This window comes from Hemiscyllium ocellatum, chromosome 11 (assembly GCF_020745735.1).
Source record: "Hemiscyllium ocellatum isolate sHemOce1 chromosome 11, sHemOce1.pat.X.cur, whole genome shotgun sequence".
In the NCBI taxonomy this organism is placed as follows: Eukaryota; Metazoa; Chordata; class Chondrichthyes; order Orectolobiformes; family Hemiscylliidae; genus Hemiscyllium; species Hemiscyllium ocellatum.
Window position 1 is genome coordinate 27,840,944 of NC_083411.1, and position 144,179 is coordinate 27,985,122.

General features: G+C 39.5%; 1 protein-coding gene across 1 annotated transcript; it reads right to left on the bottom strand.

Moving 5' to 3' along the window:
- Window positions 1-34,979: 34,979 nt before the first annotated feature.
- amot (angiomotin) lies at window positions 34,980-88,033 on the bottom strand. The gene is made up of 12 exons (XM_060832491.1): window positions 87,870-88,033; window positions 81,531-82,464; window positions 73,722-74,028; window positions 69,899-70,043; window positions 60,378-60,470; window positions 53,478-53,623; window positions 48,316-48,465; window positions 47,382-47,572; window positions 44,926-45,048; window positions 43,804-44,036; window positions 43,093-43,305; window positions 34,980-38,669 (listed from the first exon to the last, which is right to left on the bottom strand). Exons 2-12 carry the CDS (start codon window positions 82,403-82,405, stop codon window positions 38,572-38,574), a joined length of 2,574 nt encoding a protein of 857 aa, XP_060688474.1. The 5' UTR covers window positions 82,406-82,464; window positions 87,870-88,033; the 3' UTR covers window positions 34,980-38,571.
- Window positions 88,034-144,179: the final 56,146 nt, after the last annotated feature.

Sequence of the window (144,179 nt, forward strand, 5' to 3'; positions counted from 1 at the left end):
TTGGGTCCAAGTAAAACTTAAAATCACCAACATCCAATTTACTCCCCAAAACTTATTTCTCCTTGAACAGAACTCATGCACACTGTGCACCTTGGGCAGTTTATCCCTCTCTGATCCTTTCAAAATACATTGAAATCAGGGGAGGAAGGGAAAGGGTTAGACCATCAGATAAAGTGAAATGTTTCTCATAAACTAATGGAGTCCATATGGCCTAACCTCAATTTTACATTCAGCTAAAACCTGGATCTGTACACATGCTGGCAATAATCGCTTTTTTGCCGAGTCTTAGCTGATGCCTATTATATTTTCAAACTACATAGAGTGTACATTTGCAGTAAAATGTAAGTGCAGTTCTTTAGGAATGTTCTCGTTGAGCTAAACAACAGCTGGTTTCACTTATGCCCAAAATAAGATGATCCATGTGCTTTCAATTGCTTTCAGACAGTAAGCAGAAATATCTGTATGGGGGAGTTCTGGAATTTTCCTCTGTTACTTATTCTGGACTCTCAGTGCTCTCAGTTTGTAGCCTGTTACCACAAGCTGTCAGTTTAAAGTTAACAGAGCTATAGAATTCCAGAGATAAATTTTGCTGGAATGATTTAATAGAATAGGGCAGCATGCTCCCCAACCTTACCCCATAAAACATGTTGACAGTTAGATACTAAAATTGCTCATTACTTTTGTGCATGGGGAGGTGTTGGAGACAAGCTTGGCATTGAATTGCTGAATTTTGTTGTAATTCTTTGGATTTGATACAGAAAGTGTAACATTCTAACACAGGTAACTTCTAAGCATCTTTTATGCCACTGTTTTAAACCAAGTATCCAAGTGATAATAAGGACAACACCACCGACAAGATAAGAGCAACTACATACATTTTAATACCAATCTATGAGCCCAGATTTTGGAGAGTATCAGTACCATAGTGCAAACCTTGGATAAAACTGTCCAAAGACTGTAGTGAACTCTATGTTGTGAATTTCACTTTCCCCAGTGCTAATTTCATTCTGGTTCCAGCCAAAGGGGTCCTCCAGTCTCCAGTCACAGTGATGTCACCAAATCACTAAACAGTCAATTATCTTGAAAATTCTCACAAATAGCAAACCATGAAGCAAGAAACATTCATTATTCTTCACATTTAATCCCTTTACAGGGAATAAAATAAAGACAGGGACATACAGATGGGATTATAGTATAAGATGAAATCTCATAAAATTTAAAACAATGATTTTTAGTGAGTATTTTAATGAGCAAAAGAATGAGTATTCTTTTAATAATGTAATATAAACTTTTTTTCAGTAATGGTGACCATCTCAAGTATCATTAATTGTTGTAAAAGCCCACCTGGTTCACTATTCAAAGAAAGAAATCTGCCATCCTTACCTTACCCAGTTCACATGTGACTCCAGACTGCAGCAATATGGTTGGCTCTTAACTCCCATCTGAAAAGACTTAACAAGCCAATCAGTTCAGGATAATTAGGGCTGGGCAATAAATGCTGGTCTTGCAACAATGTCTATCTCATATGAAAAAATAGATGAAAGAACAGATGGCAATACTGGCTAGTTTGAAAACTGAAGTCATTAGAAAATTAAAAGATGAGAGAAGAATGAAGATATATGCTGGAGATTATATGACAGGGACCTTCAATCAAGTGGAATACACTGATGATGAGGAGGAGAAGGTGGTGGTGGTGGTGGTGCAGAGTTAAAGCAAAGTTGAGTCAAATTTCACAAGATTTAGTATTTTCCAAGGTTTTTACAGTGAAGCTCATGGCATTGAAAAGTGAGGGTTCAGGTTAAATCCTAATTGATCTGCATCTCGGAGGACACCAATAATGCATACATGAAGGAACAGGAATCACTGGCAGCAACTTCTGTGGATACTGACAATGTCATTGTCAATACAACTGTAACATCCCAGCCCATTATAGACAAGTAGCCATATGTGACACTTTACAACAATAGAAAATAGAGCTGGGGCAAAGAAAAACAGAGTGACGAGAGACCAAAATCTCAAGGGCTTTAAAGATGTTTGTTCAGCGAAGAACGTAACAAAACAAGAATGTAAGGAAAGGTGTTCCACAGTCAAAACGTGTGGTGCTGGAAAAGCACAGCCAGTCAGGCAGCATCCGAGAAGCAAGAGAGTCGACGTTCCTACTCTGCGGATGCTGCCTGACCTGCTGTGCTTTTCCAGCATCTCACTTTTCGACTTTGATCTCCAGCATCTGCAGCACTCACTTTCTCCTAGGTGTTCCACAGAGTAGTCTAAAGACCTTGAAGTTGTCTGACAAAATGGAAGTGGATAGGAAGTGGGACTGCAAAGTGCCTGGCTGATAACAAGAGGATACATGCAGGGACAGAGGAATAAAGTTCGTGGATGTAAGGAAAATGACATTAAATTGAACGTGTGAGGTTTAATGGGAAACAACATGGAAAATCAGTTGAGCTTGTTGAGTACAATAGTGTTAGAGCGGGGATTGCAGCATAGTAAATGACCTGTAGTTGCGGAGGAACACAGTAAAGAGTACCTTGTTGCACAGCTGACTCTGCTATCCCTGCTCAGCAAGTGGCTAAATGAGAATAGCATTTTCAAACGCTAACATTTACCAGAATAAACAAAAGAACAGAAAATAACCACTATGTCTTAGAAACATGTACGAAATAATACTGTACTATTTACCTCCTCACAGTGTTTAAGGTGTAGATAGCTGGAAAATATTGAGAAATACTTTATCAATAACAGTGCCACTTTTAAAAGAGCATTGACATAGAGCCATAGACATGTAAACAATTACCTGATGCCCTCAGCACCTGCAAAGCAAATAATCATATTATTGTATGGGTTCTGTTATGACGGACAATGACAGGATAGTTCTGAAAGAATGTTGTCTTCCTGGCAAAAGTTCAGCTAGTAAACGTGCTATGTGATGTGGCAGAGATCAGGGATTGACATTCAATCAAGTCAGTGTTGAATAAGCCAATCCCTTCATTTAAATTCAGCATCCCTAAGCTAGGAAGGGAAATTATTATCCAGAACTTCTAATATAGATCTGCCCTTCAGTTAGAGGAGTTAATCTTTAGACAATGGATAGGGTTGAGCTAACTATGATGCCCACCTATCAAATAACCAAAGAGTAGATTCTGTCAATTCAAATGTTCAAACGCTTGCAGGTAATTTGCTGAACAAGTTGTGAGATGAGTTAGATAAATATACAAGATGAAAAAGGAAAGCAAAGGAGGAGGAGTAGCATTTTTTGTTAAGGAGGGCATTGCAGTGCTGAAGAAATAAATTGTACCAAGGACCTAAAGGACAGAATCGATTTGGCTGTAGCTCAGGATTAGTAAATTGTAATTGTATTGCTTGGTGTAATCTACAGACCAGCCACTAGTGGGAAGGATGTAGAGGAACAGACCTGCAAGGGAATTACAGATATATGAAAACATCATAATGGAGAATAATGATAGTGTAAAGGGTAGTGAGGGCAAGATGAAAGGAGGCACTGTTAAACTGATTCTTGGGAATGTGACCAGGTTTAGGATGTTGATGGAAAATGACAATGAATCTAGAATAAGAACAATCCATTGGGAGAGAGTTGACTTCAATGGGGTAACAATGAAACTGGGCCAGATACACTGGAAACAAGGGTTGGGAGAAACACTAGCTCCTCTCATCAATGGTGAGATGGATTGGGCACAGTTATGATATATTCACTCAAAAAAGTGAAACAAACAAATCCAAAGCTCTATGAATAATGAAGATGATAGAAACTAAATAGAAAAATGTGCTTAAGACAGGTGTCATTTAGAAAATACAATTGAGTATTGTTATTCAGGAATTCCATTTGTTAAGTAGTTGGTATGATAAGACAGTAACCAAAATTACTTTGTAATGTGAAAGAAGATAGCTACATGAAAAAATGGACTCTTTAAACTAATATTAATTTTAGTCTGGAAATTACTTTGCCTCTATTCAATCTGGTTTTAATCTATGTTCAATGCATTTATACTAGCCAGTCAGTTGAACAAGTGAGAAGCATTGACAGAAATCCTTGGCAGTTTTTGAAAAAGATATTTTTCATAAAATGGTCAAATAATCTTCAAGTTTTAATATGCATACCATCAGGATTTCTCCCATTGGAACCCTTTGTAAAAATCAACCATAAACTGTTTTGACATGCTCTGTTTCTAACTCTTTAAATATATTTGTCTAAATATTTAGAGTCAATCCTAGGCATTGACAGACAGGAAGAAGGAACAACACTGAAATAACTCCACAAAGTTCAGTATCCCATCACCAAGTTACCCTTTATTTATACTTGAACAGTCCTTGACACTGAACCAGCTCCCTCAGAGCCAGCTCAGAGTGAACAGAACCTCTGACACCCCTGTTTATCTCAGTCAGCCAGGGATCCCTGATTGGATCAGATTAACATATATTCTATGAGGTGCACCTGGCTGGCACCATTACAATCACTACAAACACAGAGACACACACAAGGACAGGGAAGGAAACACACTGCTCCACATAGATTAGCAGAGTGCATTCCCCCGCCAAGAACGGAAGCATGAGAAATAAAGGCTACAAGCACACTGATACAAGAAAGTCTTAAAGGGGAGAGAGAGAGAGACAGAGAGAGAGAGAAGAAGGCTGCGAGGAGGATTAAAGATACACAAAGAAACCCTGAAAGTTAAACAGGAATAAATAGAAATTGAACAGATTTCTCAAATACAGAAACAAATACAAATATGCTGTTGCAGTTTGTGAGCGAGGTAGACAAAGAAAGTGTGGATATTGATACAGGACATCAAAATAACAAATAAGAAAGATAAACATATTTGCTCACTAGATACAATGGAAACAATGAAATGCAAATCAGCTGTAAGTATATTTGGCTGCCAGCAGTGGAGAAACACCACTTAGCGGCATAGAATCATGGAGTTATTCAGCACAGAAACAAACCCTTCAGTCCAACTTGTCTATGCCAACCAGATAATCTAAAAACTGATCTAGACCCATTTTCCAGCATTTGCCCTGTATCCCTGAAGCCCTTCCTATTCACTTACCCAAGCAGGTGCCATTTAAATGTTGTATTTGTACCCACCTCAACCACTTCCTCTGGCAGCTTGTTTCATACATGCACCATCTCTCTTTGAATAAATTGTCCCTTTAGATCCCTTTTAAATGTTTACCCTCTCATCTTAAACCACTTGCTAAAAGTTGCACACAAATTTCTATGGCCCTCTGAATGTAAATTCCCTTTAACCCGTGTCTTTTCATGTACATCTGTCCTATCTTTGTTTAGGGTAAGAAACAGTAAGGTCTATCAACAAACCAGATTGAGAAACCCTCACTGACCCAGACTAGGAAAAACTAAAGAAAATATAAATGACAGCTGAGTGATACACAAAAAAAAACTTAAAATTGGGAAATACTATTTGAATTAAAGGGGAGGAATATCAAAAAGGCAAACAGAAAGAACAAAGGAAACTATTATTTTAAAGAAAATCTCCATTATTACGTTTCTTCTGAAAAGGAGTTCCCAACACTCAAAAACTCAGTTTCATGTACTGAGTGGTCGTTTCAAATTAGTTATTCATTAGAAAATCATTTACATTCTGAATGCACCAACTTTAACATTTTTTAGTCACTTTTCAGTAAAGAACAAATGAGTCCATGTTCATGCAGCTACAGTGATTTCAACAGTAAGTCCTATAGTACACCCTCAGGATTTTCATCATTATTATCCTCATCAGTATTATTATAATAAAATCTGCACCATTGTTCTTTGGTACTAATAATTCTGAAAGATAAAATGCAAATGTTATAAATTCCTTGCAATTAGGAGTCAGATTTATTCCTGCAAAATTTATGAAGACTTTCCAAAAATGTTTTTCTGTACAAGATAGATGGTCACTGACTGAACCCTTGGTTCCATCTTTCTATTACTTTTAAATATCCCTCATAAAAAGCTTTTCTTCTTTGCCTCTCAAAAAATTGATTCCTTCACCAGTGTTATACCTGCAATATTTACTCCCTTTCCTTCAAACCCCTATTAGAACAACATTTAAAAGGCATCTGGATGGCTATATGAATAGGAAGGGTTTAGAAGGATATGGACCAAATGTTGGCAAATGGGACTAGAATAACTGCAGATATCTGATGACATGGACAAGTTGGAGCAAAGAGTCTGTTTCCGTGCTGTACATCTCTATGACTCTGTAACCAAATGATCACTATCGTCATTGATATCCTTCTATCTACAATAAGTTTCTTTGTAACTAAGTAAAAAGGCAAAGGCATCTATTATTTTTCCTTTCCCTTTCCTCGTAACTCCAGATAAGGAATTTTTTTGTTTCTGATCAGTTTGCTCATCGCCTCTCTTGAATCCGCTAACTCTAAATGGTGGCAGTTTGAGGGATGACCACAGTCCCTGATTTCTCAGCTAAAAGCCTGGACAGTACATTTTGGTCCACATGATATAGGATTCAACACACACCCAGCCCCTTTCTCACTTATTTCAATCCGTAGTTCATTAGTGGTCATTGAATAACAATATAGGAGGGGAGGCCAGCTAAATTATCAACCATTGTACAATACAACTGCTACATTGGAATTGAGCTTGGGGCTTTGAGGGCTGTAGAAATTAACTCTGCAACAATAGGTTATCTGGGAACATGGGCCGCTAATATCAAATTTTGTTCAAAAGTTGCAATTTTGCATTCTGCCTTATAGCATCAGGACAAACCATTTAACAATGTCATTTGTCCAAAATAATTCCTTTCAGCAGCTCTACTCAGGAATGGAAGAGGTGCTGGGTTTAAAAGAGTTAACCAAAACTGCTTCAATTGAACAGACTTTGTGGACTGAGATTAAATCCTTTGAGGTAACATGAGTCTTTTTTCAGTTGCCTTAGCAACAAGTTCTCTGTTTAGGGTCACTACAGCAACTGTATGTTCTGGCTCCTTGCCCCAAAGACTAAAGAGAGAAGTGAGATGCAGTTTGTTCTTGGAGCATGAAAAAGACAGCTGGACAAAAACCACAAAACTGAATTAGGAAGGAATATAAACAGAATGTCCTGGAGAAACTCAGCAAGTCTGGTAGCAACTTCGGAAACTGAAATAAAGTTAGCATTCCAAAGAAGAGTCATAGCAAACTCAAAACATTAAATTTGTTTCTCTCTTGACAGATTTTGTTAGGGCTGCTGAATTTCTGCAGCACATTTTGTTGCTGTTTTTCTATTTCAGATCTCCACATCCGCAGTACTTTGCTTTTGTTTGAAAGTTAAGAAGCAGTCAGTTCTGCCGATTTCTGACCTTGGTAGTGGATTAGGAAATAGCAAGTATTTCATCGGAGTACTACACTAACCTTTCCTTACCCAAACCTTGAAATTAAAATGGGGGATGGTAGCATTTAATAATTAATATATGTTCAGTAAGATCCCTCCTTTGGTAATAATTAGCAGAAGCTGTTTAAAATGAATAATTTAGTGAATTAACTGAAATGTTCATAAAGTGCTGTCCCACAGATGACATTTTAAAAATGACCATAACAAGGAGCCAGCCTGCTAGCTCAGTATCCTATGTAACCCTGAGGAAACTTCTGACCACTATACTCTCTCCACTGCAATGTTCACCTGCTTACATGTCCACAACATTGCAACATCTTTCATATTACCACAGCTAACCTTCTACTAAATCCCCTAACTACTTCTGGACTCAACTTTTTCAAAGTTGGCCTGGCTCGGGTCCCATCTTCCATGATCAATAAACTGAACTCTGCAGCTTGAGGCCTTGCAAAACATTAAGTTCCATTCACCCGTAACCCATTGGCTTGGAGATCTGCATTGATTCCAAGTCTATCAATATCCTGATTTTAAAAATAATAATTCCTGTCCTCAGGTCAACCCATGGCTTCACCCTATCTATTTCTGTCACCTTCGACAGCTTCATTATTTTTCAGAACTCCTACAGTCTCCCACCTCTGACCTCTTACACAACGGCTTGGCCTTGTCCAGTGGAAAGTAGTAGCTAGTTTGAGGAAAGGATAGATAAGAAGTGGCACAGAGATCACCAACTGGCAAAGGGAGAAATTGGGTGGCAATCGTGGGTGAGGATGGGGGAGGGCACAGGGAACAGGGGGATCACAGAAGCTCAGACAGTCCTTATGGGTTTAAAAGGACTACCCCTGCTCTTCTATGCCCACTATGGAAATATTTTTAACGCATTTTTTCCACAGGTTTTGCTGGGTCCCAAGAGTTTCTCTATAGTGCAGTCCATTCAACTATCAATTGAAATTCCATTAAATACATGAGTCTTGGGACCAAAATTTAGATTTACACAGGGGTTTTCCAAAGTCCAATGTGAGTCAGAGATACCATCCAAACCATCAGCACTGAAACGATTGATCAGTTGGGAGCTGAGTGAGAAATGGCACCAGAATATGAGGACAGAAAACGGGAAGTGGCTAAAGCTTGCACATAAACTGAAAGCAGAAATATCAACTTGTAAGAATCTGTACAGCATGGAGGCAGGCCATTCAGCCCATCATGCCCACACTGACCCCACCAAAGACCATCCCACCCAGACCTGTTCCCCCAAACCTATCCCTGTAACCCCATATTTCCCATGCCAATCCACCTAGCCTGCACATCCCTAGACACTATGGACAATCAACCTAACCTGCACATCTTTGGACTGTGGGAGAAATCCAGAGCACCCGGAGGAAACCCACGCAGATGCAAACTCTACACAGACAGTCACCCAAGGGTGGAATCGAACCCAGGTCCCTGGCACTGTGAGGCAGCAGTGCTAACCACCCAAGCCACCATACCACCCAAACTAAACATTTCACTTTTTCTGAGAGGTAGACAATGTCAGCAAAGTCACAGGTACTATCTGTTCAATTGTTCTGAGAAAGTAGTGCTGTCCTTTCTCCTTGTGCTATTACTGTTCCATCAACAATGAGTAAATGTGGAAGATTTCTTTAATAATTCATGCTCTAGTGTGCTCAGATTACCTTCCAGCTACAAAACATGGCTTCAGGCATCACATTCCAAATGGAATGATTAAGAGCCATAAAGAAAATTCCTGTGAAAACACGACCCACTTTACTTATTGATAGGGATCAAGGAATAAGCCTAATTGGAAACAGATTGTAAGCAGAGACTAGGTGACTCCCAGTAAAATATTGTTTTAATTAAGCACAGAATCACTTTTAAAATGAGAAGCACTTCTACCTGGCAACAGTATATCAGAAATATTTGATTAGGAAGGGGATTTTATTTCACCCTGAACCACCACCTTCAAAATGAAACAAAATGAAATTTTATCCCCGTGTTTAGTAAGATGTCTCGAAGTACAGAAAGTAAGCTTGCTGAGCTGGTAGGTTTGTTCTCAGACGTTTCGTCACCATGCAAGGTAACATCATCAATGAGCCTCCGGTGAAGCGCTGGTGTTCTGCCACATTTGCTATTTGCGTGTCTTGATCTGTTGTGATGGGTGATACCACTTCTAGTTCTGTTTCTGAGAGGTTGGTAAATCGGGTCCAAATCGGTATGTTTGTCAATGGGTTCTGATTTTAAAGCTGAAAATGTGTTGCTGGTTAAAGCACAGCAGGTTAGGCAGCATCCAAGGAACAGGAAATTCGACGTTTCGGGCCAGAGCCCTTCATCAGGAATGAGGAGAGGGTGCCAGGCAGGCTAAGATAAAAGGTAGGGAGGAGGGACTTGGGGGAGGGGCGATGGAGATGTGATAGGTGGAAGGAGGTCAAGGTGAGGGTGATAGGCCGGAGTGGGGTGGGCGCGGAGAGGTCAGGAAGAGGATTGCAGGTTAGGAGGACGGTGCTGAGTTCAAGGGAATTGACTGAGACTAGGTGGGGGGAGGGGAAATGAGGAATCTGGAGTTCATCCCTTGTGGCTGGAGGGTTCCCAGGCGGAAGATGAGGCGCTCTTCCTCCAACCGTCGTGTTGTTATGTTCTGGCGATGGAGGAGTCCAAGGACCTGCATGTCTTCGGTGGAGTGGGAGGGAGAGTTAAAGTGTTGAGCCACGGGGTGGTTGGGTTGGTTGGTTCGTGCGTCCAGAGGTGTTCCCTGAAGCGTTCTGCAAGTAGGTGGCCTGTCTCCCCAATATAGAGGAGGCCACATCGGGTGCAGCGGATGCAATAGATGATGTGTGTGGAGGTGCAGGTGAATTTGTGGCAGATATGGAAGGATCCCTTGGGGCCTTGGAGAGAAGTAAGAGAGGAGGTGTGGGCGCAAGTTTTGCATTTCCTGCGGTTGCAGGGGAAGGTGCCGGGAGTGGAGGTTGGGTTGGTGGGGGGTGTGGACCTGACGAGGGAGTCACGAAGGGAGTGGTCTTTGCAGAACGCTGATAGGGGAGGGGAGGGAAATATATCCCTGGTGGTGGGGTCCGTTTGGAGTTGGTGGAAATGACGGCGGATGATACGTTGTATACGGAGGTTGGTGGGGTGGTAGGTGAGAACCAGTGGGGTTCTGTCTTGGTGGCAGTTGGAGGGGCGGGGCTCAAGGGCGGAGGAGCGGGAAGTGGAGGAGATGCGGTGGAGGGCATTGTCGATCACGTCTGGGGGGAATCTGCGGTCCTTGAAGAAGGAGGCCATCTGGGCTGTACGGTATTGGAACTAGTCCTCCTGGGAGCAGATGCAGTGGAGACGAAGGAATTGGGAATATGGGATGGAGTTTTTACAGGGGGCAGGGTGGGAGGAGGTGTAGTCCAGGTAGCTGTGGGAGTCAGTCGGTTTATATTAGGTGTCTGTGTTGAGTCGGTCGCCCGAGATATAAATGGAAAGGTCTAGGAAGGGGAGGGAGGAGTCTGAGACAGTCCAGGTGAATTTGACCACTCCCTTCGTGACTCCCTCGTAGGTCCACACCCCCCACCAACCCAACCTCCACTCCCAGCACCTTCCCCTGCAACCGCAGGAAATGCAAAACTTGCGCCCACACCACCTCTCTTACTTCTCTCCAAGGCCCCAAGGGATCCTTCCATATCCGCCACAAATTCACCTGCACCTCCACACACATCATCTATTGCATCCGCTGCACCCGATGTGGCCTCCTCTATATTGGGGAGACAGGCAGAACGCTTCAGGGAACACCTCTGGGACGCACGAACCAACCAACCCAACCACCCCGTGGCTCAACACTTTAACTCTCCCTCCCACTCCACTGAAGACATGCAGGTCCTTGGACTCCTCCATCGCCAGAACATAACAACACGACGGTTGGAGGAAGAGCGCCTCATCTTCCGCCTGGGAACCCTCCAGCCATGAGGGATGAACTCTGAATTCTCCAGTTTCCTCATTTCCCCTCCCCCCACCTTGTCTTAGTCGATTCCCTTGAACTCAGCACCGCCCTCCTAACCTGCAATCCTCTTCCTGACCTCTCCGCCCCCACCCCACTCCGGCCTATCACCCTCACCTTGACCTCCTTCCACCTATCACATCTCCATCGCCCCTCCCCCAAGTCCCTCCTCCCTACCTTTTATCTTAGCCTGCCTGGCACGCTCTCCTCATTCCTGATGAAGGGCTCTGGCCCGAAACGTCGAATTTCCTGTTCCTTTGATGCTGCCTAACCTGCTGTGCTTTAACCAGCAACACATTTTCAGCTCTGATCTCCAGCATCTGCAGACCTCACTTTTTACTGCTCTGATTTTAAAGCCTGGCTTCAAGGAATTCCCATGCTTGTCTTTGTTTAGCCTGTCCCAGGATGAATGTATTGTGACAGTCGAACTGGTGACCCTCTTTGTCTGTCTGTATGAATACAGGTGATAGTTACTCATGTGGCTAACTGGTACTCATATATCTTGGTGGCTAGTTTCTTGCCTATCTGTCCATGTAATGTTTGTTGCAGTCCTTGCAGGATATTTTGTATATGACGTTGGTTATGCTGGCTGTTTGTCCAGCGTCCTTTATATTCATCAATGCTGTTTGAGCTAAACAAAGACATGCACAGGAATTCCTAGAGGCCTGGCATTCAAACTGGAACTCCATTAACAAACATATAGATTTGGACCCCATTTACAAACCTCTCAGAAACAGAACCGGAAATGATATCACCCACCACAACTGACCAAAACACACAAATAACAAACGGGACAGAACACCAACGCTTCACCAGAGACTCTCTGATGATGTTACCTTGTGAAACATCGGTTAACAAATCTATCAGATCAGTGAGCAAATTTACAACCTGAACCACAACCTGAACTACAAATCTTCTCCAAAATCGCAAACAGAAAGTAAATCTAAAATTATAAAAAGTCTCTAAAACTATGCCTGACATAAGGAGGTCAACACAATTAGTCAGTGGACACCGTTGGCAGATTACAACGGAGCCTGGAATTTTCAGTAATAACAGATAATCCTATTCCAGAATGCTTTTTTGTCTCAAGACTCAAGACATTGTAAGATTAAGATTGCACAGAATATGAATACTTGATTATGCCAAATCTCTTGAAATTTGGACCTGAACTATATATTTACAGCATGTCCTCAAGTCCTTATTCTAGATTAACCTTCCAAATGGGAGCATATTAAAGGAAGAGGAGTTCTGGATCTAAGTTTGCTTACTGAGCTGGAAGGTCCATTTTCAGATGTTTTGTCACCATACTAGGTAACATCATCATGGTAGCCCACAAACCCACCAACATACTAAAACAGCAGCTAATGAACTTGAAAGACTCTATACAGACAACAAGCAAAACTAATGTCATTTACAAATACCTTGCAAGAACTGTAACAAACACTACATTTGACAAACAGGCAGAAAACTACCCACCAGGATACATGAACATCAACTAACCACAAAAAGACATGATCCACTCTCACAAGTATCTTTACATACAGATGAGGAAGGACACCACTTCAAGAGGGACAACACATCCATCCTAGGACAAGCCAAACACAGACATGCACGAGGATTCCTAGAAGCATGGCACTCCAACCAGAACTCTACCAACACACACATTGACTTGGATCCCATTTACCACCCCCTGAGAAAAAAAACATAAAATGGCATCACCACAAGAAATTACATCGCCAACCCAAGGAAACTAAAACACATAAGTCAAAAGCAGGCTACGCCACCAGTGCTTCGCTGGAGGCTGACAGATCATATTACCTAGTATGGTGACGAAATGTCTGAAACTGAACCTTCCAGCTCAGCGAGCAAATCTACATCCAGAACCTCAACCTGAGCTTCAAATCTTCTCAAAACCCACTAGGAAGAAGAGTGATTGGGGTGAGGGTGAGTAGGAGAGGCCAAATGCAGATGGTACTCTTAAAGAGATAGCAATGCCATTCAAAAGGAATGGATTTTCTTGTGTTGCAAGATAATCACTAGCAACAAAGCTTGCAAATGATGACATTATGCTCATAAAAAAACTTTCAGTATTTAGTGATTGAATTAGGAAGCAACTATTTCACATTCATTAGTACTACTTTATTAATTTAATTTGGTGTCACTTTCAGCACAACATCGTGGGCCAATGGACCTGTTCCTGTGCTGTATATTCTAGGTCCTGTGTTCCCAACCAAAGAATCACCCAGACTGTGTAGAAAGAGATTGCAGAATCAATGTACTTTCAGAGGACCTGGAGCAGCAAAGGATGTAGTTTCCTACACTCTGAAAATCTGTCAAGGTAGAATAACCCAGTTATCCCCGTAGACATAGCAGATGGGCAATGAATGCAGACTACAATTAACTTTCTTTCACCTATTATCCCTCAACTTAGATTATGGAAAAAGCATTCAGAGCTGACAGTGAGAAAATGCCATAAAGGGCATCAAAAATTAGGAAAACTGTTAAGACCTTGCCAATGTTATGACCATAGATCATAACTTCAAATTACCTATAAACATAGCAAACTTTAATTCCAACGTGTGGTTTTAATTTTAAAGATGCAGCCAAAATGACCGTAGATGTAAATTCAATGGTTACCTGAAGGGACACAGAGTTTCTGGAATGTCCCACCTGACATGTTGCCAAGGACGTCTTAAGGGGATGGACTTAAAAGGGGAAGGGGGTGAAATGCACTACAAACTGAACTATAATGTTCTGGAAATTATCTCACACTGTGAACATGTTGTGTGAAAAAAAGCAGCAGTCTCGGTGAGGAACATTTTCTGGGTCTTCCCTTTTCAAGGGTATACCCAGAACGGAGGCTAAAAGCCATTCCAATGCTGGTCAGTGGGTGCTAGTCGAATAAAGTGTGCCAGTAGGCAGAGGTACCACATCTATTAGTCTGGGTTTTAGCACCAGTGTGCCATGAAGGTCACAATCGATGAGCTGTCCATTAGTTAACTCGGCTCTGCAGGGAAAAGATCCTCTCTGATGGAATGCTGAAAAACCAGCCAGCGAGTCAAAAATAAACAGGTTGAATGAGTTTCAATTAACCCGAATCTCAAAATCAATTGCTTGACTATGAACATTCTGCTATCTATTCTTCATGAGAAACCCATAGACTGGACCACATATCTTTTAAATTTTGTCTTTGTGATTTACCCTTCATATCTATCCTGCGTACGTGTGTTGCATTATTATTTCTTCTACACATTTAGTAACTAATAAACTCATTCCATTAATTCAAGACAGATTAAGTTGGTTCCTTTTAAATCATAACTCATTTGGTCATGGAGAAAGGGGGTACATAATTTGTGAATTAACCTTGTGGTGACCAAAGGAGTAGAGGGGAAGAATAAAGAAGGTGAGCCAGTTCATCCATTCTCACCTGGGAGCTTGACAATTTGGGAGTATCCGGCTGGAACTGTAACAATTGTAGAATTATGCTCGGGATCTAGCTGTAACATAAAGGGTACAGAGGAGGTTATCAGAAAGATAATAGGGATGAGGTACCTCAGTTACGTAACAAGACAAGAGAAACTGGGATCTTTTCCCCTAAAGAAGGTGAGATTTAACAGAGTTGTACAAACTAAAGAAGAATTTTGATAGAGTAAACAAGGAGAAATTATTTTCTCTTACAGGATGTTCAGAAACCATACGACACAGGTTGAAGAGAACTGGTAACTAGAGAGGAAACGAGATACAAAAATGGCACAGGTTCAAACCTGAAGGGATGGTAATAGCAGATCCAATTGTAACTTTAAGAGAGAACTGGATACACATTGGCACTCGAAAAAGAGAAATTTTCTGAGTTTTAGGAGCAGCACTAAACCAGATTGTTTTAAAGAACTCGTACAGATACAATGGCCTGAGAAGTTTCTAGCTGTACTCTATGTTCCCAGGAGGAAGGCCTGGAAACTTAGTCTGCTTAAAGATATTTTAAGACATTATTTATCCAATGCAGGCTTAGAGATTGTGAATGGAATGTGCTATTGTGATATGTTGTTCACAGAATAATAGAAGTATTAAGGTGCAGAAGGCAGCCAATTGGGACCATCGTGTCCTTATCTCCCTCATGATTAGTAGCGAAGAGCATTCTTGGAAAAGAGCCCTTGCTTTTTACAGATCTGCATGTGCCTTTAAAGTACACTATCTGGTAATGTAGCAACGTTTATGGTTAAACGATAAATGTTGTTACTGTAGGCTGCTCATTGGGTTAGTTCTTATAGTTTTCCGATTAAATGAGCTAAAAGCCACAACACTTTGCTAGTCCCCTAACAATACTGAACTTGTGTCAGTTGTGTAAATCTTCATGAGTGTTTTCTCCAACCATTACGATGTCACTTTAAGTACTTGTCTCCAAGCCAATGAATCAAGATGAACAATAGCAGGGGCTGCCAAAATGTATCCCTGAGTCTCAGCTTGATACTATCAACAATCTCTCCAGTGGAGAGACCTTATGAACCATCCCCTGCAGTGAGAAACTCTGCCCCTCCATGTTCATTCCCACAAGCATCTGGACTGGTTGTTCGTGCTCCACATGAAGTGCCTCTGGCCTGACATGGCATTGTTGAACTTCGGCACAAAGCTTTTTACTTAAAATTGATTGTTTTAAGGACAAAGAAAACAAACTGCTTTAAAAAAGTTTTACTTGCTTTTCAGTTAAAATGCATTTATGCGTGAACCTTACTGCAAATATTTCCTCCACAGCAGCAATTTTCAGCCAATGTGAATTTTACCTCAACTCAAACAAAATAAGCCAAATTTAAGAGAAATTTAAAATGGTTAATCACATAAATATGGATGTTAAGACAGCAGAGGTAGAATTTCTGCAGGAATCCCCTGATTCACCATTATTACTTTGACAGACGGTTACCAGAAAACTTACAGAAGTGACAGAAAGCTGGATTAATGCAGTTTCTGATCTTTATGTTAGCCTTTGCCAATGTTATGGCAAAAAAATCAGCAACCTCTTGTGGAAACCTACCTCTTAGAGTTTATTACCATTTAAGATAAAACAAAAGTTCATTTTGTATTAAATAAAACTCACTCTAGCTCAAACTAATAAATGATAATGAAAGTAAAAAAGGACAATTACAATGATAAAATCTCAGTAATTTGAGCAATGTTTCCCCTGAAACAATTGGATATGAATTGAGAACAAAGCTTTTTTTTGAGATCAACAGCTAGGATCAAAAATATTGTTAGAAATGCCTTTTGATTATTTGAACTAGGAATTAATGAGGACAAGGTAGTAAGTTTTATGAGAAAGCTACTATGCAAAATATGCACAATTTTCATTTCCTGATTGTTATCAGGCACTAGTAGCACAGAATGTGACTGTTGTGCAGGTACTTTGTAAAGCCTCAAATTTCAATCATCTTCTTTACGCATTTTCCTTTTCCATCTGCTTTGAGCAGAAGGTGAGTGTTAACGTAAGTACATTTATGCAGGAATTATCTTTCTCAGCTCCTTAGATGTGTGTGCTAGTCCTGGTTTGGATTTTTGAATAGCTCACAGTTACAGCCCTTCATATATCAACTGAAGTTGCATATCTATACGGTTACTATGTGTGGAAGCTCTTTGCTTCTTCAACAACCATAAATCTATAGGTAGCAGTGACACAAACATATCTATTTTAGGAAGCCACAACAGAGGGCAAATTAAGATCTTCTTTTGTGATACAAGATAAGGACTGGATTTTTAGTTTTGGGTCAGGATACCAGAATCAGGGTCAAACAGAGCAATCAACCTGCAATGTTTTGGGAGCAGTCATCCTTGGACCCCAGGGGGCTTGTTCTTCATCCGATTAAGCAGGAGGCACACATATCGAAGAACATGCAATCTACAAAACTGAGAGAGCGAGAGTGTGAGTGAGAGAGAGAGAGAATTTAACGCAGAAATATAGCTGTGGGACCATCGAAGTGGTTGTGACACTTTTCACAGGCCACCTTGTGTCACTGCTATGATCAGGTAGACAGGGAAACATCAAAGTTCACCTGGAGCACTGCCCCAAATCTTCACACGTATGGAATTGTCCTGAGACACTGAAGAAAAGAGCAGTGCCCTTTTAAGAAGTAGAATACAGCAAATAAAAACAGGCAAATATAGGAGTGCCTGATGTGAATAGACAATTGATGAATCTACATATATCTTATAGTTGCATTATGGCTTGGCTTCTTTGTTGAAACAAAATTTTAAGCTATAACAAGCTTTGCACATAGCCAGTGTATAGATTCAGAACATATGCCTTTAAAGACAAGGATGGTATTTAAAAGGCCCCACAATAGACTGTTTTCCAAGAATTGTTTATTGATATTGTGGGCCAGCATTTGAACAAATGTATTTTCTGTTTTCAAGAGTACCTTAAGAAGCAGCTACACCTCTCAATGTAACAAGAAAGGCAGCCATTCACAGACAATATGGGGACAATTACAGAGAATGTCAGTAGAAGCATGTGATGATGTCATTGAGGAGCAGAGACACTAACCTCTTGTCATTAATACAGGCCTGCAAAGCAATCTAAACCTCTCAATAGCAATAATTCTATTTTAAAGTACTTGGATAAATCCTTTTCAAATTTGAATACTGGAAAATCCTACTAACCCTACTCTCTGATATAAAAGACAGTATCAACCAGATGTATAAGTTTGCAATTTCTGGCAACAAAAAAGGGGGGGAAATGAGCTTGCATTTCCAACCAATAATGGTTGCCACCATGGTGTGGAATTTAAAATTACACTAATGATATATTTATATAGGGGCAGCTTTATTCTGAAAGTTGTAATCTTTTGGTAACTTTGCCCATGGATGAACTTGAGTGATAGGCTCATAGCAGGTATTTACATATTTAACTTTTTGGTCACATTTGTAAAATTTACTTCATATTTTGTAAAATGTGGTTGATATTTTAAAATTAAATCAAAGTCTAGGGTTGTACTACTCCGTTTTTGAAGATAGTTGTGAGATCATAAGGCATACATCCCATAGGGGAACGCGATACGCATTTTCTGGCATATCACTTAGTGCTAAATACACATTACTGAACCTCAATGCCAGGGTATACACTCTGAAAGCAGCATAATAACAAGTATGGAAATAGTTTAAAGCATAACAGGTGAGGAAGAATAGATGCTTGCAAAAGTTCCAAACATGGCACACCAAACTTTAGAGTGTTTTAAAAACAGGACAGCATATACATTATAAAAAGAGTAACAGATACTTTGGAGTTAGTAAAATAATAACATACAGAACATACATGTTTTGTTGCTGTTAAAATTAAATTGAACCCAATATCTCAACAGGAAAGTCATATGATGCACTAGAACTACTGTAAATAAGATGTTCTTGTTCTGTTCTTGAAACACAACTCTCAGGATTCAGATGACACAGATAAAAGTGTTGGACTTGACTCTAATCCATCATGGTATCCCCAAAACCATTGATCCATGATAATACATTTTAACCTGAGTCATCTGAGACTATTACCATTTACACAGCTATAACACTCTGCTATAGAATACAATCAGTGGTATGGATCAACACTTCCTTATAAAACATGTAATAATATATTATCTTTATAAAAATGTTAACTAATGGCTTTTTCTTAAACTTCTCTTTTTATGTCGATTCAAATATTTCAAGTCTGTCATTTTCTTTTTGGGCAAGACTTCTAAACTCTTCATATCTGTAAGTTGTTGGTGAACTCATCCCACTTTGCAAAGAAGCCATTAATAATGTGGATTAGAAACCACAGCTCATAAAATAGTGGGATGTGGAATGTGCTTTTTGCAGATTCCAAAGGACTACAGCAAAACCAAAGACAAGTTACCAGGAATGAAAGAAATGATTGAACTTTTCCATTCATCCGGTCAGTAAAGGCACGCGTGCCGAGCTAAGCAGACTGGTAAATCCATAGTTGCAAACTTTGATTTAAGCTACAGTTATTTATCTCATCCATGCTACAATATTCCTTGATTGGCTTCAAACTCTGGAGTTAGATGGTGAACAAATCATTGAAGTTTTGCATACAAAGAATTTCATGCATAGTTGAGAACAAGATTGAGTCCATCATTCATATTCCCTGTATTCAAAATGTTGCTGACATTGTCACAAAGAGAACGGTGACTGTGATGAAATTTAATAAGAAAGAAATAAGTTACTGGCATGACATAGAAGGCCAAGAAACTCACTCTGCAAAAATAAAGCACCACAGAATGATACATTTAGATTTCAACGGTGTTGCTCCCAAACATAACAAATATAAACACCAAAGCACTGGACAATGCATCAAGAATGGAGATTTCATATATGGGGGCTTTGCAGGTATCAGTGTGAAGAATGTCAGTGCAGACAAATGTAAACATTTTACACTTTACAGCCTGGAGTTTCAGTTCCATCCAGTCTCAGGTCATTATTAGCATGTTTTGGAGAACATTATGAAATGAACCATATCTAAAACAAATGACCTCCTCTCCTCTGCCACAGCAGTGATCCCTACGTCAAATATTAGTCAGGTTAAATGTAAATTAAATTTCCCTGATTGTAACTATGCCCCAATACCAACTTGCTAAACTAATTGCACCAGAACAATATGTTTTATTGCTCTGATTTAAATGGAGACAATCAACTTTTAAAAAGAAATTTTCTAGTTATTGCCTGAAATACCATACCACAAGCTTTCATATTTTACTGCACAAGAATTCAACAAGTCTTAAATTTGCTCCTCCATCAGAGGAGCAGGAGAGTCGATGTTTCAGGTATAAGCCCTTCATCAATTCCTGATGAAGGGCTTATGCCCAAAATGTCGATTCTCTGGATCCTCAGATGCTGCCTGACCTGCTGTGCTTTTCCAGCACCGCACTCTTGACTCTGATCTCCAGCATCTGCAGTCCTCACTTCCTCCTTAAATTTGCTGGGTTAGCCAAAATGAGAAAAATACACGAAGCTTGCTGTATTGAAAGATTAACCAGTTGGATGATGACTTGTGTTCTTTGTGTTCACTGAAGGGATGTGTGTGTTTGCATTAAGTGTTGTAACAGATGATACAGCGTCTGACTGAAGTTCTAATTTAAAACATATACAGTGCACTACATGTACAATGTACCATTTGTCATCAACACCATTGGGTGAATCTGTGCAAACATCATACGATTGATATAATGACACAAAAGCTATAAGGATCTAATTATGTGAGCAGCCTGGACAAGCTGGCCTGAATCAAGGTTCATTAACACTGAAAGATAAACCTCTTTCTGAAGAAAACAAGCAGTTTTCTCAACAAACGAATGATTAGTGGCACAGTGGCTAGCACTGCTGCCTCACAGGGTCCCAGGTTCAATTCCAGCCTCGGGCGACTGTCTGTGTGGAGTTTGCACATTCTCCCAGTGTCTGCGTGGGTTTCCTCCCACAGTCCAAAGATGTACAGTGCAGGTGAATTGGCCATCCTAAATTGCCCATAGTGTTAGGTGCATTAGTCAGGGGGTAATGGGTTTGGGTGGGTTACTCTTCGGAGGGTCAGTGTGGACTTGTTGGGCTGAAGGGCCTGTTTACACACTGTAGGGAATTTAATCTAAATGACCACAGTAAATGAAAAATCTTTGACATTTGTTTGTGGTCAAGCTAATCAGTCGCTGAAGACTGGACTGTGTCAAGATTTGATCACACAGGCTTCCTGCATTGAAAAGAAGTGTAAGAAAGCATGCCTCAGAAAGATAGAGTCAACTGATCAGCAACTGAAATTGATACAGAGGAGGTTGATTGCCTGTTTCAGTCTGATCCTTGGACAAATCCACATTTGTCACTTCTGATTGTAAAGTTAAATTTATAATGTATGACTATTCTTGCAATATGTTGTGTTTTATCTGACTTCAATAAAGAACTAGTCCCTCCTCCCTACCTTTTATCTCAGCCGGCTTGGCTCTCTCTCTCTTATTCCTGATGAAGGGCTTATGCTCGAAACGTCGAATTCTCTATTCCTGAGATGCTGCCTAACCTGCTGTGCTTTGACCAGCAACACATTTGCAGCTGTGATCTCCAGCATCTGCAGACCTCATTTTTTATTCAATAAAGAACAATTGGGTACATTCCATTGATACTGTCTTAGGTTAGTGATAGCCAGAGTATGTCCGACAGACTAGGGAAGGTAGGAATAAACCCTACATAACTGAACACTACTTCATAAATTCTTATTGTTTAAAACCAAAACCTCAACAGACCCTTTCCCATTGTTTTTAATCCCACTCGAGCTCAGCTATACTTTCCAGGACCTTGACATCTCCAAGAACTAAACCAAGATGCATCCCAGCTCTCAGCAATTCACTTTGACTCCTCACGGTTTCTTAATCTGGTATTTAGACACCAAAGCTCTTCCTGCCTCTGGAGAACTTCACTGACGGTGTCTTCCACTCGTGTTACCAGTCAGACCTGGCAATTTTAATTTTTATTCAACCTTGGAGCTCATTCGCGATTTCTCCTTCGTGACATAAATTTAGGAATAGAACAAAAGGGCCTCAGTTTAATACAGAGACAAGGAGATTTTTTTTCTTCTCTCAGAGGGTTGAGAGACTTGGGAACTCCTCACCACAGAGGCTTTGTATATATTTAAGGCTGAGATAGATGGGTTTTTGATCAGTAGGGGAGTCTGGTTTATAGGGAAAGGTTAGGAACGTGGACATGAGGAATTTTGTATTATCCATCATCTTACTGAATGGCAGAGCAGCTCTGGGGGGTGAATGTCCTACTCCTGTTCCTTTTTTAAAAATAGTTTTATGGTTTAATATACTTTATTCCTCTTTTCATGGCCTTTGTGTTAGCTGCCAGCAGACACTCAGCTACTTTCTCTCAGTCTTTGAAACTGACTGCATCTGTGAGAAAACCTAGAAATAAACACAAAATAAAAGACTACCTCTCTGAAATCTAGCCCCAAGGATAGTTGACATACCTAGGATAGTATCATAGATTCATACAGCACGGAAACAGACCAAATCAGTGCAACTCATTCGCACCAACCAGATATTCTAAACTGATCCAGTACCATTTGCCAACACTTCTAAACCTTTCCTATTTATATAGCCATCCAGATACCTTTTAAATGTTGTAATTGTACTGGCCTCTCTTTTGGCAGCTTGTTCCATCCCTGGACCACCTTCTGCATGAAAAAAACTGCCAATCATGTCCCTTTTAAATCTCTGCTGTCTAATTCTGGACTCCTCTACCCTGAAAAAAATACTTTGGTTATTCACCCTATCCATCTCCTTCATGATTTTATAAACCTCTGTGAGGTAACCCTTAGCTTCCAACAAGGTAAAAACAATGACTGCAGATGCTGGAAACCAGATTCTGGATCAGTGGTGCTGGAAGAGCACAGCAGTTCAGGCAGCATTCCTGATGAAGGGCTTTTGCCCGAAACGTCGATTTCGCTGCTCATTGGATGCTGCCTGAACTGCTGTGCTCTTCCAGCACCACTGATCCAGAAACTTAGCTTCTTACAGTCCAGTGAAAATAGCCTTAGAATATTCAGCCTCTCCCTATAGCTCAAACTCTCCAATCCTGGCAACATCCTTGTACATTTTTTTTTAACCCTCTCAAGTTTAACAACATCTTTCCTGTAACAGGCAGACCAGAATTGAAAGCAGTATTCTACAAGTGGTCTAACCAATGTTCTGTACAACCGCAATATAACATACCAGCTCCTATAATACTCAATGCACTGACCAACGAAGGCAAGCATGCTAGATGCCTTCTTCAGTACCTGTTTACCTTCTGTAGCTATTGTAATGAGGACAACCAGATGGGTCTCCTAGAACAGGACTGTTTATCTGGTCCAATCAGGGAGACCTGGCCGATTGAGGTAAGAACAGGAGCGTTAGACATCTTGTTCATTCTGGGAGCTGGCTCTGAGGAAGCTGGATCAGTGTCAAGGACTCTCCATGTGTAAATAAAAGGTAACTTGGTGATGGGATACTGGCCTCTGTGGAGCTATTCCACCTGCGACCCCACTTTCAAGGGACTATGCACCTGCACCCCAAGGTCACTTTGTTTGGCAACACTCGCCATTAACGGTGTAAGTCCTGCCCTGATTTGCATTACCAAAATGCAACACCTCACATTTATCTAAATTAAGCTCCTTCTGAAATTCCCTGGCCTATCTAATCAAGGTCTCATTATTTCAGATAAACCTCTAAACTGTCTGCTGCACCACCTATTATTGTCCCAGATTTATACATTACATTTATGTACTATGCTTTTGCATCTCTAGACTAATTCTCCTTAGACTTATTATCCTCAAGCTCCCATCTAAACAAACCCAGCTGCTGCTTCACACCTCTTATACTTCTAACTCTAACCTTCTAAGTGCACATAGAAGGCCTTCCATGTGCAAGCAGAGTCATAGAGTTGTACAGCATGGCAACAGACCCTTCAGTCCAACTTGTCTATGCCAACCAGATATCCTAAATTTATCTAGTCCCATTTGTCAGCACTTTCCCCATATTGCTCAAAAGCCTTCCTATTCATGTATCCATCCAGATGCCTTTTAATGGCATAATTGTACCAGCCTTCACCAACTTCTCTGGCAGTTCATTCCATACACTCACTCCCCTTTGCATGAAAAAGTTGCCCCATAAGTTCCTTTTAAATTTTTCCCCTCTCACCTTAAACCTATACAGTCTAGTTTCAGACTCCCCTACCCTGGGGAAAAGACCTTGGCTATTCACTTTTTCCATGTGCCTCATGATGTTATAAATCTCAAGGTCAGCCCTCACCCTCTGATGCTCCAGGGAAAATAGCCCCCGTCTATTCAACCACTCCCTATAGCTCAAACCCTCCAACCCTGGAAACATTCTACAGGAAAGATGTTTTGAAACTTGAAAGGGTTCTGAAAAGATTTACCAGAGTTGGAGGGTTAGGGCTTAGGAAGACGCTGATTAGGCTGGGGCTATTTTCCCTGGAGTATCATGGGCTGAAGGGTGACCTTAAAGGTGTTAACTTAGGTTGTCTGCTAACTTCTGAAATCCAGAGTTTCAATTATGTTATACTTAGAAATTTAATTTCCCCAAAATTAAGTTATATTCATACAATACTTGAATCATGACATTAAATGATTTCACACAATTATTATTTGATTCCTCTTTATGGCTGAGCAATATCCAATTCTTTAGCATCATCTCTGAAGGTTCCTCACAGAAGCGTAGGAAGGTAGTTGACATTTTCCTGGAAATAACACAATCCACTCTCTAATAGCTTGAAGACATTTACTGCAATATTCACAAATGAAGAATGGTCACTGAGGTAAGGTAATAGAGGGTGCGAGTAATCTTTGGAACTGAACTCCACTATATGTCTGCACAATCAATCAGTACAGGAAAGGAGACCAGGGAGAACCACAATCTGGGGATTATTCTGAAAGACCTACTTAATAGTAATCTCCAGTAATGTACACGACATGAATCTGACCACTGATGAGTCAGATTGTGAGAAATATTTATTCATTATAAATCAAAATACAGTAATCATCCAATTTGACTTTGTGAAATAAGCTTGACTGCTACAATTAAACAATGTCTGCCCACAAACCTGGCTGGATTGGATTCGAAGAATTAGTTCTTGTACTGGAGCGCCATCCAGCAGTGTAATGTATGACTTACAGTAAGTTCAGGTGAATTCATCTTGGCTCGCTATGCCCTGTTCAATAAAAAAGAACCAATTCCAATCTGTTGAATTACTGCCCCATCAAACTAGCCTTGCTTATCAGCAACATGATGAAAGGCTTTGTCAATAGTGACATCAACTTACTCAAGATCATCTGTCCACCAACGCTAAGTTTGGGTTCTAACAGGACCATATATCTGCAGATCTTGCAGAAAACATAGACAAAAGATCTGAACTTCAGTGATGAGGCGAGTGTCACTGCTTTGATAGCAAGACATCATTAGATTCAATGCAGCATGGAGGAGTTCCACCAAAGTTGTAACAGCTAAGATTCAGTTCAGGTTCTCCACAGATTGCAGTCATATCTAACACAAATGAAGATGATTGCAATAGTTGGAAGAATATCACTGTACAGGTTTCTCAGTGTGGATAATTTCTGATCAACCTGTTTAGAGTGGTTATTATACACCTTCATAACAGATGAAATTCAACCCAGCCTCCTGACTCAGAGGTAAGGACACCACCACAGTGCCACAAGGGCCCATAGATTTTTCAGGGTGTTACAAAAGCCCTAACCTATCATCAACTGTTCCATCAAAGGGTTATCTTCCATGAGAACATTAGAAGGTCCAACCAGCATATTTCTTATCCAATGTAAAGAAAACATTAGTTTACTCAACATGCAAACTGCAACCTTTGCCATAGCTACGGTAATAAAATCAACAAAATATTTATGCTGAACTGTGTCATTGGTGAAATTATTTGATGTGAGCAGCCTAAACTGTTCATGGAAAAACAAGTCACTGACAGGAGACAAAGTCACCCTGAAAATAGTGAGATTTTCCCCCCCAACTGAAAACCAATTGTCCAAGCAACAGCTATGGCACTTTCACTGTCACTGTATGCATTCAAATCAATGATAAGAAGTAACTTGACTTTTTTCAAAGTCTTGCAACCATTGAATGACATTTGGTGTGCATCCACTACGTTAATATAGTCAACAGCAACCCAATTTGCACACAGCAAAATCCCACAAATGATGTGTATGATCAGTGAGCAGACGTATGATTTTCAGAGACATTGCTTAAGGGATAAATCTAGGACAAGACACTGAAATAACATGATTTCAAGAACAATCTTCTACATTCACTCAAGAGCAGATTGGGACATTGATGCATTATGCCATGGGAGGATGAGCACTGTTTTTCATTACTCCACAGGTCACAGCATAAATTTGACTGTTCTGTCTCATTTATGATATGGCCAATTTTATTCAATACATTTAAAATCAGAAGATCCATCAAAATTCTTCAATAAATAAAACATATCAATTCATTATAAAGCAAATCTTATTACAGAAAGATGCAGAGTTTGTTAATACAAAAACACATATACATTTACACCAGGAAAAGATTTAAAAAAAGGATTTCTCTCTGCAGAAATTCACTTTGGGAAACAATTCATTTGGCCAGTAAGTCTTAGTTCATGTTGTGGAATGCTCAAATGGCAGCCAGTCTGATGCTGTGGTTCACAAAGATGGGTATTACCAAATTCAAGCAGCTTCTTTGCCAACATAGTTTGGTCAGGCAAAAACAGTATTGAGGACTTTTCTGAATACCAATCAGGAAGACAATCAGATTACCAGCACTCCAGGTACGTATGCTAGACTCAAAACAGGAGTTTTTTTTTTAAATGGGAGAACTGGGCTGAGAAAGTAATTTCCTTCATGAGGCTAATCACCATCTGAAAATCCAAACAATTTTAAAAGCTGAAGATGCAATCTTATAGTCTTAAACCCAAGCTGGGTTTATTAGTAAGCGAGCAGTTATGAGAAGGTGTGTGACTTTCAAGAAATGCCCTTTTAGACAAAAATGTTCCACAGACCTTGTATTGATCCCTTTACCAATTCAATCCAGGCATTCACAGTCCTTGAAAACTGAGTCTGCAAAATAATTAAACATGAATCGTTATAACATATCTCAATAAAAGTTTGGCATCATTAAAATTTTGACAACAGTTGTTGGCTAGTTATTAGCACTCTTCCCTTTGAGTCATAAGATTGTGGGTTCAAGTCCAGCATCAGATCCTGACCACATACAACAAGGCTGCCACTCCAGTGCTCTAGCAAAGGAATATTGCTCATCTGGGGCAATTGGATACAATTGTAATTCGACGTCACTCTGTGCCCTCTGAAGTGGGCACAAAAGATCCATAGTACTCAGTGTGGCAGAATGATCAGGGCATTGTCCTGAGGAATGGACCAGAAAATATCTATTTCATTAATCTGAATGAGTGACAATGTAGCTCACCACTAGGAATATCAACTATTCATCAAAAACCGCATGGACTTTCTGCAGTTCACAACAAGCAAGGTGCTGAGCATACCCAACCAGTCCATGCTTGCAAAACACAAAACTGTCCAACATTAGTTGAGAATTAAGTGGACAACGTCTATTTAACAATCCTGAGTATGATATAAATTATGCTGAGAACCATTGCAAAACCAGTCAGGCTCACAGTGTGATGAATTTGTCCATACTGGGAGAGAGAGCGAGCGAGCGAGAGAGAGAGCGAGTGAGAGCGAGAGAGTGAGAGATGTTAATACATAGGACCCTGTATTTACAGGCAGAAAGAACATTTACACACATTGCATCTGTTTCACTCTACAAAATAGGTGATAGCCATTCTCTTGTTCATTCATCAGGGCAATGCCTTGACCAATGAGATTCAACCTGCATGGTTTAATATTTACATTAAGCCTGACAGTTAACTGTCAGTTATCATTAACTGTTGCATTGGCTATGGCAACACTTCTACCAATCGGCTTCCACCTGCTAACCAATCAGCGTGCTCCTCTCTTATGACACTAAAAATGCTGCTCCCCTCTATATTGATGTTCTTGTAAATGTATATTGATGTCATGTGATAATTAATAAATTGCTGTTTGTAGGAGCTTGCTGTCTGCTAATTGGCTATATTTCCTATATTACATTAGATTCTACATTTCAAAAGTACATCTATGGGTCTTTGGGGCACCCTCTGGTCATGAAAGATGCTATATATATCCAAATCATGATTTTGTTTTCTTTATACAATATTGTACCAGTAACATATTCTATTTGTATTTTCTGTCCTGAAGTCCATGAAACATTTACTAAAATTAAAGCTCCAATGCTGTAAAAATTAAATGAAAAATATAATACTGTAGATACAGGTCAGTAGGAAGAGAACTTAATTTTCTAATGAAAGATATATAAACAAAATGAATCCTCCTTTTCACTACACATTTGGAGTCTAGTTTCTGCATTTTGGGGAAGATAACAATACGAGTGTAAGGAATTTTTGTTTCCAATTTTGGCAAGCATTGATTGCATTTTTACAAGTTTATATTTCTGACACAGTGCCTTATTCACTCAGAGCACAAGGTAGAAATTTCAAGGACCTGTTTTCAATTTTCTGTCCATTAAACTTTCCAATATACAGTCCTGGTGGTGAGGTTTCATACTGGAAACAGGAACTCATAAAATTAACCCTCAATTATCAGCAAGAGCTCTGCTGGGTTAGATGTCAAACAAATTCAATGCATAGTAAGACCTTTGACTACATTCCTCATAACAAGTCTCAGTGTCAGCCTCAGTCAAGCAGCCCTGACTGCACCTGTGTGACAAATGCCCACAATGGAAATTCTTTTAAGGCCTTAATGTTAAATTAGGGCAATTTTTCACAATTGATTCATACATACAAATAACTGGACTCTGCCAGGTCACAAGCTGCCAAATGCATTTCATGCAAAACCTCTACGATCCTTGGACAGAAAACGTTTTAAATTATTTCAATATGGGTTTGATCCAGAAACAAAAAGATGGAATAGTTGAAGGTAAGGGCCGTTATTGTGAATGCCATGTTCACAGAATGGTATCATGAGCAGATTGAATGTGGATTTTAGCAAGTTACTGACAAAATCTGCAGGTAATGAATGTGTTAAATGAATAATTTGTCAGGAAATTCACAGAAATTGTTTCAATGCAAGGGTGGAGACAGTGGTTAGAAGCAGAGGAAACATGCTGTGTATTGTTTATTGCTGTAATCTGAAGAGATGAGAGGTTTTCCTGCCACACATATTTAAGGAACGTGGCCTGAATGAATGTTAGGGAATTGGCTACAGGATGAAGCAAGGGGTGGGATAGTAGGGGGTAGAGATCAAGTGAAAGAGGAAACGCACAGGAAACCTTTACTAAACATATTCTAAAAGTATATTAGTTCCAAGGACAAATTATTAAGAATCAGCACGAACACTAATTTCATTCAGAATGATTTATAGAATCAATTCATGGAAATACTCTGATCTACAGACATTACTACTAATGTTGAAACATGTGGAAAATATCAAAGAATAGGTGGTGCAGTGGAGTGACTAGACTTATTTTGCAGTGTCAGATAGCTGAGTTATGAGGAAATTTCAGTAAAGTTTCAGCCTGAATTTAACTCAATATTTCCAGTGGAATGCAATGGACAGTTAATTTGCACCTCTCCCAATTTTTCAACTGACAACCTCGGTGATGCTGGATGTTTGGGGTGAGGAACAGATTATCTGGGTAAGGGGATCGGGTTATCTAGATAACCATCCCAAAAAGACCCCTGGTCCACACCCTCCAATTCACATGCTCTCTTTTCAAATGGACCTCCCACTTTATTGGGCACGTGCTATATCATAGAACACAGAACAGTAGAGCACAAAAACAGGCCCTTCGGATCACCACGTGCATGCTGAACATGATGCCATTCTAAATCGTTCCTATTTGTCAAATGTGGTCCAGATTCCTCTATTTCCTACCTGTGCGTGTGTCTGTCCAAATGTCTCACCAACATTGTATTGTATCTATTTCTCCCTTGGCAGCACATTGCAAGCACAGTGCACCCTATGTAAAAAGAAATCTCTATCACACATCTCCTTTAAACTTCCCCACTCTCACTTTAAACTGATACCCCCTAGTATTAGCCATTTCCACAGTGGGAAAAACCTCCAATTATCCTATCCATGCCTCTCCTTACACACATCTATCAAGTTGCCCATCAGCCCCCGAAACTCGAGTGAAAACAATCCAAGATTGGACAATCAATCCTTACAGCTAATACACACCAATCCAGGCAACATCCTGGTGGACCTTTTTAGCACCCACTCCAAAACCTCCACATCCTATCTATAGTGTGTGGACCAAAACTGTACACAATACTCCCAAAGTGACCTAACTAAAGTTTATACAGCTGTGACATGACTGATGAAAGCAGGTATGACACATGTTTTCTTTACCATCTTATCCACTTGTGTTGCCACTTTCTGGGAGATACAAACTTGAACCTCAAGATCCCACTATCAATGTTTCCAGGGGTCTTGCTATTTACTGCATTTGACCTCCCAAAATGCATCACCTCACACTTGCCCAGGTTAAACTCCATCTGTCATTTCCCTGCCCAACGAACTGACCTATATCCGACCAACTTTCCTCGCTATCCAAAATTCCACCGATTTCCACGTCATCTGCAAACTTACTAATCAGCCCACCTACATTTGCATCCAAATGATTTATATAAATTACAAACAAGAGGCTACAGAACTAATTCTTGTTGAATACCACTAATCACAGACCTGCAGTCAGAAAAACATCCCTCCACAACTTCTCTTTGTCTTCTACGATCAAGCCAATTTTGCAGCTAACTTACCAACTTACTATGGATCATATGTGACATGATCTTTGGGACCTGCCCATTATACTTCAGTAAAATCCATGTAGACAAACATCCATTGCCCTACCCTCATCAATTATCTTCATCACTATGTCAAAAAAAACTCAGAAACATGAGCTCCCTGGCACAAAGCCACACTACCCTGAATAAATCATTTTTTTACCCCCAAAATGCAGGTAAACCCTGTCTCTAAGAATTTTCTCTGCTAACTTCCCTACCACTAATAAGGTTCACAAGTCTATGACTTCCAGAATTAACTCTGTTGCCCTTCTTAAACAAAGAAACAATGTTGGCTATTCCAGTGTCATCTGAGCCTTGCCTGTAGCTAAAGAAGATACAAAGATCTCTGTTAAGGCTTCACTGATTTCCTCCCTTGCCACCTTCAGTAAACTGTAATAGATCCCACCAGGCAAGCTGATAAACTTCAAGCTTTCTTGCTGTCTTCATGAACCTGACCATGCCTGTTCTTATTAGGTTTACCTAATTTAACCAGTACCTTCTCCTCAATCACTCCATATACTGACCTACTGTACTGATTCCCAATATGCTGTCACATTAGGTTAAACCTTCTTGAGTGGCACTAGCAAACCTTCCTGCAGGGATATTGATGCCCCTCCAGTTTAAATGCAACCAGTCCTTCTTGTACAGGTCCCATCTGCTCTGGAACAGATTCCCAATGATCAAATATCTGAAGTCTTCCCTCTTACTCCCTCATCAACTCAAAATCTTTATGCTTTTTCAATACTTACTTGAACACAGCAGTTGCTTATGCTAAAAGGAGACCTTCACTGTCCACTGCTCACCTTCATGAGTGCTCCTAATAAAGCCAGGGATTTGGAGCCAATACAAGACAACCTAGCTGGAAAGACAAGTAATTTTTGCAGCATTGCCACTGTCCAGAAGATCTGAGCCCATGTTTCATTCCCTACCTGACATATCTTTTCCAGGTACCAACATCTTGCATTTATATAGTACCTTTAATGTAGCAAAATATCTCAACTTGCTTCATAGTTTTTGCAAGATCAACTTCAGCACCAAGCTACGAGAAGATACTACAACAGATAACAAATGCCTGGCCAATGAGTTATTTATAAGGAGCATTTTAAAATAGGGGGCATCATAGAACAGTGCGGAGTTTTGGCAAAGAAATTTAAGAATTCAGCATCTAGGCAACGGATGTCACAGCCATCAATTACTTTTAACATGCGATCCCAGTTTTCATATTACTGCTAGATCTTGTCACTATATACAACCTGCACAAGACTTATGAACTTTCATTTTAGATCCTTATGTTCCTTTGATTTTATTATCTTGTGCACTACTAATTTTACTTACTCCACTTGCCAGACTGGGAGCTGAAGTGTGTGATTGAGCATAAAAGTAATGGCCAAATGGAACTTGGTCAGGAGACCTTTGGATGAACTGATGTGTGTAGGGTGAAACATGGGAGGCCACTCAGTACAGCATTGGCATAGGAAAGGCTCAAAATAATAAGATACTGAATGAAAATTTCAGGGAATCAGTTGAGGCATCTTTGCTATGTTTTAGAATTTAAAGGAGGAAATCTTTTGCAAAGTATCATACATGAGGTTCCAAGCTTATTTTGAGGTCAAATGTAATATCAAGGTTGTAAACCATCTGGTTGCCACAGTGTGGTTGCGTCAGTTGCTAGGGAATGATGTTTGTGATGGGGGCCAAAGACAAAGCTTTCCCAATATTTAGTTGGATGAGGCTTTAGTTCATCCAGAACTGGATATCAAATAAGCTGCATATCAAATAGCAGGGAAGATTCTTGGCAAAAAATCAAAAACAATTCAGAGATTTTGAACAATACATGAAGAATGGAAATACCCCAAACCCATTATTATTAGAGATCCTACAGCTTTGAAATCGTCAGTATATAACTAAATATCTTATGTTTATCTACCTTCAAGGTTTTGCTCAAGTGAGAAAATACCTAGTTTCCATGGGGGTCATTTTGCAACCCTAACATATCCCTCCACATTCATCTACTTATTAAACTCATAGCATATTCTTTCTAAACAAACTGAATGCAAATATTACAGTAACAAGTTTATTGGTTTCAGGACCATCTAAGGTTGCCATTTTGCTCTGGCAGATCTTCAACGATTAAGTAGCACAGATTATGTATGTAGTCAGATTAATGTTCAACATAGCTAAACAATTGTTTTATAGTACAAACTGACTGTTAATAATGTGAATGTTAATGTACATAACACTTATAGATCAGAAACTGAAGCAGCTGAGAATAAATTCCTCCATTACAGCTAGTTACACACCAGCTGCTTATGTGAGTGCAATAAGACAGCCTGTTGCCAAGGTTCCTACTGATGTTGTTCATGGTTGTTGCTAGGAGACTTGTCACAGGTGCCAGTGATAGTCTTCTCTTGCTCATTGATACATACAGACCAATTTAGTACTTTTCATTCGCAACCCATTACCTCTTGCCTTCCTGTTCCTTGCCTAGTGTTAGAGTTCTTAGATTCAACTGCTAACTCCACTTCCATTAACATGGAAAGGCAATCATTTTAAGAGGGTAGGGAGGACGTCAGCACAACCAGATTCTGGCTGCAATCAGTTGCTCTTTTCCAGTTTCACTGGTACATTCGGTCAATTACAAACACATTTTTAGTTTTGTCCCTGGAGTGAAGTACTTTCAAAGTCAGATCACACTGACTATGCCTTACTGGCACCAGCATCCTACAACATCCTTTACAATGTTTCCATGGAAACCAAACAGTCAGGGTGTGGAATCATGCTGTCAATTTCAATAAATCTCAATTAGAAGCACCAAACCTGATTGAATATCATGCCACGTATCAGCATTTAAGTTTGAAATAGAGTTTTAAAATACTTATAGGCATAGGTTTTAAATCAAAGTGCAATGAATTAAGCTTCTTTACTGCACAAACAAACTTAACTATTAAACATATCAGTTATGATCAAATATAATTGGACTTCAATTGCTGGCCTAATGTCCTACTTTGGGAATACAACCATCCTGTCATCCTGGATCATGCAAGGTTGTGGTGAAATCCAGGGTGCTCATCGTCAAAGACTACAAAGACCACCAAAGTATTTACAGAGCTGGGAAAAGCAAGTATGGTTTAAATGTGGAATTGAAGAATTTTTAAAAATTGTTTTTGAACAGCACACCCAATATTTTTAAAAAATCTTTTGTGCTTAGATTCTTGCTTAAGGGGGTTGTAAACCATCATGGGTGGTACTTAAAGGGGAAATAAGTGATAGAAATTCAACAGTCATGTCAAGAAATGGAGCCAAGCTGCTTATATCAATTAATCCTTGAAGGGGAAAATGAGACAATTTGTTATTTGAAAAAGTGTTTCATGTTCATTGGTCTATAGATCAACACACTGTCTCAGGTCTCCAATTTGTATCCAAACTTGTGCTCAATGTTGGTCAGATAGAAAAGCACCCACTTATTTGCATACAGTTTGTCAATCCAAATTTCTCATGGAGAGCCAGAAGAATTCAATCAACAGCAGGAATCCACAGAGGGAAAAGTATAAAGAATTTGTGCAGGAGCCAAAATTACTTTCCACAATACCATCTACTGTATTCCTGAGAGCTGCTTAATAGGCCCCAAAGCTTCTCAGTGTATTAGTGAATGAATAAATGAGCGAATGTGCAGGGATGTGAAATGACAGGTGGGGGAGAGGCATCAGTTGTCAGACCAGGATTTTTCTGCCATTTCAAAGTCTATTTCCCAAAGGAACTCGGAGCAAAAGTAATTGCCCAATGGAAATACAAAACTCCTGAGCAATTTTGCAAAGTCAGTACATCGGATCTTCTGGCGTGTCGCAATGCACATCTTGGGTTGTACATCCTGCCCCAGACCATCCAAAAGATCAAGCCCACTGTATTTTAACCTTTACCAAAAGATTTATCCAAACCCCATAACTGTTCATCATGCAATTCGATGAATGATCCATGCTCCAGTTACTGACTGAGGCATGTAGTTACTACAGGATGTGGTAAAGAATGGGTTTTAAACTAAATGCTCACTACTCAGCGCACTTTCAATGTCGCTCGTATAACACTTTGAATATTAGATCTTTTAACGTTTTTGCAATTTTGTATATGTTGCAATATGTTGGAATACAACTAGCAAGAAAGACAACAGTCAGTTTCAGCAAAATTTAGAAAATGTTTCTATTAAATATACAATAAACAATACAGCGAAAATACAAAATACAGTTGGTTTTAACTTAAGAGCAAAAAGCCAGCTTTAACATCCTAACAAGAAGTTTTGAATTATATACAACAAAAAAGTAAAAAATGTTTGTTTTTAAAAAGGCACCACATATCTGAGATTTATTTCCTAATTGTTAAGTGCACAACTTGAGTAATGAAATGCCTACATATCAAATTTTTGAAGGTAGGCATCTTTACCAGGCTTTTAAACAAAAATCTTGTTTTATAATTACAGTAAGATTAATTTGGAGCTTGAATAAAAATCAACTTTTGAAATGCTATATACAGTCATGACTTGGTATTTTTAACTAGGTTATTCCCATTTTGAACAAAACAATAATTTTATATGCAGGACAGAGTGGTACAGTGCAATGTTACAGGCTTTAGAGCCACAGCTATTTAAATATATGTACATTATATACCTTTTACCCTCTAAAAAAACGATTTAGTGCCTTAATATGTAGGTGAAGTAATTGTTACCTTCTGAAGGTTAGCTTGACAACTATTATTTTTCATATGTAGTAACTTCCATTTATCCATCAATTTCTGACATTAGTCAATTACAATTCTAGCCTGTGCATCTCGCTTACTATTTTGCACAGAAGAGTTTTAGAACTGCTTCAAGTGCCATGCTATTTTATATAAATTGTGCACAGAAATCATTGACCTCATTATGATTATAGGCTTACAGGTGAGCTTTTCATATAGTCAACCACCGCTGAACATAATTCTTTTCTACTAATGAGTTATGATAAGAGGACACCACGTTAATACCAAAAAGGATTCACACATCTCACTGGTAGGTCAGTTCAGCAATTGTCATCAACTTGAAATCAGTAAAAACTAAAATTGGGTATAAATATATACTGGATCAACCACAACTGATTAACATACTATAGCTCACTGTTTGAGGAATTTCTATTGTAATCCTCTTAATGTAGTCTAGATTTAATGCTCAACATCAATCAAGACTCAGATACTTCTGCTTTGTAACAGTAAAACTCTTATAGGTATGTGTTATTCTATGTTCTTTTAACAGGGCTCATGCATTTGTGGGATTACAGTATTTAAGAGATACATCTGTTATATAGCAGCATTTCTGTTGTATTTCAGGCATAACATTACAATTGAACCAGTCACTAACCTGTGCACTAAAAGATATCAAGTCACAACTGTAATATAAATTATATAAATCTACATTAGGTATAAATATTCCTTGCACAGATGATTATGAACAGAAATATATTCAAAATTATTGAAATTAAGACAGAACTTGGCTGGGAAATGATTAGTCAAAACTAAATCAATTGCATTTTTACATAAAAAGAAACTACTAGTCACTTACTACAATCACAACAATACTATCAACAATATTGGCAAATAGAAATGGTCCACATTTTTACATAAGCAGACAATTAAGAACAGTCCACTCTCTACTGTGTCCACACATTTGAAACTCCCTGGCCCCCTGCTTCAAGCCAGCTCTGAACCAGCACTTAAGAGAACTGGACTCAGAATTCCTATCTACTTTTCCACCTAGTAAAATGGCACTGAACAGAAGAAGCTGTGAAATAACTGGAACAGGAGGGAGAAGATAAATTTAGTCTGAAACACTGTCATTGCAACATTTTAGCAGAACACAATTATTCATTATATGTCCAGTCAAACTCTGAAAAATACCAAGTAGCATAATTACTATTTTTGTCCTTTTCCAAAGGAACATGAGTTAAACAACACCAGAGTGAAGTATTATGGGAGTACATTAACACTCATGGCAGTAGTGACAAAGGCAGTGACAGTATCTCGCCCGAATACAGTTTTGTTCTGAGACATACTGTTCGCAGTATTCTCAATAAAATGGTTTACAAGACTGCATGTTATGTCGTTATTCTCTTTCCCCAGATTCTTGAATTATCATAGTGCCCCACAAATTATAAAAGATTTCAATGCAAATAGATTAAGCAAAGCATAAGGCTTCCTTATAATCTGGTTATACCTATTGGAAAAGAAGTAAATGTCTGTCATTTAAATGTACACCAAAAATATACTGCATATTGAAAATTCCTCAGATTTGGGACTCAACTGGCTTATTACAGACATTGGAGAACTTGCATATGGGTAAAACAATGTGTGATGCATTTAAAACAAGCATATCGTAACCAATAGTTTGAAATGTACATGAACACAATCTACCTGAAGCTACATGATATATTAAAGCAAAATTTTCAGGATCCCAAAATGTTGTTATAACAATATCAGTTTATCCTGGTGATACAGATCTGAAATTTGTTTGTCAAGTTACACTGAAATTAGGATTACAATGCCACATGCTTCTATTCCACAAATACATATTTAAAAAGAAAATTGCTAAAGTAGAATGGCATTCTGAACAGACAGGTTTTCCTTTTTTGACGGGGAAGAGGGTGATCACATAATCTGGATCTATATAATGTATATCAAATGTTTATATACATTTTAACCCCATCAGTTGTCAATACTGAAACTGGTCTATGAGGCTTTTGAGACTGGTGAAACCAAAATTAGCTGACTGTAGAGAGCATATTAATTGTATTCTTGAAAGCAAAAGCAAGGACATCAGGGAGCTTTGCAATTAATCTGGGTATTCTTTAATTTTCTCCTCCTCTATAGCAAATATCAGCTAAGAGAAATATATTTGAATATTACCCAGTAACTCAAGTATAGAAAGTGCTCATGCCTAGATGTCAGATACAGAACAGCTCAGCTATGAGGTCCTGGTTGTTGAATTACCTTCCAACACTGTTTTGGCTCATTCTTAAAGAGGGTAAACTTTGCCGAGATGTTAGAATATTGTCAGTGCCGCAGACCACTCGTTGGTATGAGACAGTGGGTTTACTAAGAAAATTGTAGGGGAAATCGTTAAGCTTAGGATTGGAACAAATATTAATTATCTTTTAAGAGAGTTTTTGTACATATGAGCTGGTGAACTATTAAGTAAGATTTAACTTTAATTGGTAATGAACAATTTCATATACAATCCAGAATGTTTGAAATCATGTTGTTCCAGTTTTTTGTAATCCTGAAAAAAAATACAAGAGGAAACCTGCCAAGATTTATTGGGTTGGAGATTCTGTAAAACTCTGGCCCCCACCTCAAAGGCTATTTGTCTCTCTTTTATACAATGTTATTGCTGAAAGAGTGGTTCTCCAATACATAACAGCTTGTGCTCTGATCACTATACTGTTCTGTTTGAGTATATAATACATCCATTGTTAAATGCTTAACATAATAAATTGAGCTGGAATGTATTGTACAAGGCAGTGTAGATACTTCTCAAACAGTTTGTACTGATACAGATCAATGAAGGGCTGAGTGGATAAATGATCTTTCCATGTACATTGTTTTAAAGAATGTGATGAGAAAGCATACATATCCCTTAGTCCATTTTCTGTGGCTTCCTGAAGTGCTTCGGCTTCATAAACACTTCAGCTGGAATAAAAGAAGATCCATTTTGCAAGTTTTTCACAATAGACCTCAATGAGATCAGATTTTGTATTTTCAACACCCTTTATTGCCTGCTCACTGTGTCCTAGGTGAAAAAAGTTCAGATCAGGATTTCTACCATCTCATTATCAGCAAGGTCCTGCCCAAACGGAGAAGGGGGAGCTTTCTTATCAAGTGTACTCGTTGAAAGAGAATTGTCTGTAGACAAAAACAAGAAATTGATTTGGTTATTAAAATAAGAAAGTATACAATTTCAGTAACACCAAGTAATCTATAGGTGGGAGCTTCAATTAAATCTCAGAATACAATATCTGCCTCAGATCAGAGATTTAAATGCATTTCAAGGGCACTCCATAGAAACAAATCATCTTGAGTGTTGTAGTAATATTGCAATACTTATTACCTTTTCTTCACAAGTTTACACAAATATTAAGTAGAATTCTGCAAGAAGCCAATATCAGTTCAAAGTTATGAAGTACTAAAAGTAAACCTGTATTCACTGGAGATAATATTTCGGTCTTTAAAGTCAACTGTGAAGATACAAACACGAACTCAAAACTTCAGCATAAAAATACAATAGCAGTAAGTTTCAATTCAGAATTTTAACATGGATAATCTAAGGTGGAGTGGGCACATTTCGGGATCTAAAGTGCCAGGATCTCTCTCTCTCTACACAGGGGTCTCTTCTTTGCAGATAAAAGAACATGTACACACACTGCACCTGTTTCAAATCAACAAAATAAGTGACAGCTATTCTCTATTTCCTTTCTCAGGAAAATGCCTCGACAAATCAGAATCAACCCAACTGGTTTAAAATTTAAACAAACTTGGCAGTGAACTGACATAATGATTAACTAGTGTTGCTACCAAGGTCAGTGCAGCTACAAGTCAGAGTTCACTTGCCAACCAATCAGCACTCGCCTCTCATACAGTGTAAATGTTGCTTTCCCTTTGTTTTGGTGCTTCTTGCAAATTGATCTGATGAGTGAGATGAAAATCTTTTACAAAATATACCTTTTTGTCCTGGAGTACTCAAACTGGAATTATTTATATAATTTCCACTCAGAAGAATAGATCAGTGGAAAACTTCCAACAAAGTTATCAGAGCTAACAAACTGTAAAAAAAAGACCTAAATGAATGTTTGATTTCACAAAAGGATTTAGGTCAAATGCACAGAGACATGAATGACTAAATGCAATATATGATATTACGAGCACAACTAGCATGTCTGGCTTTAGCATATTACCAGCAGCAGGAAACATAGCAGAGTGTTTGCTTGCAGAGGGTTCAGCCAATGGTCCAATTAAAGACAATTTCTTACTCACTCTGTTGTTCTGCCTGCTTTTGAAGATCACCAGAGTCCTCCCAACATGTAGACTACTTTAGTGACAGCTATATAGTTCACAAAGTTGAGTGTGCGCTACTGGAAAAGCACAGCAGATAAGGCAGGATCCGAGGAGCAGGAAAATCGACGTTTTTGGGCTGGAGCCTTCATTAGGAATTTCGGGCCATTCCTGATGAAAGGCTCTGGCCTGAAACATCAATTTTCCTACTCCTCAGGTGCTGCCTGACCTGCTGTGCTTTTCCAGCAAAACATTCTCAAATCTGATCTCCAGCATCTGTAGACCTCACTATCTCCATACAGCTCACAAAGCCAATCCCTTGTCCCCAGCAAAGGCACCAATAAATCAAAGATTATGACCTCCTCAAGGTCTGCTCACAGACATCTATACTCCCTTCAAAGGCACTTCAGCATAAAGTCATCCACTTCCTTATCCTGCAAGCTTGGCAGTGACCACTACTAGAAGTGGCATTGCTCAGATTACTGAGCCTTTGATAGAGTTGGGATACTCTGATAGGGACAGGCCACTGTCCTCAACTGAACACTGATTGTGGCATCAGCCTGCTAAATTGGCTGCTGCACTTTTCCAGCAGCACACTTTTCAACTCTGGTCTCCAGCATCTGCAGTCCTCACTTTCTCCTAGTTGATCTTAACCTACTGCGAATCCTCTTGCAAGGATGCCTACCTTGAAGAAGCTCTCCTCCTCCCTCTACAAGGATCTCAGTGAGTCCCTCTCTCACTGCATCCCCCAGGTCATCTCCTCTGCCCTGAAGCCACATTTCCCTTCCCCCCACCTTATCTCAGTCCCATCTCCCAGATTCAGCACCACCCTCTTGACCTGCAATCTTCTTCCCAACCACTCCGCCCCCACCCCCTCGCCGGCCTATCATCCTCACCCTCACTTCCTTCCACCTATCGTATTCCCAGTGCCCCTTCCCCAAATTTCACCCCTCACGCCCTACCTTTTATTTCAGCCCGCTTGGCACACCAGCCTCATTCCTGAAGAAGGGCTTATGCCCGAAATATAGATTCTCCTGCTCCTCAGATGCTGCCTGGCCTGCTGCGCTTTTCTAGCACCACACTTTTCAATTCTGGTCTCCAGCATCTGCAGTCCTCACTTTCTCCTGGTGCAAGTCACCAACCCCAGGCCCCTGCTTTGGCTGCCCTACAGTTGGCTCCAACTCTCAAACCAGTTGTACGACACCTCAATTTCCAACAAAATTCAACCATTGCTCCAGGAAGACTGGAACCAATGAGAATTTTATCTGTGGAATGTAACCAGTCAGGTTTATTTAACATATTACAATGCTTGGCGGACATCCTGGAACTTTCTGTTTGCATTTGGCGGGCAAGACTCATCTTAAAATTTCACATGAGCAAAATTCATTTTAATTACACAGTGAAAGTAAGTTTCAAAGTGGTTGTTCACCATTTACCTACAGAGGATTTTGACAGCTGCGAAATTACTAACTGCCTTTTCTTAACTGATCACACAATTGCTACATGCAGATTTGTTTTACTTACGAACCTTCTGCACATTTTTTTGAGAAATATTAGCATTGACAAACATTCTTTTTGTACAGTTTAGCCCAATAGTACCTGTGATAAACACTCATGGGTCAGGTACAAAAACAGCAATTGCTGGGAAAACTCAGGAGATCTGGCAGTTTCTGTTGGAGGGAAAGCAGAGTTAATGTTTCTGGTCCATTGCCTCTTCTTCAGAACAGTTTTTTTTGAGGAGGCGGCACTGGATCAGAAACGTTAACTCAATTTTCTCTCTACTGCTGAATTTCTCAGCAATTTTTGTTTTTGTTTGATTTCTAATTTCCACAGTTCTTTGGGTTTTTTTACTTCACAATTCAGATATGGCATAAGTTACAGTCTTACTACCAAGAGGCAGAGAAGACTTTCATTTATCAGGCTGATCTTTGTCCATAACCAGGATTTCCATTCCTCATGGTCATCAAACAATCCACGCTAGACTGTGAACCCATGGAGGTTAGTGACCCACAACAACATCTCTTTGCAACCCACCTCTCATGTTCAATTAGTTATCATGGGTACTTACATATGATGACTAAACACATGAAAAAATATCAAAGGTCAGAGGCATCTATTGATCCATAACTAGGGACCAGCTATTGCCTTCCGGACATAAGAGCAAGAGGACACTCTTTCAAAAAGATAAGAAATCCCTAAAAGGTTGCAATTGTAACCATATGGAACACATGAAAAAGGAGCAGCAGTTGGCCATTTGGCCTTGCAAGCCTACTTGCCATTCAAATAGATCATGGCTGATGCGTTAACATTTTTCCACACTATCCTCATATCCCTTGATAGCTCTGATAACCAGAAATCTACTGGCCTCCACTGTAATTTAAGGTAGAGAATTCCAAAGGTTCACATCCTCATTGAAAAAATTCCCTCTCATCTCAATACTAGATGGTCTACATATTGTTGATATTGTTCCCCTGGTTCAAGTAGCTCCCAGACAGAAAAAAAACATCCTTTCTGCATCCAACCCATCAAGCCCATAAGAAATTTATCAGCTCATTCTTCTAAACTCTAGAGAATACACATAGTCTTCTTAATCTCTCTTCATAAGATCGACCTGCCATTTCAGGGATCAGTTTGGTGAACCTTCATTGCATTCTCTCCATGTTAAGTATATCCTTCATTGAAGAAAGAGATCAAATGGGCAAAACTGACCACAATTGGTGATTACCCAAGTTAATATAGTTTTGCTTTCTGAGCGCCTTCTATCCAATGAATCTTAAAGACTGACAAAAGGATCAATCTTTACTGTTCAGTCAGGAATCCTCTAACTGAAATCTATGGGACCAATTCGTTTTCAGAGAAAGGACATTTTCAGTTTTTGGATACATTTAACCTCATGCCTCCCCCAAACGTTCCACTCTGACCTTTTAGAAAAATACTTTGCTTAGCCCAACCAAATTAAAGTGAAGTTTCTTTCTAAAGGGCCCAAATGAACACCAAAAGAGACACAGATTTCAATCCTTTGGAAAAGAAAAAAGTTGCTTTTAGATCCATTCAGGCCAAATAAAGTTATTTCCTCGAGGGGGCCAAAATCAGCATGTCAACAGGCTCCATTCAGGTTCACTTACAAAAAGACCTTTGATTTTTACATCTTATTGGTTTTCAGACATGCAGATAAAGGATACCCGACTTGCAGTAGCTTCAATAGGCTAGCAAGATACGTTAACACATTCACTTATATGTAGCTGGACTATAGGACAAACACCATTAAACAAAATACCTGCTTTTTCCACACTTGCAGGGCTAGTACTGCCTGTCTTTCCTAGTGATGGTGAGGCAGTGCCTAATTTGTTATGCTCTGGACCTCTTTCTGTCTGGGTGCTGCTATCCCGGCTTCCTGTTTTAGAATGCGCTGAAAGTAGTGGCGTGGATGGTAGAACCGGTGAAGAGGAGGAAGAATGCGATTCATTCCTATCTGTGCTGAGCAGAAAACCTGATGGAAGAGAAGGTGAATCAAAAAAAATTGAATAAAATATAATTTTTTGACTATCCAACTAAAGTGGTGGTTTCTGCTGAGTAACAAGAGGAACTCATGCCCATGCGATCGCCAATGATACATAGAAACAACCAAGAAATAATATTTTACAACCTCTTTTCAACTTTTTTCCAAACAGTATTAAATCCGATATATTTAGATGTATATTTCTTTGACAGACACTTAACTAATTCTGCAGAGTCAAAAAAAAATTACATTTTTAAAAATGTTTTTATTTAATCCATTTTCTAATCAACCTGTTCAGAGATATTATTACACACCTCTGGAGCAGGTAAAACTTAAATCTAGGCCTCTTGGTCCTAGAGTAGAGACACTACCATTGAACCACAAGAGAGAGTTTAATCATCTGAACTCTTTTATTGGCCATTAGCATTACTAAATTCTATCACATTATATCTGCAATTCCTTCTTTTTTAAAAAAAAAAGGATGTTTACCCAGACTCCCTTTCCAGCTTTTGTCTTCCTTCTTCTCCTCAATGATTGGATTACTGGACAGCAATGTGGGATAAGACGAAAGTCCAGATGTAGCATTGGAAATAGAAGCAAGAGACTTTGAAGGTCTTAAAGCAGCTGGCTGTTCTGTTTTGACTTGTTCTCTCCGTGACCTCTGTTGGAGAACTTTGATCATAGCATCTTTCTCAATAATTTGAGCGTGGAGAGTCTTAATCCTGGAACAAAACACAAACAATTAAAATAACCTATTAGCAGAAACCATTCAACCTTAATCTTGTGAAACAAAAAGGAAAAGATTTAATGAAGAGGAGTACTGACAGTATGGAATTTGAAAGGTGGCATCAGCGGTTTTGCAATAGAACTAGTAACCAGAATCACTGAGAGTTTATTTGCTATAGCGAATTGAGTTCTTGGATGTGGGATAGATTTCAGACTACATCTACCAGAAATCCAGTGGGAGCTAATTACATCAGGACAATGATCAAATTCTACTGGCTTGATGCACGTCAATGTTGTAGAGAACAGTGCTATCAAACTTTGAGAAGGAGTTAGGAGTCTCTGAGGTAAGTATAAGTATTAAAGTTCAAAAGTAAACTGTAGCAAGACAGGAAAGGTTGAAGACAAAAAGGAAAAACAATCACTGAAAGCATGCATTATTTGCTCTGCGTAATGCCTTTTAGGAATCTCTCATAATATTGGTCATGGGGATTTTGGAGTCTGATGTTCTAACTAGACATGTTTTTAGTATCACTACTCAGATCCTCTCCGCAATTTAGACCAAATTGGCAAATTGTGAGGTCAATTAAAGGCAAATTGTTGTAAGACTGTCAGTTGAAGGACAGTTTTTCTCCTTGCAAAGTACGTATAGATATAAGAAATAAATATTAGGCCTTCTTTCTATACACTTTTAAAAAATGATTCATTCTTATTTGAATTTATAAAAGTGTGATATCTTAAGGGAGAGACAAAAAATTACAAAACTTACATAAAGGATCTTTGTTAAGCATTACGCTAGTAAATTCTTAATTTTACAATGCACATGTATGATTGATTATTTAAAACACAATAACAGATACTAGGAGGATACAAATGCATTTGACCCACCTGCTTTCCATGTCAAGGCACCTCCTATTGGCCATCAAAATTTCCTCCTCTTCTTTCTGGATCCGAGCTTCTAAAGATGTTTCATAGCTACCATTTGGAGAATGGCCTAAAACTGTAGTATCCCTGACAATAGACACACATTAATAATTAGTAATGCAGTTAACTCTGCTTAAACTCATATTGTTTGCCTTTACACACAATTTATTTAACAAATCCACTAACCACTGTCTTACTGAGTTATAGCAACTAAGGATTCTTGAGCTTAATTTGCAAATGGTGCTACATTAACTGATCTTAGCCTGCTTGGAAATAAAAGTGCCACAATCTCTCTAACTTTGTTGGATTAGGTTCTAGACCATGATTGCTATTCAGTAAGTTTAAGATGTATGTGCACACTGGGTAATAATACATGAAGGTGCAACTATAAGGCTGCTAATACTGTGTGGGATGACAGGTAAAGAAAAATGATCACTTGGGTAAGGCACCAAAGGGTTCTAACCTATAAGAAACTCTCAACCATCAGTTACTGTCCTCACAAGCTAATTAGCAAAGATACTATGTATGCATCTGGTTGAAAGATTCAGTTGTTACACATCAAACCTCAATCATGTTTACTTTACTGTACATTTTCATTTAAGTACAAACATTGGCAATTCTGATTGATAAACAAATCTTAATAATTTTACTGAAGTCTAGTTGCTGTAATGTCTACTAAAGTCCAGAAGCTTCAGTAAGAAAGAATCTCTTTTCACCTGTGAAAAAGAATGAGGTCAACCTAATAGAGGCACTGTTCTTCAAATGACGAAAGCTTTTAATAGAGCAGATACAGAGGGAATGTTGCTATGATGATGTGGGTCATCAGCATAAGATAATCACTAGGAAATCCAGGAACAAGTTCAGAAGAAACTTCTTTGTCCAAGGAGTGATGAGACCTTAGAACTCGCTACTACAGTCAGTGATTGAAGTCAATTCCATAGATGCATTTCAATGGAAGCTAGACTAGCACATGAGGGAAATGGTAATGGTGATAGACCTAAGTGAGCAAAAATGAGAGGAGGCTTGACTAGAGCATAACCAGAATTGGCTCGGCTAAATAGCCTGTTTTTTTGAGACAACACCAATCTAATGCAATCCGGCATAAAAAGCCATATATTTTGAAACTAACCTTCAAGTAAAGCAATATTTTGTTCAGTGCCTTCTGTTTTTATTTAGCCTGAAGTCCTAAATGAAATATGAGCTAGGTTGAGCTATAATTTATTAATTGGCTATATTGAATTTGCAACCTATGAGACATATTTATGCAACTGTTACATTATTTTTCTGCAACAGTGTGCTCATCAACTGTGACAAAGACTAATTCAGTGAGCTTAGAACAGGCTCCATATGGAGGCAACTATTAGTTGTTGTTTTGAAAATACAGATGAACCTCTATTACTATTGCAGCCAAGACATTTGCTTCATTTTTGGTCTAGCAACAATATGAACTTTATCAAAGTCATGTGTGAGGATTTTTAATCATGCCTCATCTAACAGAAAGGACTAAAAGAAAGGGAATGACTTAAATTACACAACTTCTTTGAAACTATTATCATTACTTAAATCAATTTGTCACTAACAACTTGCAGTTGGCTGTATGAAATAATTTACAGATGCATCTGTAACTTGGCTTAATTTCATTTTTCTCTTTTACTAAATTCAAAGCAGAATTCCCAAAGGCAACAAATGGAATGAATAACTATTCATATTTGTAATTCACCTTCAGTCTTAAAAAGGACCCCTTTTTACCTCCTTACATTCATGCATGAACAGAGCGCAAAGATTAGATTAGCTGCTGCGAAACTTTGAGTTGAATCAGATTCAGGTCTTACTCAAAAAGATGGAGCATGAAGTCCAGCATTACGCTGCAGTCAGGCCATTCTCACTACCTTTCCTTTTTGGCTTTGTATAGTCCATCCTCTCCTCTCGTATCCCACTTCACCTCAATTTCCTGCCCTCTGTTCCTAGTTATTTCTTTCTATCCTAATGACAGTATTTGTCTCCTTTTGTCCTAGTTATTCCCATTTTTCAGTGATTTCAAGATCAAAGTTTTCTATTGCCGTTAAAGATGGGATGGGGCAAGAGGGGAAGGCAGTAGTTTGGGTACGTGAAGTCAGCCTCTCTAGCCATCACCAAGACGGTCTTGAACAGCCACCGAGAGACAAATGGAATATTGTGCAGTTCTCCATCTGCTTTGGGTTTCTCCTCCTCATAAACGAATCGGAGAAGCTTAAATTCAGGTCAGTGAGAGAAAAACACAGGTGGAATTAATCCTACTCATTCCAGAGAGGCATTTATAAATTATTAGAAATCAGAAACAAAATTCCAATCATGCATGAGGCTTGCTATATCTGAAACATATGAGTCTGGTTCTGACAATGTAACTTATGGCACAGAAGTACTTTCGAGGTTAGACCAACCTTTGAGCTGCCACTGTAGCTGCAGCATCCAATGCAAATTGTCGCATCACACTTTCTTCAAGATACTTCTGTTCCCACTTTGTCATGTCAGCCTCCAAAGCCAGGATTCGCTCTTCCTTCTCACGTAGCAGTTCCATTAAGGAAGTTGCATTACACTCAGGAGCAGTGGGGGTCTGGGAGGTACCCTGACGCTGGAAAAGATCAAATGAAAACGCCAATCAGATGACATCACAATTTACATATTCCATCAGCATTTGTTTCTGTAATTATACAGGCTTTTCCAGAATGTTGTTCAGAAACAGAAATCAATCTTAAAAGTGATATCTTCTTTCTCTCTATACTGCTCATCCTTCCCTTCCTCTGCTGGAAGGACAGGTTAGCGATCTGCTTTCCACTCTTTACCACTGTGTTCTTTGTGTGACTACTGCACAACAGCAGTATTTGAACACTGTAGTCATTCGTGAATATGCAACAGAAAATCGGGTATTAGGTGAGCATTACTTCATTTAATTTTCATTTACAATTCCTGACAGCATAGTCATTCTAAGCAATGCCGCACACCAGTAACCACTCTTCAAATCGAATCAAGTCAAAATGTATTGATATGTTACTGAATAACTCTTTGTAAATGTGATACCAAGTTCTAACCTCATTCAACATCCATGCATTTCTATATGAGTCACAATATAATGATCAGGAGACGATGACTCTTGTAACTTCATTTATACATCCATTAGAAAAATATCAAATGAGGAAAGGTCCTTCGGCTTAGCCCAAACTTTCCCAATGCTGTATAATATCCATTCATCAGGAGTTTTATTTCAATCATCAGAGGGAAACATTCTGCTTAAATCCACTAATCCTTCCAAAGGTGATCATAAAGAAATTACAATTTAAATATGAAATATAAAACTGACACTAGTTTGCAATATACCTGCTGCATCCGAAGGGATTCCAATTCCCTTTCGAGGCGGGTTCGCAGCCGATGCTCAAGCTGCTCCCGTTTCTCACATGCTGCCTGCAGCTGGATCAGAGCTTGCTGCATTCTTTCTACTTTGTCCACGTACACCTGCTTCCTCTTCAGCTACAAGAGTCAAAGAAATGTGTTTCAGCAGGTAAAGAGAATGCACACCAATGCCATGCATATACACATAAACCACAGCAAGTGTGAATCACAATGTAAACAATGATAACATATCATTATGACTTATTAACATTTAAAATATTGCAGGTTTTATGAACAGTTTACATTGAAATCAGAGAGCTTTGAACAAATCTTAAAGTATTACAAACTCTCACTTTTTGAAGAGTTCCCATCATTTTTTAAAATTCAAGCTGCTTTAAGCAATTATCCAAGAATAAACTGGCATATCATATTTAGGCAGTGGAATGAAATTATATCTCATACTATACTCATTATTTTCAAAGTACCTTACCTTAGCCTTTGGACTATGGCGTCTACCTAGAACTCTTCATTTGGATGGCATGGTGGCTCAGTGGTTCATACTGCTACCCCACAGTGCCAGGGACTTGGACGACTGTTTGGAGCTTGCACGTTCTCCCTGTTTCTCTGCCGGTTTCCTCCCACAGTCCAATGATGTGCAGGTTAGGTGGATTGGCCATGATAAATTGCCCCATAGCGTACAGAAATGTGTAGCCATGGGAAATGCAAGGTTAGGGATACGGCAATGGGGTGGGTCTGGGTAGGATGCTCTTAGGAGGATAAGTGTGAACACGATGAGCCAAATGGGCTGCTTCTGTTCTGTAGGGATTTTATGATTCTTCTAATTGATTCTCTACAGGGACAAAAGTTTAACGAACTCTGGGTATCTCTGAATAGACTGGGATATTGAATGAGTTGGGATTCAGTGCTGCTGAAAAGCAGGGTTTTTGCAATTTCTACACAAGAGTAGACATGTTAACATGTAAGTCGGAACTGCTTATTCAAACATCTGTCCTCCAATCTTCATTAGAAGCTGCACACAGATGGGGGTTTAAAATCAATGTTCACAACCATGGGTACTGCCTTGCAAAGTCCACTCTTGTGTGATACAGAAATCCTGAGATAAGTCCTCAATCAAAATAGAGCATAACCATACCCTCCACAAACAAGATGTGTAACCATTTGCAAAAGTTAACACTGTTGAGCCAAGAATAAAAGACTCTGAGCACAGAAGAAAATGTCAAACAATGAAGCAGAGCTTCACTGTAAAGTGAATTATTGCACAGAGTCTCATTTACACTTCTGCAATTACAAAGTTTGCCATCAGCTAGCAAGTTGGAGATTTCTAAGGTGTCAATTTCACTTTATTGCCTTCAAGTGTTTTGTTCTCCCCTCTTTCTTTTGTACCATTACCATGGGACCTCTTGAGGCACAATGGTAGTGTCCCTACCACTGGGATAGAGGCCTGCGTTCAAGTTCCACTGCTTCAGAGGCATGAGATCTCATCTCTGAATAGGTTGACTGGAAAATATCGTAATCGCTATCATTTGCTGAATCTACTTCAACTATCACTAATTATTGGCTTGGTGTAAATAGACAGTGTTGCACATGTTGTTAACAAGTGGAAGAGAAGAAACTCTTTCATTTAGTAGGCAACTTTCTCACTGAACATTTTTAAGAATAAAAGCACTTCAAACTTTACACTAACGTTTTGATCAAGATATCAATATATATGCACACAGTGCATCATTTAAATTTGATTGGCAAGTGCAACAGATCTGAAGTGGCTTTTAAAAATGTGCTATGCTAGACAATGAAAAAGATAGAATTTAACTTTACTAATAGGCTATTTCAAAAGTTCACAAAACTTTCTAATTGTGTTCACTTAAGAAATTCCGTTTATTTTGAGTTAATTTCCACATTCAATATCATTTCCTGTATCTCTTTGGTTCTCTCCTACCTCCTAAAATCAGGAGACAAGTGCACAAGTCTATTCCCAGGTGACCGTGAATGTTGTCTAATAAAGTGGTGCTGAGGCTGGACTTTGCTCTACAAATACCTCTAGCCTTTCCCACTAAACAACCAAGAGATCTGTTCAGCTACCAGCCAGAAATCATAGTTAAACTGAATCTGCAATCATCCCCATTGGGAAGTATGACACATAAGCAATACACGAGGTATTGCAGTCTGTGCACATTCCAAGTGCACTTTCATATGCCTCTTTCCAACAAGTTCAAACTGGCACTCTCTCTTGGATCAGTAGTAAGCTGTAAGTATCCAAACAGCTCAATTTAGTTGCACTCTCACTCCCACAAATTTGTGGCTTCAAGCTCTTTCCAGCACTTAATTATGTAATCTAGGCTAATACTCAAGAATGATACTAACAATATTTTCAGAAGTGATAACCTACATATAACACGATAAACAGAGTCCATGGAGTCAATATTAATCCAGCCCCCCCACCACAATGACAGAGAGAGGGAACATTAAATGCTAAATGTTGGGCACATGTTTGTATTGTGGTGAATTGCAAGTCATGCATATGGCCCCTTTTACAGAGTTGGGATATTTAATTATCAAATTTAACATCAGGCTTACATGAAGCAATTTGAACCTAATGTAAATGTAACAGCTGTCAGCTGGGCTTCCTGCAGTTTAGGCAACCTAGCAATGCGAGAGAGGTGAAATTTAACAGCTCCAATTTGTTCAAAGGTGTTTTATACCAATTGTTGTTAACCAGAAGAAGCAGGAGTGCTCTCTCTTTCAATTAACCCTTCAGAATAATTTCTTCCAGATTCTCTTTTTTGCTGCCAATGATAGCGTCATGTCCTCTGCTGCCCTATCTCCATGATGTGGAGGAGCTGGTGTTGGACTGGGGTGTACAAAGTTAAAAATCACACAACACCAGGTTATAGTCCAACAGGTTTATTTCGAAGCGCGACTCCTTCTTCAGCTATCAGATGAAAGCTAGTGCTTCCAAATAAACCTGTTGGACTATAACCTGGTGTTGCGTGATTTTTAAACTTTCCCCTTGTCCCCAGTGGATCCTATAATTGACCCCCAGCCTTCTTCCACACCTGATCTACCTCCCAGGCACTCCTAATCTGCCTCACATTCACTAGGGACTGTCCTAAAAGGTCCTGGGCATTGATCTCCTGACTGTTTTCTCACCAGCCAGCTAGCCAAACTGTCACTTTGACCAGTGGCCAAATGAAAAACAGAAGAGACAAATTAAACAAGGTCTTACCATTAAATCAGGGAAGACCTTGGAAGCCCCAGTTGACTTTCCTCCCTATGATCTCTTTTCAGGTGCACATCAAAAATCCAATGACACGCTTGACAAGCAACAACATCTATAAACATACTGGCCAACAGGCTCTTTCAAGCTACACTGCCAACAGCAGCTTAATCAATCATTTAACTTGATGTTGCTTGTAGGGTGTTGCTGTGTGCAAAATGGTAGCAACGTTCACCTGCATATCAATGAATGGAGTACAATTCATTGTATTCACAACATGGATGGGTACATTTATGAGACAAATAAGAAACCTCATTTACACAAGGCTTATTTATTATTACGACCCACAGATAATTATGATAAAATGGAATTATTAACATTTAGTAAACATTTTACTGGAAATATGGAAATTAACATTAATTTTTTTTGTCTCAAGACTGTCCAAAGCTGGAGTAGAATTCTAGAAAAATTTTTAGAAATCCACATGATTCACGTTTCTCAATTGTAATTGCATTCTTAAAGTGTTGCTGCAACAACAGTGACTAGATTTCTTCATTAATTATTTCAATTTAGTCATCAAGTTTTTACCAGAACCTCTAAGCCTGCAGTGAAGAGGCAAACCCAATGTACTAAATTATATTCAAGAAGTGCAATACTTCCATCAGGCTTAAAGATTTAGAGAACAAAATCAAATGATGACAAATTAACAGCAGTCAAGACATAGGGCAAATAAGGTGTTTTTAAAAAAAGAGTCATTGTATTTTCTAAATACATAAATTACCAGATTCAATTTGAAAAAAAATGGAACTGTAGATGGTGGAGATTTAAAACGAAAACAAAATCTGGAGAAACTCAGCAGGTCTGGCAACATCTGCAGAGAGAAAACACAGTTAAGGTGTCAGGTCTGAAGATGATCACTGGACCAGAAATGCTGATTCTCTACATGCTGCCAGACCTGCTGCGTTTCTCCAACAGTTGCTGTTTTTGTACCAGATTTAAAAATTCAGTCTTTGAAAGGCACAATATTAAAAAAAAACTATTGAGAGAGGAAAAAACCTATAATGTTGATAAGTGAAATAGAAAAATTACCCCACAATTTGTCCTTCCACCCATTCTTCAGCAAGTCCCTCAAAGGGTTGGAATTGCTCCTTGTCCTCTTATCAATGCCTATAAGGCTGAACTACTGCCTAGAGGTAAATCTCCGGTTACTATGCCCACATCTTTCCCCTGGAATGCAGCCAGTAAGGAAAGGGAATTTGATATACTAAAATTAAGTTTTGCATTAATGGAATGCCAGTGTGATCTTATGCACATGAAAAATCTTCCTCATACATGAACGTAAAACAGACAATACACATTTATGTAATGAAAGTTGTCACTTCCAAAAGTTGTCAAGACAGTTACTTCGAAGCTGGGCTGGCTAGTTCACTCCTCTAATATCAACACTTTTTTTCTCCACATTGTCTCCACTCCTAACAGTACTAACTGAGTTAAAAGTAAGAGGTTCTATGGGATGAGCTCTCACACACAAACATTCTACCTCCACAGTCATCGTGCAATGTCGCAGATGAAGTGACCATTGGGTAATTGTAGCTGAACCACAACTCTTGCCTCACTAATCACACTCTTGTTTGGGTAGGGATATGAACGTTGTTAAAGAATGAGACCTCTTCTTCCTTATCTTAAGGATTCACACAGAATTAGACTTCGAGATCAAACCTGTGTTGTGCTTGTTCTGAATAGCCGAGTCATATACTATTTTGCTCACATTTATATCTAAATTCGATTGCTGAAGAGAAATTTAAAATAACTGATGTTAGTAAGTAATTATAGTTACTCGTGTTAATTTCAATTCTTTTAAATTTTAAAGTTGCACTGACTGCTACAGATAAGATCATCCTATTCCAATTCTTACCTCCTCCTCCAATTTGACCACTTTCCCTTGGGTGTTGTTCAAAGCCTGATCCCGGATTTCAATGTGTCTTCTCTGATCCTCATTGGTAGAACGGAGGGCAGAGAGCTCCATTTCCAGCTTCTCCTTTTCTCTTGAATTTTCTTTATCTGGAGAATTCACAGAGGTAAGGAAAGGGGAAATAAATATGCAAAACTGGAAACTGGCTTCCTTTAGAAAATAGAAGAGGAGATGCACATCATACAGTATGAACTTTATAAAAGCAAAGCTGCCCAGTGCCATTAATAGATTTCAGAGAGAACACTGATCAAACTCCAACTAGGGTTCAGAAAGTCTAGGAACTTTATCAAAAAGACACCATGGATGATGAGCTTCAGTTATTGACAATTTAATAAATGGGTTCAAAATTACAAAAGAGTTTTGATGGAGTAAATAGGAAGAAATTGTTTCCAATGTCAGTAACTTTACTGGTTCAGATCTAAGGTGTCAAAAGAACTAGACCAAAGATAAGGAGGAAGTTCTATTTTAAAATGCAGCAAGTTGCAAAGAGGTAGAATTCACTGCCATAAGGAGCTTGTTGGGATTCACATAGTTTCTACTCTCATTTCAAGTAATGTACCAGTAATAATAACTCCACTAACACAAGTTTGCCTTGCTCTCTAGTATTAACTCTTACACTGTATGCAATGTAAAAATTTGTAGAGGATTATTTCAAAAGTTTTGTTTGCCTACATCAGTTGCTAATGTAACCACCTCTGGTGAAAAAATTTATGCAATAAGTGAACTAATGTTCACACTGCAACAGTATTAGAACTGCAGTCCTTTGACTACATACTTATTATATTATCAGTATACATTTGACGATCATTTATTTGATTATTAGATAAGCTGTGATAGAAAATAATTCACCAGATACTGTGCAGATAAAACACTACAGACTTAAAAGAACTGCAAAACAGAACAAAAAGTCCTTCCTCAAGTTCACTGATCAGAACTATATCACATATCAGTCAAGATAGTGAGACCAATCTAAAATTTCTAATAATAAGTCATAAATGCGCAAGGACAACAGTTGGTAATAATTAACATTCAGAATATTTGGTTTCAACCTTCCACAATACCAACTGCATACTGCACTTAAAAACATTACTATGCAATAACTTCAAGGCCATTTATGTTCTTTTCAACTTGACATTTTACTGAATACAGCTGAAGAGGCTATCATTCAGTGTGGGACATCTAAACTGCAGATGCAAAGTCTAGTCACAATCACAAGTCATAATTCAACTCAACTGACAAATTTAGTTATGTTCAACATGGACTGAACATTCCAGGAAGGTAATTTGGCTCGTCACAAGCAGATAAGAGGTTCCAGTATGGCGGAAGCCTGGAAAGACCGCTGATTAGATTACCACACTTGATTAATGTATCATAATGGAAATTTCAATGACACTATCTTTGCTGAATGCATTATCAAAACAAAACTAAGAAACAAAGAAGTAATTTAGTCATTTAATAAATCTCTAAAGTCAAATCAACACTGCAACAAAGTAAGGCCAATAAAGTGGATCTGATTTTATAAATTAAACTGTGCAGTCCCTGCTAATAAAATTGACAATCCAAAAGAAACACATGCAAATACAGGGTGTTGTTTTCTCTGAATAATGAGAATTTTAGCAGCTTCAAAATTATGATCTTTATGTTAAAAATACTGCTGTGAAAACCACACTTTGAAAATAGTTCAAGAAAAGGCCTTTGTTAGGAATTCTGTGGGAAACTTACTGATTAGCTGCTTGGTATGCAAGGGGTACTTTCCAAGTTCATGAGCCAAAGGAAATTCAAACCACAGAAGACATAATCACTAAATTCATTACTCTGCTCCAAGCAATCTTCGTCTATTAGGGCCGGCTCTCAATTTCAACAGCCAAGAAATCACAGTAGGACATATGCATGATTTTACTAGAATATCATCCCATCACATCACTGAAAAATCATCAATAAAACAAAGATATCCAATCCTATACCGTGGACTGGCAAAAAGAAAAGACTTGCAACAACAGCAGCAAATGGCATTTACTTTCTTTTTGTTTATATTTGTTTCTTCAAAACTTATTCAAAACTCACATCTGCTTCTACCGAGAAACAAATAAAAAGGGGGAAACCACGTGCAAATATTCTTTGGTCTTCAATTATTCTGAGAACTGCTGCCTCCTTACTTGGCTGCCTGTATTATTCTAAATTGTGCACTTCAATAGCTCCCCTTGTATAAAGCAAAGCTTGGGACACCATTTTTAGCAAAGAAACAGGGTGCCTGCATCACATCAAAGCTCACCGCACATTCCAGAGACTGTGCTCTTGGAAATAAAGTGCACAGCATTTGGGGATTCAAAGATTAAACTTGCCAGCCACGCTGGTGTGGGAATGCCTTGATGTTCTGACTGTATTCATATATGGAAAATCAAAGCAACACTTGGAATTGATTATTCAAAGACTTACACATTTAACAGATAAATCTCAGGCCAATAGCACATTGCTAGAATAATGCAGTTACGAAGCCATCGGTTTCAAACATTCTTTTTCCAAAAAAAAATGCCATGAGAGCTTTTATTTGAAGGAAGTCAGTGTGTGATTAAAGCAGTTGGATGGATTAAATTAAGCCATGATGGATGCCGGAGTTGTAATTGAACAAATTATGTCCCCCTAAAGAATGGAGTAGACAGTTTCAGACAACGCATTATGTTGTGCCAAATTTATTACAGACCTGAGTATAACTTTCAAATAAAAACTACACATTTAAAAATAACAACATTCAGTGGCAGCAGGGTCCAGAGCAGGAATTGGGATCATGAAGTCATTTGTTAGAATAGGTTTGAAAAACTGATAACTGTTGTTACTAGTTATTTAATGTAATAGAAAAGTAGAAAAGCAAATTTGTTCCAATATGACTTTATACTACAATGCATGCTGGAAAAACAAAGTTTATCTCACAATATTATTTAGATCAATGACCTGAAACCTTTCTCAACAGAATACTCTGACACTACAGAATTATAAGGACAAAACTCATCATTGCAATGCTAAGACATAAGATATAGGACTGAAGGTGGGCCATTCAGCTAATCATGTCGACCTTGCCAATGACGTTATGGCTGATTTGATAATTCTTAAATCTACATTCCTGCCTTTTCCCCATAACACACTATTTCCTTGATGATTGGAAATCTCTTTCTCAACCTTGAACATAGCTAACCATAAAAGCAACAGCCCTGTGCGGTTAGAATTCCACAGATTTGCTATCCTCAGAGAAGAAATTCCTCATCTGTCTTAAATATGTGACCCCATATTCTGAAATTATGCCGTCTGATCCTAGATACTGTCCCATAAGGGGAACCAACCCTTCTGCATCTACCCTATCAAGTCTCCAAATAATCTTGTATGTTTCAATAAGGTTGTTTCTCATTCTTCTACATTCCAGCAAGATCAAGGCCAACCTACTCAACCTCTCCCCATAAATCCATCAGTTTCTTGTATCAGCCTACTGAACCTTCTCTGGCCTGCCAACATTGCCAGTATATTTTTTCTTACATAAGGGGTGAACAACTGTTCACAGTATTCCAGCTATGGCTTGACTAGTGCGTTGTACAGTTTTACCTAAACCTTCTTGCTTTTATACTCCCCTTTTCTTTGAAAGGAAGGCCAACACTCCATTTGCCTTCCTTGTTACCTGAACTTGGTTGGCAGCTTTTTCTGATTCATGGACGACGACTCTCAAATCCCTCTGATTTCACAGCTTTGTGCAGCCTTTCTCCACTTCAATATGATTCAGCTTCTCTACTCCTCCCTCCAAATTGCTTAATCTCACATTTTCCCACATGATGTTCCATTACATATGCCAAGTTTTTCACCCACTCACTTAAGCTGTCTATACCCCTCAAAGTTTGGGAGAAGATTTGTAGCTCAGGTGCTCGTTGTTGTGGTTCTGCTCGCCGAGCTGGGAATTTGTGTTGCAGACGTTTTGTCCCCTGTCTAGGTGACATTCTCAGTGCTTGGGAGCCTCCTGTGAAGTGCTTCTGTGATATTTCCTCCGGCATTTGTAGTGGTTTTGTCTCTGCCGCTTCCGGTTGTCAGTTCCAGCGGTCGGTAAATTGGGTCCAGGTCGATGTGCTTATTGATTGAATCTGTGGATGAGTGCCATGCCTCTAGGAATTCCCTGGCTGTTCTCTGTTTGGCTTGCCGTATTATAGTAGTGTTGTCCCAGTCGAACGCATGTTGCTTGTCATCTGCGTGTGTGGCTACTAAGGATAGCTGGTTGTGCCGTTTTGTGGCTAGTTGGTGTTCATGGATGCGGATCGTTAGCGGTCTTCCTGTTTGTCGTATGTAGTGTTTTGTGCAGTCTTTGCACGGGATTTTGTACACTACATAGGTTTTGCTCATGCTGGGTATCGGGTCCTTCGTTCTGGTGAGTTGTTGTCTGAGAGTGGCTGTTGATTTGTGTGCTGTTATGAGTCCTAGTGGTCGCAGTAGTCTGGCTGTCAGTTCAGAAATGCTCTTGATGTATGGTAGTGTGGCTAGTCCTTTGGGTTGCAAGGACACCAACTAGCCACGAAACGACACAACCAGCTATCCTTAGTAGCCACACATGCAGATGACAAGCAACATGAATTTGACTGGGACAACACTACTATTATAGGACAAGCCAAACAAAGAACAGCCAGGGAATTCCTAGAGGCATGGCACTCATCCACAGATTCAATCAATAAGCACATCGACCTGGACTCAATATACCGACCACTGCAACGGACAGCTGGAACTGACACCGGAAGCGGCAGACACAAACCACGATAAATGCCGGAGGAAATATCACAGAAGCGCTTCACAGGAGGCTCCCAAGCACTGAGGATGTCTACAGACCTTTTGTGCTATCAACACCACTTGCCTTCCCACCTATTTTTGAGTCATTTGCAAACTTGACTACAATACATTTCACTTTTCCCATCCAAGTTGCTAACATACATTGCAAATAATTGTGGACCCAGCACTGATCCCTGCAGCACATTACCAGTTACAGGTTGTCTGAAAATGCCCTTACCCCAACTGTCTTCTGTAAGTCAACCAAACCTCTAGCCATATTAGTACACAATTTCCAATACCATGGGCTCTCATTAAACAAACCAAATGTGCAGTACCTTATAAAATGCCTTCTAAAAATCCAAACATATTATATCCACTGCTTCCCCTTTATCTATCCTGCTGAGTATTCCCTCAAAGAACTTGAGTAAATTTGTCAGACATGACTACCCCTTCATGAAGTCATGCTGCCTCTATTTGATTATATTATGTATTTCTAAATGCTCTACTATTATATCCTTTATAATAGACTCTAACATTTTCCTAATAATGGACATTAAGCTAACTGGTCTATAGTTACCATTTTGTCTGCCTCCTAATATTTTTAAATAAAGATGTTACATTAGCAGATTTCTAAACCTCTGGGATTTTTCCAGAATTGAAGATTTCTGGAAGTTTACTAACAGTGCATCTACTCTTTCTGTAGCTACTGACTTTAATATCCAAGCACACATCCATAGGTCCAGGTGTCTATCAGTCTTTAGCCCTATTAGTTTTCCCTGCACTTTCTCTCTAATAACAGTTATGGTATTTATTTCCTTTCATCTTTTTGCCTATTTAGTAATTTTAGAATGCTATTAAATGTCTTATACTATACATACTGAAGCAAAGTATTTATTTAACTCACCTGTCATTTCCAGCTTCCCCACTATTATTTCCCCACCCTCATTCTCTAAGGGGCCTTTGTTCACTTTGGCTTCACTCTTCCTTTTTATACATTTAAAATAGGCTCTTGATGTCTATCTTGATATTCCTTACAAGTTTACAATAAATACCGCTCACAGTTCAAGTGGTCATGAAGCATTAAAATTTCACACACTTGCAATATACTTTGTCAAAATCCAAGTGATGATCAATAAAACAGAAAGCATTGACTTTAGAATCAATGAGGTATCATTACAATCGAAATTCAAAATACTGCTTGCCTTTTTATTGAGTTTCTCAGAAACTATAGCAATCATTGGAGATTGAACTGTGTCATGATCAGCAGACAAGATGCTCATTAACTCTCTACTGCCATATCAGTCAAATAGAAGAATTTTAAATGAAGCTCGCATATCAACAATGATGTGAACAACCAATTCCATTATTGGCTATTGTGCCAAAAAGTTATGATGCACAGCAATACAGAACAGGGACAAATGCAATTTTAATCTAATCCATGCTGGGTGATGTATTTCCTCATGGGAATTAGGGTCGGACATTTCAAAGGGAACAGCCATCCATGGGCAATCTTCAGCATCGCTATGGTGGTTGGCTACTACCAAGTATTGGCAGCAGACCACCAGAAAGCTCAACATCCATCCTCTCAATTTCAGGCACCAAGACTATGTGACAAATAAAGTACAAAAACTGGAAAAGGAACAATTTATCTGAATATCTTCCATAAAAATTAAATTGATTTTAATTGTAGCTGGAGTACATCCAGGGTTGCACTTTGGAAGATACCAATAATTATAATTTTGTTCTTTACAGCCTGAAGCCTGTGAGATATTGGTCAATGAAATATTTTTGTAGAGCTTTATTTCAGGAACTTGTGTCCACTTAAGTGGAGTCAAAGGCAATCAAAGTAATGGTCACAAAAATCTTTACTGTATGTACTTAGCTTTGCAACAAAACATTCAACTTGCAACTTTAAAAGCCATTGACAATGTCAGAACATAATCCTTTTCAGCTGCAGAATGATTGTGGATTAGTTCCCAGGTTTTTGCAGTAGCCTTGGTTATTGAATTAATTAACAGTCTCACACCGTCCAAACAAGAAAAGACCACTTACTTTGCCCAATGAGCTGAGCAATAGTTTTTCGGCTGTCTTCAGAACCTTCACACTCTTTAACAGCAAGCTGTTTGTTAGCAGTTTCCAATCGATCTACAATTTATAGAACGCAAGAAAATTAAACAATAAAATTTTGGAGGCAAGTGAACATTGAGAAGAATGGAACAGTTTTTAAAAAAATATTTGTTCATGGAACATGGGCAATCTAACTAGACCATCATATATTGCCTATCTATAATGATGCTCAAGAAGGTGGTATGAGCTGCCTTCATGAACCACTGCAGTGCTGAGATGCAAGGACACTCAATGCTGTTCGGAAGAGGGGTGTTGAATTTTGACCCAGCGACAGAGAAGCAACAGCAACATAGTTCCAAATCAAGATGTGTGGTTTGGAGGGGAACCTGCAAATTATGGTGTCCCCATGAGTCTGCGGTCTTCGTTGTTCTAGTGAATACAGGTTACAAGATTGAAATGTGTTGTCAAAGGAGCCTAGATTAATGGCACTTTGCAGCACAGTAATATTTCAAGTAGTTCAGAGAAACTAGCTCTGGTGCCAATGCTGCAGATACCAGTTGGCAAACAAAAGTAGTTCCCACATCAGTAAACTTTTAAAATTTATGATCTCGTGTTTGTACTACTGTCAGTTCTGGGGAAGATCATGCAAACCATTTCTTTTAAACTTGTTTTCACTTGAAGTCGAGTACAACTGATCAACAGACAAAATCTCGGCTTCTCAACCTCCTGTGACAAGCCTTGTTTGTGTTTGTTGCCACTGGTTAAAACCAAGAGAAAGTGAGGAATGCAGATGCTGGAGATTGATGTTTCGGCCGTAAGCCCTTCATCAGGAAGTCCTGATGAAGGGCTTATGCCTGAAATGTCGATTCATCTGCTCCTCAGATGCTGCCTGACCTGCTGTACTTTTCCAGCATTACACTCTCCACTGGTTAAAACCAATCTTTTCAAGTAGCCGCTTTGCCATTAATGTTACTACAAATGTAACTTAGCAGTGGTCTCACTTGTATTCAAAGTTCACCTACATGGAAGTGCCCATAACTAGGAGACACTTTTAAGAATGAGATAAGTGCATTTAAAATAATTGTTTATTGAACCAACTAAAAAACTTGAAAGGACAAAGTCCCTGGTCTTGATGAATTAGATATATTTTTCATACATATAATATACATATCAGAAGAATTCAGGAGATAGTAGAGATATTACTACCCAAATATAATCATTTGTTACAAAAGGGTGCAGCAGAGGACAGCAATAACTAATGTAATTCCAATACTTAAGACGACTGACATATCCAGGAAATTACAAACCAATTAGCTGATCATCTCTAGAAAAAAAATACAAGCCTTAGAGTGAGAATAGAAAAAAAATTAGAAATTGAAAAGGAAAATATTCCTTGACCAACCTTACTGATTTTTGTTTGAAGAGTTAAATAGAATACAATGGTGTTTCAGTAGTTGCAATTCATCTGGATTTTCAAAAGAAATTTAATAAAATACCCCATAACAGACAAATGAATAATGTCAGACAATGTGAAATGAGACTCGGCAGAATAGATCATGAGCTGGCTTCAAGACAGGAAACAGGGAGCATCAGTAAATTGTAGTTATTCAGAGTAGCAGAAAGTGGGAACTGGTGTTCCAGACAGATGAGTGCTGGATCACCACTCTAGAATATTTGCATTAAAAATTTTTGGATTTTGGAATCTAAATATACTTCAAAAAATTGCAAATCACATAAAACCGGGAGAGAATTAAGCAAGGCTGCAACAAACTTCCAGAATGGAAGAGCTCAGACCAGAGTGGCAGCATCCCTACGTTTGAGCCAGAAGGCCCCAATTCAATTCCAATCTGCTCCAGTGTGTCATGAACACAACGGAACAGGTTATTTGAAAACATCTAAGCTTCAATAATGAGCAAATGATTGATAAAGAAAAGGAGGGAGATCATCCATTACTTGGAAAGCACAAATACAGTTGAAGAGAAAAACAAAAAGAGATCAGAGTACAAATACGCCCATTACTAAAAACCGTTCCACAGGTTAGCAAGACCTTTTAAAAGAAAAGCAAACCAAGTACTAGATTTTAATTGTGGAAGGATGGGATTAGAAAGTTGGGAAGTTATCCTAAGCCTGTATCAAACCTTGGGTGGACCACACTCAGAGTAATTTATGCAGTTCTGGTCGCTAAGATGGCAGTGGAGTAGGACTCCTCAGCCAGAGGCCAGCCCCTCCGTCCAATTCTTTTTCCTTTTTTTTGTGTTATTTTTCCCTTCTTTCTTCTTACCTCCTGTCGTTAAGCCTTCGGCTGAAGTCATCATGCACTCCCAGCCTCAGCACAGATTCCCAGCATACAGAGCCTCAAGGTGAAACCTGGCAAGGTCTGGAGGCGAGGGTTGGTGCAAACTGGGCTGGAGAGACTACTGTTCTTAACTTTTCATTTCTTTATTCTTCTAATTTATTCATATGATTTTGTACATTTGTACCTAAGATGGTGTGAAGGTCTGGAATTTTGGACTTTTTCTTTATTTCTCTAATTTTTTTCCTAAGAATTTGTACTTAAGAATTTGTACCTAGGTACCATTGTACCTAAGATGGTAACATAAATGGCGATTTGTAAACTTTTCACTGCACTCATGTATGTACGTGTAACAATAAAACCAATTTACAAATCTACGCAAATACAGTGGAACTGGAGAGGGTGCACACAAGATTTACATAAAAGTGAAATCAAAAATAAGGCTGTAAAAATATCAGGAAAAGTTTAAATTAGCCAATAAGGGTTTTTAGAATTACGAAATGTTATGATAAAGTGGATATGGAGAGAATATTCCTGCTTATGGGAAAGAGTGGAACTAGAAGTCATCATTATAAGACAGACACCAAAAACTCTAAGAGGGATTTCTGAAGAAACTTTATCGGAGTGAAGCATAAACAAAGGCATGGACTGGTTGGGTTGAATTGCCCGTTTCTGTACTACATATCCTACGTGAAATCCTAATTGATATAAAACAACCGTAAATGTACTAGTATGTTGTACAGTTGTCTAAAATGAAAATTCCCCACTGTTAATGGTTCCCTGCAATAAAACAAGCTGTTTCTACAGTAACAGGGGGACCACAACTATACTGGCAGAATTACTTCCAAAGCTGTTTTCTAGTATAAATGCACCTTTCGTGCTGGCTCTCTATTTTGGACAGAGATGAAACGTATCAAGTCAATAGTTGTCAATTCAAATACTAACCAACCTGGTACACTCAAATTACAACTGAAGTACAACTAGGAAAAATTCAATAGAACGTTTCAAATTGCATATTAATGGATATCTAGAAGCGAGTTTGCAAGCTGGAATCTAACAAAGAGATTCTGATGGCATATATGGTAATGAATATCCATGTGTAATTCATACGGATCCAATACAGGCTACTGCATCAGAATGAATGTCAAGTTCCTAAAACTTTTAAACCAAAATGGTGTTGCTGCCCTATAAATAGACAATTGGTATCATTTTTGAAAATAGTTGCTGTACATAAAATCTTTATACTCCTTTCATGATTAGAATTTGACCATAGGCGGGATTGTGTACCCACCACTGTAGAAAATAACAAAAATATTATATTCCTTTGCAATATCACAAGTGCAGGTTTATTGAAATTTATGCTGGTTTAGGAAAATTTATTACATGTTTTCACTTGTCTAAGTTACTGAATACCAGTCTGATGAGCTCATTTAAAACTCCATTTTCATACCCTGCGCACTCTCTCACTTCCCCTTTCACCTGCTTTACAGAATGTCATTTTTAAAAAAAATTTTGTTACAAATCTTTTGCATCTATCATGTTTACATTTCTTTACAAATATTACTTAGAATTCTATCCTATCCATCCAGCGATGAGTCATTTGTATGTGCAATATATAAACAACACATTGATTTCAAAAGTAATAGCACGACTTGGGAAAGAAAGCATTATTTTTAAACAGCTAAAATGCAATAAAGTGCAAAAAACTAAATTTGTAATAGAAAGAACAACAGAAACAAACAGGAGAAAATGTATGCACTTCACAGCTTATAATTAGTATTATTTATGTTTATACACCTCAACTTCTTGGCAAATTCCTCCACCCTAAATACTTGCATGTATACCTCATTGCTTTAACACTGACTTTCTTTGGAGTATTCTTTTCCTCCCCTTTCATTTACAAAGGCTTCAGTGTCTGTCACGTAACCTGGAACGTTCCTACCAAACTTTGCCACCTACCTCTACAGCCTTTAAAGTTGTTATGCAAATACAAGTATTTTGACCAACTTCTGAAAACTCTGAAGCCAACAGAATTCAGTCTTCATACTTTGAGAGATATCTTTATACAACAAAACCGAAGTAAATACAATTGTTAACGTTCAATGCAAAATAAACTACAAGGCGGGAAAACGTTCAGGAGAACAGAAGCTTTGGATGGAAGTATAATATAAGGGTGAGGATGAAAGCAAAGAAAGCATTAGGGGAGAAATGGAACTTCGTCAGGTAAATGAGCTAGGCTATTTCACCAGTCTTTGTTTATCCATCAACCAATAAGAAGCATCACTGTATTCTATTGTAGAAACTTATTTAAGCTTATGCCTCCACTAGTGTACCTGTGGATCTACTCTATTTGTTGATTGGTTTATGCGCAGTAATCTTCTCACATTCATCTTAAACTTGCCGTTCACTAATTAAACCCTAGGGCCCATTTGTCCTACTTCACAGCCATCAATAGTTATTCGCTGCATCCCCAATAACTACTTCTAGGGTTTCCTGAGGAATCTATCCATAGTCTTCTCCTTTCTTTAGCTGAAAGCACAATCTGGATTTCACTGACAACGCATATTGACAATACCTAGCTCTAACTCACCAAGACTTACTCTCTATCCCTCCACTGTCTCAAATTGTCAGACTGCTTATCCAACAGCCATTATAGGCTAAACAGAAACTTTGGGCAAAAAATGAGGTCTGCAGATGCTGGAGATCACAGCTGAAAATGTGTTGCTGGTTAAAGCACAGCAGGTTAGGCAGCATCCAAGGAATAGGAAATTCGACATTTCGGGCATAAGCCCTTCATCAGGAATGATTCCTGATGAAGGGCTTATGCCCGAAACGTCGAATTTCCTATTCCTTGGATGCTGCCTAACCTGCTGTGCTTTAACCAGCAACACATTTTCAGCTTAAACAGAAACTTCCTCCAACAAAATATTGGGAAGGCCATAAACACTGTCTTCCATCCCCAATAAAAAATCCACCCCATCATTAATTTCATCCCTCAAATGGCACCTTTCTGAGGTTGACCCAGACTATGTGCAACTTCATTGGGAGATGTGATTCCCAGAGGATCTTTCAACTACAAATCTGAGCCATAACCAAGAGCCCTGCTTCTACCTCTGTACCATCACTTATCACAGCTCTTCTGCTGATACCCTCATCTGTGTCTTTATTGTATCATGCACCTAAGTGCCCTCTCACATTTTATCCTTTACAAACTTGGTCATCCAAATCTGCTGACGGATCTTAACTTGCACTAACCACCCATCACTCCTGTGCTTTCTGATTTACACTGGCTCCTGGTGGAGTAATATCTCGATTTTAAAACTCAGTTAAATCATCCATAAACTGGCCTTTTCATACCTACAATCCTCTCCAGTCATACAATAATCTGATCCACCCTTAATTCTCCAAATTCTAATCACCCCACCACTGCAGTCTTATGTCTTCAGTTGTCCCAGTCCTGAATCCCCTGTTTAACCTTCCTGCCTCTACACGATGCTTTCCTACTTCAAGACTGTCCTTAAAACCTACTGCTTTACAAGTTTTCAGTCATCTACTCCAATGTAGAGTGTCATATAATGCCTAATAGAGCACTTTGGGACCAAAAACAAAGAACTGTATAGCACAGGAACAGGCCCGACAGCCCACCAAGCCCACAGAAACACATGATGCCTTTCTAAATTAAAAACATTTTGCTTCTATGTGGCCCATATCCCTCTATCCCCTACCTATTCATGTATCTGCCTCACGATGCCTCCTAAATGTTGCCATTGCATCTGCTCCAACCACCTCTTCTGTCAGTGCATTTTAGGCACTTACCATCTGTAAACAAAATCTGCCTTTCACATCTCCTTAGAAAACTTTCCCCCTTTTACCTTAAGTCTATATGCTCTAGTACTGGCATTTTTACCCTGGGAAAAAGACTCTGGCTATCCATGCCTCTCATAATTTTGTAAACTTCTATAAGCCGTCCCTCATCCTTTGACGTTGAAGTGAAAACAAATCACGTTTGTCCAAACACTGCTCATGACTAATATTCTCCAAAATAGGCAACACTCTAGTAAACCATTTTATACTCTCTCCAAAGCCACCACATGCTTCTGCTACTGAAGTGACCAGAACTGCATACAAAATTCCTAATATAGCGGAACTAAAGTTCTATACAGGTGCAACATGACTTGCCATGTTTACATTCTATGCACTAACAGATAAAAGCAAGCATGCCATATGTCTTCTTGACCATGTAGCCACTTGCATTGCCACTTTCAAGGAACTGTGGACCTGTAAACAGATATCCTTCTGTTTGCTGATGTTATTAAGGGTGCTACCGTTCCCTCCTGTATTAGGCCTTCCAAAATGCATCACCCACATTTGTCTGGACTAAATTCCATCTGCCAATTCTCTGCCCAAAGCTCCAACCTATTTATATCCTGCTCTCCCCTTAATCTTTGTGTCTTCCACAAATTTACTAACCAGATTATCTACGTTCGCTTCCAAATCATTTATATATGTCTTAAACAACAGTGTTCCCAGCACTGATCCCTGTGGAGCAACACTGGTCACAGATCTCCAGTCAGAAAAACACCTTCCACTGCCACTCTGCCTTCTATGGCAAATCCAGTTCTGTATCCATCTTGCCAGCTCACCACAGACTCGAGATGACATCACCTTGTCAAAGGCCTTGCTAAAGTCCATGTAGATTACATCCACCGCTCTGCCCTAATCAATCATCTTTTCCACTTTCTCAAAGAACTCAATCAAATTTGAGAGACATGATCTGCCCCACACAGAGCCATGTTGCCTATCATTAATAAGTCCATATTTTCCCAAATGTGAGTAAATCCTTCCTTGAAGAATCTTCTCAATAATTTCCCTCCAACTAATGTAAAGCTCACCAGCCTGTAATTTCCGGGATTATCCCTTTTATTCTTCTTAAACAAAGCAACAACACTGACTATTCTCCACTGACTATTCTCTGGAACCTCTCTTGTGACTAAAGAGGAAACAAAGACTTGGTACAACACCCCAGCAATTGCCTCCCATCAGAAATGTATCTCACAATGCTTTTCAAAGCACGCAACATCACCTTTTTTATAACGACATGCCCTAGAATATCAATATACTCTTCTCTAGGCTCATTACCAACCACATCCTTCTCATTTCTGAACACCAATGCAAAGTATTTACTAAAGACCTCACCCATTTCCTCTAGCTCCACTCATTAATTCCCTCATTTTTCCTTGAGTGTATTTACCATTTCCTTAGCTACCCTCTTACTCTTTATATATGCATAAAACACTTCAGATTTTCCTTAATCCTATTTGCCAAAGAAATTTCCTGACCCCTTTAAGTCCTCCTTAACTATTTCTTTAAGATTTTTCCTGCTTTCATTATATTTCACAATGGCACTGTCTGTCTTGGTGGCACAGTGGTTAGCACTACTGCCTCACAGCGCCAGGGACTCAGGTTCGATTCCAGCCTTGGGCGACTGTGTGGAGTTTGCACATTCTCCCAGTGTCTGCGTGGGTTTCCTCCGGGTGCTCCAGTTTCCTCCCACAGTCCAAAGATGTGCAGGTCAGGTGAATTGGCCATTCTAAATTGCCCATAGTGTTAGGTGCATTAGTCAGAGGGAAATGGGTCTGGATGGGTTACTCTTCAGAGGGTCGGTGTGGATTTGTTGGGCCGAAGAGCCTGTTTCCACGCTGCAGGGAATCAAATCTAATCTTCAGTTTCCTAAACTTTATTATGCCTCCTTTTTTCTTTTTGACTAAACTCAATTTCTCTTATCATCAAAGTTCCTGAATCTTGCCATCCCTGTCCTTCATTTTTACATGAACATGCTGGTTCTGAACTCTAATCAACTGGTCTTTAAAAATTCTCTCAGGACAAATGTAGATTTACCCTCCAACAGCTGCCCTCAATCTACATTCCCCTGCTCTTGCCTAATATTGTCGTAGTTAGCCTTCCACCCAATTCAATATTTTCACCAGAGGACTACTCTGATCCTCATCCATAAGTAACTTAAAACTTCCAGAATTATGGTCACTGTTCCTGAAATGCTCCCCACTAAAACTTTGATCATTTGGCCAGCTCATTCTCCAATTCCAGATCTGGTATGACCCCTTTCAGAGTTGGACTGGTTACACATTCTTTACAAAACAAACCTAGATGTTGTATTTATATAGTAGCTTAACAATGTAATGGTTGCCATTGAACTTTTAGAAGTAGGACAACAAGATATGTTACACACACACAAGGAAGACCACAAACCCCAAATACTACAATTTATAAAGTGTGTCATCATTCTTCGCAGAGTTGGAAGTCTAACCATTTACTCTCAAATATTGGCTGATATTTCAACAAATGAAACCTGCCCAAAACACACATGAATCAACATTGTAAGCTACATCAGCAAAACAACTTAGCAGGCAGGTAAATGAGGAAAATATTCAATTAGTTAGTTATGAAAGAACTGAGGCCATAAATTGAATAGATTTCAGAGTAGCTGATCAATATCGTCATTTAAGACAGGCATAGGAATTTTGTCAATCTCTTTGACCACCATAACACTTCTTTGCAATTTCAAAAGGCAGAATCTTAAAGAACCCGAGCATGTATAGCAGGGAAGCAATGATTGTTTAGCCAAATACCATTACAGTGACAGTAACCAACCCAACCCCATTTATACAAAATGCTTTATGCCCCTTTTCAAATATTTATTGTAGTTAATCAATAAGGAAATCAAAAATTATGGGGAAAAAAGGCAGCAGACTTGTATCAAGGACTCTCAGATCAGTCATGATCTCATTGAGTGGTGGGCAGGCTCAACGGGCTGAATGGTCTACTTCAGCTCCATGACCTTAATCCCTAGCAAATGATATCATTGCATCTACCTTACTTGCTGATGGCAAAATTCAATAATCCTTTATCTAAATAGAATCTAACTTTTCCCTTTGCTCCCATCACAATGATCCCCAGTTAATGCACCCAGGAGAAAGAATTTTTTGCCAGCTACCATTCATAAATTTAAACTTATTTAATAACCAACTCCCCTCTTGCCAACTTTGTTTGTTCATTAATACATTGTTCCTTGACACAGGAAGGCAGACATTTGTCTATGATTCTATGCGAGGTGAGCAATGGAGAAGAGTATTGCTATCGTGGAATGGACCAAGTCACCAAATACAAAACTACTGAAGCATTAAGACACATTTACCTCTCAAATCTCGATTGAAGTCATAAAGTCTGCGGATTTCACCTTCTAACTTATTCCGCATAGCTTTTTCCAAGGTTTCTTTCTTGGAAGATGATTTCACCAGGTTTTCATAAGCTTCTGAAACTCTCTCAATTTCCATCTCCAGCTACATGAAAAGAAAAATTTCCAGTCAGCTCCTTCACCAGTGCCTGAAGCAACAGATTCACAGTATATGCATAATATATTCAAGAGCTCAAAACAGATACAAGCACTGGAGTTGGTTCAGAAATAAGAACCATCATTTTTTGACTAGTTCAAGGTAATTCAATGATTGCAGGCTGATGCCAATGTTGGAGCTGTCCTAAATTCTAAAGTGCAATATGTTGAGAATATCAAACTCATAATAGCAAATTACTACACTCAAGTCAGAGATTTTGAAATGGAATCCCCAGGGGACTCAGATCAGATTTCAATTAACCTGCTTTCAAATTTCTGGTCTTTCTGGATTTGGTGACTCACTAACACTCCAAACCTGTTGGAAAACCTTTTTACAATAATAACCCTGTTTTCCTTTGAGTAACTTAGACTCTCTTTCAGACATTATAACAAATATATTAATATCTGCAGGGAGTCAGGCAGATGGAAAACCTCAGATCAGTGGTCAGACCAGTCAGTCCTGCAACTATCAACATAGTGACACACAGAGATTCTGAAAAGTTTATGGGAATTATTTTAAAGCAGACTAATGGGAGACCAGTTTTTTAAAAATGAATTGCTTGAATAGGTGTTCACTGATCAACTTTAACTGCAATGAAAAACGTGTAGGAACTTGCATTTTGGACCAGCCTGTGGACCAGATCTCTCTAACAACCACTGTTCTGACACACTCCTGGATGGTCTTCATTAAAAACAATGTCATCCAAAATTCAGTTGCCCATGCTCTTTACCACACCAACCTTTGTCCACTCATCGTCTTTGTGCTCAAAAGGTCTACAGTAGATCCAATTTCAGCAACAGGTCAGTTTAAAATCCTCACCTTTGTTTACAACTACTTCCATGGTTCCACGCCCCCCCCCCCCCCCCCCATTATCCTTCCTCCATCCTTACAGGATTCCAAGATTGCTGTGATTCTGTAATCCCAGCGGCATCTTGAGCAACCCTGATATTAATCACCACACTGTTAGGAGCTGTACCTTCAAATGTCAAGATCCCAAGATTTAGAACACCCTCTCCAAAACTTTCTAACTCTCTTTCCTCCTTTAACACAGTCCTGATAATGGCCCCGCTCCCCTGTCCAATACTTCCACATGTGGATCTGCCAAGTTTTGCTATATCATGAAATGTCTTGGAATATTTTATTACATTAAAGAGACTTCATAAAAACTAGCTGCTGTAGTAAACAACATACCTTGGGGCTGAAGTCAGAACAGGGCGGAGTGATATTTTCTTGTCCTTTAAAGGACCTTAAAGAAGCAGTCAGATTTTTGACAATAATCTCAGTTTTCCGAGGTGATTTTTTTTCTCTGGTGTTACCACACAAAGTGTCAGAATTACTGAGTTCAATTTCATAACACATTCTGACAGATGTGAACTTTTGACTCTAGCTTGCTTATTCAATAACACAACCACTTGGGTAGTAGAGAATTAAATGATCAAGTCCATTATAGAGAGAATGGCTCAAATTTGTGGAAGAAGTGGGCTGTGTTCCCATCCCACATGCATTACAGTAACATCCTCTGTTTTGAGCTATGCATGCTATGTGCCATTTGCGATTTTAGATGTCAAGCGTCAAAAGCAGCAAAAGACAAAACAGCAGCCTCAATTAACTTATTGATTGATTTCCTATCTTTTCCCTTGGTTTCTGCTCAGGAGCATCATCCTGTCTCTGTAATCTAAGCTGAAATAAGAAATATTTAGTTTTCATGAGGCTGGCGTACATGAAACTAAGCCCTCAATTCATCTCAATTTGCTTCAGTGTTAACTGCACTCTTGCTACATCTAGTCATAGTAATCCAAGGTGAACACTCAGACTATGTTCAAGTCAGCTCTCTCAGGGGAGCACACATGAATCCGATGGCCCTCCTGACTAGTTTAGAAATAGCTGTCTTCATTCTAGAGTTTAAAAAAATTCTACAAAATCAAACATGATCCAAAAGCACAGATCCACTAAGGGAAGAACACAAACAGAAACTCTCTCTACACCTTGGTCTTACACTCAAAGTTTAACATGTCAATCAGTTTCAATAGCTGACAGCTTTTCCTGAAGATCCATGTCTCCAAACACTGGAACTTTGATTGAGGATGGTGTGTATTCATGCAGTGATCAAGAGTCTGCCAATGTTCAGTTTAACTGTTTTTAATGCTCTTATGAAGAGGATCCTGTTCTTGCCCAATTAATGAGAATCAACTACATTTTTCAGTCACCTAGCAACCAATTTGGAGGGAGAGAAGATTAAGAGATGAGGTTTCTTTTGGGTCCTTGTGACTCCATGGTGACTGCCAATGGAACTTTAGAAGCCGTTTAATCCCTCAACTTATAATTTAGCATCTGAAATAATAAGTCACAGCATGACAGGCTAGCTGTCCAGGCTTTTAAGTGAAACTGGAAGTGCCGACTGGAATTCTTTCCACTGGCTCCAAATTAAACCTGCAAACTAACAAGTCTAACATTGCTAATCCTAGCTTATCAAGCAGTCAGAAAGTCTGTAACAATAAATTATGCAGTTTTATCTGGTTAAACCAGTAACTACTCATACACTTCTAAATTGCCTAATCCTCATCACTACCAATCTGAAAAAAAGCTCTCTGGATCTCAAAAGTATTATGTGACCACACATAGACACATATCATGAGGGACATGGATAGGGTAAATAGGCAAGGTCTTTTCCCCAGGGTGGTGGAGTCCAAAACAAGTGGGCGTAGGTTTAAGGTGAGAGGGGAAAAGATATAAAAGGGACCAAAAGGGCACTTTTTCACGCAGAGGGTGGTGCATGTATGGAATGAGCTGCCAGAGGAAGTGGTAGAGGCTGGTACAATTACAACATTTAAAAGGCATCTGGAGAGGTATGAACAGGAAGGATTTAGAGGGGTATAGACCAAGTGTTAGCAAATGGGACGATATAGGTTATGAGGTCGGCATGGACGAGTTGGACCAAAGGGTCTGTTTCTGTGCTGTACATGGCTATGACTTTTAGATTTTATGTGGAAACCGCATGCACTCCGTGCCAAGTATTGAGAAAATTCAACAGTGTCAGATGTCTCAGTAAGTTGTTTTTGAAAGTGAACTAAATTTAGATTTCCCCAAATCTGAAGAATTTGATGTTGGTGCAGTGAGATCAGTGACCTTACAAACTACAGTATACCAAGCAATCAAAATGAAACAGAGTACTTACAAACACCGCAGCTAAAAGTCACAAAATATTAGATTGCAAAACATTATCTAACATTCGCTCGATTTATTCGAGGTTGAAGGTTTACCTCTAATTTATCTTAAAAATGTGCCTCAAGAAAAGCAAGCTTGCCACATTTCCATTTCCATTTTCAGGCAAAGTACTTCAGCAGATTTCTTTAATTTACTGCCACTTTAAGAGCAGTTTCAGGATATGGATCTGCACCTGCAACGATTGACACTGTCCCAAAGCTATTTAATTGAAGTGAATCTAAGAAGCTATTACCTTATTCCCTCCAAGGGATGACTTTGAATTCAGCCCCAAGAATGAAGGAGCAATATCAATAACTTACCTCATCATCAACTTCTCTTGGAAATCGCCTATGATACCATAAGAAAGTAATTACTCATTCATGCTACACATACTATAAATATTGCTAATGGAACATGTATCACCTTTTGTAATTTAGCTACTTTGTCATAGTATCCCTCCAACTCCTGCCGAAGAGCACGGTTTTCCTCGGACAAGATTTCTACCATTTGCTGAGCTCGCAAGACAATGGCCAATGGGTCACCCTGGAACTGCTGATTCAGGTGGCTTGTAAGGGGGGTCTGTTGGTGTTGAGCAGTCAGCAGATTTGGTGAGGGTGGTGGCTGCATCACTGATGTAGATCCCATTGATGTCTGAGATGACGATGGGCTATGTTGATAGGTTCGCTGCTGTAACTGCAGCTGCTGATGTGTTGACCCTTCTTGACTTTGCCTGTTAATATGAAACAAAAGGACTACTACTTGCACAGAGTAATGAGAAGAACATTAAAAACAGGAGAAATGCAAATCATAAAGGCCCCTCACTGTTGCTCCATCACTTAATAGGATACCGGCCAATCACTGACCTCAACTCAGTTTTCCTATCCTCAATTCTCTCAGGAAATGGACTGAGTATATTAAAGGCTAATATCAGTGACTGTGTATTCATAATCATAATACAGGTACCATTTAGTGAATTCACTGCGTTACTATAAAGGAGCTGCTTTGCCACCATTTTTGGTACCATTTTTCTCATCACATGAGATTTGGTTCCTGTTCAAATGACAAATTGTAATCTTTCATCCAATACACTGCTTTAATATACTCTAACAATTGCCACTATTAGAAAAGGAGGATTGAAACAGACTTCTTGTGCAAATCTGCAAGGTGTATCCAGGAGCTTTAGTTGTTTTGCCAGAAGAAATGTCAGTTTTTCTCGCTATCCTCTCCCAAATGCATGACTTGTTTTACGAGCAACTTAAATGAGAAACAGTGTCCAATGGAATTCTCCAAATACTTCTAGACTGGTAAAACAAGTACATTATATTTGATTACTCGTGGATTTTTAAAAAAAAACACATACCAATGAGTGCACTGCAGGCAAACAACCAAACATTATTGTGTGCTTCTTTTCATTGCTTGGTTAAGCAATAACCTCAACCCTCCAGCTATTGTCAATCACAACATTTTTTTTTAACACCAATGTAATGAAAGAAACAACTTTAGGGCACATCGCAAGATGAGGCAGGGCTGGAAAAAAATTATATCTGCTGACAAGTCTGAAGCAAACAGGTATCTGAGTTTGAAAAACAAACTGGTCAGTTTTCAAGCACTCTGCCTCCACATCTGATTCTTCAGAATTTCTTTGTTGAATTATTATTGAGTATTTATACTTGCAAGGTAGACTGCACACAAAGGTTAATTGGAGGACATGAACTGGGTGAAGAATGACTGCATGGGGCAGGACCAAAGATATTGTTAAAGCATTGAAAGAGACTTTGGACGGATGGGAGAGAAATAGGAACAGGAACACACCAATCTCTCAGTTTACAGTTAATCTTTACCACAACTCCATTTACTCATCTTTCCTTCCGGTGCCTGAATACACAAAAGAAAAATCCATTGATTTCAATCTTGATAAACTTTCATTTGAAGCAGTACACATAATGATAAATAATCTCATTGTTCTGCACAATCTCAACGAAAGCCTTAAACCCAAGACCATACAGAGTCATTCCTCATCACAATAACCTGTAAAATTCACACCTGTACTGTGATTTTACAATGATGAATGCCTAAGCAAAAGGATGATATATTCAGTGTGAGGATCAAAAACTCAAGTCCAAGAGTACTAAACATTAATGGGATACAGAGGTTTAGGAGGAGAGTTCCAGATGCCTGGGCCAAGACATAAAATAGCACTCCCAATTTTGAGAGGAAAGGAAAGGTGGAGGTGAATTATACATCAGGGTAGAACTGCAGAAAAATCATTCTCAGACAGTTATGGGGTTGTGAAAGAGACAGGGAACCAAAAGACCATGAATTGATTTAAACAAGAGGAAGGAAGTTTTAAACCAAAGACACATAACCGTAGCTTATTTAGTTCAGGAAGCAAAAATGCAATGGATAAACACAACTTCATAGGATAGCAGAGTTTGGGATTTTGAAGTTTATGGAGGGGAAACAATATTAGGTCAGTCATGAAGGCAATGGAATTGTTAAGCCTAGAGAAACAAAGGCAGAGATGAGGGTTTTAACTGCATGAAAGCTGGGTGAAACATACGTACATACATATTAGAAGTTGAAGTCTTTGGGATGGCAACTGATATGATGTTAAACAAGTTACTGTTTGTTTTAGAAATCAGTCCAATACAAACAAACATAGGCCATGAAGGAGATGGAGCTAACAGTATAGAATTGGTGTCAGAAGCTCAGGTACCGTTCTCAGATTTGCCAAAGTTCGGTTTGAAGAAGTCGTAGCTCATCGAGATAAGACTGGCAACCAGAGACAGTTAATTAGTTGAGGCAAGGAATGGAGTTGTGGAGCTGGGCATTCTCAGCATATTACATTTGAAACCTGTCATAAAATGGTGTCACCAAGGGGCAACATGTAGAGGACGTAGAGCAAAGCTGATTGAAGGGGACTGCAGATATAATGGCACAAGATGGGAAAAGAATCCAGTATTCATTTTGTTCGAGCTATGAATGGATGAATAAAAGTTACCAGGAAAGGTAACTTCACTGAGGTAGACAGTGGAAGGGAGAGATTGGAGGAAAACAAGTGTGATTGATGACAAAGGCTGCGGAGATGTCAACTGGATAAGAAAAGAAACAATGCACTAAGTCAGAAAGTACACTGTCTAGAGGAATTTTATTGCCCTCCATCCCTCAGATAGATTAGTTGTGTAATCTTTCCTCCAGCCCCACTCTCTGCAGAACCATCAGGATCAACTCTTTGGAATCCTAACTCTATAACCACCTACATGGTAAGGCATGCCTCTGACCAACTTCAAAAGCTAATCACTGGCTGTATTCAGATATGCCATAATTTGCCTTCTTCTTCCTGATTTGGCATTTGCTATTGGTCTTCATACAAAGAAAATGATGAGACAAAGGAACAACTAACAGGACTACTAACAGGATGTAGTAGCAGTAGCACACAACAATGCATACCGAGACTATATATGGCTGGAAATTTCTCACGGTATAACTTTGCTGATGTCTCTAAAGTCTATTTGAAAGAATAGCCCATCCCTGGAATTGTCTTTTCGAAAAACAACTGCTTGCTGGATTTTAGTTTGGCTTATCCCAGTATAGAACTGAAGAGGATGTTGAAGGGTACTTTAAATACCAAGAAAAAATAGTTATTGTGTCGGAGTTCCTGATCCCAGCTGCGTCATCAGGGAAAGGTCCAAAGTGGAGGCCAGGTGTTTCCCTACAGGAAGGAAGGAAAGGAGAAGAGACACAAAAAAATTCACATTGTGTCAGGCACACTACTGCACTTCTACATCCTCGTTCAATAGCAGCACAGTAGAAAGCCTGGGATCAGCGTTGTCTAGTTGCCCCTGTCAGGAATATTAGATGAAAGCAAAAAATGTTCCACGTCAGTTTGCAGCACTCTGTGCAGTAAAGGGAGCATGAATATTGCATTCTCATTCTTTTTAATGTACTAAAGCCATTATGCCTTTGAGGCCTGCTGCAAATCAACTGTCCACTTTTCTTAAATATTTGCATTCATATTAAGATTTAAAATATCAGTTCTTGATCAAGCAACAAGCATAAGCTCCAAACTACCGGGGTCATGCAGTCTAACATCGTTTGGAGTTGGTCAGGAAGATTTCAATAGGATGACTGGAACTCCCCAGATTTAGATTTCACAGCCTTTTTTAAAAAATTACTTCCATTTTCAAAATGTCATCAGCCAACTCCTCGATATACTGCACAAGCATGTATTACAGAAGAGCAAAACTACAACTTCTCCAATTTTCCCATTTTCTTCATGGAAAAATTATGCATGGAAACATGACATTGCCTCAAGTTCCCTCCAAGACACTCAACACCCTGATTTGGAACCAAGTTGCTGTTCCTTAAGTAACAGTTAACCAAAATCATGGCAATTCCTTCCTAATAGCACCGTAGATGTACTACAGCACATGGACCACTGCAGTTGAAGAAGATGGCTTGCCACCGCCTTCTGAAGGATAATTAGGAATGGGCAATAATGCTGGCATTCACATCCAATGAGTGAATTTAAGTGTCAAAGAGAACTGAGAGGAAACAGTGCATCCCAACACCCTCAAGCCTGCAGTATGACAGAGAATTCAACTCATGAAAATTTACTTCCATTTGCAGCTAACATGTGGACATGATTAATGGATTTTTTTTCTCTTGGAAATGAATACTGTAAAAACTGGATATAATTACAAGTATGGGCTCACCACAGGACAAGAAAGGCTATGATTTCATATTGTAACGCGTTATCAGATAACCAAGTCAAAGACGACCATCAGGATCCAATGCTCTACCTTGTCCACAGATCCCATAGGAACTGCTGCTCTGCTCCCACTCAGGGTTGTACGGTCATAAAATACACAAAAGGTAATTAACATATGGCAAATGAAAATGCCACAAATTATAGTTCTGCATTTCTGCCAAGGTTTTCATCAGTTACTCCTCCAACTGTATCCGAATACAGCTTTACAGCTCAGTACAGGCCCTTCGGGCCTCGATGTTGCACCTACCTGAAGTCTATCTATCCTACACTATTCCATTTTTATCCATATGTTTATCCAATTACCATTTAAATGCCCTTAAAGTTGGTGAGTCCACTACTGTTGCAGGCAGTACATTCCACGCCTCTACTACTCGTCGAGTAAACAAACTCCCTCTGACATCTGTCCTATATCTATCAGCCCTCAATTTAAAGTTATGTCCGCTCGTGCAACCTATCACCATCTGAGGAAAAAGGCTCTCACTGTCCACTCTATCTAATCCTCTGAACATCTTGTATGTCTCAATTAAGTCACCTCTAAACCTCCTCCTCTGTAACGAAAACAGCCTTAAGTCCCTCAGTCTTTCCTTGTAACACCTTCCCTGCATACCAGGCAACATCCGAGTAAATCTCCTCTACACAACTTCCAAAGCTTCCACACCTTTTCCATCGTGCGGTGACCAAAACTGCACACAATACTCCAAGTGCGGCCGCACCAGAATTTTGTACAGCAGCAGAATGACCTCATGACTCTGAAACTCAATCCCTCTACCTACAAAAGCTAACACACCATATACCTTCTTAACAACTCAACCAACCTGGGTGGCAACTTTCAAGGATTTATGTACATGGACAGAGATCTCTCTGCTCATCCACACTACCAAGAATCTTACCTTTAGCCCACTACTGTTTATTCCCTTTGATCCTTCCAAAGTGAATCACCTCACACTTTTCCACATTAAACTTCATTTGCCACCTCTCAGACAGTTCTGCAGCTTATCTATGCTCCACTGTAACCTGCAACATCCTTCCACACTATCCACAACTCCACCTACCTTAGTGTTATCAACAAATTTACTAACACATCCTTCTCTGAGTCATTTAGGTTATTTATAGAAATGACCAATAGCAGTGGCCCCAAAACAGATCCTCGTAGTACACTGCTAGTAAGTGAACTCCAGGATAAACTTTTCCCATAAATCACCACTTCTTTCAGTTCAATCAGTCTTCTTTCAGCTAGCCAATTTCTGATCCAAACTGCTAAATCATCTTCAATCCCATACCTCCATATTTTGCACAATAGCCTACTGTGGGGCACCTTATCAAACACCTTACTGAAATCCACATACACTACATCAACCATTTTACCCTCATGCACCTGTTTAGTCACCATCTCAAATAACTCAATAAGGTTTGTGAGGCATGACCTACCCTTCACAAAACTATGTTCACTATCCCGTATCGCCTTATTCCTCTGTAGACGATTATAAATCCTCTCTCTTATAACCTTTTCCAACACTTTACCCACAACTGAAGGAAGACTCATTAGTCTATAGTTACCAGGGTTGTCTCTACCTTCCTTCCTGAACAAGGTCACAACATTTGTTATCCTCCAATCTTCTGGTATTATTTCTGTAGGGAATATTTGGGAAAGTAAATATTTGGAACTTTGGTAAATGTTTCTGCTCATTAATATGAGGAATTTCAGTTCAAAATTCTTTTGGAAGTAAACTTTCTGCTCAATGTACATATATAATTGCAATGGCGGCATGGTCAAGTAGCCCAGACTGTGGTTGCGTAGGTTTATTCCTGAAGAACATTCAATGAGCAAAGAAACTGAAGGATTACTTGCATCTGGGAATCAGAGTCAAATCCTTCAAGGAAGATACTTAGTTTCTATTTTTTAATGAAGATAATTTTGCACTTTATGGAGTTGTCAGTTTTGGTGCCTTAGAACATGACACAAACTTGTTTCTGTAATAGTAAGTCAGTCACAGAACATACCATTCCAAAAAACATAGAAAAGTCATGGGTGAAGTAAAACAAAAGATCAAAGCAAGGGCCAATAAGATTACTCCATGATCCCCTATTGAAGTCTACCTTCTCTATTGTTCTAACTGTTGAACCAACAGAACAATGTTTTCATGACAGGACAGCACTCAATGTAACCCAAATAGACATCCAGAAATTGAAAATATTGGGTTCCAGCTGCAATTTTGCAGGATAAATATTAAAAAGCAGTTGTGTGTGCCATTTTAGCACTGCCATTCAGACAGACATGCAGTCCCTTTTGCTAGTTTTCTTCTTTCAACCTCCATAATCCTGAACTCATCCAAATCGCTATGAAACACATCAAGCTGCAATGGTTCCCAGTTCAGCAATTCCCCAAGTTTCAATTTCTTATCTTAGATATCCAATTCTTCCATGGCTTTGCCCACCCTACTACTGTAACCTCCACCAGTTCTATAAACCTTCAAAACACAGCTCTTCTCCATCTCTGGCCTCTTACACATTTATTATGTTGGTATGGTATGTGGTTTAATCTCTCAGCCCTTCCTGTAGACTATTATGGAACAGTTAGCCACAAGTTTGAGGCCAGAACATACATGTACAGCTCTATACAGGCCAAGATGGTTACCAGGTTTGATCTATTGTCTATACTAGTCAGTTATCCCTATCAGAGCAGCAGTCAAGCTGACTTCAACATCTTGAACTGGGAAGACAGAAGGGAAGAGAAGCAAAAATCTAAATGCTAATCAATAAACCACAATGGAAAGTATGCATGTGGGAGCATCAGGCAAGCACTGGATTGAGCTTGGCTCAAACGGGCCTATTCAGTTAAAGAATGAATGATGATCACTGAATTCTAACATGGAAAATGAATACTAGAGCAAGATCCTGTAACTTACCACAAACTACTTTCATATTCATTTTTTTTGTTCTAACAGAATACAACTTGCAGAGCTTTGGTTATACCTTCCTTGAAAAATCTTGAGACTTCTAATTCCCATATTATGAGGAGGATACAAATGTACTGGTGAGAGGATTTACAAGAGTGAACTTGAACTTGTAGATTATAACCAACAGGAAAAGATCAAGTACATCATCACTCATCCTCTAATAAATGACTGGCAGATGACCCTATTGTAAAAAGTCTTTAAAATTTATAAGGAAAGTTTTACTTGTTACCAAAAATAGTTGTTATGTTGAATAGCATCAATTAAGGTAAGTCGGAAAAGTAGATGAGGTCGACACAAAATATAAAGTTATGTTGAGGGGACTAGATTAGGGTGGAAAGAATTCTTTGTGGAACATAAACAATAACTTACATCTGTTCCACTGGGGTTACTTCTGCACTGTGTGCTCGATGTCAAATCATAAACTGAGACTTTTCCCTTTACTTTTCCCATAAAGATAAAATTGCACTGGAGACCAGGACTTTAGAATGGTCCCTCTTTACATACCTGACAGCCCCATACTCAGGAGGTGGTTGGTACCTCATAACAGGAGCATCTGGCTTAATGTGTTGCTGAGAGGTTGGAGAAGGCTTTAAACCTTCCGTTGTCATTCCCAGTCTAACGTCACTGTAGAAATTGCCATAGTCCTGAGCCTTGGAAGTAACAGGTAAAGTTGACATATTTTTGTAAGGATATTCAGGTGGAGGCCCCCTAGGGTCTATTCCCTTTATGGATGTCTGAGACAAAACATGCCCAGCATGTGTGTAGAATTCATTCGCCTGTTGGGACGAAATCACACTACTTGCAATTGAAGATTGTGCTTTTACACCACTTGTAGCTAAGGAGAGCTGCATAAGCCGCTCACTGAGAGAACGAACATGACCTTGTTTCAAGTCTTTAAGCCCATCATCTTGGTGAACCTTTCCAGTACCCAGCCTCTGGACTGTGGACCGCCCTTCAGTTCTCATCTTCTGGTTATTTATTCCAGTAACAAAGAAAGCAGTTCCTGCTGCTGTATGTTGCTGTCCTCTAAAAAACTGTGATTGGACCTTCGCTTCTTCATAAGTTGGCAGTTCCTCGTTATTCTGTGCTTGTGCTGCTCTGGTCTGCAGCTGCTTCTCCATGACACTATTGTCAACTTGCAGCTCCTGGCCTTGGGGTTCCTGTCGTGCAGAATGTGTGACCACTTGACGCTCATCTTGTGTCAGACCATCGTTTGTAGTTACTACAGACCCATTACTGTTGTAAGCAATGACATTTACTGTGGCTTGCTGGTGCAAGGCAAGGAGATTTCGATTCTCAGTGGGGTTTCCATATCTGAGCTGCTCTTGCAACAAACGCTGTAGAACTGTCCCACTTGCTCCTTCTTCTGAATTTCTCATTTCAAGCCCGTGTGTTCTGTGAATGTCTTGCAGATACTGGACATCAAAATGAGCTTTTCCTTTAAGAAGAAAAAGTATTAACACAGTGAGTACAGATAATATACAATGAGATTCATACAACTCTAATTGTGCTTAATATTCTTTATTACTTATGCACAAATAAAAGACTTTAAAAATTGTAGAAGATTCAGAGTAGAATCAAAGAAGAATGCTTTCAGAACCGAATACTTGCCTTATTCATTTTTCCATAGACAAATGCATAATGAAGATCTAAAAGAACCATCCGATCTTGAAAAACAATAAATCTTCTATTTTCTCATTTCCTCACTGACTCAGTGCATAATTGGTACATTTGGTTTTGTAATGAATTAGACAAACTAGGTAGCTCTCAATTATAATTATTAATATATGACTTAGCCAATATTTCTCAACTCTACTTCACTAGAATCTCTCTGAATTCTTCCACTGTTGCTAAATCATCAGACTGTTTATCCAACATCCAATACTAGATGAGCTGAATTTTCTACCAATTAACTTTTGGGAAGACTAAAGCCATCACAATTTGTTTCTTTCTCTGGCAACAGTCTGGGATTAAGTGGGTCTATTTGCCACCTTGACGCTACATTTAATCCTGAGGTGAGCTTTCAAACTCAGGCTTATGTCATCTCTAAATCTACATAATTTCGCTCAAAAATCATCTTAGCTCATCAGCTGCTGAATCTCTCATTCATGCTTTTCTTAGATGCAAACTCAACAATTTTCTCACTATTTCCCACATTCCAATCTCTGTAAATTTTGGGGCATCAAAACCTCTTCTATTAACTTCTCAATTTGCAGCAAGCCCTAGTCCCCTAACTTCCTGTGCTCGATGAACCTACACTGATTCCAGGGAGCTGTGGAAGCTCAGTCTTTACACGTGTTTAAAAGTAGAGATTGTTCGACTTCTGATTATCAGTGGCGAACAGGGTTATGGGAAAGGGTGAGTTAATAAGATTGAAGTGTTCAATAAACCATGAATGCATTGAATGGTGGGGCAGTCTCAACAGGCTAAATGGGGACTCTTGCCCCTATGCTCCGATGTATCTGAGTTATGACTGTAATGTGAAAGGCATAGGTTGAGGGAGCAATTTTCTTTGGTTGGCCTGAGTATCTGTAGACAATTGGGGAAAAAGAGAAACTGATTCTAACCAGGGTTATGACTATTTATTACTGTCTTATGAGAAGCCAATACAAGAACATCTCGCAAGAATAAAATTGAACTAATAATAAAAGATAGGTCCTCTGCTCTTCATTGGCTGTCAAGTGCTAGGAGATGTCCTAAATGTCAAGAAATGAACAACCATACAAATGCAGACTTTTTCCTTCTGTGGTCAATTGCTGACTCTGAAGAAATGATGACCTGACAACGTGACAACTGGATAGCATTCACAAAAACTGTAGCTCAGCACTAATTTCAACCTTCAGCCAAAAAAAAGGCCTAGGAAGAAAAATCAGTGTTGGAAGTGAATGAGGTAAGATCCTCCTCATACACACAACTCTGTTCTTTCAAATGTATCATTCTTTTTCACTCTGGCAACCATACAACTACTTTGATTGCCAAGGCTAGAATAAACAGCCTGTCACATGACAGGTTATTCTGTCATTTCACCATTCAGACAGAGGCATGTAAAAGTAAATAGTGCTATTGTCCAGCTGCTGTTTAAAAGAAATGAATCAATAATACAATTCAGCTCAACTGTGAATGTGCAATGATTAAGCTGTTTGGAATGTGGTTCTACTCCTTATGGATTTCTTATAAACTAATTCTGTAATATATACCAACATATAATTTTATCAAGGAGGGCTACACCTTCTACAAAATCAATTGCTGTATACCACAGCTATATCTTTTCAAAAAATGGAAACTACCAATCTCATTTCTAACAAAGTTGAAGCAAGAGCAAAAGTCCTTAAAGCCAATTACAGCATAAGACACAGGAGCATGGCAGGCTAATCATCCCATCGAGTCTGCTCTTATGATCAAAGAGATCATGGCAAAACTGATAAAATAAGCCTCAACTCCACTTTCCTGTCTTTTCCCCATAACCCTTGATTTCTTTACAGATTAAAAACCTATCTCAGCCTCCAATATACTTAATGACCTAACCTTAACAACCCTTCGTGGTAAAAAAAATTCCACAGATTCACAACACAGATGAAATTTCTTCACATGCCTTCTGAATGTGCAACCCCTTAACTCTGAAATTTTCACCCTCTGGTTCTGAACTCTCCCAAAATTCAGCATTTTTGGTGGTTTCCTTCTAAATTAAAAAGTTAAATGTTCTGATGAATGACCACATACAATATATTATCTGATCTTTATGTTACACAGCTTCTGTATGACCTGCTGTACATTTCCAGCACACTGTTTATTGTTCAGATTTCCACATTTTATAGTTTTTCCCCCTTTAATTAATCAAATCCAATGATTTTGAACACTGAAGATCGTAAGTTTTTTCTGCACAAGAACAACTTCATTCAAATTATAAAATTAGTTTAATATGCTTTAAACATTACGAGAATCATTTAGAGTTCAGACTCCAAACTCTGATAAAATAACCAACACAGCTGATCAGAAATGATCCATTTTCATCTAAAATATCACAAATTGCCACTTTTAAAGACAAAAATAGTTCTACTCTGTTACATGAATCAAGAATAATTTATGCAATAAAGGGAATAGTTCTCTCAAAGTGTCTAGGATAACTTAGTTTTATCACACACTGCCATGACAAGATGGGTGAAAATAAAGTTACGTCTGCATTGAGCAGTAACGTTACACCAAATGTTTCTTCCACAACACCTTTCACTTATCATTTCAAATTCATAGAATCAGAGAATCCCTACAGTGTGGAAGCAGGTCATTTGGTCCATCTAATCCATACCAACCCTCCAAACAGCATACCACCAAGATCCACCCCTCTACTCTATCCCTGTAACCCTGCATTTTCCAGGGCTAATCCACCTAGCCTGCACATCCTTGAACACTATGGACAATTTAGCTATCTTGCACATCTTTCAGCTGTGGGAGGACACTGGAGCACCTGGAAAAAATCCACGCAGACACAGGGAGAATGTGCAAACTCCACACAGTCACCAGAGGGTGGAATCGAACCCAGTTCCCTGTCATTGAGGCAGCAGTGTTAAGCATTGAACCACCTTGCTGCAAGAACAAATACTTTTGATGAATTTTGGTGAAATTGTTCCCTATATTGCCAGTATTTCCCCATTTCTGCAAAACAAAACAACATTGCGAGCAATGTATAAAATTGCAGTATCTTTGTAATTCAGGTAAACACAGTATGAATATTGGACATACCTACTGTTTTAAAAGTTTGGGAGAAGATTTGTAGCTCGAGTGCTCGTTGTTGTGGTTCTGTTCGCTGAGCTGGGAATTTGTGTTGCAAACGTTTCGTCCCCTGTCTAGGTGACATCCTCAGTGCTTGGGAGCCTCCTGTGAAGCGCTTCTGTGATGTTTCCTCCGGCATTCCCCCGGAACATCACAGAAGCGCTTCACAGGAGGCTCCCAAGCACTGAGGATATCACCTAGACAGGGGACGAAACTGTTTGCTACACAAATTCCCAGCTCGGCGAACAGAACCACAACAATAATACATTTTAGTTATTGATTATTTATTTCTTGCAGTAGGAGGCCGAGAGAGAAAAATGAACAAAGCTGACTCAAAATAAGGAAGCTGAAAATGTGTTGCTGGTTAAAGCACAGCAGGTTAGGCAGCATCCAAGGAACAGGAAATTCGACGTTTCGGGCCAGAGCCCTTCATCAGGAGATATCCTAAACTAATCTAGTTCCATTTGTCCCATATTCCTCTAAACACTTCCTATTCATGTACCCATCCAGGTGCATTTTAAATGTTGTAACTGTATCAGCCTCAATTATTTCCTCTGGCAAATTTTTCCTGCATGCACCATCCCCTGCATGAAAAAGTTGCCTTTGGGTCCCTTTTAAATTTTTCCCCCCTCACTTTAAACCTATGCCCTCTAGTTTTGGACTCCTACGCCAGAGAAAAGGCCTTGGCTATTTACCTTATCCATGTCCGTCATGATTTCATAAACTTCTATAAGGTCACTCCTCAGCCTCCAACACTCCAGGGACAATAGCCACAGCCTATTCAGCCTCTCCCCATAGCTCTAAACCTCCAACCCTGGCAACATGCTTGTTAAAAAAGAGAAAAAACTACAGATGCTGTAAATCAGAGACAAAAACAGTAATTGCTGGAAAAGCTCAACAGGTCTGGCAGCATCTGTGGAGAGAAATCAGAGTTGATGTTTCAAGTCGAATCACCTTTCCTCAGAAACTCAATCCTGAGAAAGGGTGATTCGATGTGAAACACTAATGCTGATTTCTCTCCTTTGATCGTCTGTTTTGACCTTAACAGGCTGTTTGTGTAAATTAATTAACTGGAAAATACGGGTGATTTATAGTGGTGATTGATAGATTAAAATTGCCTCAGATGATTTGGTAATGGGAAAAGCAATTCTTTTTTGCAATATCACTGTGGTAGTGAACAATATCACTTCCAGATAGAAGAAGGGTCCTAGTGAAGCCCAGGTGGTGCTCTCGAGGTGGTGTGTAAAAGCATCTCTGTATAGTAGAAATATCAAAATTCCTTTTGGCATGGTGGTCAGGAGGCCTGGTTTCAGGTCCCATCTATGCCAAACGCATGTCATAACATAGCTGAACAGGGTTCTTAAGGCCCAGGTTTGAGTCTATCTGCTCCAGAGTTGTAGGTTGATTAAAAATGTCGATTAAAATGTGTAAGGAGATCGTGTTTCAATCTCCCGCCCACTTCGATTATCATATTGTTGTCTGGGGACCTAGCTGTATGCCAATTCCCAACACCATTCATTCCTACATTACAAAGTTATCTATACTTGAAAAAGTACATAATTGACTGTAAAGCTTTTTTAGGACATCCTAAGATTGTGAAAGATGCATGATTAATGCAAGTGTTTTTCTTCATTTAGTAATACATTTAAGAAATCTGAAGTCACTCTTGATATATTACTGGAACATGTTTTGCACATAAAATGTAAAATGATACCATGAGATTCATAACAAGTTTTACTTATGGTATGGTCTTGCATAAAACACCAGCAAAGATGACATGAAAAATTCATCTTACCCCAAGGATAAACTGGCTTCATGTGCACATTTACATTGTCCATTGTTTTCATGTCATAAAAAATAGCAAGCAGTACAACAAATTTACAACTCACTCTTCCATCGTGGTACATGGAGGAAAGTCTGCCTCACAACATATCAAACATAGTTTGTGCTTTTGAAATACCAAGTCTTAATTTGTGGAAAGTTGTTTTTAAATTTTGGCAATTGCTCCTCGGTCCTGAATTGCTGTACAGTGCAGTAACCATAGGTGTGCCTTTTATAGTACTGGTTACAAAGTACCTGTTTCTCTTTCACTCTTTTCAATATCCTCCTCAGCTATTGTGGAGAGCTCATGCCGGTGCAGTAACTGGCTGTGATCCTCCAAGTAAATGGCATCTTGTTCAAACAAATACTTCACTCCTTGCAGGATGGACCACCGATCACCGAGATTGCTCACCCCCAGAGACTCTACCAGAAGGAAAATAAAACATCAGCAAATCAACAGGCTTAACTTATTTCACTATCCTATTGTAAACTGCAGTTCTTATGTAAATTATACCATCAAAAGCATGCCAGAGAAATGAGATCACCTGAATTGCTCTGATAATCTTTAAACAATAGCACCTGAGTAATTCCCTTAAAGGCAAATGTGCCTGCAAAGTTTTCAACACATGAACATAATGTGCACACATGATCAAGAAAACAGATTTCAGCCCTGCAAGTTTAGATTTCCTTCCCTAACTTGGAATGACCATATGATTTCAGTGGTAAAGTTTTATGGTCTCCTTTTCTCTTGGAAGAAAGTATCAAAGGTTCAATTTCTTTAATTTTATTAACTATGCTGGAGAGTCTTTTACACTGAAAAATGTGTTGCTGGAAAAGCGCAGCAGGTCAGGCAGCATCCAAGGAGCAGGAGAATCGACGTTTCGGGCATAAGCCCTTCTTCAGGAATGAGGAGGGTGTGCCAAGCAGGCTAAGATAAAAGGTATGGAGGAGGGACTTGGGGGAGGGGCGTTGGGAATGCGATAGGTGGAAGGAGGTTAAGGTGAGGGTGATAGGCTAGAGAGGGGGTGGGGGCGGAGAGGTCGGGAAGAAGATTGCAGATCAAGAAGGCGGTAATGAGTCCGAGGGATGGGACTGAGAAAAGGTGGGGGGGGGGGGGGGGGGTGAGAAAGCTGGAGAAATCTGCATTCATCCCTTGTGGTTGGAGGGTTCCTAGACGGAAGATGAGGCGCTTTTCCTCCAGGCATCGTGTTGCCATGGTCTGGCGATGGAGGCGGCCAAGGACCTGCATGTCCTTGGCGGAGTGGGAGGGGGAGTTAAAGTGTTCAGCCATGGGGCGGTTGGTGCGGGTGTCCCAGAGGTGTTCTCTAACACGTTCCGCAAGTAGGCGGCCTGCCTCCCCAGTGTAGAAGAGGCCACATCGGGTGCAACGGATATAGTAAACGATGTGTGTGGAGGTGCAGGTGAATTTGTGATGGGTATGGAAGAATCCCTTGGGACCTTGGAGGAAAGTGAGGGCGGAGGTGTGGGTGCAAGTTTTGCATTCCTTGCAGTTGAAGGTGCTGGGAGTGGAGGTTGGGTTGGTGGGGGGTGTGGACCTGACGAGGGAGTCACGGAGGGAGTGGTCTTTCCGGAAGGCCGATAGGGGAGGGGAGGGAAATATATCCTTGGTGGTGGGGTCTGTTTGGAGGTGGCGGAAATAACGAAGGATGATCTGTTTATCCTTCGTCATTTCCTCTACCTCCAAACAGACCCCACCACCAAGGATATATTTCCCTACCCTCCCCTATCGGCCTTCCGGAAAGACCACTCCCTCCGTGACTCCCTCGTCAGGTCCACACCCCCCACCAACCCAACCTCCACTCCCAGCACCTTCAACTGCAAGGAATGCAAAACTTGCACTCACACCTCCCCCCTCACTTCCCTCCAAGGCCCCAAGGGTCTTCCATACCCATCACAAATTCACCTGCACCTCCACACACATCACTTACTGCTTCCGCTGCACCCGATGTGGCCTCCTTCACATTGGGGAGACAGGCCGCCTACTTGCGGAATGTTTCAGAGAACACCTCTGGAACACCCACACCAACCAACCCAACCACCCCGTGGCTCAACACTAACTCCCCCTCCCACTCCGCCAAGGACATGCAGATCCTTGGCCGCCTCCATCGCCAGACCATGGCAACAAGACGCCTGGAGGAAGAGCGCCTCATCTTCCGTCTAGGAACCCTCCAACCACAAGGGATGAATGCAGATTTCTCCAGCTTCTCATTTCCCTCCCCCCCCCACCTTTTCTCAGTCCCATCCCTCGCACTTATTTCCGCCTTCTTGATCTGCAATCTTCTTCCCGACCTCTCCGCCCCCACCCCCTCTCTGGCCTATCACCCTCACCTTAACCTCCTTCCACCTATTGTATTCCCAACGCCCCTCCCCCAAGTCCCTCCTCCCTACCTTTTATCTTAGCCTGCTTGGCGCACCCTCCTCATTCCTGAAGAAGGGCTTATGCCCAAAACGTCGATTCTCCTGGTCCTTGGATGCTGCCTGACCTGCTGCGCTTTTCTAGCAACACAATTTTCAGCTCGGATCGCCAGCTTCTGCAGTCCTCACTTTCTCCCTGGAGAGTCTTTTAGCAGAGTCCAGTTAGATCCAGCACATAGAGTACTAGGACATGCAGTGACACTGGCAACCAATGTGGTAGAACATTCTGATTCCCATCCAGAAGACATCTGTTGAAAGTTTAACTACATTTAACGTTCACAATTCAAAAAGATTTGGATAGACTTCTAAATGTCTTAGCCCCACACATGTATGCACATATGCATTGATGAACCTAAATATTTTCCTATTGAGTACAGTACCCTACCTACAAAAGGGTTAAACAAAGAATTTTTATTAAGTTACATCAAAAATCAGAAAGCAATTTAATATTACCCACTGTAACATTATCCTTTATCACACCTCTTCCCAAACGTAGTCAATACATCGTGAGCCATTTCCAGACTGGCAAGTAAAGTTTTAAATGCAGTAAGTACTTCAGTCTAAATCCGAAGGCCTCGGAAAATTTATGTTCCCCTAAATATCCGCAGTGACAATAATATGAAAGTAAAGCAGTCTCGTACTTGCATGTTTTCAAAGAATGCCACTGATCATACCATCAATGCATAGAACAAAAAGTGGCTCTCAACAGAACACAGGTTGAAAATTAACTGATCAGCATTAAATTGGAAAAGGCTTTTTTTTACACCAAGCATAGTAACTGTGTAGAGTCAATTAACAGAAGAGGTCAACAAAGTTCAAAAATAAATTCGTTAAAAGAAAAATCAACCAGATTGATAAGGGAAAGAGATCAAGAGAAGCTGACTCTTCGGTTCTTTGGATAATATGTGAAATTCACATTTTTGTATAGAGAGCTGTGAATACTTAGTTCATAATTCTTATATCTCAGAACGTAATTATTCATTTTAAGGATGTATCAAAGCTTCCATTTCTTGAACTTCATGCAGAAATTGGAAGCATCTGATTAAGAAATTGAAGAACTGAAGAAGTAACCCCAAATAACTTCAATTGAAATAACTTTAAAGGTTAATGCACTTAAAAGATTGTGGCTACATTAACTGAAGAGCTTAACAGCTAGAAAAGCAAGTTCATAAACATCATGCATGTTTACTTAACTAAAGCACCAGGGATGTGGCATTTGCAGGTACTTCCACTGAAGAATAAGTTATCCATGTGGCTTGCCAAAATTAAGGAAAACTTTGAAATTAAAGTGCAGTTCATTTGCATCTTTACCTAGGCACACGTCAAGATGTCACATTGCCAATGGAAGTAGATCAAACTTGGTAAATGTCTCTGTTGGAATTTATCTCTGTGAATTCAGTTAGAGCATAGCCATCAGGAAAGACTGGATGATATTTGGAAAAGCGACTAAGAGTCTTTGTCACATTTGGGTTAACTGTAGATTGTGGCTTCATAGATGTGAAGAGATAAAGACAAACCTGAAGTACAGGAAGTGCTTGATTTATCATCTAGGACGTAGCCTGCAATTCCAGGGATAATATTCGGTATTAATCATAATTGGTAAGGGAACTACTAAAATTTATTTAGCTGTAAGCCAAGGGAAAAGAAATCTACCATAACGCTCAATAAAAGGTAGCAGGGCTTCTTGAAGTAATCAGCTTGATTGCAAATGGAAACTACAAAGTGGGCTATTGGAAATTAAAGATATTTTCTGATGTTTTAAACCACTACATGAGCTGCGGGCAATCATATGCTTGAACTGTGGAATTTGGAATTTAGGTTGGTGAAGAAATTAGAGGGTCAACTAACTGAAAGATAAGAGAAGGAACCCAATGGACCCCCAACATGCCTTGGAGAATAACTGAAATACTGAAGAGAAATCAATGACTCTGATGGAATGTGAATCAATTGAGTTGGTTCCAAGCAAAGTGAAAAATGTGGTGCTGGAAAAACAGCAGGCCGGGCAGCATCCGAGGAGCAGGAGAATCGACATTCAGGCATAAGCCCTTCTTCAGGAATGAGGAATGCTCATATATCAGTTTATATCAGAAATCTTTATAAATTATATTAAGTTAGTCATGCATGTACCATATGTTTAATACCTCTTTACATACAAATTAAAGTTTGTATTCTTTGTAAAGTTTCAATTAAAATTGAAAGATCTTGTGGCTTAGTTCGTTTGGCTAATTATTGGGTATTTGAATTCCTTCTTCAAGTGTCAACAATCCCTAACAGGTGAACTGAAGCTGTTATTTTCATACTTAAACTGAATCATCACATTGTAGGTGCAGCTTTCCAAAAAAAAAATCGGTCAAATTGCCTCAAAGGCAAATTCTTGATGACTGAACTGCATGTGCAAGTCTTCTAAAATCTAACTCTGTCATTAATAGTGTTTCAACCTGTAACAAGGATGAACCTCCCTTGTGACAAGGAAAGCTGCTGTAATATAGTAGCTTTATACAAAAGCAAAGTCCTACAGGTGCTGCAAGAAATATCAGCTGGTCAGCAACATCTTTGTACTGAGAGATGACGTTAAAGTTTCAGGTCAATGACCACATATCAAAATAGAAACAAAAAAAGGGTTTTATACAATTTCAAAAAGCAGGCACAGGCAAGGTAAGTCAAAGACAGTGGTTTGTGTGAATAACAGGAGCACCTTATTATCACAGCAATTCTTTCTTTTTTTGCAATTATAACAGTGCCACAGTAAGAGAGACACAGAAAACAGAAACATATAGCAGCAGTGGGCCATTCAGCTGTTTGAGTCTGCTCTGCCATTCAACATGGCTAGTCATCCAACTTTGCACCCTGCTCCTATTCTCTCCATATTCTTTGATCCCTTTAGTCCTTGGAACCATATCTAACTCATTGAAAACATTCAATATTTTTGTCTCAAAAGTGTCAAAGTGTTCTACAAGCTTACCACTTTCAAATTCTTCCTCATCTCTGTCCTCAAAGGCCCATTATCATCCTTAGATGAGACTCCTGGTTCTGGACTCTATGTTCATTGAGAACATCCTTCCTCCATCAATCCTGTCTAATCCTGTTAGGATATTATAGGTCTTGATAAGATTCCCCCCTCAGTTCTGTCATTCCAGGAATCAGGAGAAAGTGTGGGCTGCAGAAAAGCACAGCAGGTCACACAGCATCCAAGGAGCAGGCATAAGCTCTTCATCAGGATATCGATTCTCCTGCTCCTCAGATGCTGCCTGACCTGCTTTGATTGCCCATCATCACACTCTCATCCCACGAATTAGATTAGTAAACCTTTTTCACACTCCCTTAGTCCAGAATATCATTCCCCAGATAAGGAGAACAAAACTGCACACAATATTCCAGATGTGGTCTTACCAATACCTCGTACAGTTGCAGAGAGACATACCTGTGCCTGTACTTGAATCCTCTCACTATGAAGGCCGACATACCATTTGTCTTCTTCAATGCCTGCTGCACCTACACGTTTACTTTCAGCGACTGGTGCATGAGGACTCCCAGGTCTCACTACACCAATCCCTTCCCAAATTTCACAATTTAGATAGTAATTTGCCTATTTTTGCTACCAAAGTGGAAACCCTCACAATAATCCACATTACACTGCATCTGCTACATATTTGCTTACTTAGCTTCTTTGCATCCTCCTCACAGCAGTCCCTCCCAACCAGCTTTGAATCTTCTGCAAACATAGAGATATGACCTGTAGCTGCCTCATCCAAATCATTAACTATTACATGAATAGCTGGCGTCTAAGCGTTGATGGCTGCAGTACTCCATGTCACTGCCTGAAACTCTGGTGGGGTGGTGGTGGTGGGGGAGAGGGGATGGGTTGAACCTGTTCAATCCTACTGTTTTCTGTCTGCCGACCAGTTCTCAGTTCATTTCAGTACATGACCTCCAATTCCATGCAGTTTCATTTTGAATGCTAATCTCTTCTGAAGGACCGAATTGAAATCCCCCAAAAATCCAAGTAAACACCATCCATCGCCTCCCCTTTTCTTTGTTCATTTGGGAGATGTGGGCAATACTGGCTGGCCAGCATTTATTGCCCATCCCTAGTTGCCCTTGAAGATATTTTATACAGATTGGCTCAACTGAATGGCTTGCTAGGTCATTTCAGAGGACAATTAAGAGTCAACCACATATGTGGGTCTGGAGTCACGTGAGGATGGCAGATTTCCTTCCCTGGAAGACATTAGTGAAGCAGATGGGTTTTCCGACAGTCTTCATCCATGGTCATCAATAGATCCTTAATTGCAGGTATTTTCTGTTGAATTTAAATTCCACTATCTGCTGTTAGCAGGATTTGAATCAGTCCATAGAACATTAGCTGAATCTTTGGATTAATAGTCTAGTGATAATACCATAAGGCTATCGCTGCTCCCTTATTCACTTTATTAGTTACATTCTCAAAAATTCCAGCAGATTTGTCAAGCTTCACTTCCCCTTTGTAAATCCATGCTGAATGTCTGATCCTTTCACTCTCTTCCAAGTGCTCTGTTATTACATCTTTTATCATGAGCTCTAGCATTTTTCCTCACTGCCAGTGTTAAGCTAACTGGTCTATAACCCACTGCTTTCTCTCTGCATTTCTTCTTAAAAAGTGGGATTACATTAGATACAGGAACTGTTCCAAAGTCCATGGAACTTTGGAAGATAACCACTGGTACATCTGCTATTTCTACGGCTACTTCTTTTGGTACTATGGGATGAAGCTTATCAGCCCCTGGGGATTTATCTGCTTTAAATCTTGTTAGTTTCCCCAATACCATTTCTCTACTTATAACTTCTGTCCATCTCTCCGTCCCATTAGAACCTGTGTTCCCCATATTTTTTGGGATGTCAAATGTGACTTCTTTTGTGAATGTATCTCTTTGCTCCCATTATAAATTTCTGTTTCTGACTGTAGAGTACTTATATTCATCTTTACTATTTTTTTCTCTTCACATACCTATAGAAGTGTTTACTATCAGTATGTATATTTCCTAAAAGTTGATTCTCATACTCTATTCTCTCTCTCTTAATCAGTCTTTTTCTCTCCCTTTGCTGGATTCTAAACTGCTCCTAACCCTCAAGTCTTTTGCTTTACTTAGTCAATTTGTACACCTCTTCCTTGGGTTTAACACTGTCCCAAACTTCCCTAGTTATTCATGGTCTGAGCATGTTTCCCTGTTTTTTTTTGCCAGACCAGCATGAATAACTTTTGCAATTATCCATGCACTCTTTAAAGGTTTGCCATTGCCTATTTATCAACTTTCCTTTGAATAATGATCCCCAATTTATCGTACCACCTCAAACCATTTACTTAAATTCAGTGACACAAGTGAAGAATTCCTGACTCTTCCTTAACAAGAGGAAATGGATATTATGCCATACTGAACATGTTATAAATGGAAGTAAATTTTACTTTTCAAGGATAAGCTCAATGAAATACCTGGATCATTGGTTAAATTATACCAATGGGCTCACTAAATCCAGTCAGATGACAAAAAAAAAAGGGGGATTGTGTCTACTGCAACATTGACAGACCAGTGGGTCTACACTCACTTTTTGAAACTTGGTGAGAAATGGAAAAGACGACGAAAGAGACAGTATTAGGTCATTACCTTTTTCCAAAACATCTTTTTTGTAACATGCTATTCTGTTTTGGACATACACTGTTATTCCTTCTGAGAAAGGGTCACTTGACCTGAAACGTCAACTCTGATTTCTCTTCACAGCTGCTCCCAGCCCTGATGAGCTTTTCCAGCAACTTCTATTTTTGTCTGATTTACAACATCCACAGTTATTTAAGTTTTTACTACTATTTCTTGCTTCACTTTCACTCAGTTAAAATCCATTGGAGGTTTCTAGTCTGAAACAACACTGTGGGAGCATTGTCACCATATACTACCACAGTTCAAAACTATGGCCCCAACACAACCTGCATAAGGTAATAAAGGATGGGCATTTATTGCCAATCATTCCAGTGATATCCATAAGCTAAGAATTACATTTTCAAACTGGGCTAGTGTCAGTACAGAGGTAAGGATGGGGTCTTAGGATCATTGTTACTCATATGATATTTAATTTTCTTATGACAGGATACCGAAAAACATGGTGACTTTAGAACAAATGGCTTCACATATGCAAGCAAGAATGAAATTAAAAATCTATGTCAAAAGCCAGACTTTTGAGGTTTAGTTTGCATTTTTTAAATTTCCAGACAGCACACTCACAAACCAGACCGTCCAGCCCAAAGTTGGAGTAGATGACAACCCTGCAGGGGAGGGATTAAATTTCCATTTCCTATCATTACTTAAAACATGGATTGAAAATGTGTTGCTAGAAAAGCGCAGCAGGTCAGGCAACATCCAAGGAGCAGGAGAATCGACGTTTCGGGCATGAGCCCTTCTTCAGGAATTCCTGAAGAAGGGCTCATGCCCAAAACGTCGATTCTCCTGCTCCTTGGATGCTGCCTGACCTGCTGCGCTTTTCCAGCAACACATTTTCAGCTCGGATCTCCAGCATCTGCAGTCCTCACTTTCTCCTTAAAACATGGATTACCAACATGAGCTCTGCAGTGGGTAGGGCAGTGCCCTTTCACCTCCATTTCAGCTTAAAGTCTAGCACATGAAGAAAAAGCTTGAAGCAAATGCTGAAGCAGAAAAACAATGGTCACAGAAGGAACACAGGAGGAGTTCAGGAGTGAAAGAACATTGTAATTATAAGAGTAAGTGCCAACAAAGAAGAGTAAGAAAATTGTAGTAAAACAAAGTTGAGTGTGCAAGGAAATACGTGTGAAGTTCACTGAAGATCGGTTAGGCAGTGTGTCAAAGAGAGATTTGAAAGAGAGGACAAAGATCATGAAAGCAATTTGCTCGAGCAAAAAAAAAGAACCAGTGTGATTTGGTGGGAAAAAGTACTAGGAGTACAAGTCTTTATGCAGATATAGGCACTGAATGCATGCAATTTGTGGAGGATAGAAGTGGCAAAAGTGGCTGGGGCCGTGCATAAAACTTTAACAGCGATAGGGAACAAATCTGGCGATGACATTTAGTAATTTGATGGTGGGAAAGAATAACTTTAATAATGAAAAGGATTTGGAAAAGAAAGCTCAATTTGACCAACATATTAGGATTCAAAAGGAACCATGCCTGCACAGAAGGAATGAGATATGCAGTGACAGGACAGGAGCTCATCTTTCACTAGAACATAACATCAGCTAAATTGAGGTTGATCTTAAAACAAGGGACTATATAAATCACCTAAACTGTATAATGTCACTCCACACCACAATAATCTACCAAAAAAACTTGCCTCGCCATCTTATTAGAGTATCATTGAAGCAACATCAGTGTTTCTGGGAATCAAGGTAGAGTATCATAAGAAAGTGTACATGTTTCTTACTTCACCTACAATGTTTGGTGACTAAGGCAGCCATTCTAATAAAATCAGAAGTGGAATGAAAGAATATTTCATTTTGTACCTCAAGCTGTTACAGACTTTGCTTGTATATAGCCTTAGGTATTTTATCAGGTCTAGAAAAGGTAGCCATTTCCGTAAGTGGTCGGAGTAGTTTAAATTTAGGTATTAGCACGTACTGACCAGAACTATTTTGTAGCTTAAATATATGAAGTATACTCCTGTAATCCCAACTGGATGATCATGTCTTTCGCAAGTGAGCCATTCCAATCTTTTCAAAGGCATGCTGTGTAAATATTTGATAAGACTAGGCCAGATTTATTTCACAGTAAGTAAACATACATAGCAATAATTATGAGTGGACTCTGATCAAATAACTTGTCTTTGTGAAATAACTGATGATGATGAACCCATAAAGCTTCTTTCATAAAAGTGTTTCATTTCGTTTGACTGAAAACAAAATCAATTTTGACTAGCTTATTTTTATTTTAACCTCTGGGTCTGTTAAATGACTGTCCTTGAAACAATCCTTTTTTAAAAACTGTTTAGTGAATGTTTTTATCTCTGTATGTATTCACAATTTTGATGTGAAGGTCTAATAAGATCGACCCATATCCGGGACCTCCCAACACAAAGGGTGTGAAGGGATACCAATCACAGAGAGGCTCGCAAATTGCATATTGTTTACAATTACCAGAGGAAACAACTTAAGTGGAATGGTAACTAGAATTAAAATAAAATTCCGGTGTGTGCTTATATTTTTAAGCATGAGAACACTGGCCAAAAAATTCGAACAGTAACAATCCTCTTCAGCAAAATTTGTCAAAAATTCTCGAAATGTGACAAAAGCATACGCTGAAAACACTCCAACTGCCAATATTTTAAACATTAATCTCGCAGTAGCAGGGCTAAAGGAAACAGGTGATCTTTAGTAAACACAGCTGACTGAGCAAAGAGCCTAATTCACACTTACGCTGCTCAATGTTCGTACTTCATCACACAAAAATAACTTAAAGCATTTACAGACTTAACTGTTTCCAGAATTTATTTGTCCAAAACAATTTTATTTTCCTCAGGAGTCCAGGAAAGATACAATTCCCAAGGCTCTCTTTCTCACTCCCAATGCTTCCTTTACTGCTTTCCGCACTGACCCAGTTAGTTTTGGCCAGGAAACAACATTCCTATTTTTTTCCCCTGGGAAACCAAGAACGATAAAGGGACAAATCTGCTTTGGAGTTCAGGGAATAACTCAATTTATGATGGTCATTATTACAATATTACCATGTTAAAAATCACACAACAACAGGTTATAGTATTTGGAAGTACTAGCTTTCACAGCGCTGCTCCTTCATTGGGTAGCTGTGGAACAGGATCATAAGACACAATTCAACATTCAAGTTACCAATGTTGAGTTCGCTTATATCAACTCAGGGACTGCAACTTGCCATACACCTATGGACCATCTGGATAAAGGACTTGCTCTCCCTTGAAGGCTACTGCACCAAAGAGAAAGGAAGAAGAATAAGACTTCCACTTTGCAGAGCACAAACAGCTTCCTGGAAAGCTTGTACCATTGATACCGTATCACAAACGAGTTCACTTGGTAAAATAATTACTGACTAAATTGGCTGAGTCCTTAGGGACAGGGCTGCTAGATTGTGTCTGCAGCATGCAATGAGGTAACCAGAGAGAAATAAAATCTACCTGACCTCATTCTCGAGAGTGTGGTGCTGAAAAAGCTGGAATGAGCTCATTCCTGATGAAGGCCTTATGCGCAAGACATCAATTCTCCTGTTCCTTGGATGCTGCCTGAACTGCTGTGCATTCTCAGCACCGCATTCTCGACTCTGACCTCCAGCACCTGCAGTCCTCACTTTCTCCTAGTTGGTCTCATTCTCACCAACCTAACCACCCATCATGCTTATGGCAGGAGTGACCAGTGCACAGTGTGCTTACACTGAAAGTCCTATCTTTCGGATTGGGGTTAACCTCTGCAGAGTGCCTTGCGACAGTACCACTGTGATAAATGAAACAGACTTTAAGCAGATATTACAACTCAAGACGGAGCATCAAAGATTGTGGAATTGTACTCAAACACATTCTGGAGCCTCATATTCTGGCAAATCCCCACTCTTCCATTACAATCAAGCCACGGGATCAACTCTGTTAAAATGAACAGTGAGTGCAAGGGGGAATACTAGGAGCAGCACCAGGCATACCTAAAAATGGAATGTTAGTCTGGTGAGGCTTCATATGACTACTTACATGCCAAACAGCAAAGGCAGGATGCAATATGCCTAGATAAGCAATCCCACAACCAACTGATTAGATCAAAACTCCACAGTCCTTCCACACCTTTTCAGGAATACTGATGGATGATTAAATAACTAACAGAACGCTCCAGAAACATGGTGGGGACGCATAGCACATTTGCCAAAAGTCAAGGCTGAATAATTGCATCTGGGAAATTAGATTAAGTGTTGGTAGATATGCAGCGTCAGACACTAAAGGAGATATTTCATTATGCTCAACAAAGACACAATCCAGTGAGAATAAAGAAGCTGCAGGAGATGGGTGTGCCTGCTGTCTGTGGCTAAAGAAAGAAATTAAGGACAGGATCAAGTTGAAAAAGAAGAGTCCAATTCTTCAAAGATTAGTGGAATGTCATTAGTACTAAAGACTTAGGCTCCAGAACTATCTGTATACCCAGCCACGCAGTTACAGTACAGCCATAGCACTGGCATCCACCAGCAATGTGGAAAATTGCCCAGACACATCCTGCTCACAAAAAGCAGGCCATGTCCACCCAGACAATTACCACCTGGTCACTCTATTCACACTCATCAGTAAAGTGAGGAAAGGGGTCACCAATAGCATTGTCAAGCAGCACTTGCAAAGAATTAACCTGATTAGTAATGGGGAAGAGTAACTGTCCTTAGTATCAAGGAGCATTTGATAGAGAATGACATCAAGGAGCCCTAGCAAAGCTTATGACAATGACTGTTGGGGGAATCTCTCCATTTATTGGAGCCACACATAGCACAAAGGATTCTGATTGTGATTGCTGATGGTCAGTCCCCAAACATTTCTGCAGGAGTTCCTCGGGGTAGTGTCCTACGTCCAGCCACCTTCAGCTGCTTCAATGATCTTCCCGAACTCAATAAGTTAGAGCTGAGAAGATTTGCTGCTGACTGCGCAATGTTCAGTGCTATTCACAACACCTCAGATTTTGAAGCAGTACATATGTAGTAAGACCTGGACAATATCCGGGTTTGGGCTAATGTGGCAAGTAAAATTCATACTGCAGAAGTTGGAGAAGGTCATTACCTGTCACAAGGGAAAATATAAACAATTGTTCCTTGACACTGAATGGCATTACCATTCCTGAATTCCCTATATCAACGTTATTACCATTGATCAGAAACTGAAGAAACCATCTATACAAATATTTCAGTGAAATGACCAGGTCAAGGCTAGGAAATCTGCATTAACTCACTTTGACCCCCCACCCACCCAGTGCCTGTAAACTATCAACAAGGTGCCAGTCAAGAGTGATATGGAATACTCCCCACTTGCCTGGATAGGGCAGCTCCAACAACACTCTAGAAGCTTCACACCATGAAGGACACAGCCCACTTAAATAGGACACCATCTATCACCTTCAACATTCACTCCCTTTATCATTGAAGCAACTGTATGCATCATCTACAAGATGCACTGAAGTAACTTATTAATACATGCCTGACAGCACCTTCTAAACTCATGACCCGTACCACCTAAAAACCAAGGGCAATACATGCAATGGGGACACCAACACTTGCAAATTCCCCTCCAAGCCACACACACCATCCTAACTTAGATTCCCCTTCCTAACAAGGAGGTGTGTACTCCTACACCCAAAGGTCTGCAGCACATTAAAAAATGAAGTTTACCACCACTTTCTCTAGGGTAACTGGGGATAGGTAGCTGACTCAGCTAGTGTCACCCATATCGTGACCAAGTAGAATTAAAAAAGCTGGCTGCCACCATCATCAGCTTACTCCAGGATGGCATGCAAGCTATGATCCTCACCAACAAAACCACAGTAAACCCTACCGCAATGAAGAGAACTGTCAAAGAAAGTCATGTCATTACACTCTCCTCTTTATTTTCCTCATTGTAATCCTGGACCTCAATTCTAGGAGATTTTCAAAAGAACTAAGGAACTGATCAACCTATGCAACATTCAATGCAAAATTAAAATCATTTCAATTTCACCATGTTATAGTGATCCACATACTCTTATATAAAACATGCACATGTACCAGGGATTTCAATGCATTGGTGAATCATCAATGATCCTTTACAAGATCCTTCAAATCTGTTGCCAAAGAAAACACTCCAAAATTGAGGCACAAATCACTCAAAATCAATTCAACTGATTAGGACATGTTGTTTTCTTGGAACTCAGTTGCAGCAGGTGAATCCCATGAAGACACCAGAAATGTTTCAGGAAAGAGCTCAAAAGATTCTTCCAAGAGGTCAAACACTCTCACAGACACAATGGGGATCCTGGCTTGTGACTGACCAAAATAGAGAAAGCAACAAGCACAGAAAGACTTTGACATGGATGTTTAGAGGAATGTTTTTTCAATTTCCTCAATTAGCGGGAACATACCGATCTCTAACCAATCCATCTAAGCAATGTTTCAAGCATCACCTACACAGTGTACGCGGCAGAGTCTGCTGCTCACACATGGGACTAATCAGTCATCTCAAAGTTCACCAAACCAGATAGTAGCAAGTCATCCTCAATCCAAGAGGCCACCCAAGAAGATTACAATGACTTTCTAGGCTGTACAGAAAACGTTAATGGACTACTCTATTAAGTTGGTATATCTCCACTTACTAAAACAGGCATGCAATCTTACCAGAATTTAGTTCAAGAATCAGAAAAAAAAAGTCAAAGCAAGAGCTGTATTAACACTATTTGTGTGCTTTCTTGACTTCCACATAAGCAGAGATCTAATTGATTCATTAGAACATTCCTCCATAATTTTTGTAAGATTTCGGATGAAGCCGTTGGCAACCTCATGAACCTTCTTTGAACTATCTCCAATGCTAGTATATCTTTCCTTAGATCAAGGGATGAAAACTGTTTACGGTATTCTAGCTATGGTGTAACTAGTACTCTGTATAGTTTTAGCAAGACTTGCTGATTTTTATGCTTCATTCCCTTTGAAACGTAGGTCAATATTCCATTTGCGTTCCCTATTCCCTGTTGAACTTGCATGCCTGGCTTTTGATTTAGGCACAAGGATCCATCCCCAATTCCCTGTGCTGCAGTACCTGTCCATTTAAATAATGTTCAGCTCTTCTATTCTTTATCAAAGTGAATAACCTCACATTTTCACATTATATTCTATCTGCCAATTTTTGCCCACTTACTTAACCTACTTCTCTCTGGAGAGTCTGCATCATCCTTGCTATGTGCCTTCCCACTTACTTTTGTGTCATCAACAAACTTGGCTATAATGCAATCGCGTTCATTATCTAACTCATTCATATACTGTCTATTATAAATAATTGCAGCCCCAGTACTGATCCCCGTGGCTAGTTACAGTTAGTCACTAGTCACAGTTTACCATCCTGGGAATTTTTCCCTTCATCCCGACTGTCTTTTACATTAGTTAGCCAAATCTCAATCCATGCCAACATACTACCCCAAAACCATCAGCTATTATTTTACGAGGCTCAATTTGCAGTACCTATCAAATGCCTTTTGGAAGTCCAAATACAGTATGTTGCATGCACATCCTCCCCTTATCGATCCTACTTATTACTTCAAAGAATTTTATTCAATTTGTCAGGCATGATTTCCCCTTCATGAAGCCAAATGAACTCGGCTGAATAACTATGTATTTTGAAAGGCTGTGTATTACAACCTTAATAATAGAACATAACATCTTCCTGCAATTGTCTTTCTTTTGTCTCTTTCCCTTTTTGAATTCGGTGTTACATTAGCAGTTTGAGAACCTAAAGATTCTTGGAAGATTATGACCAGTGCATCCACATCTGTAGCTACTTCCTTTAATATCCTAGGATGTAACCTATCTGGTCCAGGGAACTTATCCACCTTTAGCCTCATTCGTTTCCCCACTACTTTATTCTCCATTGGTAGCTGATGTATTTATTTCCTCTTCTGCTCCTTGATTATTTAGTATTTTTGAAATGATACTCACAGGTGTATTTCATTATACAACAGTAACACATTATTTTCTTCCCACTCTCTCCTAGTTTTCAAAGTTTGCAGAAAACAATACGCACGTACACCTGGGTTTATGGTGTTTTCCCTCACTCTAGTGTGAATCTTAAGTTGGGAGGTGATTTCTCTTTACAGATTTAAAATACAACGACACCAACAAAATACAAATGAACTTCATAATTGGTTTGGCAAACTGCACAATTTCACAAACAACACATTTTTCGTTTGCTTTCTCCTATCACAAATCATATTAAAATTGCTTTACAATAACTTGTATTCATGTAAAGCATCTTGAATACAGGAAATATTCCAAGATGTCTGATGAAGGACTGAAACAAAATATGACATCAACTCAACGAAGCTTCGTGTAAAAGAATCCAGTTTGAAGCACCACAAAATACAGGAGTTATAGAGGTGCAAAGAAATTTGGAGAGGGAATTGCAGATTTTCAGTCCAGATACTAAAGGCACAGCCACTAACGGTGAGATGTTTGACTAAGCCAGGAGTCAATGTAAGTCAGCAAACATCGTGAGTACAATTTGGTGAGCAATTGGACATGATAGCAGAGTCCTAATGCCCTGAAGTTCACAGACCCCAAACTATTGACACATACTTATAAACACAAAGTTATCACCAAATACCTTTCACAGACTGGTGAGATTTCCATCTCAAATTTAAATTTAACAACTGACAGAATTCACTATCATAGCCTTGCATTATTCTTCTACAGATAATTGCTCCTGAACATTCGCAGCCTTAAGGTGGAAAAAGCACGTTGCTTGCAATCAACTTATCTCAGTGATTTCAAGTTTTCCTAGCTGCTAGTTGGATGAGTGTTCCTTTGTTAATAGTCTTGAAGCACTTCTCTCTTCTTTGCAGCCTCTTTCTTCTCCTCCCTTGTAACCTCCCTCTCTCCTGTGCTTTCAGCTTTCTTGTGGCCATCCATCTACTCCCAACCCTACCATTTCCCCAACTTCCTTGTGGTGCCCCTGCAACCTGGTTCCAGCAGATAGAAGGTTCCGCAGCAGAAATAAGGCACTCAGCAAAACACCAGCTGGGTTCTGGACCTCAAAAAAACCCCCTCCATCCAACTCCCCAACTCAGACAGTACCTGCCCCATCACCAGGATTTACCTAACCTCTCCTTCCAATTGCACATTTTCATTTGTTGTTGATAGGTTTACTGGTGATTTGGTCAGCTGCAAGCACAAAGAAAATATCCGTGTAATTCAAGCAGCTGCTTCTTATTCTTTACTTCCATACTATTTGTAGGGGCAGCTTTTCTCTAATCAGCCCGTGACTGAACTTTCCTGAGCATTTGGAGGTCTTCAAGGTGGACTCGTTTTGAGCATTGAGTAATGCAGGAAACATGGTAACCACGTGATGATGACCAAAGAAGCCTTTGGGAAGTTGATTAAGGGATAACCATTGGCCAGACACCAGGGATAATTCCCATCCTCCTCTTTTGAATAAACTAGTTACATGATGAAGGAGCAGTGCTCTGAAAGCTAGTACTTCCAAATAAACCTGTTGGACTATAACCTGGTGTTGTGTGACTTTTAAACAAGAAATCTAATGTTAATTATTTTGTTTGAAAAATCACAATATGAAAGAGAGGGAATTCTGCTCCAGCTATGAAGAGTTCTGGCTAGACTACATCTAGAGTACTGAGTACAATTCTGGGCACTAAACCTCCGAAGGATATGACGACCTTGGAAGGCATGCAGGGCAGATTAACCAAAATGTGATCAAAGCAATAGAAAAATGGGTCATTCCTATAAAAAGCAACAGAGACACAATCAATAAATAAACTTAAATTGGAGCCTAATAGATTTTTATTAGACAAGCAAATACAGAGTTATTGAGCCAAAACAGGTGGATACACCTCAGTTATAAATCACTCAGAATGCTGGAACAGGCTCAGGAGCTGAACAGCCTAACTCTCTAAGGTGGAAGTGGGTACTGCAGATGCTGGAGATTAGAGTCAAGATTAGAGTGGTGCTGGAAAAGCACAGCAGGTCAGGCAGCATCCAAGGAGCAGGAAAATTGACGTTTCGGGCAAAAGCCCTTCATCAGGATTCCTGATGAAGGGCTTTTGCCCAAAACTTTGATTTTCCTGCTCCACGGATGCTGCCTGACCTGCTGTGCTTCTCCAGCACCACTCTAATCTTGACTACCTCTCTAAGGTTGGAGAAAGTGAGGACTGCAGATGCTGGAGATCAGAGTTGAAAATGTGTTGCTGGAAAAGCGCAGGTCAGGCAGCATCCAAGGAGCAGGAGAATCGATGTTTCAGGCATGAGCCCTTCTTCAGGAATGAGGAAAGTGTGTCCAGCAGGCTAAGATAAAAGGTAGGGAGGAGGGACTTGGGGGAGGGGCGTTGGAAATGCGATGGGTGGAAGGAGGTCAACGTGAGGGTGATAGGCCAGAGTGGGGATGGGGCCGGAGAGGTCAGAAGGCGGTGCTGAGTTCAAGGGATTTGACTTGGTTTGGTGGTGGGAGGTGGGGTCATGGTCAAGGGGGCAGTAGGAGGTGGTGTCCGCGACCTGGCGTTTAGCCTCAACAGTGTAAACTACTACCGCACCTCCCTTGTCAAATCTCTCGAACTCAGCACCGCCTTCCTAATCTGCAATCTTCTTCCTGACCTCTCCGCCCCCACCCCCACTCCGGCCTATCACCCTCACCTTGACCTCCTTCCACCCATCACATTTCCAACGCCCCTACCCCAAGTCCCTTCTCCTTACCTTTTATCTTAGCCTACTGGACACACTTTCCTCATTCCTGAAGAAGGGCTCATGCCCGAAACGTCGATTCTCCTGCTCCTTGGATGCTGCCTGACCTGCTGCGCTTTTCCAGCAACACATTTTCAGCTCTACCTCTCTAAGGTTCACATTTACAACATCCTAAAATCTTTACTGAGTTAATTCCTCAAAGAAAAGCAATTAGAGATTGATTCAAAGGAAAGATTGATACCTGAAATGTCAACTGAATTATAATTTTAGATTAGATTACTTACAGTGTGGAAACAGGCCCTTCAGCCCAACAAGTCCACACCGAGCCGCTGAAGCGCAACCCACCCACTCCCATACATTTCCCCTTTGCCTAACACAACAGGCAATTTAGCATAGCCAATTCACCTAACCTGCACATTTTTGGACTGTGGGAGGAAACCGGAGCACCCGGAGGAAACCCACGCAGACACTGGGAGAATTTGCAAACTCCACACAGTCAGTCACCTGAGGCAGGAATTGAACCCAGGTCTCTGGCGCTGTGAGGCAGCAGTGCTAACCACTGTGCCACCCAGGAATTCGTGGGTGGCACGGTGGCACAGTGGTTAGCACTGCTGCCTCACAGCACCTGAGACCCGGGTTCAGTTCCTGCCTCAGGTGACTGACCGTGTGGAGTTTGCACGTTCTCCCCGTGTCTGTGTGGGTTTCCTCCGGGTGCTCCAGTTTCCTCCCACAGTCCAAAGATGTGCGGGTCAAGTGAATTGGCCATGCTAAATTGCCCGTAGTGTTCGGTAAGGGGTAAATGTAGGGGTATGGGTGGGTTGCGCTTCGGCGGGCCGAAGGGCCTGTTTCCACACTGTAAGTAATCTAATCTAAACACCCAACTTGCTCATTATCTCAGTGGTTTCACTTTTTAAGATAATGGTCTTTGAATTTATAGCACAATATTTGTTCAGAAGACTAATGCACCGTATTTTATTAACAAATAGCACAGCTGTGCTCTTCAGTGAGGACTGGGTCATAAAGAGCTGTGCGGAGTTAGATCCTGGGTGTCCATGTGGAGTTAACTGACAATTAATGTATCATACAGCCACTATAGGCCTCAAATATCTAGAGGTTTAGGAAATATTAAACAAAAATCAGCCCAGGTACCAGTCTCTGATCATAATCAAGTAAATATTGTAGAAAATGCACACATATGGTTCCAGAGTAAAACAGAATTAAGTTCAGCTGGGATATTTTCAAAAAATAAGTAATGCTCAACATGCACTGTCTGGACTCAAACCTGAAGAATGGCCATTTAAACAAGCTCAAAGATGTCTGGGACACAACATGAATTAGGACCTACAGTAAGAAAGAGAAAAGGGAAAAAGGGAAAATAATGTATAGTTTATTTATTACAAGAAAAGATCATTTTCACAATATGCCATTTTAAAAAAAATCACTATAACTTTGCTCTTGGTTTTTGCAAATGTAGTTACTTATTAATATCAACCTGGCAGTGCCAGAAGAGAATTTGGTTGCTAAGTGACCAAATCAGGTTAAGTATTTTTGCACACAATTCCACCATCAGAAAGAACTCCGCCATCCCTCCAGAAACACATGCATACACTACAGAACAGACATCTTTCTTCTACTAACACTTTGCAATAGTTAGACTGTAACACCTCATTAACAGGATATTTTACAACATTGCAAACAGACCATTAACAGTCTGTCTAGATTTTGAAAGTGGAATGTCAAACATTGAGGAGGAGGAACAGAGGAGAAATATTTTCCAGGGATAGAAGCCAGCACACACATAAAACAGCATGGCTGTTAAATAATACTGCATGATTTGGAGCAGAAGAGGGCATGGAAAGAATACTGAATAAGTCAACGTAAAGAGATTTCAAAGGAAGTTGAAATCTACACTGAAAGGTTCAAGTGTCACACAGGATCCAAAAACATTTAAAATGAAAAGCAAAGACCGAAGTCTAGGAGCATAACATAGTCATTGGTCATACATTCACTTTTTCTTTCAGGATTACATCCTCTTTCCAACAAGATGGCAGGAGGATACCAGAAGAACCAGGTTGATTAAATCATTAGAACCATGCAATTAGGGACATGTGAATCTGGTTATATAAATATTTCTGAGAACTTATGCAAAATATTTACAGAACATGAAGGATGAATCCCACTTCAAGCCAAAGAAGCCATTCTGTGGCAACAACTTTATGCCTTTTTCCAGTGGAAACTCCTATTTTAATGCCACATACAACATTTTGAAGCAGTTGCATATGTACAAAGTGATTCTAGACATGCCCTGCAAAGCAAATGCTATATTTTGAATAAGAGAAAATTGGATCGCATACAAGAACAAAGCAATTTAAGTTCAGGTTCAGAAGGCATTAAAAGCAGCAGCACAAGTGGATAAGCTGCACAATATAGTGGGTTGCGTGAATAGAATTTTTGACCAGACATCCCAATCTAACCTAGCCTCATTTGTTAGCATTTCACCCAAACACTTCCTCCAAATGCTTCCTATTCATATACTTATCCGGATACTTTTTAAATGTTGTAATTGTACCCACCTCCACCACTTCCTTTGGCAGCTCATTTCACCCTCAACATGAAAAAGTTACCCCACCCCCACAGAGTCCTTTTTAAACTATCCCCTCTCTCACCTTATACTCATGCCCTCTAGTTTTGGACTCCCCCACCCCACAGAAAAGACCTTGTCTGTTTACCCTATCCATGCCCTCATGATTTTATAAACTTCTGTAAGGTCACCCCTTAACCTCCAACATTCCAGTGAATAAAAAATTCCCAGTCTATTCAACCTTCCCTTATAACTGAAACCATCCAGTTCTGGCAAAATCCTTGTAAATATTTTCTGCACTGTCTCAACTTTAACAACATCTTTCCCAAAGAATCATGACCAGACTGCACACAATATTTGAAAAGTGGCCACACCAATGCCCTATACAGCTACAAAATATTGCAGCTCATACACTCAATGTTATGACTCATGAAAGCAAGTGTGCCAAATACATTCTTTATCACCCTGTCTTCCTGCAATTCCACTTTCAAGGAACTAAAGCACCTGCATCCCTAGGTTTCTTTGCTTGGCAACCCACCCCAGGACCTTATTATTAACTGTATAAGTCCTGTTCTGATTTGCCTTACTAAAATGCCTTACCCAATTATTTAAATTAAACTCCATCTGCTACTCCTCAGCCCATCAGATCAAGGTCCCATTGTACTCAAAATAATCTTCTTCACCATCTGTTTTGGTGTCATCTGCAAACTTACTAACCATACCTCTTGTATTCACATGCAAATCATTTATATAAATGACAAAAAGCAGTGGACCCAGCACCGATCCTTGTGACAAACCTCTGGTCACAGGCCTCCAGTCTGAAAAACAACCTTCTACCACAACCGCTGTTTCCTACCTTCAAGCCAATTTTGCATCCAATTCACTAGCTCTTCTAGATCCCATGTGATCTAACCTTACTAACCAATCTACCATGTGGAAACTTGTTGAATGCTTTGTTCAAATCCATATGGACAACATCCATTGCTCTGCCCTCATGAATCTTGTCACCTCTTCAAAAAACTTTAATCAAGTTTGTGAGATGCAATTTCCCATACACAAAGCCATGTTAACTATCCATAATGAGTCCTTTCTAAATGCATAACTTGCTGAGTCAAAAGCTTATTTTCTATATTATGATTTCTATATTTCCTTTGCTAACTGATCTTATGGAAAGGAATGTAAAACAAAGTTAAGATGCGGCTATGAATGCACACAAAAGCTTGGTCAGGCCACAACTGGTGTACTGTATCCAGTTTTAGACTTGTTCCCCTTTCCTACACCTCTCTCCCCACCACTCAACTCCAACCAGTAAAAAGAACTTGACTCAAAAGAGAGGATGCAGTTCAGAATCACTATTTTGAGGAAATAATTGAAAACCTGTTCTTTTTTCCAATTAAACATATGAAGTAAATTGAGAGCTACAAGTTGGAACCAAGATGGAACAGAGTTGAAACTTTTTTTCCCCTGAGATTCGGGAACCAAGTTGAAGTAATTTAGGACTCAGAGCAGAAGAAAACATTTGCTTGAGATCTGTGAAGCCCTAGACTACATCACCAGAGTTTGTGTTTAAAACAGAGACCATTTAAGAATAAATTATCCAGATCTATCAAGGAATGGGGTATGTAGCCATAAAGTAAACTAATGGATCGGAACCACTAATCAAGTGGAGGACAGACACTGAAATAAACTGAGCCAAATATCATTTTGATTATTTTATTTTTGACTTACATTCCTTCCTATTTCCTTCCATTACTTGCCAATAACTTTTTATAAACCCTCAGTCTATTTTTCAACCATCTCTTTTGTCATATTCTTCATATTTTGCTGAATTTGCTTCAACATTGGACTCTGATTTCTCATAACTGAGAAGGCTCTATCCACACAAAAACAAACTCAGCTATTGTTGAAGCACATTATTTCTTGTGAAATTACTTCTAGTTTGCATTGGCATAATCTTTTGCTTAAAAATTCCCTTGATTTAACCATCACTTAACCTGCTGTTTCCTCTCTAATTTATTTTGTTAAACTTTTTTTTCTATTCAGATACCATTGTAAACTGAAAGATCATGGAAATTAGAACACATCACAATTTCGTTAGGGTTTTGTTATGTTCCCCCTACCTATTACATTATTGCATTGTAATATGTCCACTTCCTGGAAACAATTTTTCAGCACTGAATTTTCACTTATGCTATGGAAGGCAATGCTAGAACATTTAAGGCCAGAGGATGATGAAGCAGTAGAGAAATACACTCAAAATACCAATGAAAAATGCATTAAAAATGCACACTAATGTCAGGTTTTACTGAGTACTTAAAACTTGCTTAAACTTGCTCGAACTTCGTTTTAACAGTAATTTAACTGTAGGCATCCAAATTTCAGGACAGGTGTCAATGTCAAGGAAGCCAAACAATAATGGAAACTCAGGCAAGAGCTCTACAAATATTTTCACCCAAGCTCCTATCTTTCCCTGATTTTTTTTCTGCATTAATCCGAACTCTATTCAAATCAACTTGAACAAAAAGGTCAATACATGTGAAAAAAAGATCAGTTGAATACTAGCGTGGACAATTTTTTTTCAGCTTTGTCAAGGACAGTGAAGTAAAACTTGCCATTTAAGAAAACAAAAGACATTTGAAAACTGGAGTGGCACTGCACACATCCTGGGCTGGATATTCATTTACCACTTTTAAAATACAATTCGTGAAAAATGATTACCTGTCTCCTTCTCATTTACTTTTCTGTTGCCAAAGTTCAAAGAAAATTCAATTCTCGTATGGTTGGAAAGGAATTTTAAGTTGTACGTAGTACAACATGCACTTCCTATCACACGCTGGTGAGGACAACTCCATTGTCAAATAGTATCGCCTGCCTCACTGCTCAGTTCCTGTGCGTATGGAGTAGATTGCAACCTTCAGAATTGTTTTTAATTAAGCCAGAGCAAAGAACACTCAAATAAGTGAATTACCCTCATCACATTGACAGTGCTACCAAATTAGGTTTTGGCATAAGAAGTTTTGCAAAACTTCCCCCCCCCCCCCTTAAAAAGCAAACTGCACTCATTGATACAGAAAATATTTTGGAAGGGTTGTTCCTTTCCTCTCTCCCAATCCTTCACGTAGCTTGGTAAAGTACTAGAAAATAGACTGCCATTGCTCCATACTTATTATGTACATCATAATTCAGATAGTTGGCTGCTTTGAAAAAAGTGTAATTCTAAGACGAATAAAACACAAATATATAGGTCCCTTTTGTATTTCTAGCGCAATCACAAGCAGCCGGGCTAATACTGCAAGTTTGGAAAATAATTAGATAGAAATGCTGCAACAAAATGAAACAACTGAATAAAATAATTTGGAAAAGGTCAATATTAATGAAAAGTTATCAGGAGGATGTACGGAGACTGAGGAATACATTAGACGGATACACAACTTCTAGTTCAGATGCGTGATCTAACGATACCACCAACCATTCACATTCCTACCCCGGTGACAGGAAAGCTTGTGTCGATCAAAAACTTACCGACTTCGGAGCTTTCTCAACGTTGCAAATGATCGGGCTGGGATTTTGTGATCATTCCTCCCACATCGCCACGTAGAGACATATCCTGCCAGGCACGGTGCCGGCTGTTTCTTCTGAGTTTGGCCACAATCTTATTCCCCGCCGCCCCCTTTCCACCACTTTTTGTTCTTCTTGAACAAGACGGAATGTTACACATAACAACTGCAAATACAAGAATCCAGTACCTTATTTCCTGGCCCCGCGTAGAAATTCAAATTGGCGTATATGTCCGCTCTATAAATGAAGCCAGACATGAAACTCTCCAAGAATTCTCACAAGGCAAATCATACTTCTTTCTTGTTCTTCTCGTTCTCGTTCTCCTTCTCCCTCTCCCTCCCCCTCCCATCTAGTTCCTTCCTCTTCCTTTAGGAGCCAAGCTGGTAATAATTATTAATCTGCTCTTGCTCATTCCGGGAGTATGATAGGAATGCAGGAAATGAACCTCCCATGGAAACCACAGCAACCACCAATAAAGCTCGTAAAAACTCCAAAGCTACTGGGACGCACAAAGAAAGTTAGTTTTGAACAAGATTTTACTTTGGGAGGGGGCGGATTTGCAATACTTCTGCAAGGAATGGTGAAGGCGGGAGACAGGAACGGAAATCCCGCCCACATGCATCCCATTGGCAATCTACAGTCACAAGGTTTATCAGATTCGCTATTAGAAAGTCAATCTGTCAAGGCATCAACAAAGCTCTCAGTGTAGCCGCTTCCCATAATGATACATTGTCCCTTTGATAGCCCGCTTGGGCATCATTTCCAAATCAGCAGTATCCAGTTAAGGAAAAAAAAGTTAAGATTTTGCCTGTCAATTTTAAACGACCTACTTAATTAAAATGCTGGATTAACCTTTCCACATTTTCAGACTCCAAACTGTTAAACAGCAATGAACTAACAAGCGCCTTAAAAGAACCATCTCCAATAAAACAATTAAACTGCCTCCCCCACTTCGCCCCAACCCCTGTTTCCATCCAGAGCTGTCCAACAGCCGTTAAATATGCGAGCAATCTGAGCTAAACTTGATTACAAACCGATATTGGCATATAGAAGTGAATATACGGTTCAGTGAACATTGTTAAAAGTTAACATTGTGAAATTAGATCACAAATTTAGTCTCCAATATTTTGAACTGTTCACTCCGTGAAAATGTCTCAGAGCTCCATGCACTTCTAGGTAAATTGCTAACAGCCACCAAAATCACAGGACCTGGACAGGCGGAATGTTCATTCCGCCATACACTATGATTCCTCCATTCTAATTGTGCATGTCTCAGTGGGCTTTGCCTCCACAGCTCAAAGCGAAGGGCCATTTCAGGGATCGCTTATGTGGAGATCTTTCTGCCATTACACCCTTCACCAGTTCGAACTTACAACATTCCTTGTCCTGAATGTGAAGTGCAATTTCACATCAGAAGACAGAAATGGACTTTGTGACCAGACTGTGCGGTACTGTTTAAGATCAAGGTCTTCAACTTTAACTTGACTCAATCTGTCTTCGTTCTACCCGTCCTGTCTATAGAGTTAATATTGTTTGTTATGTTGATGCGACTGCTCATTCATTGAACAATATACGCAAAGATCACCTCGAGCTCTCTTTCAACTTGTGTTTTCACACCATTCACGGACTACTTGATGCTCTGGCATAACAAAATTTATTTAGAGTCATAGAGATGTACAGCATGGAAACAGACCCTTCGGTCCAACCGGTCCATGCTGACCAGATATCCCAACCCAATCTAGTCCCACCTGCCAGAACCCAGCCCATATCCTGCCAAACTCTTCCTATTCATATACCCATTTAGATGCCTCTTAAATGTTGCAGCTGTACCAGCCTCCACCACATCCTCCAGCAGCTCATTCCATACACATACCACCCACTGCATGAACTAATTACCCCTTAGGTGTCTTTTATATCTTTCCCCTCTCGCCCTAAACCTATGCCCTCTAGCTCTGGACTCCCCAATCCAAGGGAAAAGACTTTGTCTATTTATCCTATCCATGCCCCTCATAATTTCATAAACCTCTATAAGGTCACCCCTCAGTCTCTGATGCTCCAGGGAAAATTGCGCCAGCCTGTTCAGCCTCTCCCTATAGCTCAAATCCTCCAACCCTGGCAACATCCTTGTAAATCTTTTCTGAACCCTTTCAAGTTTCACAACATTTTTCCGATAGGAAGATCAGAATTGCACGTAATATTCCAACAGTGGCCTAACCAATGCCCTGTATAGCTGCAACATGACCTCCCAACTCCTGTACTCAACACTCTGACCAATAAAGGAAAGCATACCAAACACCTTCTTCATTATCCTATCTAACTGAGTTTTCACTTTCAAGGAGCTATGAACATGCACTCCCTAGGACCTTACCATTAACTGTATACGTCCTGCTAAGATTTGCTTTCCCAAAATGCAGCACCTCGCATTTGTCTGAATTAAACTACATCTGACACTTCTCAGCCCACTGGCCCATGTGGTCCAGATCCTGTTGTCATCGGAGGTAACCTTCTTTGCTGTCCACTACACCTCCAATTTTGGTGTCATCTGCAAACTTACTAACTGTACCTCTTATGCTCGCATTCAAATCATTTATGTAAATTATAAAAAGTAGAGGACCCAGCACTGATCCTTGTGGCACTCCACTGGTCACAGGCCTCCACAACCCTCCACCACCACCGTCTGTCTCCTACCTTTGAGCCAGATCTGTATCCAAATGGCTAGTTCTCCCTTTATTCCATGAGATCTAACCTTGCTAATCAGTCTTCCATGGGGAACCTTGTCGAACGCCTTACTGAAGTCCATATAGATCACATCTACTGCTCCGCCCTTATCAATCTTCTTTGTTACTTCTTCAAAAAACTCAATCAAAAATTGTTTTCGTTCTTCCTTACATATTTTGTCTAAGTCGTTCTATCTTTCCCAGGCTGTGCCGAATTTAAAAACTCCTCTGTCTTAGATGGATCACTGTGCATTAACTGTCTGAATCCAAGTAGTTAATGTAAATGAGAAATGGATTCTAACACTGATCCTCAAATTCTTAATCAGCATATGTACATATTAATGTACTCCAACAAGTACCTCCTGCTTCCACGTTTGGAGAAGGAGGGCAAGTGTGTTCCATTTATTCATACATGGGATTTGGGCATCAGTAGCAAAACCAACATTAGAATGTCACTATTGCCCTAAGATGATGGTGATGGTGATGGTGTGCTGCCTTCTTGATCCACTGCAGATACAACCTCGGTGCTCTTGGGAAGGGAATTCTATGATTTTGATCTGGCAATAGTGAAGGTACACAATCTATTCACAAGTCAGACTGTTGGATGGCTTGGGGGGGAACTTGCAGGCTCTGGTTTTCCCATGTGGTAGCAAACTTCCCTCTTCTAAAAGGCCGCAGTTTGTAAAATTCTATTGAAGGAGTCTTGAAAAGTGTACCACTTGTGAAAAGTGTCATCTCATCTACCACCTTTAAACAACAGCAATTAAATGGGCTTCTTCTATGGTGTTAGGCTTTAAGTATTACTGGAGCTGGAGTACTCATGTAGGCAGCTGAATATTATTTGACACTTAGCCATCCATACCTTAATATTGTCAGGGTATTGGCGAATGTGGACACAGGCTGCTACCGTAACTGAGGATTCAAGAATGGCATTGAATATTATGTAATCAGAGAACAGCCTCATTTCTTGCCTTAACATGGAAAGAATGTCATTGATGAAACTGCCAGAGATAGTTAAGTCTCGGACATAACCATGAAAGGTCCTGCAATGTCCTGTGGCTGAGGGGATTTGGGCGGCGCAGTGGCTAGCACAGCTGCCTCACAGTGCCAGAGACCTGGGTTCAATTCCCACCTCAGGCAAGTGTGTGTGTGTGTGTGTGTGTGTGTGTGTGTGTGTGTGTCATGCGTTCTCCGGGTACTCTGGTTTCCTCCCACAATTCAAAAATGTGCAGGTTAGGTAAATTGGTCATGCTAAATTGCCTGTAGTGTTAGGTGAAGGGGTAAATGTAAGGGAATGGGTCTGGGTGGGTTGCACTTCGGCAGGTCAGTATGGACTTGTTGGGCTTAAGGGCCTGTTTCCACACTAAGTAATCTAATGATTGGTCCCTAACAGGCACAATTATTTTTGATTCCAAACAATGGAGTGTTTCCTTCTTCACCCATTCCCCACCAGTCAAATCCTATGGACTTCAATTTTGCTATGGGTGCTTGATACCACATTCCACAAAATGCTGCCTTGATTTCAAGGTTAGTTAGTCTTGCCGCTCATGCTCAATGTTTTTGTATATTTAGACAATATCAGAATGAGAGTTGAGCTGGTTTTTGCTCAGCAGCACAATGTAAACAATGCCTTCCACCACATTGCCTTTAAGTAAAAGTAGATCAACTGGGTAGTAGTTAGCCAAATTGAATTTGCCCTACTTTCTATGGACAGGACATACCTGGGCAATTTTTTCTTTTTATATATTACATTGCAGATTAACTGGTTGGGGGTTGGTTAGCTTAGTTGGCTGGACAGCATGCTTGCAATACAAAGTGATGAAGGCAGCGTGGGTTAAATTCCACGCCATGAACATCTATTCTTCTCAATCTCAACGTTTGCCTGAGGTGGTATGACCCTCGGTTTAAACAACTTTTTGAAATAAGCGCACAGTCCGCTAGGACTTTGGCAACTTTACTTACCTTAAACGGAAATAGTTTAGCTAGGTATGGTGCATGAATGATTCTGGAAATTTCTGGAGTTCAGACAACAGTTAGTACACCTTGTGATCCCCCTCTCTGTACTGCCCTGAAGTCAGCTTAGATTTTGTGCCAAGTTCTGGAGTGCATGTCTAAAATCCACCAGTATTTGACTCAGCAGTGAGTATGTATCAATTGAGTTACACTAGACACCTAGGTGAGATATTTGCATCTTTTCCCATACTAAATAACGTCCCTGGACATTTTGCTGTTGACAAAGGGAATCTGTTGAAGAAGCATGCACAATGTCATTCTATATACAGTACAAGAAAACAAGTTTAAAAATGTTTGAATGTAGTAAATTTCCTTTTGGTGAAATACATTTCTGTTCATTGTTGTTCTTTTTTTCCCTGGTGTATGACACTGAGCAGTGCTTCAGACACAGCTGTAATACTCATTGTTTTTGGTAGATCATGTCTTCAAGCAGCAGTTAAGTTATGCCATCTGGAACCAAGCCAACACTACAATATGTACATGGAGAAGCAGACATTTCGAGCAATATAGGCTGTATCAGTATTAAACTGGAGAGAATAGTATTCTTCAAATTATTCAGAGTTCTGGCAATGCTCATCTCCTTGGGCAGGTGCTTTCAACATAACTTTTTAACTCACTGAATCAAATACTATTATAATAATAACACTGCTCTAATGTCAGGAATGTTTTTTTTTGCTGAGCTACTAATCTGAATCTAAAAAAATGAAAATACATTTTAAATAAAACTCTTGGAAGACCTGTCTTGCTATAATGCTTCTTTTCCAGTTTTTACTTTGAATTTGATCTTATATTTCAGTCTCATCTTCTCTGTGTTTATTTCACTCTAAAATTACATTTGGAACTCGACTTTTATAATTCTACCTCATTCCACATTCAATTATCTGGGCGGAACAAAGAGAAGCTATCAAAGGGTTTACTTAGCTGATTAGGAGTCTGAAAGAACAAAGACCAGAGTTAATCAGATCAATCCATGGCCAGATTTTTACATCGTCAACATCTGACACCGGGTGACCAAGTAAACACAATCCAAAAGAGTACAAACATCTTCAAAATAAAAAGTGATCAGTGGTGTATTGAAAGAAAGAAATTGTGTTGAGGATACAACAGTTTGTACTTTTTTAAAAATGAACTGATCTATTTGGCTAGTTTTTCTTAAAAAAAAGTGCTCATTTGGAGGTACAAACTTGACCCATCTCATCTCTCAATGTCCAAGAGCAGCAGGTTGCGCTCTGCAGTGCTCATTATTTGGACAAAAGCATTAGGATAACCCAAGAATTATTCCTGGGGAAATTATTACAATTTTTTTTCCAACATACAGTAAGGGTGACTTTCCTGTCCCATAGATAAATACCCAGGAGGTATTTATACCGAGTTGCATTAATTCTGGATTCACCCTCATTTTGGACAGAAGCAGATGCATTCTGATTAGTTAGAAAGGCAGACCATGATGTAATAATCAGTCTTCCAGCTTAGGCAGCCTCCTTCATGATTCCTTTGACTTTCAACTGATCAGAGACAGATGATTTTATTTATCTGCCCACATTGTAAAGGATTTTTTTTATTTCCATAACACCCTGCAATGCATGTCTTTGAAAAGGTCAAGCAAAATAAAAAGCCTGAGAATTCATATGAATAGCTCCTAGTGATGACAATTTATATTATATACAACATCTTCAGACTGAAAATGGTTTTTGTGTATCTTGGCTTCTATTGCTGGCATCAATAGCAATACAGAAATAACTACATGTTCACAACTTGCTCCATACAAACAAGAAATTACTTAAACATAAAAAAAATTCTGGAAAGTCTCAGCAGGTCTGGCAGCAGTTGTGGAGAGAAAGCAGAGTTAATATTGTGGGTCTAGTGTCCTAAAGGTTTTCTGAAGGAGGGTCACTGGACCCTCAACATTTGCTCTGATTTCTCTCCACAGATGCTGCCCAGACCTGCTTAGATTTTACAGCAATTTCTGTTTTTGTTTCTGATTTCCAGCATCCGTGGTTCTTTCATTTTATTTTTAAGAAATTACCTAAGGCCAGTGACCCCAAGCCTTCCTGGCTGGGAAAATGCACTGTGAAATGATGTATCAGTTGCTGACCTATAAATGAAAGCTGAACAATTAAGCAGGTAATTTCCATCCAGAAAATAAATCCTGAACAAACTTTGAGCAATTTAATATCAACTGAATTCACTGATTTCCTGACTAGCAATTCATTGAATTAGTGTATGAAAATAGATGACCTGCCAACAAAACTTTTTAAATTTTTATTTATTCATTTTTGGGATGTGGGCATTACTAGATAGCCAGTGTTTTTGCCCATCCTTAGTTGCCCTTGAGAATATGGAGGTGAGCTGCCTTCTTAAAATACTGCAGTCCACCTGTACGTTGAATCACAATGCCATCAGGGAAGGAATTCTAGGATGTTGATCCAACAGCAGTGAAGGAACGGCAATATATTTCCAAGTCAAGATGGTGAGGGGCTTGGAGGGGAATTTGTAAGTGGTGGTGTTCATCTATAAAAGTCAGTCAGCAATTCTCCAGATATTCTAATTCCCATAGTTACAACCATAGCCTTATGTTTTTTAATTCTGTTTTTGGATGTAACATTGCTAGATTCCAGAATCTATCAATAAAAGATGATTAACACTCAGCTAACTAACCATTTCAGATGAGAAGTCTTCACATGACATTTCTGCTGATGGCTGAAAGAGGCCAATCCTCGAGAGGCAGATTCTGCCTATGAAACCTGTAAGTGCCATTGTTGCTTGTTTTTGACATTGGTGCACACAACCAACAGAAGGTGTTGCCAGTTTCTGCCATCGTCGGTTAGTGACTGCCAGATGTAATGATCAATACTTCGGGCCTTAATGTCACATATGCATGCATCCTTAATGAGAAGAATTGGGCATCCTGTTAGCTGTGTGGCTTCATCTACCTACATGTACAGAAAGTCTTTGGTATACAGTCTTTAATCCTGTGGATGTGTCTAGGCAACTAAAGCACCTCTGTTCAATGAGTATGAACCCTGTCTTTCAGATAGCGCCCACCTTTGTTATTTTGTCTTGTTGTGATATACTCAATACTGTAACACAAAACACTAGCCAGACAAACATTTATCACTCATTCCTAGTTGCTGTGAGGTGTTCATGGATCTTCTCCAATGACTTGCTAGGCCATTATACGGACAGCATTCCTTCTAATTTTTTTAAAATCAGCTGCACCAGTAATTCAGGCCCATGCATGGCAGCAACTTCTGGAATTGGAAGTCAATGCCATGATCAATGTCGATTCCATGCATAGAACTTCGCAGCAATCACACAAGTGCAGCATAGACAGAATAATAGTTGAGAGCTCTGTTCATGTAAAACTCCAGTCATATTTAAAAGCACAAGAAATGGGATGAGGAGCAGGATATTTGTCCCCTCAGGCTTACTCTTCCATTTGATAGGATCAAGGTTAGTTGCCCCAGGCCTCAATAGCTCCTTCATGCCAGCTTCTCAGAGCCCTCAAGCTTAATATTTCCAAGCATCTATCTCCTTTTTAAATATTTTCAGTAATCTAGCCACCAGACTTCTCTGCAATAGAGACTTCCAAACATTCACTATTCTCCTTTGCATCTCAAATCTGAATTTGATGTTCCCTTAATCTGTAACAATGTCCCAGATTTCAAGATGCTGCCACTAGTGAAAGCATCGTTTAATATCTACCTTGCCAAGCCCCTTTAGGTCAATTCTCCCCTCAGGAAATAGCCCAGCAAATCTCTTTTGAACTGCCTCCAATGTCAGTACATCCTTTCTTACATACATGGACCCCTTCCTGATGAAGGGCTTATGCCCGAAACGTCGATTCTCCTGCTCCTCTGATGCTGCCTGACCTGCTGTGCTTTTCCAGCAACACACTCTCCACATAACATACGTGGACCAAAACTGTACACAGTACTCCATGTGTAGGCTCATCAACATCCTGTATACTTTTAACAAGCTTTCGCTATTTTCAAACTACCAATAAAGGCCTAAATTCTATTTAGCTTCTAAGTTATCTGCTATATCTACACACTAATTTTTTGTGTTACCTGCACAAGACCATTACATTTTTTTCAGTCTCTTCTCCATTTAATAATAATTTGCCTTTTGATTCTATCAAAGTGCATACCTTTCCATTTTCCTACATTAAACTCCATTTGCCAAATTTTTTTATCCATTCACACAACCTCTCTCTATCCCTTTGTTATGGACTAGGCCAGATCACTTAAAACATTCTTAAGCAGGCAGCCCAGACCATAACTTTGCAATTTGTTTCGGTAAGTGTACAGTGAAAATTACCTGCAGTAAGTTAGCGAGATTGATTACCTGGTTTTAAAACAGACAAAAATTTATTCACAATATTTATTATCCAATGAAACACGAAGAACAGAATAAAGAAGCCCTCAGTCTAATCAAGCTAGACTTAATTATGCTGTTCTGAATATACATAACAGTCCCAATAAGCAAACCCCCGAAACACAGTAAAAATGAAACAAAGGCTTATAGTTTGAAGTTAGAAGGGCAGAGGGAGAGACAGTTTAGCAGTCTTTCTTCACAAAGTCCACTGCTGAACTGACTCTAACTTAACTTCAGTTTCGAGAACAGGTCACTCCCCTTTCATTATAAAGCTCACTTCTAAAACATGACCACTTTGACCTGAAGACTCATCTGTTTACAATATTATCAAATGGCCGCTCAAAATCTTTGATCATCTCTGTACCAAACTAGCCATCTCGGAGCCCGGTCTGTTTACGATCCCTCTTTAAAAAAAACCAAGGACACAGTATCCTTGAGAAAAGAAACAGCTTTTAGGGGAAAAAAAAAGCTTTGTGACACCTCCTGCCTTATAAAAAATGAACCATCAATATCAAAAGATGGCTTCATTTTTAAAACCCTTCAAATACAAGCTGGTTAGTCATCTAAATCACACGTATACATGATACTAATTATATACATGCAAACATGCACAACCATATGAGAATTCAGGCCATGGCATACCCACCACTGAACACCTCCACATCTCATTCAAGCCTCGATAATGCATCTTCAAACATATTTTCGTAACCTTTCACATGCACAACTGTCAAATTGAACGGCTGCAATAACAAGCTCAATCTAAACAGTCTGGCATTTTTGTCCTTGAACTTTTCCACAAATGTCAATGGATTATGATTAGTGTATACAATTGTCTCAGATGCGTTGCTGATAATATCAACACTGAAATGTTGTAATGTCAACACCAAGCTCAAAGTCTCTTTCTCTACCGTTGAATATTTTGTTGATGAACGTTCAACTTCCTGAAAAAATACCCGATGGGTCTTGCTATTCCCTCATCATCCTCCTGCAGGAGGACCGCACTCACCCCCACATCACTGGCCTCGATAGCCACCTTGAAAGGCTTCGTGTAAACAGGTGTGACTAACACTGGGGCAGTGGTTAACACAGTTTTTAGGCTGTCAAATGCCTTTTGACAGTCTGCTGTCCACTGAAACTTCTTGCCCTTTTTTAACAATTCAGTTAATGGAGCAGCCATACTGCTAAAATTCGGCACAAACTTCCAATAAAATCTACTCAATCCCAGTAACCATAGTATTGCTCTTTTTGTTATGGTGTGGGAAACCAATTACTTTTGTTTTTGCATCTCATGGGGCCATTTGTCTGTGTCCAACAACATGGCCCAGGAAGGTGACTTTGCCTTTGGCAAATTCACTTTTAGCTAGGTTTACCACCACGCCTGCCTTCCGAAGTCAATCGAACATGTCCAATACATGCTGTAAATGTTCCTTCCATGAGTGACTAAAAATCACCAGGTAATCAATGTAAACTACACAATTGGGTAATCCGACAATGACCTTATTAGTTAGTCTCTGAAGCGTTTTTCATACCAAATGATATGACTTTGAACTGATATAATCCATTGGCGTTACGAAAGCCGAAATTGCCTTTGCTCTCTCTGACAGAAATACCTGCCAGTAGCCTCTGAGCATGACCACCTTAGAAATGTAAGTTGCTTATCCCACCTTTTCAACATACGGAATTGGATATGCATCAATCTTTTTAATAGCACTGACTGTGCAATAGTCCACACATAACGATTGGGTACCATCTGGCTTTGGAACCATGACTATGGGTGAGCTCCAGTCACTGTAACTCACTTTGATTATGCCATCTTGGAGCATGCATTCTATCTCCTTTTGAACCTGTGCCAACCTTAGAGGGTTAGGCCTATAAGGATGTTGCTTAATTGGAACAGCATTTCCTGTATACATCATGCACAATTAGGTTGGTACTTCCCAGTTTATTTCTGCAGATCTCCCCATGTTATAGAAATAATTCTTTCAGGTCATTTTGATTTTCTCGTGGAAGGTAACTCAATAATTTATCCCAATTTTTGACAACTTCCTCATTGTCCAATTTGATTTGAGGAATGTCCAATTCAGAATCCTCTGAACTTGTTCTTTCTTCTGTGCTGTAATCATTAACACCTTCTCCTCTTGCTTTCCTTTCTTATCAAAATACCTTTTGAGCATATTCACATGGAACACTCAGATTTCTTCCTGTTTTGAATCCCTATCGAGTGGTTCAGCTCACTCAATTTCCTCTTGATTTGGTCCTCTTACTTAATGCCCAAAAATTAATTCAAATCAACTGAAATTGGTTGATTCATTTGATGCATCTGATCGCAAAAAGTACGGATGGAATTCCCTTATCTCGATCACCTGGATAATCCTGACCATAAGTCCTCTTTAGTATTTTATGCCTGCTCTCCAGGCTTCCTGTGATTCTGGATGGTGTGCAGTAGATTTGAATTGCTTTATTCCCAAGTTATCCATAATCTCCTTGAATAGTTTAGTTTTGAAGTTTGATCCTTAATCTGGCTGGATCTCTATTTCTAGTAAAAAAAACTTTCAGTAATTCTTCTTTAAACTTTTTAGCTGTGATATTGTGTAATGGGATTGCCTCTGGAAATCTAGTCGATACATCCATTATTATTAATAAATACTCATTGCCGCCTTTTTTTTGAGGTAGGGGACCGACGCAATTAATTAAGACTCTTGTGAAAGATTTCTCAAAGGCTGCAATAGGTATTAAAGGTGCAGGTTTTATTACTGCTTGTGGTTTTCCAATTATGAAATGTGTGACACATCTGGCAAAATTCAACTATATCTTTTGTGTTGTCCAGGCCAGTAAAAATGTCTTAATATTTTAGCCTGTGTATTCTTCACCCCTAAATGTGCTCCAAGTGGTAGCTCATGCTCCACTTGCAGCACCTCCTTTCTATACCCTACTGGCAAAACAAGTTGATGAACTTCTGCCCATTTCTCATCTGCTTGAATGTGTGATGGTCTCCATTTTCTCATTAAGACATCATTTGTTAAGTAACAACACACAGGGCTGCATTCATTCTCCTTCTCTGATTGTGCCTTTTGATATAACTGTTTTAAGTTCTCATCTTTCTGCTGTAACTCAATAAGCCTGGCAGAGCTAAAGATACTTCCATGTTTACCTATTTGCTCCTGCTCTGTCCCACTCATCTGATAAAAAAAAGTCTTTGATAAAGCTATTTCAGCTTCCTTATCTTTGCCTTTTGATCTCTCCTGCTTAAGCTTGTACCTCTGATCTTGTGACCACACAATCAGTGAAGATCCCTGCATAAAAGCCCAGCATTTATTGAGTTGCGAGTCTCCACTGGCTTTTCAACTAGGGTAGGCAGCACACCTACCGGTGAATCAGCTATATCATTTGCAGGACAAATTGTATTCCAGGAGCTGAGAGTTTGTCTGGTACTCCTACCACAAGTTCTCCACTCTTCTCTGGATACTCGAGCCTCACTTTACATAATTGAGCACTTTTTATCTCACCATGAATTCCTGTTACCAGTACCTTTTTTGGCAATAGTCCCTCAGGAGTGCATATCTCCTCATCCTTCAGTATCACAGGCTGAGAGGATCTTGTGTCCCTTAATATTCTAACCTCTTTATCTGCTACTCCTGGCCTATGTGAATAAACTTTACCCTTGCATGTATATTTTTTAAGCATTTGCTCCTTAACCAACCTCTGATCATCTTCTACATTCTGAGGCAGTGGTCTAACTTCCCTTGTGCTTTTTGTTACTAGTCCAACAAAACTCCCAGGCTTATGCGGTTTTCCTACATCTGGCTTTCTCCTAGCCCACCAACACTGTGATTTTGTGTGGCCCACTTTATTACAATGAAAATACTGGAGCTTTTTAACTTCTTAGTTTCCCTCAAGGGTTTCTTTTTTACCCTGTGGTAAATTCTTCTTGTGATTGTCAGTGAGTTCTACCTTTCCCTGTCCACTTGAGAATTTCTCTTTGCCCCAGTTTCTATCCCTCATGGACTGAAATTGATTCTGGAAACCAAACTGTGTTTTATGGACCAGCTCAGAATCATCAGCCACTTCAGCTGCTAACCTTGCTGTTTTAACTCGCTGCTCTTCCACATGAGTTTGTACTATTTCCTCGCTAAGGTTACCTGCAGCCTTTATCTCCTGCCTTTTAAGCTGACTTCCCTTTTTAAGTGTCAGTTTTTGAAGTTCAAAAGCTCTTTCTTTTTCTTTCATGGTTTTCTGTTTCTCTCTCACTCTGCTTTAAATTGTAACTCAAACTGTTTCAACTCCACTGCGTTTTCCTTATCTCTTGTCTCTAACTCAAGCTACTTCATATACAATTAAATTCGTCATGTCTATAGATTCTGATGGTTTCTCCAGCAATTGAAATGCTGAGCTACTGCTGTAAATATCTCTCCTTTCATCACAGAAGCAGGCAGTTCCAATTCTAGCTTCTCTGCTAATTCTTGCAACGTGGTCTTATTCACTTTTTGCAAAACTTCCAAAGTCACCGCATCCACATCTAGAAAACTTTTATGACTGAAAGAGCCATTATCCCAAACTTTGACTACCCAACCAAACCAACACCCGAAATAAAGACACTAACAACTACCAGTCGCTGTTTAAAATCACGCAAAGAGCCCCCAATTTATTATGGACTAGGCCAGACTACTCAAAACATTCTTAAGCAGGCAACCCAGACCACAACTTTGCAATTTGTTTCGGTAAATGTACAGTGAAAATTTCCTGGATTAAGATAGCGAGGTTGACTACCAAGTTTAAAACAGACAAAATATTTATTCAAAAAAAATTACACAATGAAACACAAAGAACAGAATAAAGAACCTCTACAGAACTCAGTCTATCAAAACTAATTAAGTATTAAGTATGCTGTTCCGAATATATGCAACAACCCAACAAGCAAATCCCCTTTAAAACACAGTACAAAAAAGGGTCACATGCTTACAGGTTGAAGTTAGAAGAGCAGGAGGAGAGACAGTTTCCACACTCCCTACCAGTTCTGGACTGAGCTAAACTGCTCAGCTAGAGAGCTGACCACTCCCCTTTATACAGGTCACTTCTAAAACATGGTCGAGGGTGTAGTGCTAGAAAAGCACAGCAGGTCAGGCAGCATTCGAAGAGCAGGAGAATCTACATTGTGGGCATAAGCCCTTTATCAGGAAGGGCTTCTCCATTCCTGATTAAGGGCTTATGCCCATACATCGATTCTCCTGCTTCTTGGAACCTGCCCGACCTGCTGTACTTTTCCAGCACCACACTCTCAACTCTGATCTCCAGCATCTGCAGCCTCACATTCTCTATTTCTAAAACATGACCACTTTAGCCTGAAGTCTCATCTCATTACATGTAAACAAAAAGGTCTCTCAATACCCTTTAATCTCTGTACTAAACCAGACTAATCGGAGCCCGGCCTGGTTTATTACCCCTCTGAAAAAAATCAAGGACAGAGTATCCTTGAGCCAAGGATTAGCTTTTAGAAAAAAAAGGACTAGTTTTGTGACACAAGCAAAACCCCATGAAACTGAAATGATATAACTAAAATTGCCTACATCAAAATTAATCCTTTTTAACAACACAGGTAGAAACTAAGTTGGTGTGAAGAACTTATTTTAAACTAACACCTATATAACAGGTCTCACATATTGGACAGAAAAGACATGCCTTCAATTTTCCAGCTTGGAATAGAAACCGTAAACACTGGAATACACAAGTGATCTGTACTTCAAGGAACTGTTCTGCCAGAGCACTGGAGATGCATTTGTAACAGCAGAACTGGAAGAAGCTCTCTCTTTGATTTTTCTTCAAAAGCACAAAGCAACTACTGACAACAAATTAGAGAAACATCTGAACATTGACAATTCTAACTAACCTGGTCTCAGGTTCTCTCTTACACTGCAGTGTACCCAAAGGACTTTACACTGCTTATCTTTTTATCTTCTCTTTTGAATTGGACACTACCCCTTTTTTAATGTCACACTTTTGTTCGTGCAAATGCACACTTGATATCCTTGTCTTCATTTTTCTTGGAAATCGAAATTTATAAAACTACTCTTTCATTCAAAAAAACCTTGCAAATTGGTTCCTTAATATTTCTGATAAGTTAGTTAACTACATTTTATTGGCAGAAACGTATTACTGCATGGGGAAAATAATTAAATTTTTGTTGCAGCCAAATGATGAAGTTGTAAAGAGGGGAACCGATACCAGTTTCCTCAACTGGACACAGTAATCCATAGAATTCATATCTACTCCAACATGAATCTACGCCAGTTTAACAGTAGTAAAGACTGTGAAGAGAAACAACATGACTAATGTTTATTTCAGTTTTGTGTACTTCGCACATTCCCTTGCAATCATGTAACACCAAACAACATTTGTACTTCATCATGATATTAATTCAAATATTTTCTTACCTAAAAGGGCATCATCCAATTGAGCAAGCATTTGACCACTTACAGCATTTTCTGAAAACAGAACATTAAAATGGTTGAAAGTTTCACAATCCAAACATTTGACAAAGGAACACAGTACCACGTTTTTAAATAGAAGCATATTTTTTCCTAATTATTTTATTTTGAAATCGCGCTTTTCAGACTACTAGCTACAAGGTGTGACAGACCCTGCAACCAATAGGAAAGGAAATCAAATAAGTAATAACCATTTTCACCAAGTAATATGGGCCAGAGGCACAGTGAAGCATCTGTCCTCCGCTCGTCTTTGAATGTAAATCACTACATCTCAGCCCTCCTCACAGGCATCACTATTTTAGGACTTCTACTCCAATTGTTTTTTTAAATTATTCATAGGATGCGAGTTTTGCTGGCCAGACGAATATTTATTCCCATTTGTGAGCTGGCCTCAAGAAGGTTGAGGTGAGCTGCCTCTGAACTGTTGCAGCACACCCAGAAAGTAGTTCCTGAATTTTGACACAGGAACAGCGAAGTAACAGTGATGTAGTTCCAAGGTGGATTGGAGGTGAACTTGCAGGTGGTGGTCTTGCTATGCACCTAACACCCTTGTCCTATTGGGTGGTATAGGTCACAGATTTGGAAGGTACTGTCAAAGCAACCATGACTTGTTGCAATGTATCTTGCAGATGGTATATATTGCTGCTACTGTATATCAGTGCTGAAGGAAATGATTGCTGAAGCTGGTTGATTAGGTGTAGATTAAGCTGGCAGCATTGATCTGGATGGCGTTGAGCAATTTGACTGATATTAGACCAGCACTCATGCAGGCAAGTTGATTATATTGCAGCACACTCCCGATGGATGCCTACAAATGGTGGACAAGCTTTGATGAGACAGGAGGTGAGGTACTCAATGAAGAGTTTCCAGTCTCTGGCCCGCTCTTGGAGCCACGGTATTTAAATGCTAGTCTAATTAAGTTTCTGGTCAATAATAATATTCATACTGTGAGATTCAGTGACACAAATGCCAATGAACATTTTGGAAACATGGTGACACTTCTCTTGTTTGAAAATGTAACTTCCTGGTACTTAGGTAGCATTCATATTATTTGCACTTATCAGCTGAAGACTAATATTGTCCCAGTCTTATGGCATTTGGACACAGCAGCATCAATATCTGAGGAATTGCAAAGGTAACAAACATTGTGTGATTATCAGTTACCATCTTTACATATGACATTATTATTAAAGAATGCTCATTCACTGAAACAGCTGATGATTAGATCGAGAATACTACCACTTTAAGGAACTCTTGCAGAGATATCCTGGGCTGAAATGACTGACCTCAAACAACCACAACCACCTTCCTTCATACTATGCATACTCCAAACAGCAGAGAATGTTCCTCAGATTCTGACTGGTTCATGTTTTTCTAGTGATCCTTGGTGTTACACTTAGTCGGCTGGGGCCTTGATGTCAATTAGGCAAAAGTGAGGGCTGCAGATGCTGGTAACCAGAGTTTAGATCAGAGTGGTATTGGAAAAGTACAGCAGGTCAGGCAGTATCCTGCTCCTCGGATGCTGCCTGACCTGCTGTGTTTTTCCAGTACCACTCTGATCTAAACCCTTGATGTCAATGGCAATTATTCTTAACTCACCTTGGAGTACAGCTCTTCTGTCTGTCTATGTACCAAGATTGTAATATGGCTCGTGTGGACCTCGTGGCAACAAAATGGAGTGTCACTGAGCCAGCTACTAGCCCTCCCATTTATCTCTCCGCCCCGGAGGCTCCCAGCCTTCTTTCCTGATGAAAGGCTGTTACCCCAAACTTCAATTTTTCCTAGTCCTCGGATGCTGCCTGACCTGCTATGCTTTTCCAGCACCACTCTAATCTAGACTACTGCTAAGCTGTGTCAGTTGATAGCACCTTAAATGACCCCTTCTAACACTTTACTGATGACTGAAAGCAGACTGATAAACTGCCCATTGACTGGGTTGGATTTGTCTTCCCATTGTTGATAGAGCATACCCGAATAATGTTACACATCACTGCATGGATGCCAGTATTTTGCTGTAATGGCACAGCTTTACAAGGAAAATAGTTCATTTTGGAGCATGTCCTCAGTACTTGCATTTATAGTGCTGTCAGCCTATGCACATGAAGTGAATCAAATTGGTTAAAAACTAGCATTTGTGATGTTGGGATCTCAGGAGGAGTCGGAGATGGATCATCCATTTGCAGTCCTGGTTGAAGATGATTGCAAGTACTTCAGCCTTCTCTTTTCCACTGATGTGCTGGGATCCTATATTGTTTTAGATGGAGATATCTCCAGACCTTTTTCCTGTTAATTGATTAATTGACCTGGGTGTGGCAGGACTGCAGAACTTGGACCTAGTCCACTGCTGTGCCAACATTAATTCTGTCAATTGCTTGCTGTTTCTATTGCTTGACATGCAAGTAATCCTCTGTTGTAGCTTTCCTGGGTGCATGCCTAATGCATTCCAGCATTCTTTTTGAACCATGTTGATGGTAATGGAGGATTGGAGGATATGCCACATCATGAAATTATGGACTGTAATTTAATACATTCCAACTGCTAATAGCCAACAGTGCCTCATGAATGTCCAGTTTCGAATTGCTAGATCTGTTTGAAACAACCTCTTTTAACATGATGGTAGTGCAACAAAACACAATGGACGACATCCTAAATATAAAAAGAGGGTGTTGTCTGTGTCACTAATATGAATATAGTCCTGGAATGATACATCTGCGACAGACAGATTGTTGACTGTCTGGTCAAGTCAATCGTTCCCTCACGACCTTCCTCAGTCAAGCAACTGAGTCTTTTAGCCACCTCAATCAGCAATGATACTACCAAGCCTTCTTGGTAATAGATAATTAAGTCTCCCTCCCTCCTAGAGTCTGGTGGGTGAGCTGAGCATGAGGGTAGGATAATTTAATTTGAAAATAGTACTTTCCTCCCTGAGCATCAGCAGATATATTAATTAAAGCAGAGTGCTTCAATTTTCATTTCACTCTTCTGTTCATTCAGCTTCCTTCCCATTTGTGGCCTGTAAATTATTAAGGACCAACATGCGGTTCAACATTAATCACTATCGATAAAAGTAATTTGGACGATAAACAGAAAAAAAAAGTTGACTAAAAATGTTAAATACAATTCTCTGTTTAGGTTCAAAGTTTCAAAAACAAAACCCAATGGTTTAACTTCCATCTTAAGTATCAGGCATATAAAAATGAATAAGTATTTTTTTATTCACTTGTGGGACATGGGATGTGGCCAGCATTTATTTCCTACCCCCAGCTGCCCTTGAATGGAACAGTCATTTCAGACAGCAGTTGATTGTCAACTACAGTTGATGTGAATCTGAAGTCACATGTAGGCAAGACCATTTGAGGATTGCAGATTTCCTTTCTTAAAGGACATCAATGAACCATATCGCATATATGAGCCATATATAATGGATCATGTATATATATATATGGTTATAGCAGAGAAAGATATCATTCAGCCCTTTGAAACTAAACGGAGTCTCTGCAAGAGCAACTCAGCTTGTTCCACTCTTCAACACTATCTCCCCCTCAACTCACCACTGGCCTAGAAACATCAATAATCAGGCATTAGCACCATCTGATATCCAGCAAGCAAAAATTCTAACATTGTACAAGCTTAAGGGCATGCAGAGATTACAACAACTATTCAGGAACCTGTCCGCCGAGCATCATGGGAAAAGTATTTGTCAGTGTAGCTCTTGTCAAACTTCAAATCCTGGCTGAGCATATCTACCCTAATCCCAGCTACGAAATGATTTAGCATGACCTTGCAGTTCGATGGCTGCAAGAGAAATGCCTTGAACAAAGAAGACCTCTATATCCATTCTCTTTCCATTGAGTATTGATTTCTCCAAGCATTGAACCATGTGAACAGAGGCATTTACGCTTGCAGCAAATTATTGCAGATGCTGTAAGCTGTACTGAAAACTACAAATGCTGGTGATCACAGTGACTCAGACAACATCCATGGAGAGAAAGCGAGCTTATGCTTCAGGTCTACATGACTTTTCATCAGACTGCGAAGAAAAGGCATCTGGACTTGAAATGTTAGCTTGCTCTCTCTCTGTGCATGCTGTCTGACTCGCTGTGATCTCTAGCATTTGTTGTTTTCAGTATTTTACACTACTTGAGAAGTTTGGCTGTCTACAGAAACTACTTAATGTGATCATCTCTTTTCAAAGCAAAGTGATGGTTAAAATCAGCTTTGACAGTGCAATATCAAAACTCCCTGGGATCTGCAGTGGCACAGACACTCTTTGGCATCCTGTTTTCTTCTCTTTGCCGCTGTCAAATGCCTTCAGGTCAAGTCAAAGGGTGTCTGCCTACATACCAGAGTTAGTAGAAAGCTGTTCAGGCTTGCTCAGTCAAGCTTCAAGACAAAGGTGCGCCAAGTCCTCCCCATACAGTGGCTGTATGCCATGATGCCACAATAGAATTTTTTAACAAGCGACATTTTCAGTGGCAAATCAATAAATTCTCTCATGCTTGTAAAATGAACTCCAGGAAGACAAATATCATGGTACAGGATGTTGCTTTGCCACCATTTATCAGCACTGACAATATGCCGCTGGAGATTATTGATAGCTTCATATATCTAAGCTCCTTGACCAGCATTCTATTATTTGATGCTGGAATTAATACACATATTGAAAAGGCTGTAGCTGTTATGTCAAGCGGAGTAAGAGTGAATAGGATTGCAAGTTAACTATTCATACATTCCAAGTACACTCCTCTACAATAGCAGGTGCTGGATAAAACATATTTAGGCAGGTGAAGAGTCTGAACAGCTTCAACCTTCACTGTGTCAGTGTGTCCCAGGCATGTTGTGGCAGGACAATATTACCACCCTCCAGATCCTGAATGAGCCAACTCTATAGCGTACACTCATTGCAAAGCCAACAATGCCTGCATTGCCTGATTTATCAAACAGATGGCAGTTGTTTACTGATAGATCTTCTGTATGGTGAACTGGCAATGGGTCACAAATATGCTGGATGCCTGTATCTCCACTACAAGGCTACCTGCAAGTGACATATAAAGATTGTGGATATTGTACTGATCACTGGGAGAATTTTGCTGATTGCTGTGGCCTCTGAAGACTATTCAGAAGGGCACTGGAAGAAGTGAGCAGAAACCCAAAGCTCAGCTGGTTGAGAAGAGGTCTTAGAACAAAACAAAGGCCATCAAATAATGCAACTACTCAGCTCCACTGTCATCTTCCACTGCTGTGCCATTCCAGATTGATGACTGCCACCTCTTTTCATCAAGCCCAGGATCCAGTATATCATTTTAATCATTTTCTAAACCTGCTCAGATACCCTCATCAATTTGTCTAAATTGACCTGCACATCACTGTTCCTGCACCCTTTTTGGAATTGGAACTTCTATTCTATATTGCCCATGATTTTGCTTCCTTCCAAAATGAACAATTTCACACTCATTCGCATGAAATTTCATTTACTAGTATTTCGTCCTGAGATGGGTTATTGAGGAGGATTGACTGTGATAACTGGTGCTAGACATTAAAGAGGTGTGATGTACACAGATTTAAGAGCATAAAGTGAAATTGGCAAGTTATAATAAATACTGTCATTGCATCTGTGGAACAAAATTTCAGTAATCAATTAAAAATTCAAAACAAAGAAATCTAAATTTATTTTTTCCAGATGTTAGTTCAGATTAAAGAAAAAAATCCCTCATATTGGCTGGCCTTACCCTATCCCAGAGAAAGCATAATGTTTGTGACAAATTCCATGAATTAATCCATTGTACACTGCAAACTTATCCAAATTTGCAGTAAAAATGGTTCAACAGTGAATTACATTGAGCAGTCAAATCATAAATAGTGCAGCCAATGTCTAGAGGGAGATGGAAACCTTTATCATCCAGTGCATGTATATTCATAGTCAGGGAGTTATACATAACACGCATAGATCTCCCAAGTAATGCTAAATGAAACTCCTATGAGATCTTAAAATTCGATTTGACTTGTCCTAATTAAAAAGTACAAACTAAAATACAACAATTAAAATAAATCTTTATTAAGTCACAGTAATTGGTTCAGAAAATGATTTCCTTAGCTACCATAGCTAAAAAAAAAAGCAAAATACTGTGGAAATCTGAAATAATAAGAGAAAATATTGGAGACATTCAGGAGGTCTGGAGGCACCTTTGGAGAGAGAAAGAGTTTTGAGTCTGATATGCCTCTCCTTCAGAACCACTAAGATGTAGGAGCAGGGGTAGGCTCTTTGTGCCATCAAGCCAGCTCCCCCATTCAATGAGATAATGGTTGATTTATTGATCTTCAACTCTTAATTTTTGATTCCCTTACTGATTAAAATTCTGACTATCTCAGGCTTGAATACTTAATGACACCAGGCTCAATGGCCCTCAACAGGAAAGGATTCCACAGATTCATTAACTTTCAGGTGAAGAAACTCCTCCTCATCAGTCTTAATTATCTAACTCTTATTCTGACAATAAGCCATCTAGTCCTAAGCTCTCCCACAAGGGGAAACAATGCTTCCATAAGGTCAGCACTCATTCTTCCACATTCCAACAAGTATAGACCTCATCTCCTAGACCTCTCCTCATAAGACAGTGCCTCCGTATCTGGTATCAGCTGAGTAAACCTTCTCTGGACGGAATCCAATGCAACTATATCTTTCCTTAGAGAACAGTTTCAAAATTATTCACAGTATTCCAGCTGTGGTCTGATTAATGTTTTGTACACTTTTAACAAAATCTTCCTACATTTATATTCTAAACCCTTTAAACAAAAGGCCAACATTCTATTTGCCATTTCCCTATTAATACATCAAACTTGGATACTAGCTTTTTACGATTCATGGATGAGGACTCCCAAATACTTTTGCTCCAAAGCGTCATGTAGCATTTTTCCATTTGAATAATATTTTGCTCCTCAATCATTCCTGCCAAAATACATAACCTCACATTTCCCTAAATTATATTCCAACTGCTAAGTTATTTTCTCACTAACTTAACCTATTTTCCCTCTGCAGACTCATGGTGTCATCCTCATGACTTGCCTATTTTTGTGCCCAAGATATCCAAGTTGATCAATTCAATACAGAATGTCTTCCATGAATAGCTTAACATAGAGATTACGTGACAACGTGCTGAATCTACATTTGGATGAAGCTATTAACTCAGCTTGTACTTTTCAGGTATTGCGCATTTACGTATTTAAAAACAAATTCACTGGGGCATTTTGAGTGCCAAACTGACTTCAATATGCAATATTTATTTCGGAACAAGTTCTACCCAAACCTTCCCATGAGACCCATGTTCAGACTAATCAGGATAATAATTTGTTTCGGTCGCAAATGCAGCATCTGCACAGTGAGACAGATCAGCAGCTGAAGAGATTTATTGCTGGGACCTGGGTCTTCTCACAACAGGATCGTGTTTCAAAATTATTGCAGTATAAACAGGGCCAGCCTTAGGCTTCTCCATCAGTTTCCATTGAAATCTCATTAAAATGTGACCCAAAAGGCTTGAATAAACTGATTAAAATTTTATTGGACCACACTTATAATTCAAAGACATCAACATTACTATTTCTCCCCCTAACGCACAATAAATAGGAAAGCTGGACTTTAACACTCAAGCAAGGCACTACAAACTGCCCTTCGCTTACAGCAATGGTTATCATTTGTTAAACTGTCATGCTGTGGAGAAGCAAAACAGTTAAATAGTGTTTAATATACGGTTCCCAAAGTGCAATTGTGAATGAACACAATACAAAATTCATTGCAGCCACGTTCGTTTTCCAGCGAAAGGGAACCTGCCAAGAAGGGGATCTGCTCGATCCCTAACCTTTTAGAGCCTTTCCCAACACTCTTTGCAGACTCCTTTTTTCTCTCTCTCTCTCTCTCTGACTGTGGTCTCTTTTTCAACCCCTGTCTTGATGGCAATCTTTCACACCAGCCCTGATTGTCAGGGACCACCCTAAATGATGGTCTCCCATTGCTGACCATGCAGTCATTTTTATTGATTGCTTTGCTGGGTTCTTCAGCTGGTTTTGGTCTCCCAACACCTTCCATGTAAACATGAAGAGTCTTTCTTTCACTTTAAATAAGTTAGGCGCGCTGAAAATTTGAGGTATCTTCTCGGTTATGCAACCCAAGAAAATTCAAAGACAATTAGGACAAGGAGACTTCTACTTGGGCAGCAATATTAAAAATTATCCACAGTACCCTCATACTAAGGTGAGATTAAAAAAATCAGTATCATCCAGATTGTTTCTTGAGTGGGTTATCTTTTAGTATGTTCTGTGTGGCTCATGATAAATTATTACAATGATAAAAGATGCACATTTTTTATATATGTTAATATCAATTGAGTTTAGATTTCAAACTAGTGGGTGTTGATTACATCTGAGGAAGCTTTTAAAAATATATCAAGATCAGAGAGCCCTTCTGGAGCCATGACCTAATCCAGTATGTGTCAAGAGAGGGAACTGTAATCTTCTGGAATTTTAATGAAAGATTGTTTATACTGCAGGGTTCACAACAGACAGAGGTGCATTGAAATACATTAGGATGATGTTGGTTTAGAACAATCAAGGTCTGACTTTAAATTAGGGAAAAAATCATTTTTAGACAGTTTTGGAGGAGGCCTGACTAAAACAAATATAGGTTCTCTCCTAAAGAGTACAGGACAGTTCAAAGAAAGCACAATTACTTTGGTTCTAAGGCCTGGCTTGGGAAACTTTCAGACCAGGAGTTTTTGGTTCAAAATCTGAATGACAAGACTGTGAAAGTCGAAACTTTCGGTTTTGTCATTTTTCACAGGCAGAATTTGTGCAAAACAGTTACGTTTTTTCATTCATGGGATGAAGGTGTCAATGACTCGGCCACATTTACAGCCCATCCCTAATTGCCAAGAGGACAATTTATGAATCACAGAATCATACAATCCCTACAGTGTGGAAATAGGCCCTTTGGCCCAACAAGTCCACAGTAACTACATTTCTGAGAGTCTAGAGTCATATATAGGCCAGAAAAGGCAAGCATGTCATTTTGTGAAGGAAACTGCCACCAGTGAACCAGATAGAGTTTTCCTGATAATCAACAACTGATTCATGATCATTTTAAGACTCTTAATTCCAGATTTAAAATTAAGTTAGACCTAAAAATTTGATTCAGGAGGGCAATTCCTCTAGATTTGAATCATTGCTAAATGATAGCCTTGGGGAATAGATGAGACTTTGTTTGCTGGGCAATTTAAGATATTAGAAACTGTGTTCCATATGTAGATAGCCTAATTTATTTTATCTTATTGTTATAGAAAATCTTCAGCCTTGTATGTCTATGTTTCAGTCAATGACCATAATAATACATTTAAGAAATACTTAATCAAGCTAGATTTCATTCTGGGATCCGACTTTTTCAGTAGTACCATCAGCTAGGATTATAACAAGTAGGGGCTCTTGCAGAATTTCAGGTTATTGAATTGAGAGGAATTTATTTCTTTTGAAGAAACAATAAATAAGGCATTTGATAAGGTTCCCCAGAGTAGGCTATTGCACAAAATACAGAGACATGGGATTGAGGGCGATTTAGCAGTTTGGATCAGAAATTGGCTAGCTGAAGGAAGACAGAGGGTGGTTGTTGATGGGGGATATTCATCATAGAGGTCAGTTACTTGTGGGGCACTGCAAGGATCTGTTTTGAGTCCACTATTGCTTGTTATTTTTATAAATGACCTGGATGAGGGCATAGAAGGATGGGTTAGTAAATTTGCAGATGACACGAAGGTCAGTCGAGTTGTAGATAGTGATGAAGGACGTTGTTGGTTACAGAGAAACATAGAAAAGCTGTAGAGCTGGGCTAGGAGGTGGCAAATGGAGTTTAATGCAGAAAAGTGAGAGGTGATTCACTTTAGAAGGAGGGACAGGAATGCAGAGTACTGGGCTAATGGTAAGATTCTTGATAGTGTAGATGAGCAGAGAGATTAGATTAGATTACTTACAGTGTGGAAACAGGCCCTTCGGCCCAACAAGTCCACACCGACCTGCCGAAGCGCAACGCACCCATACCCCTACATATACCCCTTACCTAACACTACGGGCAATTTAGCATGGCCAATTCACCTGACCCGCACATCTTTGGACTGTGGGAGGAAACCGGAGCACCCGGAGGAAACCCACGCAGACACGGGGAGAACGTGCAAACTCCACACAGTCAGTCGCCTGAGGTGGGAATTGAACCCAGGTCCCTGGCGCAGTGAGGCAGCAGTGCTAACCACTGTGCCACCGTGCTGACCCTTCTCGGTGTCCAGGTACATAGATCCTTGAAAGTTGCCACATAAGTTGATTGGCTTGTTAATAAGGCATGCAGTGTGTTAGCTTTTATTGGTAGAGGGACTGAGTTTCAGATCCTTGAAATCATTCTGCAGCTATACAAAACTGTGATGCGGCCACATTTGGAGTATTGTGTACAGTTCTGGTCATGGCATTATAGGAAGGGTGGGGAAGCTTTGGAAAGAGTTCAGAGGAGATTTACTAGGATGCTGCCTGGTATGGAGGGAAGGTCTTACAGGAAAGGCTGAGGGACTGGAGGCTGTTTTCATTAGAGAGAATAAGGTTGAGAGGTGACTTAATTGAGACATATAAGATAATCAGAAGGTTAGATAGGTTGGATAGTGAGAGCCTTTTTCCTCCAATGGCGAAGGCTAAAACGAGGGAACATAGCTTTAAATTGAGGAGTGATAGATATAGGACAGATGTCAGAAATAGTTTCTTAACTCAGTGAGCAGTAGGGGCGTGGCATACACTGCCTGCAACAATAGTAGACTCTCCAACTTTAAGAGCATTTAAATGGTCATTGGACAGGCATATGGGTGAGAATGGAATAGCACAGGGCAGATGGGCTTCAGATTGGTTCCACAGGTCAGCGCAACATCGAAGGCCAAAGGGCCTGTACTGTGCTGTAATGTTCAATGTAATAAGATGCTGAGAATAACACAGGAGTGCTGTGGGAAGTTTAATACTGGATGAATATTTAAGATGACTTTGAATATTGCTAGTACAATTGCAACATTTAAAAGGCATCTGGATGGGTATATGAGCAGGAAGGGTTTGGAGGGATATGGGCTGGGTGCTGGCAGGTGGGACTAGATTAAGTTGGCATATCTAGTCGGCATGGACAAGTTGGACCAAAGGGTCTTTTTCTGTGCTGTACATCTCTACGACACTGGAGGTTCTGATTATTTAATCTCAAAAGGATTTTCTTATGCCTTAAATCAAATAGAAAAATCAATAATGATACAGACAGACTAGAACAAGCCAGTCATAGATACTAACTGATGATATCATGCGTCTTCCAGAAGGATTAATGAAAGAATATTAATTGGAGATTTACACAGTGGTTACAAACTAGTCCAATTATACATTGTGGGATTAAAGAGTGACTTAATAAATATTAAAAGTTGTAATTGACTGGTGAAACAAATTGCCGCAGATGCGGATGGAATTGATTTTAATTTGAGAAATTATCCGGCTGATCCAAAAATACTAGCCTCACCAACTGAAAGAAACAGGGAGTGAAACAAAACAAAGGAGCATTGAGAACAGGAGCAGGAGTAAGCCATCAGCCCATCAAAACTGCTCCACCATTCAGCAGTGCAACAGCCACAATCATATCTTAGCACTATACTCCTGCTTGCTTGCCATCCCCCAAAATCGAATTTCCAGAAATTAATTTCTTTTTTGAATATATTCAGTACATGGCCTGCACAGCCTTTAGTAGATAATTCCACAAGTTCACCACAATGAGTGCAGAAATTTCTCAAGCAGTCAGAAATGGCCTACCACGCCCTATCCTGAGGCAGTGGCCCCTTGTCCTGGCCTCCTGGCCAGGGAAACATCATTCTTGCAACCAGTTTGCTGAGCCCTATGAGAATTTTGTGTGTTTCAGTAAGATTCCATTTCATCTTCTAAAGTCAGAAAACATCAGAAAAATTAGAGAATGAAAAATTGAAAATTCAACACTTGATCCTCTGGATATCAGATTAGATAATACAGAATTACTTAATAGTTTAGATAGTGTGACATTTTATCTTCCAGAAAACTACTGAAATGATTTCCAGAGGCTATTACAGACTCGTATCAACTTATATGAATAGATCAGGAAAAAGATTTTTAGCTCTCCAAAACACTGGAGGCCATTTTGGCCTGCTTCATTATTCAAGATAACTATGACTGATCCTCTATTTCAATGTCATATTCCCACTTTCTCCCCATATGCCTTGATGCTTTAAAAATCTAAAAATCCATCCTTCTCTTTCTTGAATGTATCCAGTCATGAATTCCACTCCATGTGTCAAGAAATATGCCTTACTTATTCTACTAGTCACATCCTCAAAACAAAAACGGCAGTTGATTTGTCAAGCTTGCTTGTCCAGTAGATTTGTCAAGTTTGCTTCATAAACCCATGCCAGTCCTATTAATGTTTTCCAAAGGATTGTTAACACATCAATGATAATAGACTCCAACATTTCCCCCAATATTGGTATTAGGCTAATTAGTCTGTAGTTCTTGGTGTTTTCTCCCCCCCCACCCACCGTTTAATTAGTGGGGTTACATTTGCCATCTTCCAATCTGTAGGAATTGTTCCAGAGTCTATAAAATTTTGGAAGATGACCACCAATGCAACCAATATTTTTAGCACCATTTCCTTTAATGCTCTGAGATGCAAATTATCAGGTTCTGTTGATTTGTCAGCCTTTGACTCCATTAATTTTCCCAGCACCATGTTCTTACTAATGTTATTTTCCCTCAATTCCACCCTGACACTAGTTTCCCTGCAATCTTACTCTCATATTGTTATTTTACCCTTCTTGATCAAACGTTTTGACCCCTTTTGCTGAGTTCAAAAATGCTCCTAATCTTTAGCCTTGCTGCTTTGCCAGCAATTTTATTAATCTCTTTGCATTTAAAACCATCCTTAATTTCTTTTGTAAGCCGTGTTTGAGCCATCTTTCTTTTTATTTTGGCACAAGACAGGAATGAATAACTGTTGTAATACATGCACGCATTCTTTAAATATGACCCAATGCCTACTCACTGTCAACTTCTTTCAATAAGGTTCCCCAAACTATCCTTGCCAATCCACACCTCATACCCTTGTATTTCCTTTATTTAGATTAGTACCCTAGTTACAGATTTCAAATATTTACTCACCATCTCAATGAAGAGTTCTATCATCTAGTGATCACTCTTCCCCAAGGGATTCTGCACAAGAATCCTCTTAGTGAATCCTTTCTCAGTGTACAGTACCTGGACTAGAATAGCCTATTTCTGGCTGATTCCTGAAAGCATTGGTCTCTAATAACTTCACATACACTTTAAGTGAAATTCTCCTTCACAATATCATCGCTGCTTTAGTTTGTCCAATCCAAATTAAAGTCACCCATAATTATAGTCATATTCTTATTGCATGCATCTCTGATTTCTTGTTTAATACCTTCCCCTACATCAGCACTACTGTACAATAGTTTCTGCTCCTTGGTGTTCCTTACATCCACTCATATAGAATCCACATTATACATTTTTGAGCCAATATCCTCCTCAATATTTGCACTGATTTCTTCTTTACTAACAATGCTATTCCACATTCTGTCCTTCCTAAATAATGAATACTCAATTCCAACTTAATAATGTTAATGTGGGAAGAAATCATTACCTATAAAATAATACCCTTACATACTCAATCCAGAAAAATTAGCTGAAATCAGCAAAGGGATTAAGTTCATGATAGACAATGGTATAATTGAACCATGCCTTGCCAGCTGGCCCTCACCTACTGTGATGGCTCCAAACTACACACATCACAAAGATTCTGTATTAATTACTACAATGTCAATGCAGAAACAAAACAGATTCCTATCCTAAACCAAGATTAGAGGACTGCATTGAAAAAAAACTGGACACCATGATTCATTGACAAAGTCAGCTTGCTAAAAGGATGTTGTCAAGTTTCATTGTCTGTTCGAGCCAGACAAACATCAATGTTTGAAACACAAGGTGGACTTTATCAATGCAAAATCATGCCATTTGGAATGGAAAATGCATTAGCAACATTACAACAATTGAAAGTAATTGAAGGACTATATAGCGTCATGGTTTACATCAATGATTTGATTATATTCAGCTAAACCTGGAGAGAACATTTACACCACTTAATCAATTGTTTGATCAGTTTAAAAGAGCTAATTGCTCACAAATCTGGCTAAAAATTAATTTGCCAAAGCAAAAGTAACTTACTTAAGTCAAAGTAGTGTAAGGCCAACTAGCACTTCCAGAAGCGAAAAATACATATAATTTTGGATTTCCATAGGCCAAGGAAAAAATCCAAAATTTTGCAATACGTTGACATGAGTGGACTTTTCAGAGGTTTGTTCCAAACCACAGCACTGCAGTGGCTCCTTTGACAAATTGAAAATTGTGCTGACAACCACACCAGTTTCACCAGCACCAAATTATGCAAAACCAACCAAAGTAGCTTTTGGTGCCAGTGACATTGGTGTGGGTGCCATACTAAAAGATGGCAAAATGGAGAAAAATATTGCTGTCAATTATTTTTTGAATTATCTAAATGAATTGCAACAAAAATATTTGATGGAGAAAGAGTTTTGGGTTGGCTCTACATCAATTTGAAATTTGTATTACCTACAAATGTAGAAGCTGCCTATATGTATACACCATAGTCCATTCATTTTTTTTGACAAATTTTAGGACAAGAATTTATGGCTTTTTATTTTAAAAGTGTTTAATCCTCCAACCATCCAACTCTAAAACTGTCTATGTGCCTGGAAAAATAAGTGGTACAATAGACCCTTTACAACAGCATATATGAAGGAAACAGAGTGCTGTGATTCACATGGACTAATGTAAAATATGGCTACAACAAAACTTATTGTGTTTAATCTCAATTTTCTCATCGTATATAATACAGAAATGGTGTTCAGAAGAATTTTTGTTGAGAAATAAAAACCCTTCTCAAAATAACACTTAAATTTTCTTAGGGGGTGGATAAATTGAAAGTAGTCTGATTTTTATCTATAATATCATTTTTTAAGTTTGGATATCAACCTAGTGGCACATGGATGTTGAAGACTTTTGGAAAAGTTTAAATAATGAGTTCAAAAATCCCTTCTGAAACTGTGACTTAAAAAATAGGAGAGAAACAGCAAGTGACTGCAAACCCTGCAATGTGTTCAATGATGATTGTACTGTGGGCTTTGTAAGCAGTGGAGGTGCCAGTGTTGGACTGGAGAAGACAAAGTCAAAAATCCTGAGACACCAGGTTATATCCAACAGCTTTATTCAAAACCACAAGCATTCAGAGCCCCTGTTCCCTGCTCAGGCAGAAAAGGAGCAGGGGCTCCAAAAGCTTATGGTTTTGAATAAAGCTGTTGGACTATAACCTGGTGTCTCATGATTATTGACTTTGTAAGAGGGAGTAGGCATTGAAATGCATTAAATTGCTTTTGATTTAAATAATTAAAGATTAATTTTAGTTTAGAAAGAAGAGTTTGAAGGCATTTAGGGCAGTTTAGCAGGAGATCCAAGGTCAGGAACAAATATAGTTTCTCTCCTAGAAAGGAGCACAAGGAAGTTCAAGGAAAACACAGTTACTTTGGTATAAAAATTTTGTTTGTGAAACTTCCAGAGCAGGAGTTAGAAATCCACAGATTATTACAAGACTGAGAAAGTCTAAACTTTTAGTTTTGTGGATATTCATGCCAGATGACTTCACAATTCAATAGGACAGAATTGGGGAGAACTAGTTGAGCCAAACCTTTTTTTTTAAAATGTACAAGTGTAGCTTGTCTGCATTTGAATCACAGTGAGGTGACAGTGTCAGAGAACAGATGAAAGTTTGTTTTGCATGTTTTATAAGATCTTTCAAACTGTGTTCAAGAATTACACAGCTTGGGATTTATGTGTAA

Bases quoted from the DNA above. Each gene is read 5' to 3' on its own strand.
- amot (XM_060832491.1), bottom strand. From the start codon at position 82,405: ATGAGAAATTCAGAAGAAGGAGCAAGTGGGACAGTTCTACAGCGTTTG. The intron at 44,037-44,925 runs GTGGGTCAAATG...GTTTTGTTCCAG, and splicing joins TGCCTTGACATGGAAAGCAG to GATTAAGACTCTCCACGCTC. The intron at 38,670-43,092 runs GTATTTTGTTTA...TTTTGTCTACAG, and splicing joins TGCAAGTGTGGAAAAAGCAG to ACAATTCTCTTTCAACGAGT.